General features: G+C 39.8%; 3 protein-coding genes and 1 non-coding gene across 6 annotated transcripts in view; 2 read left to right on the forward strand and 2 right to left on the reverse strand.

Moving 5' to 3' along the window:
* Positions 1-5,484: 5,484 nt before the first annotated feature.
* On the reverse strand, positions 5,485-5,557 carry TRNAR-ACG. The gene has a single exon. It is a non-coding gene; the product is annotated as a tRNA-Arg (tRNA).
* A 4,901-nt stretch (positions 5,558-10,458) lies between these two features.
* Positions 10,459-62,111, forward strand: LOC122650245 (protein LNK2-like). 3 transcript variants are annotated; one of them, XM_043843598.1, is made up of 10 exons: positions 10,459-10,720; positions 27,530-27,600; positions 28,035-28,395; positions 28,494-28,620; positions 28,807-29,137; positions 29,978-30,052; positions 56,703-57,419; positions 57,498-57,655; positions 61,316-61,711; positions 61,811-62,111. In XM_043843598.1, exons 2-9 carry the CDS (start codon positions 27,568-27,570, stop codon positions 61,683-61,685), a joined length of 2,172 nt encoding a protein of 723 aa, XP_043699533.1. In that variant the 5' UTR covers positions 10,459-10,720; positions 27,530-27,567; the 3' UTR covers positions 61,686-61,711; positions 61,811-62,111. The 3 variants fall into 3 exon arrangements, with proteins under 3 accessions (XP_043699533.1, XP_043699531.1, XP_043699534.1); XM_043843596.1 differs by having other exon boundaries at positions 61,316-62,111; XM_043843599.1 differs by lacking the exon at positions 27,530-27,600 and having other exon boundaries at positions 10,460-10,720; positions 61,316-62,111.
* A 5,496-nt stretch (positions 62,112-67,607) lies between these two features.
* On the forward strand, positions 67,608-104,939 carry LOC122650789 (WPP domain-interacting tail-anchored protein 1-like). The gene is made up of 4 exons (XM_043844171.1): positions 67,608-68,127; positions 68,248-69,467; positions 70,914-71,102; positions 104,633-104,939. The coding sequence occupies exons 1-4, from the start codon at positions 67,608-67,610 to the stop codon at positions 104,855-104,857; spliced, it is 2,154 nt and encodes a 717-aa protein (XP_043700106.1). The 3' UTR covers positions 104,858-104,939.
* Positions 104,940-139,730: 34,791 nt separating this feature from the next.
* Positions 139,731-144,179, reverse strand: part of LOC122649748 (DNA-directed RNA polymerase III subunit rpc9-like) — a 6,368-nt gene continuing 1,919 nt past the window's right edge. Inside the window, exon 4 of the mRNA XM_043842988.1 lies at positions 139,731-139,925. Within this exon, the coding sequence (XP_043698923.1) occupies positions 139,800-139,925 (126 nt within the window). The 3' untranslated portion in view covers positions 139,731-139,799. The remainder of the gene's footprint in view (positions 139,926-144,179) is intronic.

Below are 144,179 nucleotides of genomic sequence, written 5' to 3' on the forward strand. Positions count from 1 at the left end.
TTTTTTTTTCTTTCTTTCCCATTTGTGTCCTTATATGTACTAAAAGAAAGCGATATCGTCAACGTCAATGAATGTCCCAATGCATGAGGCTCCTGCTATTCCAGGGAAGGGCAAATGTAAGCTTAGTCATGTAACCAGATCAATTCACATATGGCCCATTGAATGTCCTAGAGAGAGCGTTGTTTGGGTGGTAATTACAACTCTTGTGTGTTTTTTGGGTATAAAATGGTAATTACAACTCACAAACCAAAGAATGATGAGGGGCAAAAAGTCAAGCATGAAATTTGTCGAAGCTCCAAAAAGAAGAAAGAACAATAGGTTAGAATGTTAGATCAAGATTTCAATAAAATGGAATTGGTAATAGAATTGATCAATGCCGATTTTTATCCGAAGTAAGAGGGTTTTATTATGGTTGATCATCTAACACTTTTTTTTGTGAGATTTTCTTATCAATACCCTCTAAGGTGTCAATAGATAAGGTACTTTTTTTTAAAACCTTTTTAGTATGATATACTTTTTTGTTTAATGAGGGTAAATACTGTCATTTTACATGTATCCTCCAGAAATAAAATTCTTCAAACCCTTAATTTAAAGAATTCTTACAAATAAGACAAGTGACAATTAAATGAAAGTGCCAAGTTTTAAATACATCAATAGAAATATTGTTTAGACACTACCTTTTTTAATTATTAAAAAAAAAACCATTCATTGATACCTGTTTCTTTAGTTATTTTGTTTTTAATAGAATGATCTTCAATACTTTTTTTAAAAAAATTGTTTACTTTTTCTTTGGGAGAAAGTGATCCTCAGTATAAGAGTAATAGAAAAGAGGGAAGAAGTTTATCTCTCTCCTTCTAAAAACAAGAGAACAAAGGTTTCCTTCAAGGGAAAACAGAGATAGACTTATGGAAGTGCTTGTGTAGGCTATATCTTTTTTTTCTTCTAGAAAATTAAAAAAAAAAAAAAATTCAAAGAAAAAGGCCAAGCAAAAGCAACCTTTGAATGAGGAACACAAGGTCGGTTCTCCACTTATTCACTTTTTGGGCTCACCACATTCAAAGTACTTTCAACCTATATAAATTATAAAATGCCAGGTGTTTGTGGTTAGGTTAAGTTGATTAACGATTCCACATGTATATCTTCTGAGGTGTTTGAGATTTGGTTAAGTTATTTGATTCTTCACATTGTTCACACCTAAGTCAGGTTTAGTTGCACCTATCTTATCTTATCTTATATTATAAAAGGGAGTAGATTTCCTCTGATGCTCGTGTGCAGTTTTAAAAGAAAAAAAAGATTGGAAAAAACGATCTTATCCAATAAAGGATATTTAAAATAAGGGAGAATATATTCTGTTTCGCAGCACAATCTGTGTCCAGGCATATAGGTCTATCACTCAGGGGGCCAAGATGGTCATTGCGTCCACCCCCATGTGCCTGGGTGCAGCCTACGCTGCGGCACAGAGAACAGCGCCCCTTAAAACAATTCTTAAGAGGGAAGCTACATGTTTTTGGTGGGAGCGTGCAATTTCGATTTAGAACTAGTGTTATGAGAATCTTTTCCCTATTATTGTGAAAAAGATATGTTTGTGGATAAATTATAAGCATTTAGCCATTTATATCTTTAGTCGAGGTAGACACACGAAGACAATGACAACCCCAGATAAGATTGGGCGAGTTTAGCCTTAGAATCCGATGTTGAGTCTTTAGAAGCAAAAAAACAAAAAACTTGACGGGAACTGATTTTTAAACTCTTCATAAAATACTAGGAATGTCATATATTAAGGTTAATATTAATATATTAACTTTAGATTATGGAAGAGGGATCTGGTGATTGCTTATATTATATGCATCTTACACATCAAATAAAACTAATAGCAGAGAGTGACATAGTATACCACTTAACTTGAACTCTCATCATCGATTTAAATCTCAGAATTGACTCAGATCCGCTATTGACCCAAATCCCAATCCCACTTTAAGGTAATGACTGATGAGGTGCAAACTAACTAACTAACTCTCTCTCCTCAATAAATATGTGAGCCATTTTTTTCTCTCCTAATTAAGTGTTGGACTATTTTATATGGATAAATTTTCCCTCCACCTATAAAAGACGGTTCACCCACCATCTTAGAGTTTTATTATGTTTCAAAAAACCCTCCCGATATCTATTCCTGCCCTCTCACGCTCTTCGGTGAATGTGATCTTAGTCACCATGGATGTAAATATTATAATTTCACATTATACCCGAAATATTTGCATGACAATGACACATTTTGAAAATGACAATGATATATCACTTTCAAATTATTTTTTGAAAATGCTTTTATACTCCTTATTTAAAGAACTTATGAGAATAAGACAAGATGCAATAGAAAAATGTGCCAAGTTACTAATACACTTATAAAGATTATATGTGTGTGTGTGTGTGTGTGGATTTTTTTATTGACACCCCTAAGGTGTCAAGTGACCTTACTAGATCTCAATGACACGATGGCACTTGGAACCACATCGTTGTTGCTGCCCTTCGGGCAATCCTCCTATGCTTGCCATTCACCTATTCTCTTGCAACATTCTCTGGCATGATTGTTGGTACATGGAAAATGTAATTGGTGCAGTAGACATAAGGGTAAGAAATAAGACAAGAGGCAGTTAAAGGAAGGTATCAAGTTCTAAATACACTAAGAAGTTGTAACCTTATTTGTTTTGCCCCTTATCTTATTCTCAAAAGCTTTTAAATGCAATATCAATGTTAGAGTAAAAAAAGTGTTTCAAAAAATTAAAACTCATTTAATGAGACAAAAGACAAAAAAAAGTAAGATTACAACTTCTTAGTTCACCACTTTGGTGACAAGTAGTTGCTCCCACTAGAAAAAGAGGTCTTTGTACCTAAATTGGGTTTAGTTGCCCTTATCATATATTAGAAATAGGAGCGAGATTTTCTTAAGTCATGGTGAAGGGGAATCCCTTAACCACAACATTTGGATGGACAGGAGAGACAGTATCATGCAACAGTTGGGTGGGGGGATGTGTTCAACCATTCGGACTAGGGGGATGTTATAAGACCCTAGGATGGTGGCTGAACCTTTCCTCTGTGAAGGAAAACTCTTTTTAGAAATATAGGTTTTTGGCTTTTTGCACTTAATAACCATTAGAAAAAGAGGTTTTTGCACCTAAAAACTGGGTTTAGTTCCCTTTATCATATATTAGAAATAGGAGTGAGATTTTCTTAAGCCACAATGAAGGGGAAACCCTTGACCACAGTTTTTGGATGGACAAGAGAGAGTATCACGCAACAGTGGAAGGATATGCTATAGAACCCTAGGATGGTGGTTGAACCTTTTCCGCGGTGAAGGAAAACTTTCTCTTTCAAAATATTTTTGCACTTAATAATATCTTTCTTTTTCTTTTTGGTAGACACATTTGTTAATATCTTGTGTTTGAGGTTTTTGGACTTGGTAATATCTTATATTTGTGGGTAAACTAAAAGCATTTATATCTTAAGTTGGGGTAAGTACTTGAGGACAATGACCATCCCCAGATAAGATTGGGCGAGTTTGGCCTGATTCAGTTTTGAGAAGATTGAGAAGTAAAAAGAGAAAAACTGGTAAGAATAGGAACTGTTTTTTAAGCTCTTCGTAAAAACCTAGGAATGTCATAGATTAAAGAAGGTATAAAAGGTCAGTGATCGATTTGAGCCGATTCCCAGATTTAACAAGACTTTTGCATCCTATTTATTAGCTCCACAGAAACCATCAAAATTTCAGTACTTCACACAAGCAATTTTAAATGCTAAACCACCTCTGGAAATAAAACGCTCTAATTATTAAATGGTAGTGCTTAAAAAGTTGAAGAACAAACACTCTTTATAACCAAAAAAAAAAAAAAAAACTCTTTAACAAGCATACTAGCATGGTCCTCACACGTGACAATGATTTCGATACTTTCTGTAAATGGACTTCAGATCTGCTATCCACATGGGGACGGGTGGGGACAAATCTAAACCCTCCATGGGGCATCCTGTAATTGCTGATACTAATCTGTTCAAGCAATCCACTAAATAGCCCAATTTTTTAATATTTCTTTTGTTGGCTTTAGAGAGATATAAAGTAAGAGAAGATTCTGAATTCGCAGCACAAAACCAGTTGCACTTTATTTTTTCTTTTTTTGGGGTGAAGTAAAACATTTTATTAGTGAAAGTCACGAGAGGAACAGAACAACAGTCTAAAAATAAAGCATTACAAATAAAGGGTGGAGAATGGATCAACTGCACGTACCAATAGGTGAACGTATATGTGAGAGCCAATCACATCTTAATTTTGTTTCCAAAAAACCCCCTCCTCCCCTTGTAAATGGTAAAAATAGGAGAGGTGGTTGGCTCTCCCATGTACGTTCACCTGTTGGTGTGTGCAGAGGAACCAAACTCTAAAGGGTGGGGGGTTAGAGCTCCAAAACATAAGCTGTGGAGTGGCCGTGCCGTATGATGCCAACCGATCTGCTAAGAAATTGGCCTCCTGAAGTGTGTGGGTAAAAATGATCCTGTGTTGGAATAATAAGATGGGTAGAAAGTATAAGACTAAATATAATAAAATGAATAGTAAGAATAAAACTTATCTGATTAGTAGAAAGAAGTACACCAATATACGTCCTCTTGTGATACCTGAACAGTAAATGCATGGTAGAGTTGAATTGCATCAAACGATATTCCTCGTAAGGTTTTTAGATGCCCCAATGCTGCTATCCAGGTTGACCTTTGATCTATACCTTCAAGATAAACCAACTCTCAAATCACATAGATTGCAGTACCAAATTAATGTGATTACGTAGGAAAATCCAAAAGTGACACTGACAAACTACGATAGAAATGAAAACAATATCATATCCATACAAACATGGTCGATTGAGGTCTATGAATTTTTTATTTGTTTAATTGTCCAAAATTATTTAAACAGTTAAAGGTCCTCTTGGACACTTGATCCGCGATCTGTTTCAATCAATCTAGACGATACATCTACATTTTGATTATTGAGATACCTGGATGGGTGAAGTTAGATAGTAAGAGATGGATTACTCTTAGCTCGTAGTCTGAAGTTAGATAGTATCACCATATTCTCTGATTGTAGACCTTTAGTAACTCTGTTGAATGGTTGCTCTATAAACCTTTATAAACCTGAGTTTTAATTTAGTTGTGTTTTTTCTTTTTTAATTTTAGCTAAAGAAACGTCTCTTCTTTCTTTGTCTTCTGTTTGGTGGATTAAGCCACCACATTTCATTGTTAATCCTGCTATTCTGAAAAGCAGGGACTTTGCTTCTCGATTTAAATAAATTTTTAAGGCCTAAAGGCCTTGTTCTTGATCACAAAAAAAAAAAAGAAAAGAACAGAATGGCTGTCACTATTTTTGGTAATTGGGATTTACAGATTCAATTAAGTTAAAGCGGCAAACCAGCTCCATAGCCTATATGTGTAAAATTTAAAAAAAAAAATAAACGACTTCACTGGGGATCGAACCCAGAATCTCTGGTTCCGTAGACCAGCGCCTTATCCATTGGGCCATGAAGTCCTGTTGTTGATTACACGTTTGGATAAATTTATCAATTCAATCGATGTAGCCTCGTCCAATTTTGGTAAAAGGCCGTACGTCGTCGATCCCTGCCTTTTCGTTTGCCTTTGATACGCTCACAGACCTCGCAGAGTCTAAGACATGAACTTCGACAACTTGTCATAATTCGAATCCTGATCTGATTCTGCTTGAGTTGTCGTTCACTCTTTGGATTTGATGATATTCATGGCGAATTCATCAACTACTAATCAGCTCTCGAAGCCGCTTCTCAGTTCCAATATTGATAAATCTTCACTTTTTGCAGATCGAGTGCGACTCTGTTTTCGAAAGCAGAGTAAAGGGAAGAGGCGGTTGGAGATTTGACACTGAACGATGTGTTCGATGGAAGATCTGAGAGATCGAGTTTTAGATTCGTGGTTTGGCGATCTTGCCTGGGAGGACCAGAGATCGCTGTACATGTTGACGTTGAAGATGCCGTGACCGATGAGGCCGAAGAGGTCGTCATGGAAGCGAAAACTAAAGAAGAAGAAGAAGAATAATTAGCAGACAGTAACCCGTCGTCGGTGCTTACCATGAGTGGTGGCTCTTATTCTTCCTTTCGAGGCTGTGGTAGTTGGTGGGAGAGGAAAGAGAGTGAAACACTGAACTTCCCAGTTGAAACAAATGTTATTAAACAAGGGCTAAGGGATGAGCGAGTGCCTGTACGAATTTTTATCCGCCGTTGTACTCATCGTGCGGCCCTGCAGGTGCCATTTGTGCCATGTGGGGCCCGTTATATATACATGGCACCTGCAGCATCGCACGATGAGTACAGCAATGCTGCAGTTACAGCAGCGGATAATGATCCGTGCGTGTACGCCTCTTTCCCATTTTATTGGTGGTCGGTGAACAATGGCAAAATTGCTCCATTGTGACCAATAGGTCACGGGTTTGGGTCTCTGGAAACAGCCTCTCCGCGAAGTGGGGTAAGGCTACATACATTATGACCCTTCCCAAACTCCGCAGTGGCGGAAGCCTCGTGCACTGGGTACGCCTTTTTAGTGAACAATAGCAACAACTGGAGTTTAGGGATGTCAAACAGTCGGTTTGGCCCATTTTCGGTTGGGCTGAATCCAAACCATTAAAAAACTTCAGTTTTTGGTCGGTTTTGGTTCAATCCGATGCGGTCTCGGTTTATTTTGATTTTTCAATATCGGGTAATACCAATTTAGATTGGTTTGGTTTTAGGTTTGAACCACAATGAAATCTTACATCATAATTTGTAGTGAGGATAGATTCGATAAAAACACTTTAATTCACCTTCCCCAAGTCAAAACAAGTAAATACCCAGGAATAAAAAAATTGATTTGATATGTTCATGTTGTAATCTGAACAAAGAAAAATAAATTGTAGGGTGGAGAATAGAAGATAACTAATATCTAAATAAATGGATAAATTGAGTCTTTAGTAAGATCATTGTTACAAATTATATAATTATTAATCATTAACTGTAAGGAGAAGATAACTAATATATAAAATCAATGAATAGTCATTGGGAAGATAACTAATATTGAAATCACAAAATGAACCATACTATCAAATCGTTTATTTGACAATCTAACTAATTTTGTATAGTGAACAAGGAGATCAATTTTCATTTTCGGTTTGGCCATGTACAACAGAGGCCTAGGGATGCCCCAGTAAGGAAAAATGATCTGATGCTGATTGAATGAGTTAAAAGAGTTAGGTGCAGGTCTAAAATGACCACGCGTTTCGGCAGGAAATCGCTAAGTTGGTTAGAGGCCTGGTCTGACGCTAGCTGTTGTATATAGCTGATCGTAGAGCACCCTTGCTTCTTTCTTCGTTTGTTTAGTGATTTTCTTCGCTTAGTAAGGCCTTTTCTTGCTTGATGAACCGTTTTGTTCGCCACACCCTCCAGACAGAAAGAGACTCCTTCATGTACGAGTAGTGAAGAACTATAGAGAGTTGTGGTTGGTTTTTGCCTTCAGTCGATTAAGCAGTCGAAGTTGAGTCAGTTGAATCAGTTTTTTAAGCCATTAATGCAGTAGTAGATTCGATGGTGGAGGAAAGGAAGAGTGAGACTCTATCCAGATCTATGGAGCATCCAGGAACAAGAAGATTCAATCGAACGACGAATTCTTGCATGGTCCTCTAGGGGGTGGATAGCGGAAACTAGTGAAAATAGAACTCAAAAGCAACTAGGCAATCCAACTTCCATTGACTGCCCTGCCTACGAACTACTACTGTAACTTGCACTCCTAGCTTGCTGGCTAATGAAAGAATTAAAGGTGAGAGGGAGGTTCATCGATTTCTTTCTTATTCTTCGTATAAGATTCAGTTTGTGTATCGGGAGTGAGAACCTTGTGAATTGATATAAATTCTGGCATGCATCTCTGAGGAGAGTGGCACGGCCAAACATCATCCCAGAAGTGAATCAGCTTACCAATCCCAACCAAAGTGACGCCCAAGTTCTGGCGGGACTATTGTTGTAGAATCTATTAATAGCATTCAAGGTTAAACATGACTCCGTCAGAGTTACAAAATACGAAGTTCTGTTTTCCTTTCATTCTCTTTTTTCTTTTGACTTTGCAAGCCTTTCTCGCTAGGGGAACACATCTGATTCTAAAGTCCTTTCCTAAACCACTTCCCATTTAGTTGCTGAAAGATAGATGCTTATAAGGTTTCTAAATGAGATTGAGTTCCACGGATATGCAGGATAGAAAGATGCTATTTGCTGCTATTCCATCTATTTGTGCATCTATATTTATAGAAGCTTTTATTTTCGTGCTTGCTTATTCGGTTCAGTTTATGCATGGCGAAAAGGGGCATTGGAATGGTCTTAGCTCCTGAATATTCAAACGAAAAAAAGAAGGAAGGGTGTTGCTTCACATTGAGAAAGTGTTGAATTCAATGGAATTTCCCTTACTGACTGGATCTTTTTATTCCTCTTGATTCAAGGGTAGGTAGCAAGTGCCATAAGGGAAACTCTTGCTTTCTTTCCCGATTGCTTGGCTTGAAAATGGAAGGTAAAGTAGAGTAGGAGAGCCGGTTGGGGAGTGATATGCGGGACAAACATTGTTATAAGTTGTCCAAGTTGCCAAGAAATAGTTCCTTTGCACGAGTCAGAAACCCGTGGGCAATACTTCTCAGCAAGACTGACGCATTGGTCGTGCAGATCAAATAACCTCTTTTCTGGCACGACCGATGGAGGAGGGGGCTCCCCACGTCTCGTACTTGTGATTAGTCTTCTTATAAACTAATATAAAACATGATAAACTCAATTTCAAAAGAAAAAACTTTACGAGTGTGCATTAATGTAATGTAGCAAGGAATTTTTTTTTTTTTTTTCTTCCAGCTGTAACTATAAGAAATAGGCTAGCCAACTGAGCGGATAAAGGCAAGAGCTAGCCGAGCTAGCCGAGCCGAACAATCATCACAATGAAGCTATGAATGTAACTCCCTATTTTTTTTTATTCAAATTCCATGGTGAAAGCACAAAAGTAGTAGGTAAGCCACAACTCACTATAGGCGAGGCTGTGAAGAATGACTTGCGTAGTCTAGGTCTTGTGCCAAGTATGACCTTAGATATATCCTATTGAAGGGCAAGGATCCACGTTACCGACACCATGTAGTTAAGATTTTCCTAGTTTTCTAGGTTATCCTCATTCCTCTTTTCCTAGTTTTCTAGGTTATCCTCATTCCTCTTACTTCCATTTTTTATTTTTTCATTTTCCGTTACTCATTTTTCTTATCCTATTTCTTCATTTTTACTCTTCATTCCTCTTACTTTCTTGTTCCTTTGTGAGGACCTCAGTTTTCTCTACTTTATTTTGAATAGGTTCATGTAACTGACCCCATTTAGTTGGGATAAGACTGAGTTGTTGTTGCTGTTGTTGTTGAACAAGAAGATCAATGGAAGAAGCATTGTTACAAATCAATTTCCTTATTTATAATCTCATACTCATTGATTTGTAACAATTCTTCTTACAATCAGAAATTCACTTACTAATATTGAAATCAATGGATAATCAATTCACCTAATCATAACTCTTTTTTTTTTTTTAGGGTAAGAACCTAATCATAACCTTATACTTAGTATTTTTTATCGGTTTCATTTGGATCGATTTTCAGTTTGGATATTGCTCGGTTTGGCGCAATCCAGTTTTCGGCCAGTCCCATCAGACCCTAGTCCAAAACCAATCTGATAAGGATCGATTCGTTTCGATCGGGTTATTAACAGCTCGGGCTAGGTTTGACACCGATGAAGAAATCAATTGTATTTTACCTAAATACCCTTCTTATTAACCACATTAGGTTCTTTAAGCGTAGAATCAAAAGTTAAAACGAAATGACTATTTTAACCTCAAAACCAATCACAATTAACATGGTGACATTCAGCCTGACATAGTAAATTTTATCCGTCCGACGACTTTGACTTGAAAAGAACTACTAAACATGTGGCAAAGATAAGGAAAGAACTGGTGGTTTCCTTTCCTCCGCCAAACCATAGATAGTGACTTTCAAAACGATTTCCGCCACTAACTGGAACTTTCCAGACACCACCGAGGCCCAAAAGCCTTTGCTTATGTTATAAGCCTTTTTAATAATTACGTTCCAAGTCCCAATGAAATCCAAATTAACTCCCAAATGAAATTCAAATCTACTCTCATTCAATCACCTCTTAGTATCCGATAGTTTCTTCTACGCCACAGCCTGAGATTGGGACTATCCTACGTGGCATTATGTTAAACCATTACATCTGACCAATCAACCACGTACACCTCATCACACGTGGCACCAATCCTCCAATCCTCCAATCCCAACTCATTCCTTTTTTTTTGTTGGTTTGTTTTTCTCGCTACCCCCTGCTCATCTCTCTTACTTCTCTCTCTAAAAGCATCTCTGGAAAGTTCCGGCAGACGATTTTACCGCGGAAAACTAAACTGGACCCTTTTGTGATCTTGCACTTGTTCATGGTGTCATTAGTGTTTGGGTAATCGTGGTCTCTGGTAATATCTGGGTGTGAAGAAGAAGATTGTTTTTGGTTCGTCTCAGCAGAATTGGAAATGTTCGAGTGGGGCTGCGAGCGCTTCGCAGAACTGGATTTTGGAATTGGGATCTGTTACTTATTCATCGGAAATGTTTGATTGGAACGACGAAGAGGTAAGAATTCTACTGCCCCTTTTGTTTTTAACAGCTGAAACAAGGACACATGAGAATTTGCTTCACTTGATATTGGTTTTTAGGTTTTCAGATAATTTCGTTGCTTTATGGTGGTTCATGATTTTGTGATGGGAAGGGATAACTGTACTGTTCAGGTGATTTTCTAGGTGGTTTTTTTTAGTTATAGGTCAATTAATACAATGCACTGTTTGGGTACAATATATAATGAGAAAGTGGAGACAATGTGCTAAGAGAGGAAGAACTAATAATTACTTGTTATTGGTTTAAGTTATGATTGTGGGCTGCATACCAGTCAAATAGACTACTTCCTAACTAGAAGGGCAGAAAAGATGTTGTGTAAGGATTGTAAGGTTATTCCTGGGTAGAGTCTAACCACACCAATATAGACTGGTTGTCTTAGATATGTGACGCAGTACACAGAAGTGTAGGAGGAGAGGAACCTCAGGAGGAGGAACCACATCTTCACTATAACTCTCCCCCTGAAGAGGTGGTGAAGAATAATAGGAGAGAGTTTCATGAAAAATGACATCCATATTGACCAGAGTACGACAGGAAGGGGGATGCTAACACTTATAACCTTTCTGGGTTGGAGAATAACCTAAAAAAATACACTGTAACTTGCGGGGTTCAAGTTTGCCAGGAGATTTTTTATCTCTGGCATAACATACGCAACTAAACACCTTGGGTGAAACCACAAAGGAAGGAGTCCCAAGTAAAACTTCAGCCAGGCTACGGGAATCAAGGACTCGGGAAAGCAACCTATTAATGAGATAAGCTGCAGTGAGGACAGCATCTCCCCAATATTGGGAAGGAAGATGTCGAGCAAACATCAATGCTCTGGCCAGTGGCCACTTCTAATAAGTGGCGGTTCTTCCTTTCAACCACACCATTTGGGCTGGAGTATCGACACAACTAGTCTGATGAATAATTCCATGATCAGCAAAGTATTTTTGAAATTGAGATTCCTTATACTCTCTATCACACCCCGACCCGGTTATTAAGGGCCAAGTGTGGCGGGATGTCTCTGACATCCAACCAATCCCCAAGGATCACAAGTGCAATACCCTAATTACAATTATTGCTCACAGACACAGTAATCAGAGGTAGCAGAAACAATTTAATTAATAGAGATAACATCATTAGTAAGAGAAGTCTAAGTGATATTTCATTTATATAAAGGATAAGGCTTGTGATACAACTATACAGTTCTCAAAGGTACCACAGAGTAAAAGTATACAAGAAACTATACTATAACTATATAAAGCATTTATAAAGTATAAAAGAGTGGGGAGGTAGCCTGGACTATCAGGCCAAGATCAGGAGGTTGCGCAATCATCACGTGCGCACGAAGTATCGTGCACTTCAAACTCCCGTGCCGCAAATCCAACATTAGAAGTAATTAAATTACTTGAAAAATAAGGATATCCACAGGGGTGAGCCCTCAACTGAGCCCAGTAAGGGGGGTACAAGTATACAAACACAATAAATTCATGATACATGTGCTAAACTAACATGTTCCTAGCACAGATACTAAGTCTCATGGGGTATAAGTACTACTACTAGTGGTAGATGCTAACCTCGGTCCCGGAACTAACCCTTCGGTTACCCGAGCGAAACCATTCTACCACGGTGAGGACCCGCCAGTTGCGGAACTAACACATCGGACCCCGACAGACCCCCATATGACCAACCCTGCCTGTTTATTCCCACAGCAGAATTAGGGACCCGCTAACATGGGACAGAAGATGGCATCCCGGAACTAACACATCGGTCTCTGCCACGGGTTGCCCAAAACCTTTCCCCCTGTTGGTAAGGGGCGCAGTACTGGGTAATGAATATCAACCTAACCCAGTGCATTCTAAACATGATGAGGCAAGCATGATCTGAGTTATAAATTACCGAATTCCATCATCATAAATTCACATCATATAAATAATCAATGCAAATGCAATGCAATATGTCTTTGTGCAACTTATTTTACATGCAGTTTAATGCATTAAATAAAAACTAGAAAACTACATGCTCCAGGTATAGAGGTAATAATGCACGAGCATGGCATTTAGCATAAAGTTGAAATTAATGTGATAAACACGCAGGAAATTAAGGTCGAATCCCCTTACCTGAGATAGTCGATAAACCTAGAAGCCAAATGATCCTCATCAAAAATGGAGTAAAACAGTCCTAAATAAACATCAAAACATCATATATCAGTGAGGGTAATAGTCTAGGTCAAACCCTAAGGAATCAGTCCAACAATCACACAAAAAGGGGCAGCCGGATGCAGACTTCCAGTGATCCGGTCGATCGCCCCTAGGCCTGCAACAGCATCCGGGTCAGTGTCCGAATTTGGGGGTTTTGCTTCAATTGGCCAGATCTTTATATGCATGGCCCAAATTAGGAGTTTTAACATTAATTCAAGGTAGGTCAATCTATTTTGGGCTCCTATTTCATAATTAGTTAGTTAATTTAGGAATTTCTTCAATTAAACCTAAATTAGCTAGGTTAGGGTTTACTATACAAGTAATAGCTTCAACATTGAAGGTCAAGATTAGAGTTTAACACTCAATTTCAGGTCTGTTTTGACAGGAACTGATCTACAACAGTTCAATTCACAAGAAAATCCAAACAATAAAGCTTAGACTTGAAGTTTAACGGTGAAAGGCTTATATAGGTTGGAGAAAGGAAGTAAAGGGGAAATCAGCAAGTTTCTCATGGCCTACCTGAGTATAGAAGTAGAACAGATGCTGGAAACACTTATAATGGAGATTCATGTTCAATTTCGGATGTGGAAGCTAAGCCTTCAACAGCAGCCCTTGTTCTGTCTTCTTCTCTTCTCTTTTCTCTTTTCTTCCTTCTCCAAGCTGAAACGGATTTTTCAGCTTCTCTAAGATGTGAATAGTGAATGATTTAAGAGAAGTTATATATATATGACACTTAATCACTAAGGGGTAGAACCGTCTTTTGGTCATAAATTATTTCTAAAATTGATTCTTTTGTATTTATTACCTTATTCCAGCTACAGAATGATGTCATGCGACATCAGGGATGATCCGGACACGGGTAACTGTCCGGAACTACATTCCCCACTAGGGAACTAGGTCCCATAGTCAATTTTACTAAAATACCCTTCTAACCCTATTTGGTCGTACAAAACGTTATATAAATATATTTTAAATTATACTTACATTGAGTTTAATTAAGGGGGAGGTCTTGCAGCCTGTCCAGCCAGCAAACCCGACACAGGTAGCTCTGGTGCGGGGTCCTACTAGGTAAAAATTACTATTCTGCCCCTAATACACTAATTAATTAAAAATACAACATATATACATATAAAATGGGATTCTTACCTGGGATTCGGCCTAAGATAGAGAGAGGCTTCGCAGGCCATCAAACCAGCATGCCAAGCACAGGAAAAAGATGTGATGCTGCCCATAGCTTGAGGTTAGCATGGGAAATATTGAACCAAAATCTGAAATCACTCGGGTTCCAAAAGTTCTTTTTTTTTCTTTTTTTTGTTTTTGCGGGTTTCACACTCTCCATTGTTACTTCTCAAAATTTTGAGAGTGGCTTGGAACTGAGTTTGGATCATTTTATGAAAATGCTGAAAACAAGAGAAAACTTGATTTTTTGTGTGCATAAGATAAACCCAAGTGTTTCTAGAGTGAGAATCAATAAATGAAACAAACCAAGAATGACCAGAAAGAGAAGTTTTACGACTAGGGCTCCAAACAGCAGAATGCACCATATGAAAAAGTGAAGAACTCCTTTTATTTGAAATATGATAAGTTGAACGTGTCTGTTTGGCCAGAACACAAGCCTCACAAAAAAAATCATTATTATTACATTTGGTGACCAAAGTAGGAAATAAATATGCTAAAATTCCTAATGGGGGGGGGTGTCCTAATCTAGAGTGCCATTAAATTAAAAAAAAAAAAACCTATTTCATTCATAACAAAAAAAAATAAAATCTAGAGTACCATTGGTAAAGTTCAGAAGAGACCAAAGAGTTCTGTGGTAGTGGAGAAGGTAATGGTGGTGGAGAGAGACGACCATCATCAAGTAGGTACAATCCACCTTGCACTTTACCCAATCCAATCGACTTCCCAGAGGCCAGATCCTGAAAAACACAATGGGAAGGAAAAAATGTTACTTTGCAGCTAAGATCACGAGTAATACTACTAATGGAAAGAAGGTTACTAGTAAAATTAGGAATATGTAAAATAGAAGACAAAGTAAGAGAGGAAGTGCAGTTGATGATTCCTTTTCCAGAGATGGAAGAAAGGGAACCATCAGCTACTTTGACCTTGTCTTTCCCAGAAGTGGGAGAATATTGATGGAGTAGGCTAGAGGAACTGGTCATGTGATCTGTGGCTTCAAAATCTATGATCCAATGATGGAAAGCTACAGAAGCACAATGACCACTAAATGGAATACCTGACCGGGCAAAGTGTGAACCTGAAGGAGTAGAGGAATGGGTAGCAACTGATGTAGTAGAAGCGGCAGTAGCAGAAGTCTTGAGCATATGCAGGAATGCCTTTAGATCATCCTGGGATAGACCAATGTCAGTAGCAGGGGCGGTGGTAACAGCCTCAGTGTGATGAGTCTTTTTCTTTGGATTTTTCTTGGCAGCCCGTTTGGCTTCAAAGTCAGTAGGCTTCCTGTGAAGCTTCCAACATTTCTCTTCGGTGTGGTAAGGCTTGTGACAGTGCTCACAAGTAACAAGGCCTGTAGTAGAATCACCAAGAGAGAGATTTCTAACAAGTACAGGAGTAGCCGGGGCAGTAGCCTGGAGGGCTGATCTGTCAGTAATAGGAGGGTATAGCATGGCAGCCCTACGGTTTTCTTCAGAGGAGACCAAAGCATAGGATTGCTCAAGTGTGGGAAAAGGGGAATGACCCAACACTTGAACACGAATCTGGTGATACTTCACATTCAAACCAGCCAAAAAATCATAAACCCTGGTTTTGTCCATATGCTTCTTATATGCAGTAGTATCGACAGTTGTAGTAGGGTGGTAATCAGCAAAATGGTTCAATTGTTACCAGAGACTGCGCAAGGTAGCATAATACTTAGAGACACTCAACTCCCCCTGGGTAGTATGATTGGCCCTTTTCCAGCGTTCATACACTTGTGCATCATTACCAAGCTGTCCATAAGTTTCCTTGCAAACAGACCAGATTTGATGGGCTGTATCAATGAGAAGAAAACCACTTACAAGGTCTGATTACATTGAGCCAATCAAATAAGACATGAGAATACCATTATTGGAGATCCACCTGTTTAAAATAGGACTAGGTTCAGTTGGCATAACAGTACTACCATCAATATGGCCAGTAAGCCCACGGCTAGCAATGGCAAAGTATGCAGAGTGAGACCAAATCAGATAATTGCTCCCATCCAGTTTGATAGGATTAGGAAGAAGGTCACATGTATTATTCCTACCATACCCTTCAGCAGCAAAAGTGGCAGTAGAAACTTCAGAGCCATCAATAATTCAACAGAGATACCCAAATCGCAGAGAAGGGCTGTTGAGATGAGAAACCCAGTAAATACTTCAAGAGAATGGTTAGAAATTGGTGGAGAGACCTTTGGTATGATAATAATAGGTGTTCCCAAAAATCAGCAGCAGCAGACAATCAAATCCCCTAGATCGATTTTTTCAGGGTTTTGAAAAAAATCCTAATTGTGGTGAGATCGATGTAGGGAGAGAAGCCTTAAAAAAAACATTGGATGGAGCTGAAACTTGGCTCGAATGTGGTTCTAGAAGGGCCTGATCACTCCTCCAAATATCAGCACCAAAAGAGATCAGCAGCTCCTAAATCAATATTTTTCAGGGTTTTAAGAAACCCTGTTTTTGGAGAAAAAATCGATCTAAGGAGGTCTTCAAAAAAAGGTTGGAGATAGGAACTTATCCCAAAAAGGTCCTGCTGCAGTTCTTGATCTTCAATAAGGGAGATTGGTTCCTTGTAGTTGAGATGGAATCATTCCAAAAAAATTGAAGCTTCAAATATCACAGCCAGGGTGCTGGGTCCTATCGAGCAGAATTATTTAGCATTGAATGAGGTGATGAAGGGCAGCAACTGGATCTATTGATCACCTCATCAGTGCTGCCCTATTGAAGAATAGAGAGCAAAAGAAGAAAAGAGAGAAGAGGAGAGGAGATCGAGAGAGAGAAGAGAAAGAAGAAGTTGAAAATAGAAGAGAGGGAAGACCCTAATTCGAAACCTGCTCTGGTGCCATGTTAACAGGTTCAGAATTAGAGAAAGGCTTGGATAGTCTAAGGCAGACCCCAAGGAATGTATTTATAATAAAGAGTCAAAAGATACAGGACATAATTGCCCCTAACATAGCTGAGATGGCTGTACACATAATAGAAAAAGTAAAATGTCCAGAATACCCCTGCAGTATTCTGGCCCATACAATCTAACATACTTATTGCTACCAGCATCTTCAAAAGAATACTTCTTCTCAAGTGCAGTCCAAATCAGATTTGCATACTCCAAAGGAGCATACACATTGTACAAATCATTTGACAAAGAATTCAGAATACGGTTTCTGCATTGGTAATCTGCCTTAACTCAGGCATCTCTATGGGCTTTCAGAATAGGGTCCTCAGTTTCAGCGGGTAAGGTAGAGGTCAAAGCAAATGAAACAGAGTATTGATCAAGTGCAAACATGATCCGGTTCTTTCATCTCTTATAGTTAATGGTTCTATCTTATCAAAGTCTGATACTATTGATGCAGATTCATCACCAAACAGAGCTTGTTTTCTTAGGAATAAGTCTAGGGGTTGGGTTGTATACATGTTGGGCCTTTGATCCCATAGGTTTTCAATGTAATAGGCCATTTTTATGGGCCTAAAGTATGGGTAATAAGGTTGCTCACGGGATTAGGTATGGATTTCTCTCTAATTTTGCCCAAATTCAGTTTTCGTGGCCTTTTAGTGAAATTGGCAGAGGGGAAACCTGCTGTTTTACTGAATTTTGTTTAACCCTTTTAGTCCCCTACTGTTTCAGTCTCATTCAATCACCTTACTCTAACCCTAGACCAACCCCTTAACCCATCCGAGCATTCCAGCCCTATTCTCATTAACCTAAGTCATTCCCCCTGATTTCAGATCCTGTTTTGGGACTGGTTGAGCCTTCAAATCTGTCCGACATTAAGTGGTATCAGAGCCCATGTCATAATTTTGGAACTTCTGGTCCACCTGATCCCATGGCAGCAATGTTGGAGATGTTCCAACAATTGCTTGATCAGATGAAAACAAAAGAGAACCGAATTGCTAACCCTATACAAGGTAGTTATGCACCTCCTGAAGGTGAGATAAAACATCCGACACAGTCTACAATAGACAACCGAACTCAGAGGTTCATGGATTGAGGTCCACAGAGGAGGACTGAAATTACTACAACGAAGGTGAAGCCCAGTTGCGTGCGCCTGACTCTCTGCGGGGCGAAAGGACTTGCTTATTAGGTTAGGGGTTTTCTTTGCAGCTTCGCCTGCTTCTTATTATGGCGGCTATGTTGGCGTGGCAGAAATGAACGAAAAGCGATATGAACGTGCTATTTTCAAATCGATTGAAAGTTCCCTACTTTGATGGACAGACAGACCCATGCCTATTCCTTGATTGGTTAGATTCTCTAGATGAATATTTTGACTGTTATGGAACAACTGAAGCAAGGAAGCTTCACTTTGTTTGCTTGCGATTGACTGGTCGTGCTAGAGAATGATGGACATTCCATGAAGAGATGCTTAAAGTTAGAAGGCTTGAACCTAGGACTTGGGAAGAGATGAAGCACGAGTTGAGGAACAAGTACCTACCAAAGCATATTCCAAGGAGACTCGCCCTTTGACTAGGTTACTACCAAAAGGTTTTCAAAATTGAAGACAACTTGAAGCAACCATCAATGAAATTCAGTTTGCAAATTGAGGATTGTTGGAAGTCAAGCATAGCTAATGTTAGAGCACAAACTCAACTCAACAAGGAATCATTCAAAGAGAAGGAGCTTGAAGTTAAAGATAAAGCTAAAGTTATCACAATGAATTGTGATGATAAAGAAAAGACAGTGCTTGAAGCTTCCAAGACCGAAGGTCAACATGTAGAAGATTCTATTGAAGAAGTTTGTGTTGAGATCAAAGTAAACAAAGCTGAAATAGTGGAAGATACGGTAGAGGTTGAGAGCACTCCACAACAAGTCTTCGAGATTCATGATGATATTCTTGAAGTGGAAGAGCTTGTGCCTCAAATCCTCGATAAGAAGGTTACCAATGTTGAGAACTCTATGCATATGATGCTTACGGTTGATCTTGATTCAGAGTTCAAGCACGTAGAGTTTGTTATGTCACCATGGTTCTTTGACGAGAAAGCTCCACGCCTTGAAGATTTTATTCCTAACGTTCCTACATCACCAAAGTTTTGTTTGGGAATGGTCAAAGTTGCTACTCACATGTTGTTTTCCCCTCATTGTTGCAAAAATCGACGACGAATTTTTTCAAACTGGGGAGAATTGATGCAGATTCATCACCAAACTGGGCTTGTTTTCTTAGGAATAGGTCTAGGGTTGGGTTGGGTTGTATACATGTTGGGCCTTTGATCCCATGGGTTTTCAATGTAATAGGCCACTTTTATGGCCTAAAGTATGGATAATAAGGTTGCATACGGGTTTAGGTAGTTTATTTCTCTACTAAGTTTATTTTTAAGTTGGTTTGGGTTAGTTCAATTGAACCGGTTGGTTCAATTTAAGTTGTGGTCAAGTCTAGTGGTCTAGCTGAAGTTATTTACTTTCTATATGCATATTTATTAGGTGTCAAGATTTAGAAGTTCACATCAGTTTTAGAAACTGATAGTCTTGTAACCCAAGTAAGGGGTCAGGGTTGGAAGTTTCTATTTTGGGACCTTCTAATTTTAATCCTTGCTATTTATTTTCATTGCAATATATAAAGACAACCCAGAAGGGCAAGCAGCCAACGATTTTGCTATTCACTATTGCTGTCAAGCTACTGCTTCTACTGAAGTATTCCCTTGGTGTTTGATCCTTGGACAAGGAGCTAGTGTATGGTCTAGCTGACTTCTTGCGGTGGGAAGCCCAGGAGGTCTCTTCCAGTTGCTGTTCTTCATCCCCTTCAACTTTTCAAGCCATTGGAAGCCTCATCCCTTCAACCGAGCTGCTCTGCTGCTCCCCAACCTACTGTTCTAAGGTTACTTTCTAATTTTGAGCCTAACCTTCTAATTCCATTGTACCTTCCCCTGCTCAATCCAACCATCACCTTTCTCCCATCTTCTGAGCACACCTCCCCTCCAAGACCCCCACTCGATCCAAGTTTCAGCCTCATCTGCCCAGCAGATTGGTGGCTATTGGATCTCTCTCCAATTCTGCCCAAACTCAGTTTTCCTGGCCTTTTAGTGAAATCGGCAGAGGGTTAACCTGCTGTTTTACTGAATTTTGTTTAACCCTTTTAGTCCCCTACTGTTTCAGTCTCATTCAATCACCTTACCCTAACCCTAGACCAACCCTTAACCCATCCGAGCATTCCAGCCCTATTCCCATTAACCTAAGTCACCCTCCCTGATTTCAGATTTTGTTTTGGGACTGGTTGAGTCTTCAAACCTGTCTGACATTAACTATCTTAAGGTTCTCCATATGAGAAAGTATGTCACCAATGGTAGACATAAACTATATAGGCTCTCAAACAGTCTTAAAAAATACAGTCTTTAGATTGTAGAAAATGAATAAGGGATAACTGTCTAAGAACACTTATCTGTTGTGAATGATTCTGCAATGGAGAAACGATGTATCCAAATGATAACAGTGGCTGAGACGTATCTGTTGACACTGTCCTAAAGACAGTATTTGCCCCCTTTGATGCGACCAGGTAGAAATGTAAACACTGGCTCCATGATATAACAGCCGATGGCTTCCTGCATCCAACTCGCACTAGTTTGATGCGCCCCTTTGAGTACTTCGGGGTTGGGTTTCAGACCAACAATATGCAATCCAGACAGTACAAAAAAATCTTTTAAAAATAGGGGAAGAAAAGAGTATGTGAGAGAGAGAGAGAGAGAGAGAGAGAACTCTAATAAGTTCAGTTATACGACTAGTACCCTGTGGGCTCTAGTGCACCACCAATGTTTATGCAGAACACCAAAAGAACTTATGCGGAGCTTAAGGGAATGAATGAAGGTGGAATCCACTGTCAAACCACTAGAGGAGAGTGAGCAAGGCTCAGTCATCAAATTCCCCTCATGATCAAATTTTGAGGTCTCACAAAATATTCACACGGCACCCATCAACCGTGCATAACTTTTATTATCTATGTCTTGAGATATCTGGAAGACTGGAAGTACACCTAAAATCATGTTGTTGCATTTTCCTAATGAACTCACATGCTCAACAGAAGGGTAATCCCCACAGTATCTTCTTGTGGGGTGGGGGGGAGACTTCCAAACATACTAGTAGCCACTGCTATATGAACCAATAAGTCCATGTCCTTTCTAAAGAGACCAAAGAAATCCATGTTGTATATTCTCTTACTATAATCTTCTTTCCCTTTGCCAATCCAAAAAGAAGAAAAAAAAAAGGTTTGTTGAAATTTGTAAAGCAAATTTGACATATGGGGAAGGAATGCCATGTTTTCTTCTCTTTGTCATCATGTCACCAGTTTTCTCTCTGGTTTGCTTGCTCTTCTCCATTTTCAGCTCCTCATGGTCCTTAGCTTTATTTTTTCGGATTCCTTGTTTATTAAATTAGGAGCTAGTAACAAAAATAGTGTAGTGTTGAAATTTTTTCATTGTTGGTAGTTGGAACTCCTGAATGGAATCTTTGTGCTGGGTGGCTGCTATTTTATATTTTCCCACTGAGGCACACCATTCAACATTTTGGGCTTTTTACAAAATCATTGTGATGCAAAGTGTTAGAAGAATCGTGGGTTAGAAAGAGAGAATGAGAGAATGGAATAATAATGTTATATTTCATTGATAGGTAAGCCCCTCTATTTATAATAGAGGAGAAAGTTACAAAGGACTGAATTAGGCGATGTGGGACTAAACCCACATAGCCAACTGTAGACATAATTACCCCTAACTAGCTGACTCTATAAGAGCAACCACGTAAACCTAATAACATAGGAATAAAACTACCCCAAAAGGACCAGAATACCCCCACGGTATTCTGGATGGGGGTATTCTGGATTACATATTTCAATACTCCCCCTCAAGCTGGATTATACAAATAAGAGAAGAAGGAAAATCTAGCTTGAGCTAAATAAAAAAAGAACTCCATAATAATGTTAACACTCCCCCTCAAGTTGGCGCATACAAGGTACTAATGCCCAACTTGAACAAAATGGGAAGAAACTAAGTTGCAGCAGAATCCAGCTTGACATATGAATGTAGCTTCCAAATAAACCTTCAAGAATTTGAAATTATTGATCTCCAAAACCTAGGCAGCCTTGATCAGCAAACTTTCACCAATCTTTAAAAGCTGTCCAGTGATGAATCTCTGACTGATAATCTTGAAGATAAGCAACTAGGGCAGCAAGCAGCGGAAACAAATAAATCAGGTAGCAGAAATGATCAACCCAACTGTAGAACCTCATATAGGCAAGCAATAACCAAACATCTTCAATACTTTAATACTTCAATCTCCCCCTTACGGCAAACTCAACCCAATAACAAAGGAGATATCCAATGGCAATGGTGGAAACTCTGATCTTCCATGTTTTGCACCAAGTGTTCCTGCAAGTTCTGCTTCTACAATGTCTGCAGGTGTACTGTACATAATCTCCCCCTCACGTGTAGTAGTACACGTGGACATAACAGAGATGATGAATGAGATAGTGCAAAAGGATAATATCCAGAATATTACAAGAGGTGCTAAGGGTAATGGAAAAGGAAGAAATGGTAAATTAGAGAATACCATTATCGTCCAAAGTGGTTATGGGTATATGCCAAAGGTATGTTTTGGGAGGTGGTGAAGTGAAAAGAGCAGTGGGATAATGAATTACGGAGTAAAACAATTCAACATATAAATTTTTAACCATCTTCAAATGATCAAACAAACACTTTTGATGGAAACTCCTGCAGGAGAGAAACTCCTAACTCCAATATTCAAATCTGATAAGTATACAGATCTGATTTGAAGTAAGGAAAAGCTTCAATCTTCAAGGCTTGATCAATCTTCAAACAAGGAAGAACAAGTGTGCAAAACTCCAATTTATAAACTCCCACATGCGAAATAGGACTGATGAAGATATCTAGACAACAATTGATGTAAGAAGCTTCAACTAAAAAACTTGGATCAGATCTGAATTAGTGAACAATGCTAGGATCAAGCTCCAAAGTAAGCCGGATATGAACCAGAAAAGCTTCACATAACTGAATAGGTTCGTAGTTGCAACCAATAACCAGGGAACACACTGTTGTAATCCTAAATAAGCTGATATCCAGGGTAGTAGATTCGAGTCTTCAATAATGAAAGAAATTCGATCTCCACTAGGAGGATTCTCGGTCTCAATAATAGGGCAGCAGTAGTCCTCATAAAGGTAACAGTAACATATCAACCCGTCATTCTTACAGAAGGCAATCAATAAAACCAGCAAGGTATGGAGTAAAGCTCAATAGAACCAGCAAATATAAGATAAATAACCCGACAGATCCATAGGTATTTGAAGCAGCCAGCCACATAGGAACTAGAAAAAAATAGGTTGATATTGGATGAAATCGAGCCATAAGAGTGAACCTGAATTTTTTCAAAATAAATCCATGAATGATGCTGAAACTTGGGTTGAGAACTCCTCTGGTATGTATAAGACTCCCCTAAAAAAATTAGCTTGATAGGACAGCCCTAACCCTAAAATCGATTTTTGTCAGGGTTTTGGAAAACTCTGAAATTGAGATCGATTAGGGGAAGGGGACTTAAAAAAATCTGTTGATGCTTGTCAAAGTGTGATGATTTCTTGGCATAGATGCTGTCCACAGCTGCTGGAATGGATCTCCAATAAGAACACCTAATCTCTTGTAGGATTTGAGACTTGATCTTCAAGTGGGAGAAACACCAAAAAGTGCAGAAAAATAGGGCAGCAGCTATCTTAGGTAAAATACTTCTTTAAGCCATGAATAATTGAAGTAGATTGCCTCTCTTGATGGTAAAAAGACATCCAAAAACTCCAGAAGCAGCAGGTAACCCTAACCCAAAAAATCAATTAATGTTAGGGTTTTGGAAAACCCTGAAAAATAGAGATCGATTGGGGAGGGGTCTTCTAGAAAACTTGGATACGTGTAAGATTGAGGTCGAGTGGTCCTAGTAATGGAAGTAATCAGCCCTCCAAAAATCAGCAAAAGCTGAAACCTGTAACCGTAATTTCGATTGGAGTCAAGGTATTGTCAGGGTTTTTAGCAGGTAACAAAATTAGCAGTTTAAGAAAGTTTTTGCTGTAGAAACAAATCCAGCCATCAGAAAGGGTCCAAACTTAGGTCAAGTAGGGTTTGTAGTATTAGGGAATCACCCCCAAAAAATCAGCTGCATCTGAAAAGGGAAACCCTAAAATCAATTGGAGTCAGGGTTTTGAAAAACCCTGACGAGTTGAGATCGATTAGGGTAGGGGCTGGGAAGGTTAATGAATTATGGAGAAATAGATAAAAAGGGAAGGAGGTCATTTAAATAGGGTAGGAAGGTGCTGAAAAAGAGAGCAAAGGGAGCTCCAATGGTGGAAGGTCAGCCTTCAATAGTGATAGGAAGTTGATCTCCAAAAAATTCTGGAAAGCTCCAATTCGCAAAGATGGTTCCAGTAGAATTTTAATTGAAAAAAGAGATTGAATGGAGGAGGGCAGCAACTAAATCATTGGTTAAGGTTTTTACCTCATTAGTGCTACCCCCTTACAAGGATGAGAAGAAGAAAACCAGAAGAAGGAGAAGGCGAGAAAGAGAGAAGAAGGGAGAAGTCGATTGAAGAGAAGAAGGTGGGTTTTTCCTTTCTTTCTAACCTAGATTAGACCTGCTCTAATACCATGTTAGAAGATTCGTGGGTTAGAAAGAGAGAATGAGAGAATGGAATAATAATGTTATATTTCATTGATAGGTAAGCCCCTCTATTTATAATAGAGGAGAAAGTTACAAAGGACTGAACTAGGCGATGTAGGACTAAACTCATATAGCCAACTGTAGACATAATTACCCCTAACTAGCTGACTCTATAAGTGTAGCCACCACTTAAACCTAATAACATAGGAATAACACTAGCCCAAAAGGACCAGAACACCCCCACGGTATTCTGGATTACATATTCCAACAAAGAAAATGGATTTCTCTGTTAAGTCTGCTTTAGATTAAATGTCTCCCAGAACTTTATGATCTCTCAGAGAATATTATTTATTTATTAATGTTTTTGAAAGAGTAGTAGAATGAGTCTGATGTTGCATGGCCTGGGTAGTTGATAGACAATATGTTCAGATATGGAATATTCTTTTATTTTTTATGATCAATATACTTATAAATAAATTGACATATCATTGAGAGATGGGCTTTATAATAAAACAAATTATGAACATACATTACCCTTTTCTGTAATCATCTGTTTCTGTTTGATTGTAAAAAGAATCAACCAAGGCCAGAGTACACACTTCCATGGATTTTATTAGTCTACTTATCCAGGACTTACGAGATGCTTCTTGCTTGACGAAGGTTTAAAAAAATTTGTGAATTCAAATTTGATTCTTTTTCATATTTATTTTTTGGCATCTTATGGTATCATTATTTCGTGGATTAATACAACTTGATTCTTAGACCACGTGGATGACTGTGTTTTAGTTCCTAAAGAAAAAATAATATGGCTTTATCATGTGAAGGCATTTGAAGATCTTCTAATTTCTAAACCTTCGTTATAAAACCAAGACATGGAAAACAAGACTAGGGATGACTCATCAAAATTAGGCTAATGTATTATGTTTGGAAAATGGAACTACGGGGAAAGTAGGAAAGACCCCATCGAAATAGGCCAACATATAATTACCAGAAAATTTAACAACAGCGGAAGTAAAGGAACTAGAATGTAAAATGTGATAAGTAAATGTCTAGATAACCAGGACAGAGCCTGTGATTCGGGATCGTCCTCTGTTTTCCATGATGGCTGCCACCCTCCGGGGGTTTGCAGCGCATTCTTCGGGAGGACAGGGTTGGCTTGCCAGTCCTAAGCAAATAGGGTTTTGTTGCTCGCTTTCCTTGTTAGGTTAGCTTGGATTCAGTCTTGTGTAGAGAGTGCTTTCTCTTTGGGTCGGGGTAAGGTGGCACATCCCCCCCCCCCCCCCTTGTATTCTTTATTTGTGTTTTTGGAAATCAATAAAATCTTAGGGGCTGGCCCGGTCCCAGGTAAAGTTCGGGTTAAAAAAAAAAGAAAAAAGAAGATAACCAGGACGGAGATAGATTGGTCTCCAAGACAGATGTGGGATTTGGCCTTTGAAAACTTTAGAGGTGGACTCTTGATGTAGATCGAAATATGAAGAAAAAGAGGTCAAAACACTGTTCACGTTACCGTTCACGTGAACAGTGTCACAACCCCTTATTTTGCCTTGGTGAGAATATTATTAGAAGATTCTGTGGGGCTTAAGATCGGATTTCATGGTGCTTTATGCTTGGGGATTTAGGAGTAGTTTAGTTTCTATTTTAACATAGATCTAGTTTCTATTTTGTTAGTTATTTGTTTCTAAATTAGAGTTTCTATTTTAGTTGCTTAGCTGAGTTGGAGTTTCTATTCTAGTTACTTTCTATTTTGGTCCCATTATTTGTAAAGCAAGTCTCAGCCATTTAAGAGATTGCTATTTTATTTCTTTCTATTTTTGACTCATCCCCTTGAGTTTATTTATATATCTTGTAACCTGCCCATAGAGGCACCCAACGATTTAGTGAAGTTGATTATTATTGCTTGAGCAAAATTTTCTCTTGTCCATGTGTGTAACATTAACGGCTGGGAGGCCTGACTGGGAGAGCCAAAACCCTAGGGCTGAGGCCTGAGAGAGCCTGGCTGGTGAGAGCCGAATCTCCTTATCCCTTTATCTTCTTCTCCAATCGATCCCCTGCTACTGTTATTGCTGTGAGATTGCAAACTATTGCTGCTGCTACTTCTGTGGACTCCGAAATCATCCCAAACTTCTACAAGTTCTGCTGTTGCTGCTCGAAGACAAGGAAGATCACTTCTCACACCTGCTGCAACTTTTCAAGTTCTCTGCTGCTGCAATCGAAGGACCTGAACCCATCAGCCTTTACCCCATTGAGGGTGATATTTGGAGGGCTGAATCAGACCTACAGGAGGCCCACTTGATCCCTGGTGTGGAGTCCAAACTCCAGCTGGTTAGCCAGATCTCATCAAACCTTCTATTTTCAAGTCTACCTCATATCTCTGCAACCATTGACCAGATCAGGCTGAGATTTGGAGAGGTTTCTTATTGCTGTCAGACCTTCCTTTGATCCCAGTTTGAGCACCTGCTTCTGGTTGGTTTGGTCTGTAGTACTGACCTTCTAATTTTGAAGTTTACCTTCTAATGGTAACCAATCTCTATCTCTGTATCTGGCCATTACAATCAGCACCAACATCGAGGCTTAATCCATCCTACCAAGGCCTACACTCGAACTGAATTTCAGCACCATCACTTGGCTGAATATCGAGATTCTGTCCACTTTCTAATTCTGATGGGTGCTATTTTGATGTTTTGCTGCAACCTATCATCGATCCTACTGTAGAGTGGTTCTTACTTGAACCCCTTCTACATATGTTTATAATACTTATATTTTTTTGTAGGCAATCACTTAGGTGCAACTACATCATGTCCCACTTTCATGCCAGTGCATATTTTATTATTTCTTCTACAGGCAAGATATCTTCCCCTCCCAGCCTTGTTTTTTTTCCAAACATTTGTCTGTGTCTGAAGTGTAGGTCTGGCAAAAAATTTGAATAACAGAGGTGTCATTTTTACATAGGTTAATACAATTTTGTAACCTTTGATTTATATAGCAGTTGACTTTTATTGCTAGATTATTTCTTTCATATTTGTGTTCATAAATTTGTTTGGCCACATGCTTACATCTTAAAATGAAAGTTTCTTATGGCCATTATCTGCTAAATGTTGAATTGTTTCTCTTGTTTCATTTAAAATTGAGATGTTTCGTCTATTATTTAAAATTTTTTTTTTTTTAATTAATTTCTTGTTGTGAGGGTGAGATCTGGCTGACTTTATCAACTTAAGATTCAGTTGTAGTTGTCTCTATCTACAGTGATTCCTTATAAAATTCAGCTAATCTTCCAGCTTGCAGACATAATATGGGATGAGGCCACTGAGAGTGGTGACCACATTGTGCCTTATCCAAAGGAAAATGAACAAAAGCTATTGGTTACATTTAGAGATCAAATCAAGAAACAAGGGGATCAAGATGCCAACACTATTAAAACTGTAGAGCAGAAGACGTCTGGACCTAAAAATGATTCCACTGACTGTAGACTGGAAAGTAGTTCACAATTTAACAGAAATGAAGGATTTTCAGCTCCAGGATTTGACATGGATTCTTGGTCTGATTTGCCATTATCAATTGCTGAATGTGGCAAGGGATATGCTGGCGGAAATGGTCAGGATTCTATCAGGGAAATTAGCAATTTCAACACAGCAAGAGGTGATGTGCTTTAAAACTTTCGTCATGTAGGTATAATATATAACATACTTTACAATATTAATTCCATCATTTTCTGAAGGTATGTTTTCTCTCAACAGATGATGCAGCTCAACTAGATAGTGATCGTGAATTGTTTGTGGATGAGCATGTTGACAAAGAAGGTGGATTTCTTGACTATGGTTGGGCCAACATAGGGAGTTTTGATGACCTTGCTAGGTTATTTAGGTAATGCAGGGTTTCTACATGCTTTTCTTTACTCTGAATAGATCATCTTATTTAAAATCTATGAAGTTTGAGGGCTTGGAAAATTGAGTGATCATGTAAGATGTTAATAATGCTTCTGCTATTCTTTCTCTTCATAAAGTTGTATTATCTGTCTGATCCATTATCCTCACAAGTTACATTTTGCAGAAACGATGACTCAATATTTGAACATGAAGGTCTTGGTAATGCGGATGAACTATGGTCATCCACAGATGTAATTAGCAGCCCAGCAAAATCCTTCCCTTTGTCTAGAGCATTGAAGAGTACGCCTGAGCAATGTGAAGTCAAAATGGAATTTGTGCCACATGAAACCCAATCTTCTACTCTTGGAAATGGGAAGATGAACGATCATGATTCTCACGGGTTACATAATTTGCATCCAAGCAGAGATGAAGTTTCTGGGAAGCAAAGCTGCTTATCTATTGATTCACTGACTGAATGTGCTGCAGAGGGAAGTAAGTCGTTATTGAAGGAGAAGGTAGACTGTTATTATTTTGAATGATCAGTTCTTTAGCATTACATTTTTCTATTAAAGAAAGGGTGAATATAAATGTCACAAAGGCTTGTGATTAAACTAAACCTTCAAGACACCTATTCTGCCACGTGGACAGATTATGTGGTCATTTAGACTGCTGGATAAAGAGGAGATGTTCTAGATTAGCCACGTATCAAATTTCAAAGTCTAATCCAATCAACTACTCCCGTGTACTGTCATGCATCTGTGTATATCCATGCATGTGTACCGGTACTCTAGCCATTACTGTTCACTCTTTCAATTACTGACCAGGAACAGATGATTTAGATAGGAAAGCCATGAAAATGGTCAACTCAAATCTGTTTTGTGACTTCCAGAAAAGTCACAAATGGTTGTGACACCAATAACAACCCTTGAAGAAATTAGTTCCTCATGCCCGCTATTCTTTTGCCATGTGGATGAATGATGTGGCTAGTCCAACCATTGGATAGAAGAGGTTACAGTCTGGATTAACCACGTGTCAAATTTCAGAGCGACGTTCCTGTGTATTGGCAGAATCAGTACATGCATGCCTACAGTTCTTTGAATACTACTGTGCTCTCTTCCATATAGATTTTGAAAGCTCTGTTTTGCCACATGGCAAATCTGAGAAGGCTGAAACTTGACATGTGAACAGGGAACTGGGGGGGGGTCTACCTGTCCACAAAATTTGGACCCATTTGATCTGTCACATGGCAGTTGTTGGCATTTAAGTTGGGTGTATAGGAAAGGCTCCTACCATAGGCATGTAGAAACCATGTTGAATGAAGGATGCATATCACTTAAAAATGTTTTGTTTCACAGACAACTCCAGAGGAAATTGGAAAGACAGAAGCATCAAACTCCCACTCTCTTAGTGAGAAGGACATTGGAGAAGAGGTAGTTTCATGAAAACCCGTTCATCCAAACCAATTCTATTATAATGTGTAATATACACATACTGAACTTTTGCTCCTGAATATAGACATTGCCTCTTGTTTATGCTGCATAATTAAGTACGAATCATATTCTATTATGTACTGGAATTTGATGCCAATTTTCCAGGTGCATTTCTTGTGCCAACCTTGCTTAAGATGTCATGTTTAGGGATTGCAATTGCCATATTTTAACTGTGACCTTTATGCTAATCTGTAACTTGGTTGAGCTGGAATTTTTTCCGGCTTTTGTTAATGTCATTGTAACTATAGTGTTTTTGTGTGTAAATGTACATTGTTGTGGCCCTTGCCCAACAGCTCGAGCTTTTGGGATAAGAGGTTGTTACTGTTAAACTGGCTTCAACGCTAAGAAGGGGGGGGGTGTACTAGTGTTTATTAAAATTTGTCCCTTTTTAAATTCTGATGGTACCACACTGTAACACAGTCGTATGCACTCCCGCCTTACAACCAAAATTGACCGGACCTATCAGGATGTGCACACCCACTCTGCAAGCACACACACACTTCTAATATCCGTTCAAACAACACAAGATGTACGTGGTTCGGCAATTTGCCTACGTCCACGTAGCAAAACCCAATTAGGGTTTCGTATTTGCTCGATACGCAACACTGTTTAACCGCTACAATGGTTCAGGTTAGTATCCTGCTTCTGTTCTTGATACTACTAGAAACTAGGGCAGCAACCCCAAAAGAAAATGCCTATCAGGCTCCCACCTGTTAGCCCATACATTGATGTAATAATAAAATAGCAAATCCCCCCTTTTACAACATCAATCTAGATGTAATATCAAGCATCAAAGACCTAGAATATCAAATAGGGATTTGATATAGGATTACCTAACAATGCAATCCAACAAGTAAGAACTCAACAATCTTCCACTGTAGCAGCAACCTTTCTTGCAGCAACCTTCTTCAATTTCGGATCACCATCGGTATACAAGGAAGAATGCAAGGAGAAGGATGCTGCAGCAATAGCAATTTTCTTCTCCTTTCAATATCTTCTTCAAATAATATAATGAAACCCAGATAAACAAACAGTCAACTCATGAATCTGCTGCAATTAAGAGAGCCATTATTCTGCCCGCAGGCTGTCTTCACATTCAACGAATCAAATTAGCAAGCAACTGGAGAAACCACAGCCATGGATCTCTTTAACTTCAGTCTCCTTTCTCAATATATAATAGCAGAAACCCAAAAAAAAAAAAAAAGAGATCCGTGCTCTAATCTTCCTTCTTCAATAAATATGGCAGCAACACTGGTACTATTCAATTTCAATAGCAGCACCCTATCTCATGCAGCTCCATAGCACAATCCTCACAGAAGCTCTCAGATTTCTTCTCTAAAACATCTCTGATTCTTTAACCAAGCTCTCACGATTTTCTGCTTGTATTAGGGAGAGAGTACCACTCTGGAAAATAAGGAAATCGCTGCATGATATTTTGCCTTTCATTGCTCCAACTCATACCATCAAGAGACCCAATTTGATCAATCTTCTTGCCGCAGCCTTCCATCTTGCTTAGGAGTAGAATTCTAAATCTGCCAGAATCTTTGCAACATCATCTTCCTATATCTCACATGGCCTTCATGATGTCCAAGTTTATTCAACAGAATTCCAATCTTCATATCCAATACAAGCACAACTGGTATAAATATATGGGATCCCAATTGAGATTGAAGACATTATTATAACAGCCCAACTGAACAGCAAGGAGAACTCGGATTTTCCATATCTTTTGGTGATTTTTTAAAAATAATTTCCATCTCATGAAGCTGCTGTGATATCTATGTACATAAAAAAAAGCTGTCAACAGTCCACGCATGAAGTATTCTATTAGAAATCAACTGCTATCCACCTGTAGTACATGCTGGCTGACACCTATTAGAACTTTTATTTCTCAACTCGCAATTTAATACCATCTGTCGAACTCAACTTCATGTTAACCAATATTTGAGCTGATGTATTGAATCAGAACCAAAGTGCAGTTGCTGAAATACAAGTACTTCTGTCCACATATGAGCATAGTTGTCATGGCGTCGCCATGGCGACGCCATGGCGTCCTGGCGCTGGAGAGGGCTGCATGGCGACCTACGCCATGGCGACCCTCTTTGATTTCTTCTTCCTGACTCTCTTTCCATCTTCGATTTCTTCTTCCTGTCTTCGATTTCTTCTTCCCTCTTCGATTTCTTCTTTCCCTCTTCAATTTCTTTCGATTTCTTCTTCGATTTCTTCTTCCTGTCTTCTTTCCCTCTTCGATTTCTTTCGATTTCTTCTTTCCCTCTTCGATTTCTTCTTCGATTTCTGAATTTTCTTCTTAAAACTTGAGAAACAATAGAGAAAAAATAAAACATGGCTTGAGTATACATCTATTAACACATTAAAAATAGAGAAAATAAAAAATAAAACATGGTCGACATGCTCGCCATGGCAACGCCATGGCGGGGGACATGTCGATATATCGACGTGACACCCCTCCACCGACTTGGATCGCCGTGACGCCGTGACAACTATGCATATGAGTAACATAGACTCCAATCATAGTAGCAACTTAAATAGTGCGTACCTTGCTGTCCAACATATGGTAAGGTTCCATATCATGCCATGCCTTAATGCTTGATGCTAACCTCATCTACTAAGCCGCTGACTTCATCAATCCCTTTAACATGATTCATGTTGAACCAATGTACACTTGGTCTTCAATTGAACCAGCCCACCTTGAACCATTGAAATTGAGCGCATCAAACCAAAATCAACAGTGGTTGGCAGTAATGACATCCTTTACTTCAGTAGTCCAACAGTAACATAGTATCAAAGCTAGGAGGTTGGGTGTTCAATCCCTGGTAAGTATGAACGGTTTGTGTTATGTGTTGTTGTGCCCCAACACATTGTGCCCCCTTGGTGCACATGCAGAGCCATGTGTCTGTTTGGGCCTGCATGTGCGGGATGTGTGGGTTTTGTTGTGTTGGTATACATTGTTGGGGCCTTTACTCAACAGCTCGAGATTTTGGGATAAGCAATTTTAACAAATAGTATCACAGTTTTTCCAGTAATGCATAAGTTAGTGCCCAGCCCTAGCCAGGTTGGGTCAGCTTGAACCTGAATTCAACATGAATATCCCTTGTATAGTTGTCACGGCGTCTAGGTGACCCAAGGCGTTGGAGGGGTCCTGGACGCAAAGTGACACCAACAAGGCGGCTAAGATGCCCACCTAGGAGACCAAGGCGACAAAGGCATCCAAGGTGTCTAGATGCCTAAGGCATCACCTAGGCAGCGCCTTGACAACTATGATCCCTTGTTTTTCAAATGGGTGTATTTCACATTTAGAATTGTCAATATCAGGAAGAAAAGAAGAAGAAGAACAAGAAGAAACCAGAGAGGAAGAAGATAGGGAGATGTGCAACTTGGTAGTTACACGATATGTGTAATCTCCCTCTAAACTTCAATATATATAATCACTTAAAGGTATAACAGGAAACACAAAAATAAAAAAAAATAAAATAACTTGACCTATTTACCCTTCTCACATATCTCGGTATTAGCTATAGACTCTAATACCGAGACTCATACAATTCAATAACACTCCCCCTCAAGTTGGAGCATAGATGTTAACCATGCCCAACTTGTTACAAATATAATCCACTCGCACTCCCCAAAGACTTTGTGAACATATCTGCAAGTTGTTCTCCTGTACAGACATGACCAGGAGAAATCAACCCTTGTTGTAGCTTCTCCCAAACAAAGTGACAGTTAACTTCAATGTGTTTCGTTCTTTCATGAAACACCGGGTTTGAAGCAATATGGACAGCAACTTGGTTGTCAGTTATCACACCATAGTTTCATTGGAGAATCATCAACAAAGCCAAGTTCAGCTAACAACTGTCTCACCCACATCAATTCACAGGTAGCAAGGGCCATAGTCCTGTACTCTGACTCTGCACTGGAACGAGCAACTACTGTCTGTTTCTTGCTCTTCCAGGACACCAAATTCCCTCCAACAAACGCACAATAACTTGTAGTAGACCTCCTATCAACTGGAGACCCTGCCCAATCAGCATTTGAAAAACCCTCTATCTACCCATGGCCATGATCACTGTAGAGAAGACCACGTCCAGGAGCCTTTTTAAGATAGCGTAAGATATGCATAACAACCTCCCAATAAGATGTCCGAGGGGCAGACAAAAATTGACTCACCACACTAACAGGAAAGGCTATATCAGACCTAATTACTGTTAGGTAATTTAACTTCCCAACTAGCCTCTGATACTTCTCAGGATCAGGCAAGACATCACCATCATCAGCAGTAAGCTTCAAATTGGGATCCATGGGAGTATCTAGAGGATTAGAACCCAACATTCCTGTCTCTGAAAGAAGATCAAGAACATATTTTCGTTGTGAGAGCGAAATTCCTTTCTTCGGCTGAGCAACTTCCACACCCAAAAAATACTTCAACTTTCCCAGATCTTTGGTCTGAAATTTTTGCTGCAAGTGTACCTTCAAACTTTCAATACTAGAAACATCATCTCCTATAATGACTATATCATCTACATAAACCACAAGAAATATTTTTCCCGCACCAGAGTGTCGGAAAAACACAGAATGATCACTACCACACCGTGTCAGCCCAAACTCTAACACAACCTTAGTAAACCTGCCGAACTAAGCCCTAGGGGACTGTTTCAGCCCATACAAAGACTTCTTCAACTTTCACACTAAGCCAGACTCCCTCTGAGCAACAAACCCTGGAGGTTGCTCCATATAAACTTCTTCATTCAAATCCCCATGCAAAAACGCATTCTTGACATCTAGCTGATACAAAGGTCAATGGTAAGTAGCAGTAAGAGAAATCAAAATGCAAACAGAAGTAAGCTTTGCCACAGGAGAAAATGTATCCAAGTAATCAACACCATATATTTGGGCATAGCCCTTGGCCACAAGACGGGCTTCAAACGAGTCAAGGATCCATCAGGGTTCACTTTCACCACATACACCCACCGACAACCAATAACAGATTTACCCGAGGGTAAGGGAACAAGATCTCAAGTCTGATTTTCCTCCAATGCCAACAATTCCTCATTCATAGCAGCCTTCCGACCAGGATTGGACAATGTCTCTGCGACAGACTTAGGAACAAGATGATTTTCAACAGTTTGTAAACAAGAATGAAAGGTGGAAGATAAACTAGCATAGGAAACAAAGTTAGAAAAGGGGTGTTGGGTACAAGCCCGAACACCCTTACGATGAGCAATAGGAATATCAAGATCAGAAGGAGGTTCCAAAGGAGGAGTATTACCTATTACAGGATTTACCGGCGAAGAAGTAGATAGGGCAGAATTCGCAGGAGCAGGGGGAGCCCATACTTTCCATTGGTGGCGTTGAAACACAATAGGTGGAGGTGCCGGTGATGAGGCAGCCTGCGGAACATGGTGAACAATAGACTGAACAACGGAAATGGGGAGATCGTCATCCAAGTCAGACACAGTAAAAGATGAACCATCATAAGGAGTAGGCTTAAAGAAAGAAACAGCAGCGGTAACAAAATATTTCACAACTCAAAAGAATAACAATGATAACCTTTTTGGGTGCAAGAATAACATACACTTGAGAGCCTTAGGATCCAACTTGGAAACACTCGAACGATCATCACGAATAAAACAAACACTTCCAAATACTCATGGTGGTAAAACAAACAATGGTATAGAAGGAAACAACAAAGAAAAGGGAATACCACCACCTAAACCAGAGGAAGGCATGCGATTAATGAGGTAACATGAAGTCAAAACAGCATCAGCCCAAAAGGATTTAACTACTTTCATCTCAAATAAAAGAGAACGAGTGTTGGCAGAATCGTGGGCTAGAAGGAGAGAATGAAAGAATAATAACTTGTATTCATTGATAGGCAAGCCTCTCTATTTACAATAGAGGGGAACAGTACAAAGGGACTGAACTAGGCGTTGTGGGACTAAAACCCACATAGCCAACTATAGACATAATTACCCCTAACTAGCTGACTCTTTAAGAGCAGCCACTTAAACCTAATAACATAGGAATAAAACTACCCCAAAAGGACCAGAATACCCCCACGGTATTCTGGATTACATATTCCAACACTCCCCCTCAAGTTGGATTATACAAATAAGCAAAGAAAGAAGATCTAGCTTGAACTAAAGAAAAAATAACTCCTAATAATGCTAACACTCCCCTTCAAGTTGGCGTTTATAAGGTACTAATGCCCAACTTGAACAAACAAAGGGAAAAAACTAAGTTGTAGCTGAATCCAGCTTGACAGATGAATGCAGCTCCCAAATAAACCTTTAAGAACTTGAAACAAATAGGTCTTCAAAACCTGGGCAGACTTGAGGAGCAAACTTTCACCAATCTTTAACAGCTGTCCAGTGATGAATCTCTGACTGATAATCTTGAAGATAAGCAACTAGGGCAGCAAGCAGATGAATCAAGCAGCAGAAAAGATCAAGCAACAGAAAAAATCAACCCAACTGTAGAACCTCATATAGGTAGGCAATAACTAAACATCTTCAATACTTTAATACTTCAATCTCCCCCTTATGACAAACTCAACCCAATAAAAAAGTAGATACCCATTGGCAATGGTGAAAACTCTGATCTTCTATGTTTTGCACCAAGTGTTCCTGCAAGTTCTGCTTCTACAATGTCTGCAGGTGTACTGTACATAGTCCCCCCCTCACATGTAGTACACGTGGACATAGCAGAGATGATGTAAGAGATAGGGCAAAAGCATAATATTCCAGAATTTTCCAAGAGGTGCTAAGGGTAATGGAAAAGGAAGAAATGGCAAATTAGAGAATACCATTAACTTCCAAAGGGGTTATGGGTATATGCCAAAGGTATGTTTTGGGAGGTGGTGAAGTGAAAAGAGCAATGGGATAATGAACAATGGACAAAAACAATGCAACACAGTAATCTTCAACCTTTTTCAATCAATCAAACTAATTCCAAAACACCAGTCCCCAATGATCAGATCTGAATTATAAAAAAACAGGTTTGATTTTTAGAAGGAGAAGGCACCATTCTTCAAAAACTTGATCGATCTTCACATAAGGAAGAACCAGTGTGCAAAATTCCAAACTATAAACTCCCACATGCTAAATAGAATTGACGAAGATATCTGGACAGCAATGGATGTAAGGAGCTTCAACAAAAAACTTGGATCAGATCTGAATTAGTAAATAAGGCTAGGATCAAGCTCTCAAAGTAAGCCGGATATGAACAAAAAAAGCTTCACATAACTGAATAGGTTCGTAGTTGCAACCAATAACCATGGAACACACTATTGTAATCCCAAATAAGCTGATCTCTAGGGTAGTAGATTCGAGTCTTCAATAATGAAAGAAATTCGATCGCAAATAGTAGGATACTCAGTCTCAATAATAGGACAACAGTAACATGTCAACCAGTCATGCTTACAGAAGCCAATTAATAGAACCAGCAAGGTAGGTAGTAAAGCTCAATAGAACCAGCAAATATAAGATAATCACTCAGTAGATCCAATAGGTAGTTGAAGCAGCCGGCCACATAAGAACAAAGAAAATAGGTTGATAATTGGAAAAATCGAGCCATAAGAATGAACCTGAATTGTTTCCAAAAATAACTGATGAATGATGCTGAAATATGGGTTGAATACTCCTCTAATATGTATAAGACTCTCTTGAAAATATGAGCTTGATAGGAAAACCCTAACCCCAAAATCGATTGTTGTTAGGGTTTTAGAAAACCCTGAAATTGAGATCGATTTAGGGAAAGGGGGCTGTAATTGCTGATGTAGACATGTAATAGATGCTGACCAAGGCTGCTAGAATGGAACCTCCAAGGTGAACAATCAATCTCCAGTAAGAGTAAGACCTGATCTTCAAAGGGGAGAAACTCCAAAAAATCGCAAAAGTAGAGCAGGGAAGCATTACAACACTACACCAGCATAAAGGACCTTCTTCAAGCCTTGAACTGATGAAGGAGAGTTCTCTTTTAGTGTTAGAACCACCTCTAAAGCACTTGAACAGCAGCAAACATCCCTAGCCCAAATCGATTTTTATTAGGGTTTTGGAAAACCCTGAAAAGAAGAGATCGATTGGGGTGGGGGTCTTCAAAAAACTTGGATAGGTGCAATATTGAGGTCGATTGGTCCTTGAAGTGGGAGTAATCAGCCCTCAAAAAATAAGTAAAATCTGAAACCTGAAAGTCAGGGTTTTTGGCAGGTAACCAAATTAGCAAGTTAAGGAATTTTTGTTGTAGAAACAAATCCAGCCATCACAAAGGGTCCAAACTTAGGTCAGGTAGGGCTTGTAGTAATAGGGAATCACCCCCAAAAGATCAGCTGCATCTGAAAAAGGAAACACCAAAATCGATTGGAGTCAGGGTTTTGAAAAACCCTGACAAATTGAGATCGATTAGGGTATGGTGGCTGGAATTAATTAAAGCTTGGAGAAAAAGGAAATAGGGAATGAGGATAATGGCATAGGGTAGAAAGGGGCTGGAGAAGGGTGCATAGCGAGCTCCAATGGTGGAAGGTCAGCCTTCAATAATAATAGAAAGTCGATCTCCAAAAAATTCTGGAAAACCCCAAATTGCAAAGATGATTCCAGCAGTATTTTACTATAAAAAAGTAGATAGAATGGAGGAGGGCAGCAACTAAATCATTGGTCAGGGATTTTACCTCATTAGTGCTGCCCCCTTACAAGGAGAAGAAGAAGAAAACCAGAGAAAGAGAAGCCGAGAGAGAGAGAGAAGAAGGAGAGGTCGATTAGAGAGATGCAATAGGGTTTTTTCTCTTTTTCTAACCGAGATCAAACCAGCTCTGATACCATGTTGGCAGAATCGTGGGCTAGAAGGAGAGAATGAGAGAATAATAACTTGTATTCATTGATCGGCAAGCCCCTCTATTTATAATAGAGGGGAACATTACAAAGGGACTGAACTAGGCGTTGTGGGACTAAAACCCACATAGCCAACTATAGACATAATTACCCCTAACTAGCTGACTCTTTAAGAGTAGCCACTTAAACCTAATAACATAGGAATAAAACTACCCCAAAAGGACCAGAATACCCCCACGGTATTCTGGATTACATATTCCAACAACGAGTAACTTGCATTAAATGTCTATTCTTCCTCTCAGCTACACCATTTTGTTGTGGGGTGTAAGTGCAAGAGGACTGATGAATAATGCCACGTTGAACCATAAATTCTGCACAAGGGGCAGAACAATATTCCTTAGCGTTATTACTACAAAGAATACGCAAAGGAGTCTGAAATTGATTATTTATCTCATTCACAAAAGCACAAAAGATGGAAAATAACTCAGAATGATCTTTCATTAAATAAAGCCAGGTAACTCTGGAGTAGTCATCAACAAAAGTAACAAAGTAATGAAAACCCAAAGTAGAAGTGACAGGACACGGACCCCATACATCTGAATGAACTAAAGAAAATGGTTGGTCAGACTGTTTATTGACTCTAGGAGGGTAACTCACACGATGAAGTTTCCCAAACTGACAGGACTCTCAGTTTAAACAAGAAAGTGACCGAAAACGACTATCCAGAAGCTTTAAACTTGCTAACAAAGGATGACCCAAACGATAATGAATCTGGTGGGGTGACGCCACACCGGTACACTTCATAGATGAAGTGTCCTCAAGTATGTAAAGCCCCCCTCACGACCTCTACCAATCATCTTCTTCGTCGTAAGATCCTGAAATACACAAGAGTCCGAGAAAAAGGTTACAGAACAGTTATAGGATTTGGTAAACCGGTTAACAGATAAAAGATTGAAAGGGAAATCAGGCAAATAGAGAACTGAAGACAAAGATAAAGAAGGTGTAACATGAACAGTACCAGTACTAGTCACGTTAGCTAAGGAACCATTAGCTAAAGTAACATTAGACGAAGATTTTTTGAAGGAAGAAAGAATACCTGAAACACCAGTCATGTGATCCAAAGCCCTTGAATCAATTATCCAGGGACGAGGAGTAGCAGTCAAAATACCGGTAGTAGCATTACCTCTCTGAACAAAGGTGGTGGTTGGAGGCTGGGCTGACTGAGAAATCTGAAACTGGGTGAAACGGGCATATTCCTCATTAGACATCTTCACGGTCTTACCCTCAGGTTGTGGAGATGCAGAAACTGTAGACTCAGTAGTGGTAACAGAATTGGCAAACTGTTGCTGAGATGGTCTGCCATGAAGTTTCCAACAAAAATGTTGGATATGTCCTGGACGACCACAATGGTAACAAGTCCTCACCAAACCCGAACCATCAGTAACACTCTGAGTACCCAAGGTAGGTGGTTTGCTAGAACCAGCCCCACGACCATGACCACCACCACTATTACCATCAACACCAGCCCTACTATTGGGCCCATGGTTGGGAGGAAAAGAAGCCAAAGCTGAATTATCAACAGTAGTAGTGCTCTCATAAGAGACACGTAGAACCCGGGAAAAAGCCTTAGACAATGTGGCTACCTTGTTACCACCAAGAATTTGGGAACATACTGAATCAAACTCCTTCCCAAGTCCTCCTAAAAAACTCATGACAGCAAGTTGCTCCCGTTGACTTTGCATTTGTTCCACATGGACCACATTAGAAGTAATAGGAAGTAAGGAATTTAACTCCTCATACATCCTCTTAAAATCAGCAAAATATTTGGTCAAAGGACGACCCTTTCTATCAACCGTATAGAACTCTTGGGACAAGTCATAAATGCGAGAAAGGTTGATTTGTCCAGAATACAAAACATTAAGATACTCCCACAAGTCCTTAACCGTATAAATGTGTGTCACCAAATCGATAGTTTGGTGCTCCATAGAATTCAGCATTTGTCTCAAGATTCGAGCATCAACTGTATCCCATGATGGGTCATCATCAGGCTTAAGCTTGAACAGGTGATCCTGCTGATCACGTCCCGTCAATACCAACTTAACAATGTTCTTCCATTGATGAAAGTTGGTGAATCCCTCCAATTTCTTTTCAGTGATGCGATTGGAGGAAGAAGAGAAAATTTCAATCACAGACTTGGAACCATCAGCCATAATTCACTATCAAATTGATGAAGTGAAGAAAGAAGAATAAAAATTCTGAAAAATCGAACCTCCAAAAACCCTGACAAAAACCGACTTTGCCAAAAACCCTGACTAAAAATCAATTGCAATAGGAGATGATCCACAACCAAAAATACTGATAAATATCCTTCGGAAGCATACTCCAAAAAATCCAGCCAAGTCAAGAAACAGCCCAAAATCGATCTCAAAACCCTGTGAAAAAATCAAATTTTCTCCCTTGAAAAATCGATGTCAAAACCCTGACAAGTGCTAATGATTCTATGCTTCAGCCTTCAATGCAACCTTCACTCCATCCAATGCGATCAAACACATCCACAAACACAAAAAGAGACCTAGTTCTTAATTTATACCATGAACTAGTCTCTATAAGGTCCCAAAATACAGCATAGGATGCTGCACCCCTTCAAGCAGAAAAATAAGAAACCGCAAGCCTTCAAGCTCCAATACCCACTTCAATCTTTGATCGTAGGCTGTAGAAAAGAGAAGAAGAGATCCACCGAGAGCTGTAACAGTGCCTGTAGCTCTGATACCATGTCAATAATAAGAAGAAAAGAAGAAGAAGAACGAGGAGAAACGAGAGAGGAAGATAGGGAGATGTGCAACTTGGGGGTTACACGATATGTGTATTCTCCCTCTAAACTTCAATATATATAATTACTTAAGGGTATAACAGGAAACACAAAAATAAAGAAATAAAATAACTTGACATATCTATCCTTCTCACATATCTCGGTATTAGCTATAGACTCTAATACTGAGACTCATACAATTCTCGATAACAAGAATTACTTTTAATGTGGAATGGATCTCATAGTTAGCTGAGTCTCTTCCAAACGTATTTAATTGATGGCACTTATTTTATAAACCCCATATACCACATACATCATATACATACATGCATACATGTGTACTTGTATAAACTCAAACTACATGTTGGGATTTCTCAACCGTAGCCTGGTCCAACTACAACAACATAGCCTTATCCCAACTAAATGGGATCGGCTACATGGATCCTTGCTCTCAAATTAGCTCTATTTGATGTAATACGTGATACGAGGTGTGAAAACCGCAACAAATTTAAATTTTTGGAACTTGTGTGATTTCAGGTTCCAGCTCTGAGTCTATGGTTGCTTTGATGCTATGGGCTGCATCGGTTGAGGATACAGATGAATCACTCGACACACCTATGGAAGATTCCAGGGATTCTTCCCAACTTGCCCTTCTGGAGTCAGAGGACCCCAATGGAACCCCGCACCTGAGTTATCTGTGTTTGATCCGCTGCCTGGACAGTATGCAGAATCTCTCCATAAACTAAAACCATTGTAAGTATGAAATTACTTGTATTTTATAAAGTATTGTACGACCAATTAGAGTTATAGGGGTATTTCAGTCAATTTACCTCTGTGGGACCCACATCTCCAGTGGGGAATCTTATTTCCAACATTTACCCGAATCCGGATTACCCCTGATGTTGTATGACATCATTATACAATTAGAGTTAACTAATGAGTACAAAATTTTGTTAAAAATCACATTTAGGAATTTAATTCTAGAAACTGATTTTGGCCTTTTAAAACAAACAGCCCCTAACTTAACCACTACCTACATATATACCATAATTAGTTTTAAGAAACCAATTTATAAAACAGATTTTTACTTTTTAAAGCAAACAACCCTTTACTTAAACACTATCTATATAAACAACCTATTTCACTAGTCCCTTAGCTAAAGGAATCAAAAACTGATTCTGCTAGGAAGGCTTAGAGAAGAGATAGAAACAAAGGAGAAAGGAGAAGAAGAAGAAGGGAAAAGAAGGCTGAAACTTGGGGCTGGTTCTCTCCACCGGAAATTGAAGCTTGGGAGTCCAATTGGTAACCTGGCTGCTTGATTCAAGGCTGCAGTCTACTGATTTCAGGTAAGCCATAAGAACCCTTGCTGTTCCCATCTTCTCTTTCTCTAATTTCAGCCTAGACTATGCCCAAATCTGAAATTCTGCCATTAAAGCTTATGAGTAAAGCTTTAATAACATAAATTCTGCAATTATAACCTGTCCTATGTCAATATGGTTCAGGTATACCTGAAACACCATTGTTGTTTCATTGTTAGACTCTAATTCAGACTCTAATAAACTAGTAATGAACTCTAAAACAGTAAAATTAGGAATTATTGGACAAAATGTCAAATTGGACTTAGATTATGAAATTGGACCCCTAAATTGACCAATGACCCATCTCTGATCTCTTTAACTGAACCTATTTATGGTTCAAACCTGAAATTGGCTGCTAATTTCTTGCTGTCCATCAAATTGCAGCTGAACCCAATTAAATTAAGGAACCCTAAGTTAGAAATTTGGGGTTAATCTCTTTAAACCCTCAAATTAATTGCAATTTTTATAATTAAATCATAATCCCAGGTTGACCCACCTTAGAACAGTGTAAAAATTGAAATTGGTGGCCTGCATGTGAAGATCAGAGTACCTGGGCCAAAAACCCCAATTCTGCCCTCTGAGTCCGATCTAATATTTTTGGACAGAAATGCCCCTTGACCCTTGGTTAGACCTTAGACTGCCTCTTGACCCTAATACTTGATCTTTTCTAATGTTTTAGGACTGTGTTTGGGCTGTATACTCTGTTCTTGTCTATATTGCTGGGATCTTTGGAGGGTAACTGACTTAGTTTAGTCTACAGCTTCAGGTAAGGGGATTTTGACCTTAATTTCGGTGTGTTTGTTCTATTAATTTCTATTTGTTAAATCCTGCCATACCATGCATCATAATAATACTCTGAACATGTAGTTTTATAGCTTTCTTCTTCTTTGCATTAGATGTGCATGTTATTAGGCTGCATTTCCATATTGCATTTGCATTTATTACTTGATTTCTTGGAAGTTATTACGATGATGATGTTGTTAGACAAAATTACTGTATTATCTTATGTTGATTCATATGCCATCATGTTAGTATGCATATGGTTATGATTTATCATGAATCCAGTGCTACGACCCTTACCAACAGTGGTTGAGGTATTGGATAACTTGTGGTAGGTGCGAAGGGTAATACCAGGATGCCATTCACTGTCCCCATGTTAGCGATCTGCTCCGCTATGGGAACAACAGTAGGATTAGTCTTTGGGGGTTTGCTAGGGTCCGATGGTTCATGCCGGAACTGGCGGGTCTTCACCGTAGTAGAATGCTTTCGCTCGGGTGACCGACGGCTGGTTATGATATTCCGGGACCGAGGCTAGTATGCTGCTACAGTAGCACTTATACCTCATGAGACTTAGTATTGCTGTTAGATGCATTCTTAGATTTAGTTCATTCATTATGGACTATTTGTACTTGCTTGTGTGTTTCCCTTACTGGGCTCAGTGGAGCTCACCCCCGTGGTTAACCTTATTTTTCAGATGATATGTCTACTACTGCTTCTGGTGCTTCTGTGGGAGTCTCCTCTACTCAGGACGCGCCTTCAGCTCTCGGGGTTGATACTCCTCTCTTGGTGGAGCACGATGCTTCGTGTTCTTGCGACGACTGTGCCTTCTCCTGAGCACTTAGTATTGCTGTTAGATGCATTCTTAGATTTAGTTCATTCATTATGGACTATTTGTACTTGCTTGTGTGTTTCCCTTACTGGGCTCAGTGGAGCTCACCCCCGTGGTTAACCTTATTTTTCAGATGATATGTCTACTACTGCTTCTAGTGCTTCTGTGGGAGTCTCCTCTACTCAGGACGCGCCTTCAGCTCTCGGGGTTGATACTCTTCTCTTGGTGGAGCACGATGCTTCGTGTTCTTACGACGACTGTGCCTTCTCCTGAGCCGCCTGGCTAACAGGCTACCTCTTTCCTTCCTCTTTTTGTATAAACACTTTTGTATAGACTATTGTATATAAGTCTTTTGGGTTCTTGGGTTACCTTTGAGAACTTACCATGTAATTCAGTTTCACTTAATAAATATACTGCTGTTATCACTAGATCTTCTTTATTTACTGCCTTATTCTTATATTTAATTGTTTCCGCTGCATTTAAATTCTGTATTTGTGAATGAGATTGCGAATAGAGTACAACACTTGCGATCCTGGTGGGTTGGTTGGATGTGAGACACATCCAGTCACACTTGGCCCTTATAAACCGGGCCGGGGTGTGACACGAGGCCTAAGCTAAGCATGTCTTTCCTCACCACTTTTCCTATGGTTATTTTAGGCCTGCCCCTAGCTCTTTTAGTTTCCTCAATTTGAATCAAATCACTCCTCTATACTGGGGCATCCCAAGGCCTCCGTTGAACGTGGCCATGCCACCACAAACGACACTCTCTAAGCTTATCATGAATCAGAGCTACTCCCAATCCAGATCTAATAATGTCATTCTTTACTTTAGCCTTCCTAGTTTTCCTACACATCCATCTCAACATCCTCATCTCCGCTACACATAGTTTATTTATTTGATACTTCTTAATTGCCCAATATTCCGCACCATATATCATAGCCGGTCGTATGATGGTCCTACAAACTTTCCTTTAAGCTTTAAAGGAATATATTGATCACATAACACTCCAGGCGCACCTCTCCACTTTATCCACCCTATTTTAATCGTTTGGGTAACATCATCCTCTATGGCATCTTCTTTGTTTACAATTGAGCCCAAATATCTAAAATAATCACTTTGTGGAACCTCCCTATCATCAATATTCACCACTTCATTATCCGTCCTAGTGTGGCTAAAGTTACACACCATATATTTCGTCTTAGTTCTACTTGTCTTAAGACCTTTTGTTCTAAGGTTGATCTCCTTAGCTCCAACTTGGCGTTAATCCTTGCTTTTGTCTGATCCACCAAAACAATGTCATCTGCAAAAAGCATTAACCAAGGAACCTCATCTTGTATGCCTTTGGTTAAGTCATTTGTGATAAGTGCAAACATAAGGGTTTAAGGATGATCCTTGATGTAACCCAATTGTAATTGGGAATTCACTACCTTGACCCCCCACGACGCTAGTCACCACACCATCATACATATCTTTAATTATGTCCACATATTTACATGACACCCTTCTCTTCTCTAGTATATTCCAGATTAACTCTCTGGGGACTCTGTCGTATGCTTTTTAGGTCAATAAAGACTGTAGGGAGATCCCTCTTGCCCTCTCTATATCTTTCCATGGGTCTCCTAAGTAAGAAAAGCTTCCATCATGGATCTTCCTAGCATAAACCCAAATTGGTACTCCAAAATAGTAGTTTCCATTCTCAGGTGGCTTTCAATAACCCTCTCCCATAACTTCTTCATATGACTCCTTCATTTTATGCCTCTATATTTATTACAGCTCAACCATAGCCTGGTCCATGGCTGGAAATTCTAGCCCAAGTGCCTCTTCCCCTCCTCCCCCCCCCAAAAAAAAGAAAGGGGGGGGGGGGGTGGGGGGAGGGTTGTATTTGGGGTTTTCAGGCCCAAGTTGCATCTCTAGCACAACTTTTATGCATTCATCCATTCATTGACATTTATCATCAAGATGCTTGAATACCCACATTTTGGATATCACTTGAAGTGTGCGTCATTGGGAAATCTTGTACGTCAGTTTGTGTCCACCTTCCAATGGTCCAGAGGGAAAAGGATTAATAGTGGTTTATCAGCCACAAATGACAGCATAGTCATATAAATGACATTATACTAGAGGCAGTTTGCGACATGAACAAAATTTAATAGTTCCACATGATAGAGGATGCCACACATCTCACTGGTTAAGTTTCAGACCCAAATGAGCAAGGGAAATGGATCAAAAGTTAATCCTAAGTTTGATATAATTGCAAACTGCCATATGCTATAATGAACAGGCAAGGATGTTGGCACTAGTCTCGCTGCTGGTGATGAGTCTGGAACCGAAGCTACTATTGGTGGTTTGTTTTGGGGAATTCTCGGTCAAATCAGCATGGGATTTTTGCCGTAATAAAAAATTCAAAATCAATCAGTAGCTGGGCAGCCAAACTGCGGAACAAGCTCTACATAATAATGGTCTTTCTATAAATTCAGTATCAATTTGCACTAACTTTGGATGTGCTTCCCTTTGTTGAAGTGTCAAATCCTAAAAGCTTAAGGTATTTGGTGGAGAGGCCGAACTGGTACATAAAGGGATCCAAGGTCCTGAGGTTTTCCACTAAGGTTCTCAGTACTCCCCGCTCCTCTTTTGGATGGCAGTAGACGTGGTATGTGTGGCTCTTCTTTTTGGGTGATCGTACATAGATCTTTATTAACATAGTGGGATTAATGGCTCAGATACCATGTTAAGTGTCTAATCCTAAAAGCTTAAACTATTAGGTGGAGAAGCCCAACTGGTCTATGAAGGCTTGCAAGGTCGTAGAGTTTCAAGTGTGGGATTTCCCAATGGCTTTCTTGTTTGAGGGCTGAAATTTGACCATGGAGAATAGTGTGTGGTCTTCTGTCCCATGGACCCACTTCCTTCTAGCTATAAACTCAAACTACATTTATCCATTCATTCCCAAAGCTAAGACTATGAGTTCCATAGAACTTTTTGATTGCAAGATCCCAATCAATTAGATGTCCACCAGTTGTGTAACACAGATAAGGAGTCCTCATTCTGTCCTCGAATATTATGTTGTTTAGTTTGGTCCAAATACCCTATACAAGAACATGTGTTGGTATCTTCTAGGATCCATAGCCAAAATGAAAAAGGGAGTGAAATAGGATGATATCCCAACTACTTCACCCAAAATGAATAACTAGAAAGGACCATTGCACCTTACAAATCACTTGGCTGGTTGCCAACCTGTAAAATAGTTCACAGTTTATCATTAGCCACAGTAGCCTATTTTTCAACTCAACTCAGCCTTATCCCAACTAAATGGGATCGGCTACATGGATCCTTTTTCTCCAACAGCTCTATTAAAAGCCATACTTGTCACTAGTCCAAAGCTATGCATGTCTTTCCTCACCAGTTTTCCTGGATTCATTTTAAGCCTACACCTTGTTCTTTGAACTCCTTCAATCTGAATCAAATCACCCCTTTGTAGTGGAGCACTTAAAGGGTTCTGTTGCGCATGTCATGCCATAGTTGTCAAGGCATTGCCTAGGCACCGCCTAGGCATCCAAGATCTTCCTTGGGTCCAAGACGACAGCATGCCTTGTTGACACTTCACGGGTTTATGTTGATTTATGTTTATTGCTTTTTTTTATTTTTTATTTTTTATTAATATGCATAGATTATATTTTATGCTTTTTTATTATGTATTGCTTTTCTTATATTAGGCCATTACTAGCATAATTCTATCATATTGCATTGATATGATTTCTATGTTGCATTTAAACATAATTATATAAAATTATCATTCCTATATTACATGTAGTCATTAATGCAAGCCTAAGGTGCCTAGGCGGGTGCCTTATTGCGTAAACGCCCCTCTAATTCCTTGGGTCACCTAGTCACCTTGACAATTATGGTCCCTGCCATCTCAAACAACTTTCTTGCAATTTATTATGTATCGGAGCTACTCCTAAATTAGCTCTAATTTGTTCGTTCACTATTTTTATCTTTTCTAGTTTTACCATATTTTAACAACACTAAATTTGTTGATATGTTTCTTCACTACCCAACATTCAACTCCATACATCATTCATGGATGTATAACTATCCTATAAAATTTTTCTTTGAGTTTTAAAGGAATACGTCAATCACACTACTTTGGAAGCACCCCGCCACTTCATCCACCCTATTCTAATTCTTTGTACAACATCATCCTTGATTTCTCCTTTAGTTATGATTGAACCTAGGTACCTAAAGTTTTCAATTTGCAATATCTCCCTATGTAGAAATAAGTGAATGGCTTACTATGATAGCCCTCCGCGATATGTATTTATAATAGTAAAGCTGGAACCTATTACAAATAGGACTCTAACTCTATAACTCTAACTCCAACTAATTAAATAGAGTTAGAATGGAACTAGGAATGGGAAATAACTAAAATAGATATAACTAAAATAGAAGTAACACCCCATAGGTCGATCTTATATTATGGATCGACCCATGTCACACGATATACCCATATTCCAACACTCCCCCTCAAGTTGGTGCGTAGATATCGATCATGTCCAACTTGCACACTAGAGGTTGAAAAACTTTTCCACTTAAACCTTTGGTGAACACATCAGCCATGTTCTCAGTTGAACATAAGGAACACAAATTGTCCCATTATCCGATTCTCATTGATAAAATGACGATCAATTTCAATATGTTTCGTCTATCATCTGCTGGATTATGGGCAATGCTTATGCTGATTTCTTGTCGCGAAGAAGTCGCGTAGGCGAGTAATAGGAATGCTCAAATCTTGTAACAAGGTTTTGAGCCACAATAGTTCACAAATACCAAGAGCCATGGCTCTAAATTCAGCCTCTGCACTGGAATGGGCCACCACTGTTTGCGTCTTGCTGCGCCATGTAACACAATTTCCTCCCACAAATGTATAGTAACCTGAGGTGGATTTTCGATCATGGGAACCAGCCCAATCTGAGTCAGTGTAGGCCTCAATCTGTAAATGCTCATAACGAGAGAATAACACTCCTTTTCCAGGAGCTGACTTCAAGTATCTCAAAATCCTGAATACCGCTTCCAGATGATTAGACCGAGGATCATGCATGAATTGACTGATAAGACTCACAGCATAGGCAATGTCAGGCCTAGTGTGAGATAAATAAATTAGTCGCCCAACCAGCCTCTGATATCTCCCTTTGTCCACTGGTTCACCATCAGTGTCTCGGAAACAAACATTTGCCTCAATGGGAGTATCCACAGGAGAACAGCCTAACATGCCAGTTTCAGAAAGAAGATCTAGAGTATACTTGTGTTGAGATAAGAACAGCCCTTGAGAAGAATGGGCCACTTCAATCCCTAGAAAATAGCGAAGTATGCCTAGATCCTTAATCTCAAATTCCTTGGCCAAATAATTCTTCAACTTGGAAATTTCAGCAGAGTTATTTCCAGTTACAATGATATCATCAACATATACTATGAGGAGAGTAATAATGCTGCCCGATGTCTTGATAAATAAGGTATGATCTGCGTTGCTCTGTTTATAACCAAATGTCAACATTGCCGTTTGAAAGCGACCAAACCATGCACGTGGTGATTGTTTCAGACCATACAAAGCATGCTTAAGTTTACAAACCTTGCCTTGAGTTGCAACAGATGAAAAACCAGGAGGAATATCCATATATACCTCTTCCTCTAATTCACCATGGAGAAAAGCATTTTTAACATCAAGTTGTTGTAGACTCCATCCTAAGTTCACAACACAAGAGAGTATTACCCTGATAGTATTCATTTTGGCAACAAGTGCAAAAGTCTCCAAATAGTCTATCCCATATGTCTGAGTAAATCCGCGAGCAACCAGCCTTGCTTTAAAACGATCAATAGTTCCATCAGCTTTTTGTTTAATTACAAAGACCTATTTGCAGCCAACAGTTTTCTTTTGTGGTGGAAGTGTGACAAGGTCCCATGTACCACTCTTCTTTAGAGCTTGCATTTCTTTGAACATGGCCTCCTTCCACCTAGTATCTGTAAATGCCTCCTGCCAAGTCTGTGGTATGGAAACAGAAGATAAAGAGGAAACAAAAGCATGAAATGATGGGGATAAAGATTCATACGAAACAGCCTGTGAAATTGGATGTTGCGTACAAGACCTTTTTCCCTTTCTAAGAGCAATGGGTAGATCAAGTGATGGATCAGAAGGAATAGGAGAAAGAGCAGCATCTAAGGGATTAGAATTATTACCAGAGGAGGTGTCATTCGGTCCTAGTTCAGAGGATAACTCTTGGTATGGTAATGCTGCAGTGGTGGGATGTTGTTGCCCTTCTTTGTTCTTTCGATAATATTGTTGTCTAAAGTCTTTTTCTAGCTGTACCTGCTGCTCCCCCTGAACATCATCATCTAAAGGTACATGATAGTCATCAATAGGTTCATGTAGAGGAGGAATAGGAATCGGCACTTCTTCTAAAGTAGGAATGGACTCCCCCTGAAGAGGTGCCGAAGATGGAAAGAAAGCCACCACCTCATGAAAAACCACATCCATGGAAACAAAAACACGACGAGATGTAGGATGGTAACATTTATACCCTTTATGGGTGGGAGAATAGCCAATGAAAATACAGCGGAGCCCGCGGGGATCAAGTTTACCATGGGCATAGTGGTTGCGAACAAAACAAACACATCCAAAAATTTTTGGAGGAATAATTTAGGTGGAAGACCCCTTCAAAAGATCAAGAGGGGACTTATAGTCAAGTACCCGAGAGGGCATCCTATTGATAAGATAGGCAGCTATCAAAACAGCCTCTCCCCAAAAATGAGAAGGAACATGCATTTCAAACATAATAGAGCGAGCTACATCAAGAAGATGTCTATTTTTGCGTTCAACCACTCCATTTTGGGGTGGAGTATCAACGCAATTGGTTTGATGAATAATACCCTGAGTAGCTAGAAATAATTGAAAGGCTCCATCTAAATATTCACGACCATTGTCACTCCTGAGAGTTTGAATGGTAGCTTGAAACTGAGTTTGAACCATGCTATAAAAGACTTTAAAACATGAAAAAACTTCACTCTTGTGTCGCATCAAATAAACCCAAGTGGTGCGTGTGTGACAATCAATAAAGGTGACAAACCACTTAAAACCAGAAATAGAAGAGGTACGTGAGGGACCCCAGACATCAGAATGAATCATAGAAAAAGGCTTAGAACATCTTTTATTTGAACTAGAATAAATAGAACGAGTTTGTTTTGCAAAAACACAAGCCTCACATAATAAAGAGTGAGGGTTCCAATGCTGAAATAAAGCAGGAAAATTTTTAGCTAAGGTCCCTAAAGGTGGATGTCCCAGTCGACGATGCCATCGGTGCAATTCAGATAAATGATGTTCAGCGGAAGTAGCAGTAAGAGCCTGTTCAGATTTATTGACAGTATTATAGGTAAGATCATTGTCAAGTAAGTAAAAACCACCACGCATTTTACCAGTTCCAATCGTTCTCCCTGTACCCAAGTCCTGAAAGACACAATGTGAAGGATAAAAAATAGCTTTGCCATTAAGATCAGATGTCAAACTACTGATGGAAAGCAAATTAGACGTTAACTTAGGAACATTTAAAATAGAGGACAAAGATAAAGAAGGAGAACAATGGATGGCTCCCTTCCCGGAGACAGAGGGAAGAGAACCATCGGCTATTTTAATTTTATCTTTGCCGGAACAAGGAGAATAACGGAAAAATAAATTGGACTGATCAGTCATGTGGTCAGTGGCTCTGGAATCGATTATCTAAGGATGAGATAATGCCGAAACACAATGACCAGCAAAAGAAATACCTGGTTTGGAGAGAAACAAAGTTCGATTCAGAAGAAGGAACCACAGTCAAGGTAGAGGAAGGTGCAGATAAAGTGGTGAAGTTAGTCATCATACGACGAAAGACCACAAGTTCCTCTGCAGAAAGTGTGGTAGTAGGGGCTGTTTCAGTAGCTTCAGAAAGATGGGCCTGTGTGCCACCACGACCACGGCCTCTACCGCGACCACAACCACCACCATCAGAAGAGTCAGATGGCTGACCATGCAACTTCCAGCAAAAATCCACAGTATGTTGTTCCTTTCCACAATGAGTACATTTAAGAGGTTTCTTCTCAGACGAGGAACGTGTACTAGAAGAGTTACCCTTAGAAGACAGTGAAGCAGATCTCTCTGGCTGTGTAGGTGATAACATGGTGGAACGACGAGTATCTTCCAATTGTATCATAGAGTAGGCTTGCTCCAAAGTGGGAAAAGGTGAACGACTCAGAACTTGAGACCGAAGCTGATCATATTCCACATTAAGGCCAATCAAAAAAGTGTATACTCTGAATTTATCCTCCCTAAGCTGAAATTTGGTAATATCAGAAGGATAATCAAGCTGAAAGTTATCATAATAGTCAAGCTCTTGCCACAGGCTCCGGAGTTCACAGTAGTATTCAGATAAAGTAAGTTCACCCTGTTTGGTTGCATGGATCTTTCGTTGAATATCATAAACTTGTGCATCATTCCCTACCTGGGAATAGGTACCTTTAGCAGCTTTCCAAATTTTTGCGGCTGAATCAAGTAGTGTATAGCCACGGGCAATGGATGGAGTCATTGCACTAAGAAGAAAAGCCATAACAAGAGAGTTGCTGGAACTCCACTTGTCTTGTAATGGACCAGCTTCACTGGGTTTGACAGTGGTACCATATATATATATCCCTTATAGCCCCTTGAATCAATGGAAAGAAACAATTGTGTAGACCAAAGTAAGTAATTAGTGGCATCGAGCTTTATCGGGCTGTCAGGAAAAGAGGGATAGTCATGATGGTTTCCCTGTGTAGAGGATTGGCAAGTGGTGGTGGTAGATGCATCTGAGTCAGGCATACTGTGAGATCTTCCATAACCGAGAGATTCAGAAAGTTGTAGAAAATTTTGCAGTTGGTAAAAAATAGTAGGCCTTCAAAAATAAAAATCTGCGGGTTGTGTAAATAAACAACTGCAGATTTGTTTCGAACAAGGATAAACTGCAGAGTTACAGAAATAAATCTGCAGGTCTTCAAGTATAAAACAACTTCACTTCTGCAAAAAAAAAATTCTGCAGGTCTTCACAAAAAAACTGCTGCAGGTCTTCAACAAAAAAACTGCAGGTCTTAAATAAGAAATCTCTTCAACAAAAAAACTGCAGGTCTTCAAACAAAAAAGGAGTCTGCAGATCTTCGAACAAGAAGAAGTTGCAGTTCTCGAGAGGAATTCTGCAATGCTTCGAAAAACAGATCTGCAGGTTTTCTAAACTTCAAACAGGGATCTCGCTGTGCATGGAGATCATAAAAAAAAGGATAAAAGAAAGGAGGTAGGCTCTAGGGCAGGCACTAGATCATAGTTTGATCACCTCCAAGTACCGCCCCTGTGAAACTAGAGAAGAGGAGAGAGAAGAAGGGTCTCGGTTGGTTTAGGGTTTTAGGACTATGGATTAGTTGATCTAGGAGAGATCAATTGTGGAGGGAGACGATGGAGGAGGTCAGAATTATTTCTCAGATATCGAATTTAGGCTCTGATACCATGTAGAAATAAGTGAATGGCTTACTATGACAGCCCTCCACGATATGTATTTATAATAGTAAAGCTGGAACCTATTACAAGTAGGACTCCTATTACAAATATGACTCTAACTCTATAACTCTAACTCCAACTAATTAAATAGAGTTAGAATGGAACTAGGAATGGGAAATAACTAAAATAGAAGTAACACCCCATGGGTCGATCTTATATTATGGATTGACCTATGTCACACGATATACCCATATTCCAACACCCTATCAATAATTTTCACCACCTCACATTCAATCCTGTTGTTACTAAAGTCACATACTCTATTTTTATGTTTTACTTAAACCTTTTGATTCCAAGGTTGGTCTCCATTATTCCAACTTTGCATTTATCCTTGCTTTTGTTTCATCCACCCAAACAATATCATCAGCAAAAAGCATACACCTAGACCTAGGGATCTGATCATAAATGTCTCTAGTCAGCTCTCCTATGATTAATGCAAACAAATGTGGGCATAGAGCTGATCATTGATGTAATCCCAATTGTAATTGAGCATTCATTATTATGTCGCCCCACAGTTCTTACACTAGTCACTACACCATTATACATGTCTTTAATTATGTCTACATATATACTCGAAGCACTTTTCTTTTCTAACAGTTGCCAAACTAACTCTTTAGGGACTCTAGCATAAGCTTTTTCTAAGTCAATAAAGATCATATGGAGATTCTTCTTCCATTCTCTAAATCTGTTCATTAGTCTCCTAAGAAAATAATAACTTCTGTTATTGATCTTCCTGGCATAAAACCAAATTGGTCATCTGAAATATTAGTTTCTTGTCTTAAGCTAGTTTCAATTACTCTCTCCCATAATTTCATAGTATGGCTTATAAGTCTCAAGCGAGTTTCAACTTTGAATATCACCTTTATTTTTATAAATCTGAACCACAATTCTTCTCCATTTATCTGGCATTTTTTTTTGTGCTGATAATTTATTAAATAACTTAGTTAGTCAAGCTCTTACACACCTCTATTGGGATACCATCTGGACCTACTGCTTTACCTATTTTCATGTTCTTTAAAACTTCTTTTACTTTAGACACGCTAATTTTCCATATATATCTAAGATTTGTGGTTTCTTGATGGTTATTACAACTTTTTAAAGCACTATTGCTTGAATTATTTTCATTTAGTAATTTGTAGAAATAACTTTCCATCTCTCTTTAATCTCCTCATCGCTATTAATACATTGGCCTGTTTTTCGAAAAAAAAAAAAAAAAGTTTGGAACCATCCCTCCCCTTTCTTTGCTGTGGGGCCCACCCACTCCTTCAATCTTTTTGCACCCACATATCTGTCCTCCATACCCCCCCCAACATGCTTCTTTCTGCCTCCTAAATTTCTCTTCCACACATCCCCTCCCCACATGCTCTCTTTTTCTATCAGTATTAAAAAAATACCAGCTGGAAGTCAAAGATTGTAAGAGAACAACTGAACAAGAAGAGAGATGAGAGTAGAAGGTTGAAGGAGAAGAAGAAGAAAAGATGAAGAGAAATGATGATAGAATGTTGTGTGTTAGAGAAATGATCTCTACCACACCTATTAACTTCACTAACATAATATATGGAATTACATACAACTCCCTAGGGAGGTGAAAAGTAAAAAAAGGACAAATACAATGTAAGACAATAAGTAAATAAACTAGTTCCCAAAGTGCCCTTAATACATAACTCTAACAATACCCCCATCACACAAAAGCGCACTGTTGCACACATGTTTTCTCTCTCTGCTATTATATCATTCACTTCATTTTATGTGATTTTTATATTTTTATAAACTTTAGAGGGTGAACAAGTGCCGGCACCATGCTACAATATGATCTCTCTCTCTCTCGATCTCTCTCAGCCCTCCCATTCCACCAGGCTTTGGGCCAGATCTGGGATTGTGTTTGAGCCTGCACGGGCCAGGTTCAAGCTCATAAATCTCAACATATGGTTGGGCAAGGCGGAGCTTGAGGATAAATGGGCCTTGTGCCAGACTGGGTTCTCAAAACTTGGAATCAATATCCAATTTAAAGTGGTTATCAAACTTGTTTTTCAATAACAACAAAACAAAAACAGTTTTCTGTTTTTTCAAAAGAACAGGAAAAGCATTATCAAATGGGACCAAGGTATGAGAACATGGGAATAGAAACACATACTTGAAGCAGAGATAGGTAAAGGTGTAGAAGGCCCAAATCTTAATGCCACATCCTCTTTTCTTATTCATGTAAACATGTGCATTCAGGTTTTTTTTTTCTTGGTAAGTGAGATAGAAGTGTTATAAAACTAAGCTTCACCCTTGTCCTTAACAAGACCTGCAAATTTCTGAAAGTATGTTGGAATTGTTTGTATTCCTTGGATCTGTTTAGAATGACATGCTACCTGTTTAATCAATCTACAGGGAAGTAAGCAAAAGAAATCCCAGATAAAGTCAGAGGAAAAAGGTGAAGGAAAACTATCTCAAGACTCGCGTGGTAACTGGTCCCCAACTGCTAACCAATGTCAACAATTTGGGAATCAATTTGCAACCTCTGCTTTACAAACCTTTCCATCTTCAGTTCTCAGTCCACAAGGACAGATTGGTGGGCTTGATTCTTTGAGATACCTTCCAACCTCCCATTCATATTTTCCTGCTGGGTATGGAAGTCAGGCGCCTTCCTATATGCCTCCATTTCAACACCATCCTGAGAGGGACAAGGCCCATCCGGTCCTTGTTGGTCATGAATCTTCTCCCAGATCATCGAAGCATGCCAGTGCATTAAGGAAATCACCAGATGTTTCAAACAATTCTTTGATCATGACCCCCCTGGAAAAGATTGAAAAATTAAAGCGGCGGCAGCAAATGCAGGCAATGCTTGCCATTCAGAAACAACAGCAGCAATTCAATCGTCAGGCTACTTGTACTGACCAGTCAATGGCCCAAAAGTGTCAGCAGGAGGCTCAAAGTGAAGATACAGTAGGAACTAAACTTGAAGCTGAAGCAAACTTAAAAATTCCCCCATCCGTGGGCCCAACTTCACCTGTAGAACAAGATGATTCCAATACAGTCTCTATGGTGGTTGATGAATGTTCACTGGAGGAAACAATACTTGATCATCTTCTAGAAGTTATTGGAAAGGTACCTGTGACTCATTGGGTAAACTTCTCTTTATGGATTTGGTTACATCTTATGCCTGAAGTAATGCTTTGCCTGCAGTTGGATAATAAAACAAGGCTTTGTATTCGAGATAGCTTGTATCGTTTGGCCCAAAGTGCAATGCTAAGGCATAGTGCTGCTGATACAATTAGTACCAATAAAAGTAGTGGGGATGAAAATGAGGCTGCTGCAAAAGACGAATCAAACAGTCACAACAGGTTTGACTCTAGAAATCAATTCTGATGTTGCAGTTGTTGAATTGAAGTTTTTGTTGGTAAAATCACATAAAATTTAATTGTGATATATCATGAATCTTAGAAAAATTATTCTGTTGGATTCCTGAGATTTAAAACAAAGGCTAATACCCATGAAATGTCCACTTGATTGATGGCTTTAGTGTAATTTCATGTGCTCTAACTTAAAACCCTGCTAAAAGGAATGCTAATGAAGTTTGTCATATTGATCTATAACCTGATTCAAAGGTCTATAGTCTGGTCCATAATGAACAGACGGATGATCATGGAACCTCTAGTAATACTCACTCCAATTTTTTAAATATGTGCATTCAGATACACTCTGGTTCCATCTATTGCAGGATGAACCCCTATCTAGCTTAGCACTCAACTAACTGTTTCAAGCTGCAATTTTTCGACCTTGGGTCATAAGTGGCCCAACTCACTCCCATGCCATGTTTTTCTATTTTGGTTACTCATTTTCTGGAGAATAAGAGAGTTTATGAAGATGCATCCCTATATTTATTATAATGTTCTAGTGAGATAAACTATTGCAGAGATAAAGGAGCTCATACAAGGGTGACACTCACCCCTAGGAGTACTAGAGGAACATTTAGTTTAGTAATTTGTTATTTGTATGATGTGAGATGGTGACAGACAAACAACCATTTCTAATTTCTGGCTGGTATGCGTGTGTATTCCGTGCAAGGCAGTCTTCTTGTATGTTGGTATAGATGTCTTCATGCGGAAGTCATTTCCTACATCTTTCTATTTTGTGGTGTTCTAGGGTCAGGATAATCTTTTTTGGTTAGATTGGGTATTTTTGTGTCAGGGAAAATGTTGTTACACCAGGGTGAACTAGGGGTATTTTTGTGGTTCTCCAAATCTGGATTGGATTTTGGGTCTATTGATATGAGGAACCAACTAATGGCATCTGACCCACTTAAAATTTACAATTTCAACACTATAAATTTATAGAGATGCAGTGAGTAACCAACAGTGCCATTATTTGAGTGGTCTTTATTATCAACTATATTCAATTGACTTGGGCCACTTGCTGAATAGTTCATGGTTCTAAAAGTTGGTTTCAGTAGGACTTTGGTCCCCTGAAGAATGTACGTAATGGAAGCTTATGGAAGTCCAAGGAAGATCAAATTCAAGAAACATAGTATAGGTACATCGACACTTTGGAACCACTAAACAACTATAGCAGTTTTAAGATGACGAATACGTGTTGAGATAGCATGTCTAAAAGAATAATGTTCATTTTGAAAACTTTCCTCTATTGTGTGTCTAATGTCCGATTTTACACCTTCACATGCTAATTTGATAGGCCATTTTAGTCATTTTGGTCATCACATCATAAACATCAAAGGTATTTTTTATAATTTTACATGGTAGGAGGATGTGTTGGTATGTTGACAACCCTCCCTAGGCCAGCGAGATATTGCCTGGATCCCATCTTGATCTCTATCATTTATTCAGGAGCATTCAATCACTTTCAGGGCTAGCAAAACACTTGTGATGTGTCTGATACCATCTCCAATGTATGGTATAGTCTCTATTAAATTCTGGTAAGGAAAAGAGAAGCATTCCGGCTTACTGTTTCTACATTGGATTTTTAATAAGATGAAGGTAGAAGTAGTCAAAGTACTTACAACACTTCCACTGAAGTTGGGTGGTTTTTATTGAAAAGATACGAGGTTTCAGTTGAAGATAGCCGGTGTTTTATAATTTGTAGAACTCTAATAATCATTCATTATCATGTTGGTCCTGAAGGAAGTGGAAGTCTTCCTAACTAAGTTGGTTTAGACAGATTTTTTGAACTAGGATTCAACTATTGCCTTCTATTTTCATTTTTTGACCACCAGTGCTTGAAATTCCTTTCCTAATACAGCCACTAATTGACCTTAGCATCCACAATACCCTGTACAATCAGTTTACTTTTCATCTCTGCTCTCCCACCTTCCTCATTTATTTTTCATGGACCTAACCTATTCTACCTTTTTAGGTATGTTTGAAGTGTGTAACGTACTCACCTGAGCTGGTCACTGTTTTCATCCCTCTATTGACCTAATCAATTTTTCCCTAGTACACAGACATTGTCAAACTCCAATTTTATGGAAAAAAAGGGCATACCCAGTGCAAGAGGCTCCCGCCACTGCGGGGTCTGGGGAAGGTCATAATGTACGCAACCTTACCCCTGCTTTTCCTGAGAGGCTGTTTCCAGACTCGAACCATGACCACTTGGTCACAATGGAGCATAGTTGTCATGGCGTCCTGGCGCTGGAGAGGGCTGCATGGCGACCTACGCCATGGCGACCCTCTTTGATTTCTTCTTCCTGACTCTCTTTCCCTCTTCGATTTCTTGTTCCTGTCTTCGATTTCTTCTTCCCTCTTCGATTTCTTCTTTCCCTCTTCAATTTCTTTCGATTTCTTCTTCGATTTCTTCTTCCTGTCTTCTTTCCCTCTTCGATTTCTTCTTCCTGTCTTCTTTCCCTCTTCGATTTCTTTCGATTTCTTCTTTCCCTCTTCGATTTCTTCTTCGATTTCTGAATTTTCTTCTTAAAACTTGAGAAACAATAGAGAAAAAATAAAACATGGCTTGAGTATACATCTATTAACACATTAAAAATAGAGAAAATAAAAAATAAAACATGGTCGACATGCTTGCCATGGCAACGCCATGGCGGGCGACATGTCGATATATCGACGTGACACCCCTCCACCGACTTGGATCGCCGTGACGCCGTGACAACTATGCAATGGAGCAACCTTACCGTTGCACCAAGGCCCGCCCTCTATTTGTGAATCCTTCATTATGTGTTAGTACCATATTTTAATCAGAAAAGGATAATATCCTAAATTTCTTGATTGGTTGGTTAACATTGAGGAACTACCTTAACCCTACTTTGGTGTTTTGGCTTAAATTCCTGGAAGTAAAAAAAGTAAGGGAAAATTTTACTTCCTCTACATTATTTTACAGATTTTGGCCAAAAATTGGTGTGCTGTTCTGTGAAATTTTGTGTTTCTTTTTTTCTTCCTATGAATTTAGCTTTATAATTAAATATTTTAGGTTCTTATTTTCCCGCCCATTTTACATTGAAACAAATGGAGCTAGAATGATTTGGTGTGTGACAATTAAATTCCTTCCACACACTCCCTTCTTTCTCAAATTGCTGCTGGACACCTGGGAAAACCTATGGTAGTTGTATGGCCCCTTCTTTTCCCATTGTCTATTTCTGAGGGAACTTGATTTATACTTTATTTGTTTTAGTGAGGGTTCTTTATTAACTGTAACCATGGTTAAATCTGAAAATCTCCGTATTCCCTTATCCATGCTCAAAAGTCTAGGGTGAGTTGATTACCCCTTCCTTCTACATAAGCTTTACCTTAGTTAATGTTCTTTTCAATTTATTATGCCATGTAGAACCTATGGAATTTTATTTCATATTTTGTCCTGAGATGAAATATTTGATCCTTTGACTTATTTGTTGTCAAACAAATCTGGAGTAATGTTTCTTCCTGGAATCAGGATGATAATACTGCATGTCAGTACTCTGTTCAATCACATGCTAACTCAACCCAAATTCCCTGATATACTATCTTTTGTTTTATTCTTTTTTGTGACTTCTATCATCACAGGTCTACCAGTGAGCTGGATGCAGAAACAGAGACAAATCCAATTGACCGTACTATGGCTCATCTGCTCTTCTACCAGCCTACAGAATCATCTGCAAGGCCTGTCCAGGATGGTGAGATGCCCAAATCAACCGTTCCTACTAAACTTCCATTTGAGCCCAAAATAGAAGGCCTAGTGAAGCTACCCATGGAATGCCTATCTGAGAGTTCAACAGAAAAACAAAGTGTCTCTCACCCAGAAGCTAAATCACCCTGCACATTCTCTGAGGCTCAGCATGAGGGTCAATTTAGTGGCAGTCCATACATAATCACTAATGCATCCAACAATGATCCAGAAGATGGAGGAGTCATGGACATTGAAGCCTCAAAATGAAGGAAATGAATTGAAAACCATTAGGGGTAATTCCTTCCTTTATCTCTTCCATTCATATTTCTTTCGTTTTTCATGCATAATTTTATGGATTTTCTGGTAATGAAGAGGTTCTGTTTCATTGTCAGCCAACTGTATATTGATTGAGAAAAGCTTTTGGTAGTTCAAACATGGCTTCAAGAAAGGACGTCATCTCTATAAGTGCAGACAATAGTGTATGCTAGTTAGTTCTCTATGTATATCTTCTATTATGTATCTTCTGTCCAGAAGACTGGCTTATGTCCTTCACTATCGCACTGTGGGTGGTTATTATGTTGTCTGAGTTGTACTTGCTGCATCTCAGGATGCGAACTTCAAGACATGGCGTTTTTTTTTATCTTATATCTCAGACCTATGAGTCACTTTATGGTCCTGTCTTCTGAGTGCTGATGATGAGGATTCCCTTAATGAGATTTGCAAAAAGGTATGAAATGGTATGTTTTTATCTCCATGTTTCTAGCTAGGAAAAAAAATTTTAATTTATCATCCAAACAGTGGATGTCAATGAGACCAAAGGTCAGCTGTTTCAACCAGTCTTTTGCCTATTTCTTGGTGAGGAACTTGGTGGTTTATTGCTAGGAAAGGTGAAAACAGGAGCTAGATTTCTGCCCTGTGCAAGTACTTTCTAGAGGATCTAAGTCATTGACCGAATTCTCTGTATTTTATCTTCAATTTTCCGTTGTTATTACTTATTTATCATTGTATGTATTATAATCTGAAATTTTCTTTGTATTAGCTATTTTTTGGAGTTTTGTGGCATAAACATTTTTTTTCCAATTTATTTCAGACTTTTCAGTTATGGACTGATTGTACAGTTAGATACTGTAAATATAAAATTTATCCTTATCTGTATCCTGTAGGGGATGTCGAACTTTTTGAGATGGTAGAAAGCTAGGTCTGTCAGCTTGAAGAAACAAGTTAAAGTCTGGGAGGAGCCACCTGGTGCAAAAAATAGCCAAAGGTTAAGACTTGTCTCCAATCCACTCTTCCAAGGGGCTCTGTTTAAGTGTGCTTGCACTAGGTCAAGTCAGGGCCCTTTTATAGCTGCTAGATGTAGATGTTGGAGATTAGAGATAACCCTATTGAATATCTGATGAGGTTGTTGTGTTCCTCTTACCATTTAAACGTTCTTCACTATATCCTGGCAGCCTGAATTTGCTCTATTCAAGGAATTGGTAAAAAAGAAAACTTGATTGTTAAAACTCAAGATTCAGCTTTAGATAGAACAAGGGACTAGGTAGAACTGCCACTAATTGAAGAGATATTCAAACCTGGAAACCTAATCTATTTGGTTTGATAGAATAGAAGATGATGATGATGATGATGATGAGGGGGAGGAGGAGGAGGAGGAGGAGGGTAGAATGCAATGAGACTTGATTCTTCACAAAGTTGATATTATCTCCATATATCCATGTCAATGTAAGGTTTTTTTGAAACAATGCATGCGGATATAATGATGCTTCCTTTCCTCCAGATGAGCTTCAAAAAATTTTCCAGTTCTGAATCTAACCTAGGTAGGAGTCAGCTTTCCTTATTTAGCTGGCAAATGGGTTAGAACAGTAGAGCCTAGCCTATCCTAGCGCCCCCAAGACAGGATGTCTCGGTTAGAACTTAGGCTCTTCTGCTCAGATTCCTAGTGAACGATTATTAGGTCATGTAAATCGTGGTCTTTTTGTTTTTTTTTCTTTTCTTTTGATGATAAAAATCCAAATAAAAACTAAAAATTCAGAAATACATCGTCCTCAAGATAAACAGAGCAAAACTTATCTCTCATGGCTACAAAAGCAAAATATTGCAAAAAGGATAAGATTTTAACATCAGTGAACTCTTTGAAAACAGAACATCCTTTGGATAAGAAGCCAAGGCCATGGGTCCTCTTATGGCGAGGGAAGAAGATTAAGAACATCCTTCTTGTTACTTCGAACTTCTGTAAACTTGATGTTCAAAATGAGAGGATGGTTCAATCCCTTGGCAATGCTTGTGATGTTAGCTTCCAAAATCTGTCCTGTATCAAGATTTAGTGTCCATATGACAACGAATAAGTCAAATCCAGATCATGCACATAACTTTCTAGTGAAAAGGGGATTAGTGTTTACGAGAATCATCCACTCCTTTCCAAAATGGGGCAGAAAGAGAGTCCAGTTTAGAACAGATCGAAGTGGGGAAGTTAAAACACAGGTATCCATTTGGTTGGGATTGCATTAAGAACAGATTTGATAGGAACAGTCCTGCCTGCTTGAGACAACAATATAGCTTTCCAAAGTACTAGCTTAAGCTGAACATGAGTACAAACTCCACACCAATTGGAAGCCTTTCCCTTCATAGACACAATAGGAGAATCTAGATAGATTGCATCCTCACTCATAGGACAAATCCCCATTTGAAAATATCAGGTTGAACATGTAGAGAGAGGAGTGTCTTTACCAAAGAACACACCACTTTTAGAGAACTTAACTTGTTGATCAAGCAAATCCTGAAATAAATTAAGAAGAGCCTGAATGGAGAGATCATCATTCATTGAAGCTCGACAAAAGATAAGGACATCATCAGCAAAAAAGAGGTGAGTAACCTCAGGATCCGTCTCCAAAATTTAATACCCTTAACATGTTAAATCCCTATGAGCTTGTAAGAGTCTAGGGAGACCCTATAGGGCCAAAACAAAAAGGAATAGACTCAATGGGCAACTCTATCGAATACCTCGATATGGTTAAAAGAAACCAAGACTACCTCCTTGGATTTTTATAGAGTAAGAACAGGTTGGCACCAAATAACTAATCACGTCGTACCAATGCTAATTACATCCTCATAATTAAAAACTGGGCCACAGGTAATCTCATTCAAGTCTATCATATGCTTTAGATATATCCAATTTAAGAGCCATCAACCATTTCGACCCTTATGGCGTCTAACAAAATCAAAGATTCCATGAGGAATGATGAAATTATCATCGATTTTTTCTACCCTTTACAAAGGTACCCTGTAAAGGAGAGATGAAAGTATGGAAGACGGATCTCAAACTATTAGCTAGCAACTTTTAGTGTCTATCTTAGAAAGAACCTAACACCATCCTTCGTTGATTAAACCACCGTACTACTTCATTATAAAAATTTATTTCATGAGATGTTTTGGGGAAAGTTTTCATACCTGGTCGTGTAAACCGTGTATGTGAGAGGGTGGGAGTTTCAAGGCATTAATTAATGGGTGGGGATTTATGACTTTTCCAACTCTTTGTGAGAGGCCCTCTCACATACACGGTTTACATAGCCGTGTATGAAAACTTTCCCCAGATTTTTTTTTAACATTTTGACGTATAGTTTATAGAGAGAGAGAGAGAGAGAGAGGGTTGGCTCTCACATGTACGTTCACTCCTCAAAGCCAATCACATTTTAATTTTGTTTTCATAAAAACCCCTCCTCCCCTTTCAATGGCAAAAATAGGATATGTGGTTGGCTCTCACATGTACGTTCACCTGTTGGTATGTGCAGGGGAACCGAACTCAGAGTGAGTATGGTACACAACCTTGGGTCAACTACCGTTAATAGTGCCGACGGAGAGAGAGAGGGAGAGAATGGAAATATATTTTTAATATTTTTCTTTCATGTAGTAATCCATGTAACAAAGGAATATGACGCTTTCGAAAATCACCAGACAAATTTCAGCTATCCATTTTTATGGTTTTTTTTTTTTTTAAAAAAAAAAAAAAAAAATCCAAACAGTCTATTCTTTTTTTTTGTTGTTATTGAAAAAACAATTGTTGGATTTTTGATTGTATTTAAAATTAAATATTCAAGACAAGTTGTGTTAGAGGGTTATGTCCTTTCCTAATAGGCACCTAAATATCCAATGAGTGCCTATTGGAAGACTTGTTTGAATGACTAACAAACAAGCCTTATGGGAGGGCGTATCTCGTGGGGACATCCCTTAGTGGTGTCTCTTCCTCTTCTATATAAAGAGAGGAGGTCTTGCTCATTCTCTAACAAGTGGTTTTGAAAATATCTTTAGAAGCATTTCTAGTTTATGTTTTCTTTTCCACCGTAATCGATCAGTGTCGATGAGTTAGTGAATATAGCCTTTGGACACCCTTTGTAATCACATTTGGAACTGCAACCTATGTGATTATAGAGTTGTTTTATCTTGGAGGTATAGGTGTATGTCAACCCGGATTGCAAAATTGGGGCAACTAAAAACTTTAAGGAGAACATCGCTTGATGCGACTCAGCTCTTCCATTTATTGTTCAGGTTACACAAGAGGACGTGTATTGTTGATGCGGTGCGATACTGTCTGTCATATCAATCAGATAAGTCTTGTATTTACTATTTGTTTATTATATTTCTAATCTTATACCTGCACTCCATGATATTTTATTCCTACAACAATTCTATTCTTATTCATAGTTGGGAGAGTGCACAGGTAATATCAAAAGTTTTGGTACACATACATGAACATATATGGGATTAAGGGTGTCAAAATCAAACCGAAACCGTAAAACTGTTTAATAAATGGTTCGGTTATGGTTTCAAAATTGAGGCCGTTAAGTTAAACGGTTTGAACTTAATCGAACCGTTTAACACTCTTGAATGTACATAAATGTGCCAAAATCAAACAGAAACCGTTTTACCAAAATCGAACCGTTTAAAATCGAAACCGCAAAACCATTTAATAAATGGGTTGGTTGTGGTTTCAAAAGTGAGACAAATTTAATTAAATGGTTTGAACTGAATCGAACCGTTTAACCGAACCGAACCGTTTAACACCCTTTGTATGGGATGCATGTCAATACAAATGGATAATTTGATTGATTTAGACTTTGAAATTTTACATGTGACTAATCTAAATCATTTCCTCAATCAAACGGCCGGAATGGATACATTATTAGTCCATGTCACAAAATAGATGTATTGTACTAGAAAAGGGAAAAAGAACACTACATGGTCACTTGGCCTCTGTGCCTAAATAGGGGTACAAAATGGCCACCCCACCCTAATGGAAAGGTAGAAATCCTACCCCCCTACCCCCTGATGCTCGAAAATCACAACGGGTATTGGTTGACCACTTAAATTATTTTTTGTTGAAAAATGTTTTGGGGACGCAGGCCACGCCCAGACACCCGGGGGGAATGACGACCTGCCCCATGAAAGATTCCACAAGATGCCAGCACGCTCTCATTGGCTGTCACGTGCGCATGGCCCCTGCACTTCCCCCAGAGAACGCTCTCCCATTATTTTGGATTAGAGAATATAGACGTCGGAATTTGCGGGTTGCGCCAAGTCACTCCGCAAAGCATGTTCTCCATTTCTTCTCATCATGTAGACGACGATTCCGCCTTTCTTCTGGTTATAAGCGGTTGTAATTTACGGTGGAGTTGCATTTTGCAGACTTCCAGTAAGAACCGGCGATATTCTTCAGGAGGTACGAGCCCTTTCACATTTTCTCTCCCAAAAATATTTGCAGTGATTCTGCCCTTTCGTACTGTTTTTGTCACTTTCATTTCCGGTCATTAGTAGTAGAAATAGAATAAAAACCTTGGATTGATTGGAGTTTTGACTTACGTCGAATTGGATCATGAAAATTGTTAATTTTTCGAGTGTTATTTGCAAATTGGTTGAAGGATTTTTCTTCAGGAAAATCTGGGTCTTCCTTGGATAATCGATTGAACTCCGTATTTGCTTGATTGGCCAGGTCACCATGGATCATAGTCGTAAATGGGGTCCCTCTCATTAATATTTTTTCTTCTTAGTATATGAGTTCGAGGAGTAGCAGGATACGGATTGGGGTTTTTCCGGAGTCTGTTTGTGGTATTCTCTTGTTGATTAAGTCCTTTGCACGAATAAAGGATTTGTGAACTTCTTGTTTTAGTTTTTGAGACGAATACCTGGGCTGTGAAAATGGATGACTGTGTTATTGAGAATGCAACAATTACCATTCAGAACCCGAATTGTGGGAATCCTGACGGAGAGGGGATGCGGGAACTGGGAAATGCTGGACAAGTTCTAGTAAGAGTGGAACTCGATTTGGCTTACTCCTCTGAGAAGTTGTTAAACCTGGACGTGCTTTTGATGCATGTGGCTGCAAGGGAAAGTGACTTTGAAGCTATAACTGTAGAGGGTGACGATGTGTTGGCGGATTCTGTTGAGAAGGCAATGGAATTCAATCTTTTATCTGGAGTGTTAGATTCAGAGGTAAAGGAGCTGGATAATTTCATGGAATGTCTTGAAAGAGAAATTGTGGATGCCCGTCAGAAAATATCTTCATGCAAACACTTGCGAGATGCTTTCCCAGAAATGGAAGAGAAGTTTCGAGACTCAGAAGAATCTTTGAAGCAGTCAAAAAACCAGGTCTCTGAGTTGAGGATGCACTCTGCCAAGTTTCAGAGGACTTTGTTAGCATATAGCGGACAGGAAAATTGTAAGTTATATAGCTTTGTTTGTGGTAGACTAGTTTAGTCCTAAAATAGGGAATGGGATCTGCTACAATTCAGGATGATTTTATTTTTGATTTTCCTCTCTGTTACATACATTTTTGCAGGGAATGATGGAAAGGGTGCATATTTTTCTGAAAGCAATCAATTTTCAAGCAGGAATGCCAATTTGAAAATGCAGACTGCTGAACAACAAAGACATATTCTGAGAATGCTGGAGAAATCTTTGGGAAGGGAGCTAGATCTTGAAAAGAAGCTACCCGAATCAAGGCAAAATGAAGAAGAGCTGAAATTAAAGCTACACTCTATGGAACAGGAAGTATTCTGCATGGGAGAAGCTGAAGAGATTGTTTGGGTGAGATTACTTGAAGCAGAAAATACTGCTGAGGTACTGATGGGAATTTCAAAAGAAATGATGGGTCGACTCCTCACCATTCAGTTTAATCTAAATAGTTTAATTCAACGAGAAAATGAGATAAATTTTAAACTAAAGGACTCCATGGAACGGCTGAGTGCTAAAGAAAGCGCTTTTCAGAAGCTTGAATCCAGCAGTAGAGAACTTGACAACTTCCTTCTAGATCAGACAACCAGCTTAAAAGCCAGCCTGAAGGAAGCTGAAGATAAATACATTCTTGCAAATTCTGAGGCCTTCACTCTAAGGGAAAAGGTGAATTTACTTGACGAGCAGCAGAAAGAAAATGAGCTTAAGATACAGAATGCAAAAGTTTCCTTGGAGGCAAGTCAGGAGAAGAATAGTGTTTTAAATTCTGAAATAGGTAAAATGGAAAATGTAATTAAGGATCTGAAAAAATATATTTCTGAAGCTGAAAGTAAAGTAGAGAGTGCTGAGGCCAAGTGTGTGCTGTTTTCACAGACTAACTTGGAACTTAACCAGGAGCTGAATCATCTTAAGAGCACTGGCAGTAACACGGAGAAGATAAATTTTCTCGAGAAGCAGCTGAGGGAAGCTGATATTCAACTACAACATGCAAACGCATCTGCTGAAGCAAGTCAGGAGCAGCAGAATATGTTGTATTCTGCAATAGAAGATATGGAAAACTTAATTGGGGATATGAAATCAAAAGTTTCAAAAGCCGGAAGTAGGGCAGAGAGTGCAGAAGCAAAGTGCATTCAGTTAACTGAAACTAACATGAAACTTAACGAGGAATTGAATTTTCAGAGGGGTAGAATTGAATCCTTGGAGTCATCTTTGCATAAAGATGATAATACAAAAGTAGCTACTGCAAAGGACATTAGCATTAGGACCAAAGTAATCACGGATCTGGTCATGCAACTCGCAAAGGAAAGGGAGCGTGTCCAGAAGCAGGTCTTAATTCTTTCACTGTCCTTGTCTTTCCATTGTTTTAGTTAAAAATTGGCTGATAACCATCTCTTCCATACATTCATTCTCCAGATGTATACATGAAGTGAGGTTTCTGGATTTACAATCTTTCTTTTACATTTGGTATTTAGAGTTCAGACTAGTAGAACTGTAGAAGGTTGGATTTGAATTTTGAACATTATGATAGTACCTGAAACCGACTAAAAACCAGAACTAGACCGGATCATCCATTAATAAACAATTCTAGATCTTAGGTTTGAAGTCGATTAACTTATTGATCTGGTTCTAGTCCCGACTGTAACGACCAGAACCATTAAAGAACCAGATCAATTACTCAAAATCAGACCAATTTACACCCCTAATGCGCTATTGGGTCTACGAAGTACGAAAGATTGGATAAAAGAATGAGGGGCATTTCTGTAAAAAACTGGGTTGGTGAGGTGTGCTGTCGTTTGGAATCCAATCCGACGGTTGAAATCTCAGATGGCACCCACCTATCTTCCAAAGTAGTACAATCAATCTGTCATAGCTTTAAGTATTATTGAATTTTTTTTTTTGGTAAAAAAGTAATCGAATAAGTATCATAGTATTCTAAGAAAAAAAATATCATAGTCATTGTTACCTATAAAGTATATGAATCATAATCTTTCAAAATCCTTAACAAATTTAGACACGTGTCCAATTTATATCAACACCCCACACGTGTCCAATTTATACAACCGCTTATTCCAAAAGCTTGAGCTGTTAAGTAAAGGCAACGGCAATGTATATCAACACCCCACACTTGCCGGCCTGTACACACATGCAGAAACACTTCTTGTGGCACCGAGGGGGGAGGGAATGTGTTAGGAAACCCTGTTGCACTTCCCAGGGATCAAACCCTTGACTTCCCTGCTCTGATACCATGTTACAACCTTTTTTCCCAAAAGCTTGAGCTTTTAAGTAAGGGCAACAACAATGTATATCCACAAATTCCCCTACAAAAAGGGACCTAGCTTTCCTTATAACATGAGAACATCTCCAAGGCCCATCCAATTGTTCACAACTGCTGAATCTCCCTCAACGACCAAATGTAACCACTCATGAAAGACAACAGTTTCCAACCCTTTTATTAACGCTTTCAAATCTGCTGAGATGGAATCAATTTACCAATTGACCCCGAGGCTGCTTGCCAAATTTTGATACGAAAAACATATATATTGTGCTCTTTTACAACTGGATTAATTTTTTCGTCGTCTCTTCTTTTCTCTGAGATATTTTTCAATAAATATGTTGTATAATTTGAATTTAAAATTTTAAAATGTTAAAAGTATGGAGACAGTGGTAGTCGAAAATTATATTTTAAATATGAAGAATGTTTTTGTTCTATTTGTTACTTGCAAGTGTTTTTTCTGTCTTTCAACTGAAATATGAATTGGCTTGTATATGCAGATATCTTCATTAACAAATGAGAACAAAAATTTGGTGAAGTTATTGCGGACTCAAGGTATTTCTGTAACTACGAGCAACCGAGGGAATGGAGCTAATAAACCTCCGGTTTCTGCGGATGATTTGATTTCCACAAGTTCTATTAAAGTATCAAAAGAAGAAGTTATGGATTCTTCTGCTACTGGTTTCCAGGTAGGTTTATCCTATATTTTATGCTTTGTGGCATGTAGACCCAGAGAATGAAAAGTAATATAAGAATTGTTAGAAACCAGAACCTAACTAATCAATAGAAGAGTGAAGGAGAAGAAGAAGAGAAGAAAAGGAAGAGAAGAGGAGAAGGAGTTCCGAGAGAGAGAAGAGAAGCAGCCTAACGGTACGAAGAACTTGAATCCCTATCGTAGGAGCCAAACTTGTATTAAAAGGAATTAGAAGATTGTTAGGGTTTACAATATTACCCCTAACCTCTACCAATAACACCTGTAAACAGCTTTGATATGAATGCTTGAGTGATTAGAATCGATCACCCAAGCCCCTTTATTTATAATAACTTGAAGTAAATCTAATCAAAGTACAAATAGGAATAATAACACCTCAATCCTAGTCCTACTAGGAATTCCTAATACAACTAGGAATGCCAGAATAGGACTCGGCTGAGGGTAAAACAATAAAAATAACATAAAAGAAAAGAATCTAATCTGACTAGTACTACTCCTAACATGAATAGGACTAATCCTAATCAGCTAGGACTAGTAGGACTAATCCTAATCAAACTAGGACTGCTTACCCCAATCGTGTAAGCAGCCTATTTCAACACTCCCCCTCAAGTTGGAGCAAAGATGTCGATCATGCCCAACTTGACTAGATTGGGATGAAACAATTTTCCAGACAATCCCTTGGTGAAGATATTAGCAAGTTGATCCACAGATGTCATAAAGGGAATACAAATCAGCCCAGCTTCTAACTTCTCTTTGATGAAATGCCTATCCGCCTCAACATGTTTGGTACAATCATGCTGTACTGGGTTGTGTGCTATGCTGATGGCAGCCTTGTTGTCGTAGTACAACATCATAGGAAGACAAATAGGAACACCAAGATCTTGTAGCAAACCTTTAAGCCATAGTAACTCACAAATACCATGTGCCATCATAGTTGTCATGGCGTCGCCATGGCAACGCCATGGCGTCCTGGCGCTGGAGAGGGCTGCATGGCGACCTACGCCATGGCGACCCTCTTTGATTTCTTCTTCCTAACTCTCTTTCCCTCTTCGATTTCTTCTTCCTGTCTTCGATTTCTTCTTCCCTCTTCGATTTCTTCTTTCCCTCTTCAATTTCTTTCGATTTCTTCTTCCTGTCTTCTTTCCCTCTTCGATTTCTTCTTCCTGTCTTCTTTCCCTCTTCGATTTCTTTCGATTTCTTCTTTCCCTCTTCGATTTCTTCTTCGATTTCTGAATTTTCTTCTTAAAACTTGAGAAACAATAGAGAAAAAATAAAACATGGCTTGAGTATACATCTATTAACACATTAAAAATAGAGAAAATAAAAAATAAAACATGGTCGACATGCTCGCCATGGCAACGCCATGGCGGGCGACATGTCGATATATCGACGTGACACCCCTCCACCGACTTGGATCGCCGTGACGCCGTGACAACTATGTGTGCCATAGTTCGAAACTTAGCTTTGGCACTAGAATGAGCAACCACATTTTGCTTCTTGCTACGCCATGTGACAAGATTTCCACCTACAAAGGAGCAATACCCAGAAATAGACTTCCGATCTGCAGAACCAGCCCAATCAGCATCAGTGTATGCTTCTATCCGTAGATGACCATGAGTAGACAAAAGAATTCCTTTTCCAGGAGCTGACTTCAAATAGTGCAAGATACGAAGAACAACCTCCATATGAGAAGAGTAGGGATCATGCATAAACTGGCTCACAGTACTCATGGCGACAGCAATGTCAGGACGCGTGTGTGAAAGATAAATCAGCTTCCCTACAAGTATTTGGTACCGGCCTTTATCAACAGACTCACCCTCTTTCTCCTTGAGTCGAACAGTAGGGTCCATAGGAGTATCTGAAGGATGACAGGCTAGCAACCCGGTCTCAGCCAATAAGTCTATGACATACTTCCTTTGGGAGAGAAAAATGCCTTTAGAAGATCTGGCTACTTCAATCCCAAGAAAGTATCGTAGTTTCCCTAGATCTTTAATCTCAAATTCTTGTCCAAGGAAGGTCTTCAACCGTCTGATCTCATCACCATCATTGTCAGTAACCACTATATCTGAGTAGCAGTGTTAAGGAGGAGATATTGACTGGATAGATCAGTGGTCATAGAATTTAAAACAAATGACATCACCATAGCATCATTCGCAGCCCCTTTAGTACGGGCAGCATCTTCTTCAGCTGGTTGTTTGGTGGTGCCAGTAAGATGGCCAGTGAATCCCCTACCAGCCACAGTCAAGGATAGTGATCTGGCCCAGATTAAATAATTCGTACCATCAAGCTTGATGGCAGCAGCATAGGGAAGGAAATCATTCCTAGTCTGACCATCCCCTCCAGAAGTAGCAGTAGTTGTCTCTGAATCTCCCATAGTTCAGGTAGAAACCGATCCACAAATTTGAACAAAAAAACAAATCTTCAAAAAACTGAATCAGATCTGAAGTATGGGTTTTGAAGTGGCAGCAATTGCAGCCGTCAGAATAGGCTGAAACTTGGATCGAATGCCCTGCAAGTGGTGGGGAATAAGCCTGCAAAAATTCAGAAAATTCTGATGATGCAATAAGAAACCCTAATAGGGCTGGTTACAATATCGAGTGAAACCCTGGGTTTTGAAACTGTATGAGTTTCAGCCGTCAAAATAGGCTGAAACTAGGATCGAGTATCTCCCTTGTCGTGGAGAAGATTCCCTCCAAAACTTGGCCCCTTTGGATGAGCCAATAAAAAGCCCTAAATTTTAAAAAAATTTAGGTATATCTGAATGTAGGTAATTGCAGGTTCGAATCAGATGTGGATTGGATTCAGATCTGCAATCTGAAATATGTAAGGTGTAGATCAGCAAGTGTAGGGATCAATCTCCAAAAAAAACAGAAATCCAGCTTGAATAATGTAGCAGCTTGATCTCGAAGTTGGAGGAAACCTGCGGCAGTTTCAGATCACACCAGTGTTTGTATAATCTTCAGTGAGGTGTCATTGAGGGCAGCAGCTAATTCTTCATTGAATCACCTCAAAGATGCTGCCCTGAATGAAATAGAGAGTCCGAGAGAGTTGGAGAAGAAGGAAACCAGTAGCCGAGAGAGTTGGAGAAGAAAACCAGAAAAAATCGAGGGGGAGGCTGCTCTTCAGATCAGAGATGGCTCTGATACCATGTAAATAGCTTTGATATGAATAATAGAAATTCCTAATACAACTAGGAATGCCAGAATAGGACTCGGCTGAGGGTAAAACAATAAAAATAAAAGAAAAGAAAAGAATCTAATCTGACTAGTAGTATTCCTAACATGACTAGGACTAATCCTAATCAGCTAGGACTAGTAGGACTAATCCTAATCACACTAGGACTGCTTACCCCAATCGTGTAAGCAGCCTATTTCAACAACACCCTTACAACTTAAGGACATAAAACAAGAGAATTACAAATAAACCCATATCCCGCAACTATAAGACCAAAATACCCCTAATTCTCAATACTCCCCCTCAAGCTGGAGCATACAAGTCACCCATGCTCAGCTTGTTACAATAAGTGCGAAAACTAGGGGCAAACAAGGACTTAGTGAAAACGTCAGCCGGCTGATCCGAAGATGAAACAAGCGGAGTCTCAACTAGCTTCTTCAATACAGCATCGTGAACAAAGTAACAGTCCACCTCAATGTGCTTGGTCCTCTCATGGTAAACAGGATTACTAGCAATGTATATAGTAGCTTGGTTATCACAATACATCTTCATTGGTGTAGGCACAGAAAAACCCATCTCAAGAAGAAGAGACCTGAGCCACATTAATTCTGCAGTAGTGTGAGCCATAGCCCTATATTTTGCCTCAACACTCGACCGAGCAATAGTAGGCTGTTTCTTACTCCGCCACGAAACCAGATTTCCTCCAACAAAAGTACAATATCCAGTAGTGGACCGACGATTACTTGCCGATCCAGCCCAGTCAACATCGGAATAAGCAACCAAATCCATATGACGATTAGGGCGGTAAATCAGCCCTTTACCAGGAGCACCCTTCAAATAATGAAGAACTCGGACAGCAGCATCCCAATGAGCTTTCTGTGGAGTCTGCATGAACTGACTCAGGATACCAACAACAAAAGAAATGTCTGGTCTGGTAACAGTAAGATAGATCAGCTTACCAACCAAACTTCTGTACTGGTGCACATCCTTGAGAGGATCACCATCGTTTACCCCAAATTTCTGATGAGGATCCATAGGAACGTCTACAGGTTTCGAAGCAAGCATACTAGTGTCAGACAAAAGGTCTAGAACATACTTCTTTTGGGACAGGCTAATGCCTTTCTTGCTCCTTACAACTTCAATTTCAAGAAAGTAGTGAAGATTGCCTAGATCCTTGGTCTGAAAATGCTTTTGTAAATAAGTTTTAACCTCGGCAATGCCTGCCACATCATCACCAGAAACTATAATATCATCAACGTACACAACCAAGACAACCAACTTGCCTCCACAACGACGGATAAAAACAGAGTGATCAGAGTAGCACTGAGAAAACCCACATGACAATATTATAGCATTGAACTTCTCAAACCACGCTCTCGGTGACTGTTTGAGACCATAGATTGCCTTTCTCAATTTACACATCGTAGTACTGTTCTTCCCCTAAGCAACATACCCTGGAGATAGGGGTGTCAACTGGTCCGATTCTGGGCTATCGCTCCAGTTCTCTAGCGATCCTGGTAAGGTGTCAAGACTAGATCCGGACCAATAAGCTCACCGATTCCAAATCTGAGATCCGGGACCATTAACTAATGGGTGGTCCAGTTCCGGTTCCTAATCGGGTCTAAACATGCCCTTGTTGAGTAGCCAAATGTAAAGCATTTTTCCCATTGGAACTAGAAATCTCAAGCAAGCTAGAATCTTTCAAAAGCAATTCATTAACTAGTGGTGTGTGTCCTCTATGTGCAATAGATATGAGAGGGGTAGAATACTAGAATTTGAGGGGCCAAGTGTCTTGCTTAGTCTTGGGTCATGTTCTAATAACAACTGGACAACAACTGTATAATAAAAGTCATTAACTGTATGTTAAAATAGCAAAGATCATCTTTTAATATTTTAAAACAAAAAAAATGGTGCAAGACAAGTTCAAGTGTATGCATTTCTTCCGGTTCCAATGGTTCCTTAACAGTTCTGGGGATCAGACCAGATCCGGACTAATAAGCTATTGGGTGGGTCGGTTCCGGTTCCGGTTCCTAGTGGGACGGTTTCGGTCCGGTTACCGGTTCCGGTCCAAAATTGACACCCCTACCTGGAGGTTGCTCTATATAAACTTCCTCATGAAGGTCACCATACAAAAAGGCATTTTTAATGTCAAATTGGAACAACGGCCAATCAAAGTTCACTATTAGAGATATGAGCAAACAAACAGAATTCAACCGAGCAACAGGGGAGAAAGTCAACACCGTAGGTTTGGGTATACCCCTTGGGAACCAGACGGACTTTGAGCAGCTCAACAGAGCCATCCGGAAGGTATTTGATGGTGTAAACCCAGCGACACTTAACAAGATCCTTTCCAGGTAGCATATCAACCAAACTCCAAGTGTGACGAGATAAGAGAGCATCCATTTCCACATCCATGGCCTTTTTCCAACCAGGAAGGCGAAGAGCCTCAGTATGACTTTTGGGAATGGGGTTGGCAGACAACGACAAGGCAAAATTATGAACAAATGATGGTAAGTGAGCAAGAGATCCATACTTATCAATCGAACACACGATATTGGACTTTTAGGTGCAGGAACGAGTACCTTTGCGCTTGGCGAATGGTAAGTCATTGGTCAACAAGGAAGGTGGAGCTTCACTCGAGGGAGCTGGTAAGGAAGGTGAAACGGTCGGAACCTGTGGAACCTCCTCCTCTGGTGCTTCCCTATTCCGCTGCTGATAAACTTGTAAAGGTGGAGAGAACGGAACTAAGACTGGAATTGGAGGAGTAACTACTTGCCACTCATGCTCAAAGATAGAGGGAGACGAAGAAAAATAAGAACTGTCCTCAAAGAATGTGACATCAGCACTCACGAAATATCTTTGGGTGATAGGGTCATAAAGGTTCGAAAACTCGGGTCTCGGAGCCATCTCGGCCTAGCCAAAAACCGAGTCGAGTCGAGATCTCGGTGAGTTTTTGCAATTTTTTTTTTCCGACTCGAAACCTCATCTCGGTGGGTTTTAGACCTATTTTGGGTCTGAAAGTTGGATTCAGCCTATTTTAGGCCATTTAAACACAATAGCATTATCAAATTTTGCAAAAACAAAGTCCAAATAGGACTTTTACATCAGACCCTAACTTGGTAGGCGACGACGTACTAAAATACCGTACTCTATCCATTAATGACATAATTTAGTAATAGAAAGCTAGCAAAACATTCAATTAATAGTAAAACAACTTAATAAGCATTACAAATGTTAAAGTGATACATCAAATTGTTTAAGTTTAACAATGTTACAACTTACAACTATCATCATATAAAATGAGATTGAATCACATATTCATTCCCCACTTGTCCCATATAGTCTTCCCATGACATATTGTTGCTCCACTATTGCATATAGTTCTCCACAGCATTCATATAAGAGTTGTCATCCACATATAGCAAGGCCCCTATCCTAGGGTATAGTTGTTGACATATGGCATAAGATGGTTGCCATGAAGTGTGAGATCTACTGCTTCTGCTATTGTCATATTAAGGCATGTATGGGATTGGGAATGTGGGCCCAATACCAGATCCAGTGCTTTGATTGTCAAACTCATGTGTTGACTGGCCAAACTGACCATAGGCACTATATTCAGAACCGGTGCTCTCTTGGCTATAATCATAGTGATGATGAGGCTGAGATGAATGCCACGACTGATGCTCACTACCAGTATCCATACTCAGGCTTCCAAAACTTGCTATCATGGTGTTCATACTCGTGTCATCATGCTGAGGTTGGTTGTGTTTGCGACCCGTCCTTCTCTTGTACGTTTTACTGTGGCTACCATGGTCTTGATCTTGTGTGGCATGTGTAAACTGAGACTCACCTGTGTAACGCACAGGGTCCTCCTGCATTCCCACTTCATGCTGGTATTGCTCGCGCATCCCCTTATGACGATCATCATAATAACCACCACTCTGCATGCCACTACCATAGTACCATCACCATCACTACCATCACCATCACCATCATCACCATCATCATCATCATCATTAGGAGCAGTTCCTGTTGCAGCCTCAAAAGGTCTCGATGACTCTGAATGTGCACGACCCTCTTGCAACATATAGTCCTCAACATCTGTACCGGTTACAGACGCAATGGTGGAGTCGGGCCTACCTCTAGGCTCATCCATATCTGGTGCACCACGATCCCTCACCCACTGGAATAGGGGATCCTCATCATCATTAGAGTCCTCCTGGAATATGTTGGCTATTTCGATGGGATCTTTGTCATTGGTCTCAAATTCTTCATGTATGTGCCTCACATAGTTCAAAATCTCGCTCGAGATTTCGAAAATTTTGACCCCCTCGAAACGAAATGGCCCCTCGAATAAAAAAATACAAAATTTCGATCGAAATTCTCGAGATTTCGAGATATTTCGAGATTTTGAAATTGCTTTATATAAAATACCATGTTTCGACAGTCTCGGTCAAAATTTCGACCGAGACTGAAAAACAGAGAGCATTTTTCCTCCTTTGGCACTTTTGCTTGGTTTTTGAAGGTTTTTGCTCATTTCTTCTTCAATCTTCCACTTCTCACTTGAATCCTTGCCGCATCTACGCCGGAATCACTTGGAGAACAAACTTCTTAGCACATCTGTGAAGCCTTTCCACTATTCCAGGTAAAACCATATTCTCAAAATTGATTTTTTTAGGGAAATGCATGATCAACATGTTTGTTTGTGATGAAATAAATATATGTTAAGAGGCCGGAAGCCGATCTAAGACTTCATGGTGTCGAAATTATTTTTTGGTATATGTATTATTTATTTATTTTTCTACTTCAAAAATTGGATTTATTTACAACAAAAATCAAAAAATAATAGGGGTAATGTATATTGTATGGTGATGAATTAAATATATGTTAGACACCATTGGCCGATCTATGGCCTCATGGTGTCAAAAATATTTTTCTGCCAATAATTAATTATTTTAATTTTTGAAAATTATAAAAAATATTTAAAAAATTCAAAAAAATAGCAAAAATAAGAAAAAAATGAGGTTTTTGTTTTAAAATTATTGAAAAATATAAAATTAAATTGTACATACTTCTTATTTGCTGCCCATTTACATATCTTTTCGATTTTGTTGTGCTAGGCCAATATTTATTTGAAAAATATTTTTAAAAATTGTTTTTAAATATGAGAAAATTATGAGGGTTAGGGGAAAAATACTAAATAGTTATATACTTATATACTTGTGTTAGTACTCTTAAATCTTAATTCTTAAACATTTAAACTAAAAGAATTGATGTGCTTCAGTGATTAATGAATTGTCTTTTATTCATACAACAGTAAACTAGTCTGATTATGGCGAACCGTGGTAAACGACAGAGCCAGAGGCAAGAGGGGCAGAGGCAGCCGGCCCAGACCCAGGGGGAGGGGAGCACACCCAGGCGCACTAGGGGTGACATTGCATGGTTGCATGGCACTCCAATTGATGGGGATAAAAGAAAATCCCAATACAACTATTGTCACATGCAGTTTTTGGGAGGTGGTGCCACTAGACTTAAACAACATCTAGCTGGGAATTCTCCTGAAGTGGTCGAATGTCATATGGTCCCTGTGGAGGTATCTAGGGCTGTCATTGATTACATGAAGGGAGGGAGTAAGAGGAAGGCTCAGAGGGAGAAGGCAAAAGTAGATCTTGAGGAAGCAATGAGGTATACAGCGGGAGGCCAATCAAGCCATCGTGATGATGATGATGATGACAGTGATGATGTCTATGTTCCTGATGATATAGAGACTGAGCGAGAGGCTAGGGATTGGAGACGAGCACAGATGATGAGCAGAGCCAATTATCATAAGGATCAGGAGAGAGTCGAGAGATAGAGAGTAGGTGGTAGTGGAGGAGCTGGTACCTCTAGAGCTGGTGCTAGTGGTAGTGGAGGAGTAAGTACAAGTGGAGGAGGTGGATTGCCTAATCCCTTTAGGAGATCACAGAGTACGAGGGCAACTCCCCCTCCGCCTCCACCACCACAAGATGACCCAGCACTTCACCAAGCACCTGGTGTTTATAGAAATTAAGGCAATAAACAATCAAAAATCAAGGGGGCATGGAAAAATCTGAAGGGGATGGTGAAGGAATCTATAGCTAAGTGGATGTTATACCATACCATCTCAGCAAACACAGCACAAGACCCCTTTTATTAGACTATGATAGATTCCATTATTGAGGCTGGCCCAGGGTATAAGGGGCCCACCCTATATGAGATTATGAATGTGTATTTGCCCCAACAGAAGAGAGAGCTTGAAGACTACATCAATGAAATGAGGGGGTTGTGGGAGAACTATGGGGTGACCATAATGTGTGATGGTTGGACTGGTCCTACAAGAAAGCCCATCATCAACTTTATGGTGTATTGTGATGGGAGGACAGTCTTTCTGAAGTCTGTTGATGCATCCAAGGAGAAAAAGGATGCAAAGTATATCTACAAATTGCTGAAGGAAGTGGTAGAAGATGTAGGAGTGGGGAACGTTGTCCAAATTGTAACGAACAACGGAAGCAACTACAAGAGTACCGGTGAGAGGTTGATGCAAAACAATAAGTACCGGTTGTTTTGGACTCCATGTGCTCCCCATTGTATAGACCTCATGTTGAAGGACATGGGAAAGATCAAATTGGTACAACATGTTGTGGAAAAGGCAAGGCAAATGACTAACTTTATCTACAACCATGGGTTTGCACTAAACCTCTTGAGGGAGAAGTGTGGGGGTGACTTAGTGAGGCCAGGCATAACTAGATTCGCCACCAACTACATTGCACTCAAGAGTATAGAGACCAAGAAGTCTGGACTGAGATCAATTTTTGCTTCTGAAGACTGGTTCAACTGGAATGGGTCCAATACCCATGGTGGTAGGGAAGCACAAGCTACAATTTCATCAGATGACTTTTGGTCTACGTTGCATAAAATGGTACAACTTCTGGACCCAGTGGTCAAGGTTTTGCATATAGTTGATTCTGCTCTCAAGGGACCAACCATTTCACATCTATATGCTGCCATAGACTTGATGAATGAAGGTGTTTACAATGCAAATCCACGAGGTAGCAAATACTTTCTCAAAATTATCAAGGAGCGCTGGGAAAATCAACTTATGCATCCACTGCATAAGGCTGGTGAGTGTACACTCTTTGTTTTTTATACAATTACATCTTTTAAAGTTAATTTGAAGGATATATTACTAACTAGTCAATATGTAATGTCAATTTCAGCATATTATTTGAACCCTAAGTACCAATACAGTCATAGGCTTGGGTTGAATAATAGTCTTATTGACGCAGTCAAAGAAGTAGTTGCCAAGTTGGTGCCGAATAGTAAATTACAGGCAATATGTAACAATGAGGTGAGTCTTATAAGTTATAATTCATTTGGAATTACTCAATTCAATACTAAATAGTAATGAGTCATTACTAATTTTAAATATTTTCCAAATGATTATAGTTGAAGACTTTTAGGGATGCATTGGGAAGTTTTGGAACCGATGCTGCAGAGCAAGGCCAGACACGCGGTGATGCTGGTACTCATTAGTCATTACTCAATTCAATATCTTATTCTTTTGAAATGAAGGTGACATGTTTCTTTTGTTGTAATGCAGCTGAATGGTGGGTGTTGTATGGGGGTTCGGCAAACAATTTAAGAAAAATAGCAATCAAGGTTCTCTCCCAGACATGTTCAGCATCTGGCTGTGAACGAAATTGGAGTACATTTTCTCTCATCCACTCCAAGAGGAGAAATAGATTGGGTTCTGAACGTTTCTCTGAATTAGTATATGTGCATTATAATTTGAGGTTGAAGATGCAACACATACGCTTGGGACAAGAGGGTATCAGGGAAAATATCAATCTCGCCGACATTTTCCAGGTGGAGTCAGATGATGAAGATCCTATTGTTGATTGGGTAAGGGATAGAGGTGATCCAGTGTTAGATCAGTCTGGAGGTAGACCTGACCCCATGATAGTTGAACACATAGAAGCTAATGTGGATGACTTCATGGCTGCAAAGGGTGAGGTACACGCACGGGATGCGTCACCCATACCGTTCCAGCCTACTGGTGGTGTTGATGAGGAGGATGAAGATTGGTCTATGTCATCTGGTGGAGATGGTGGTGGTGGTCCTGGTGGAGATGGTGATGATGGAGGTGATGATGAAGGTAATGATGGACGTGATGATGGTGATGGTGGTCAAGCATATGAGGGAACTCGAGTCCCGTTTGTGGTACAAGAGCAACAAGAGGCAATCCGTGCCCCCACCGGCCCCACACCAGCCACACGGCCCACATCGTCCACCTCGACCTACTCGAGAAAGCAATGTGGCCAGTCCCGTCCTAGTGGTCGTGGTAGTGGTACTAGTAGGCAGGTTGAGCTTATGGACATTAATGCTCTATCTGGCTCTGTTGGTGGACTGAGTATTGGCGATAGAGACAGTAGATCGGGTGGGCATTTTCGTGCCCCATCTTTTCATGTAAACAGCAGTTCATCTCCAGCACAATCAGAGCATGGTTCATCTCATTCACATCCATATGGCGAAGGGCATTCTGGGCAGTACCCTTGGGGGCAGCAGTCTTTATCTTCTCCATCCATTCTCAGTTTTGAGTATGACTCCCACTTACAGTGGTATAGTGGATCGTCTTTTGTGGATGACTTCTTTTCCTACACTGGCTACCCAACCCACCAGCCGTAGCCGTACAACCTGTACATGCTCCCAGAGCCGTCATATGACTTATATCATAGTGGATCAGTGGGTAGTACTTCTTCACAGTTTGGTGACCTATATGCTAGGATAGGTTACCTTCAGCATGTTGATGATGCAGTTTACATGGCCACTGTGGATGACTACACTCGCTTCTTCTCCCAGACTATGACGTGGCATGCATTTGTCTTACAGTCGGAGAGCAATACACCTCGGCTCCAGCGGACCATGAGTGGGGTTGATCCTGGACGGCGGAGTAGTTATTATTAGCAAATTTGTAAACATTTGAGATGAATAATGACTAGTTGACTACTTGACTTGTAGCCTTGTAGGAGACAATTGGGGATATTGACATATTGTGATTTGGAATGTTTGATATCATCTTCTTAAATCTTAAAAACTCTTAAGTTGTTATTTGTTAACTTGTTATTGACTTGATGTCTTATGTACTTAATATTATGATTTATGACTTAACTTATGAGTCATTATGTTTCCAACTTAGTTCCAAGTCAATTTACTTGTTTAATGTACAATATGTATGTGTAAATGTGTAATTAACTAAGTTATACATTAGGGTTCGACCGTACGTTGCCAATCAATGGTGCACATCCAAAACATCATTTTGGGTGATTATTTTTGCAATTTGAACATTTAAATGTGTTTATATAGCCTAAAATAGGGTTTCCATGAAGTTTCAGGCCTTAACTTGGCCTAAAACCCACCGAAATGACCTATCGAAACATACTAGAAAAAATACAATATTAACCGAAATATCCGAAATTTCAAATATTTCGGTCAGCTCGAAATACCGAAACGAAATGAGTTCTCGAACTATGGTGCCTCATCCTTAGTCTCATATTATAATGCACATACCCCAGCTGCTCCAGTCGTTGACTACCCAATCTGTTCCGCCTCTTTGAGTGTATCAATGCGAATGTACTCCAGTTGCGCTCGCACCCAGAGGACGAACAAGTTTGTGAGAGCACTTTCACTGCTATATTTCTCAGGTTGGGTGAACTTGTATCATAAAGCACCCACCAGTCAGCTGCATTATAAACATAGAATATTAAGAATATGTGCATTCTAAAGGGATAAAATTATAATTCATAAATGTAATGTCATGCCACCTACCAGGGTCTGACTTTTGTCTACCCTCCACTGCACCTTTTCGACTGAAACTTGCTGAGGCCTCTCTGAAGAATTTGATCTATTTTCATTTTAAATTTCAAACATTGTTAGAGGCATTAGTATTTGCTATTTAGTAATTACATTCCTTTACTTACCACCAAAGTACCAAGTCCCATACTCTGGTCTCGTCATTGCAGTTAGCTTGTGTCTTGGCATTGGGCTCTAACTTCTCAATAACAGTTTGAACTGCCACTAACAAATCTGTGTCTAGTCCAAGATCATGCGAGTACTGGTACTTTGGATTCAAATAGTATGCTAGTAAAGGGGAAACCACAAATATAACTTGTTAGTGTCTTAATACTATTGAGTTTTGAATATGTAAATGTAAAAACTCATATAAAGTATAAAGTATGTTGAAGTGTTGAATTCACCAGCTTTATGCAATGGATGACTCAAGTGCTTCTCCCACCGCTCATAAATGATGTTAATGTATGACCGAGCACTCATGGTATAAAATCTCGCGATATATCAGCGATATATCGCCATATTTCGTGAATCTCGACATGTTCAAGATACGAAACACTTCCTAAACAAAAAAATACAATATCTCGTCGATATATCGTGATATATCGACGATATATCGTGATATATCGACGATATATCGTGGATCTCACGATATATCGCGAGATATTGAAAAAGTGACAAATAGTGTCACACTAAGGCCCCTTTTATACCATATTTCGCAGCTCTTGGTCGATATTTCGACCGAGAGCTGCTGAAAATCAAATTTTCTCTCTTCTTCCTCATTTTTTGCTTTTCTTCCTCCCTTCCAAGCCTCATCCAAGCATTGTTGAAGCTCCTTGTCGCCGGGAAGACGTCGGAGGGTCATCTAAGCTCATCATCCAAGCCTATTTTCATTATTCAAGGTAAATTCTATTTCTCTTAAACTATTTTTTTAAAAGAAACTTTGTACAAATGTTGTTGGATGTTGATGATATTAATATATGTTAGACACCGGAGGCCGATCTACAGCCTCACGGTGTCGAAATTTTTTTCCCATATGTATTTTTTTAATTTTTTTTCTGGTTTTAAAAATTCATTTTCCTACAACTAAAATAGGAAATAATTAGGGGTAATATGACTTAGATGGTAATGAATTAAATATATGTTAGACACCAATGGCCGATCTACGGCTTCACAGTGTCGGATTTATTTTTCTGCTCTTAAATAATTCTTTTAATTTTGAAAATTAAGAAAAATATATAAAAAATTAAAAAAACAGAAATAAATAAGGAAAAATATGAGTTTTAAGTTTAAAAAATAATAAAAAAATATGAAAGTTATTTCTATATGTTTTGAGATGCATTACATGTATATTATGTTTACTAATTTTTGGTTTTGTTGTGTTAGGTCAATACTTATATTAACATTATATATAAAAAATTGGTTTTAATTATGTGAAAAATATTAAGGTTAGGGGAAAAATATTAAATAACTATACAAGTGTATTAGTAATCTAAAAGTGTCAATTGAAGTGCATCTACATTAAGTTTTTTAATTATTTGTGTTACTTACATTGCAGTAAACAAGTATCATTATGGCGGATCGTGATAGATAACGTGCGAAGGGCAAGCAAAAGGTGGGGGAAAGTAGTCAACAAAGGGGGCGGAGGGAACAAAGAGAACAGAGGGAACAAGAGAGACCAGCCAGCCAGCATAGGGGTGACATTGCATGGTTACATGGTACTCCCATTGATGGGGATAAGAGAAAATCTATATGTAACTATTGTCACATGCAATTTATGGGAGGTGGGTCCAGTAGACTTAAACAACATCTAACTGGAGGATCTAAAGATGTTGTAGGTTGTCATATGGTCCATACTGAAGTAGCCAGGGAGATTGGTGATAGTTTGAGGGGAAGAAAGAAGAGGAAGGCTGACAAGCAAAGGATAAGAGAACAACTTGAGGATACAGTGAGGAGTTCGATGGGAGGAGGAAGACGATACAATGATGATGATGATGATGATGACTCCTCTGATGATGATGACATTGCAGTACCTGATGACATACAAACAGCAGAGGAGGCTAGGGATTTTAGGCGGACTGTTTCAAGGAGTAGAGTAAGTTTTCAAGATGATCAGCAAAGACAAAAAGTAGGGGGTAGTGGAGGAGCTGGCAGTTCTGGAGGTCCTAGAACTTTGAATCCTTTTAAAAGATCACAAAGTGTGAGGGTAGCCCCAACACCTCTACCAGCACCAGTACCATCAACATCTGATCCTAAATTGCATAAGAATAAAGGAAGCAGTCAACCAAGAATCAAAAGAGCATGGAAGGGGATGAAGGGATTGGTTAAAGAATCAATAGCTAAGTGGATGCTATACCATACTATCCCAGCAAACACTGCACAAGGCCCCCATTATGATACCATGATAGATACCATTGCAGAGGCTGACCCAGGATTCAAGAGCCCCACCCCATATGAGGTAATGAATGTTTATCTACCTCAACAAAAGAGTGAGATTGATGAGTACATTAGTGAGATGAGGAATATGTGGGAGACATATGGGTTGACTATAATGGCGGATGGATGGTGGGCCTACAAGAAAGTCCATCATCAATTTCATGATTTATTGTGATGGGAGGACAGTGTTCCTCAAATCTGTGGATGCATCCAAAGAGATAAAGGATGCAAAATATATTTACAGATTGTTAAAGGAAGTAGTGGAAAAAGATGTGGGTATTGAGAATGTTGTCCAGATTGTAACGGACAATGGAAGTAACTTCAAGTTGGCCGGTGAGAAGATGATGAACAATAGTAAGTACCGGCTCTTCTGGACTCCTTGTGCAGCCCATTGCATTGACTTAATGCTAAAAGATATGGGAAAGTTAAAGTTGGTGAAGACTGTGGTTGAAAGTGCAAGACAAGTCACCAACTTTGTATACAACCACTCCTATGCACTCAATCTATTGAGGGAAAAATGTGGGGGTGACTTGGTTAGGCCTGGCATCACAAGATTTGCCACCAACTACATTGCTCTCAAAAGCATTGAGACAAAGAAGGCCGGGCTGAGAAGCATGCTTGCTTCTGAGGAGTGGTTTGAATGGAAGGGTTCCAAGACTGCAAATGGGAGGGAAGCACAAACAATGATGTCATCTGAGGACTTCTGGACCAAACTAAGCAAAGTGGTGAAAGTTTTAGAGCCAGAAGTTAAAGTTCTACATGTTGCTGACTCCGCTCTGAAGGGCCCAACCATGCCAGTCCTATATGCTGCAATAGACTTGATGAAAGATAGTGCCTATAGTGTGGCTCCTCGCAGTAGCAAATACTTCTTAGATATCATAAATGCTCGCTGGGAGAATCAACTTATGCATCCACTGCATAAGGCTGGTGAGTAAATTTGTTTTATGTTTACTAATTCATAGTATTATTATTTACTAATTACCTATGCATTTGACAATACCTCTATTTTATATGTCATATTTCAGCATACTACTTGAACCCTAAGTATCAATATAACAATAGGCTTGGATTGGAAACTCAACTTATTGATGCTGTGAAACAAGTAATAAAGAAGTTGGAGCCAGATGGTGCACTACAAGCAATTTGCAACAATGAAATGAGTTCATTTGGAAACTCAACTTATTGATGCTTTAGAAGTACTTACTAATTTTCCACGTGGGTGTAGATCAAGGTATTTAGGGATGCATTGGGAAGTTTTGGAACCGATGTGATACAGAGCGAGCACGTGGTGATCTTGGTAATTCTTTTAAGTTTTAAATTACATATGTATTGAAATTTGAAAGTTGAAAGTTGAAACAACATTTGACACATGTCTTTTTTGTTGTAAACTTGTAATGCAGCTGAATGGTGGGTGTTGTATGGGGAATCGGCTGAAAACTTAAGAAGAATAGCAATTAAAGTCCTTACCCAAACATGTTCTGCATCTGGTTGTGAGAGGAACTGGAGTACCTTTGCACTCATCCACTCCAAGAGGCGCACAGATTGGGGTCTCAACGTTATCCGACATGGTGTATGTGCACTACAACTTGAGGCTGAAACCGCAACACATACGCATGGGACATGAGGGACGAGGGGCACCATTGATCTAGCCGACATCTTTCAAGTTGACTGCAGGCGATGAGGACCCTATGTGGATTGGGTGAGGGATAGAGGTGAGCCGAGTGTTGGATGAGGAGGAGGTAGGCCCGACCCCATGATAGCTTCACGAGATTGGTGCGATGTGGACAAGTATATGGGCGACGAGGGTCGATACATGCGAGGAAGCCTCACCCATACCATTCCGACCATCGGTGGCAATGTTTGTGATGATGAAGACTGGTCTAAGTCCTCAAATGATGATGATGGTGATGCTGGTGGTGGTGATGTTGGTGAAGAATTTGACGGCATGCGAGAGCGTTATGTGGTAGGCCAGGAGGCCCCGGATACGGCACCTGTGGAGCCACTCCGATTCACTGGAGAGAGTTTGATCATGCCACACAAGATACGGACCACGGAGCACGTGCCCCCGCACCCCCACCCTCGAGAGGCCCCCTACATACATACAACAGGAAGCGTAGGGGTCGACAAACACAGTTGCAACCTGATCACATGGACATTGATAACCTATCTAGCTCTGTTGGTGGTTTGAGTATGGGTGATAGGGAGGGAGGACCGACTGGACATTGGTGTGCCCCATCTTTTGATGCACATGCCACTCCATTGGCATCGGATTATGGTGCATCACAACCTTACGATGGATATGGATATGGATCATCATCATATGGGCAGTTTAGTGGGGTAGGGGACTATGACTACCAGTCCCAGTCCCATGGACTTACTGGATCATCTTTTGTAGATAACATCTTTGCATACCCTAGCGGACCTAGCTACCAACCTCACCAGCCATACATGCAGCCAATGCTATCGCCTTTTGCGCCGGCGCCAACATCATATCACAATGGATCATCTTCTTCATGGACTGGATCGATTGGTAACCCTAGTTTATATCCTAGGATAAGTTACCTACAGTATGTTGATGATTCCATTTAGGTGACACTTGTGGATGACTACACTCGTTTCTTCTCCGATTCTATACCGTGGTCCACATATGTCCTTTAAACAGAGAGCAATGGACGTCGACTCCAGCGAGACATGAGTGGGATTGATCCAGGGAGGCACAGCAACTACTATTAGCAGTTTAGCACTTGTAATTTGTAACTTAAGTTGTGATTTCATTAATCTATGTGTATTTAACTATTTATACATTAGGGTCGGCGACCGTATGTCAATCAAGGGTGCAAGCCCAAAACACCAATTTGAATTCACATTTTTACAATTTTATGGTTTAAATGTGTTTATTAAGCTTAAATAAGGCTGTCCATGAAGTTTCAGGCCTAGATATGGCCAAATACCCCCCGAGATGGACCCCCGAAATATTGCAAAAAAAATGCAATATTTCGGTCATATTTCGCGATATCTCGGATATCTCGGTAGGCCCGAGATACCGATACATCGCGAGATATAGTACTATGCGAGCACTTCGGGGTATTGTAGCTTGGACCATTTCCTTCATCTTCTCCAGGGCAGCATATATGTGGGGCAAGGTAGGCTTCTTCTCCGTGTCAACCATCCTTAGTACTGCCACCACTGGCTCTAATATGGCAACAACTTTATGCAAGTCCTTCCAGAATTGATCACTTGCAATGGTTTGTTGTGCTGCCTTCCCTTCTTCTGACCTTGAACCATGCCAACCAAACCACTGTTCACTTGCAAACATAAACTTCGGACCTATCACCTTAGTCTGAAAGCTCTTCAATGCAATGTAATTGGTGGCAAATCGAGTGACACCAGGCCTCACTAAATCCCCCTTGCATTTTTCCTTTGTCATGGCTAAAGCATAATCATGGTTATATACAAAGTTGGTCACTTGCCTTGCCCTATTGACCACACCAGCCACCAAAGCTTTTTTCCCCATGTCCTTCAGCATTAAACCAATGGAATGTGCTGCACATGGAGTCCAAAAGAGGCGGATCCTCTTACTCTTCTTGTTCATCAACTTCTCTCCAGCCTTTTTAAAATTAGAACCGTTATCCGTCACAATTTGGATAACGTTCTTTGCTCCTATATCTTCCTCCACCACTTGCTTCAGTAGCTTATACAAGTATGATGCATCCTTTACGTGCTTTGATGCATCGACAGACTTCAAGAATACAGTCTTCCCATTACAACTCACCATGAAATTTATAATGGTCTGTTTAGTAGGCCCAGTCCAACCATCAGCCATAAGGGTAACCCCATATGTGTCCCACCTTGGCTTCAGACCCTCTATGTACTCTTTCAGCTCCTCTACCTCTTGAGGCAAACGTACATTATATAACTCATATGGTGAAGGCCCCTTCCATCCTGGGCCAGCCCTCCCTGCAGCGTCAAGGAATGCATTATAGTATGTTTTTTGTGCTACATTAGCTGGAATGCCATTGTATAGCATGAACTTGCTGAAGGCTTTCCGTGCTTCCTCTAGTTTACCACCAAACACTTGCGGGATGGTTGGCTAGTAGGCATTTTGTTGCCTAAAGGTAGATGGATCCTACTAAAAAATGGGATCTGGGGAATGTGCTCGTGGTCGGGCTGGGGGCCGTGGGATATCTCTTGTGCCAGTGCTTCTCCTCCTCTCAGCTTCTTGCACTGGTGCAGCTGAGCCAGATCCACCAGCTCCTCTTGCTTGCTCATATCTTCTATTCTTCTCACATTCTCAAAATGTAAACTGTCTACTCTCTACCAAAGTCTGCTGGTAAATTCTCCATTCAGCCTCTGATTTGAACTTACCAGGTGTAGGCCTATATTTAGTATCATCTCCTCCACAGATCTCTACACCATGCCTCTCTAGAACTACCTCATCAAAAGCTATTTGTTGTCTTTCCCTCTCTGCTTTCTTTGTTTGTACTCCTCTCAAGTTTTGTGCCATAACCAGTTTCACTTAGCTCGGAACATTTCGGCATGAGGCAACATCTTTACCTATACCAGATAAATGTTGTTTTAACCTAATTGCTCCTCCAAAATTTAGAATCTTTCCGCAGTAGTTACACTTTGACTTTTTTTTATCCTTGGACATCGGGATTCCATATAGCCATGCTATATCCCCCATTGTGTAAGAAATATCTTATTTTTTACACTGTTACATAAAAAAGCATGTATTAGTAACTATTACAGACTTAAAGTAAAGTATTAAACACTTAAAATATTGTATTCATAACTATTAAACATAATGTGAAGCTACTAGAACAATCAAATAGCTATCTCTTATTTATTCCTTAACCCTAGTATTTATTTATTAATTAAAAATAATATTTAGAATTTTTATTAAAAATAATTATACCTTAAAGTATAAAATATTATAACATAATGATGTATTTGACACCAGTTGAAGTTGGACATTATGTACATATGTTGTGCATAATTTTTCAACAAAAACAGGTATTTTTCCTTAATCTTATATATTTTTTAAACATTTTAATAATATTATTATTAAATCTGAAAAATAAAATATTTTTTTTAATGGGTGAAAAAAAAAAATGACTCCATAAGGCTGTAGAGCATCCAAACTTGTCTAACATATATAAAAATCACATCCAAATAATAAATATTCATCCTATTTTTTTCAATTTCTTTTTTGAAAAAATGCATTATTTTTTTCAGAAAATATAATAAATAAATTAATAACCGAAAAAAAATTCGGACTCCATCAAGTGATAGTTCGGCCAAAGTTGTGTAACATAACTTAAAATCACATGAATCTACCAAGGGTTCATCAAATTTTTTTGAAAAAAATAGATTTGGGTAAAATGGTTTACCTTTCAAAAATCCTTCAAAAACTTGATGAATCTTGCAAAAATGAACTTCAATCTTCAGTTTGGCAGCTAAATCACCCTCCAAAGCTTTCAATCCATGAAAAAAATGAAGAGTAGAAGAGAGGGTTTCAGGCTTTCTTGACAGAACTCACCGAGATTAGCAAGTTCTGTCGAGATTGCCGCCTATATATTAAGTTAAATGGGTAAAAAAAAAGACCTGAGATCCGAAACCATGTCCACGACCCGAGATCTCACCGAGATATTATATTTTTTTGTTTCGACTTCCATCTCATCTTGGCTTTACGAAATACCGAGAAACTCGGTGAGATCTCGCCCCGAGTTCTCGAACCATGAGGGTCATAACATTTATACCCTTTATGGGTACAAGAATAACCAAGAAAAACACAGTTAGTAGATCTGGGAGAGAATTCATCAGAGGTGACATGTAGATTTTGAACAAAATAGGTACACCCAAAAACATGAGGAGGTAGACAAAAAATAGGTTGACCAGGAAAAACAATAGAAAACGGAGCTTGGTCAAATAAAACAGATGAAGGCATACGATCAATCAAGTAACATGCAGTAAGCATTCCTTCACACCAAAATTGCTTTGGAACATGCATATGAAACATTATGGTGCGAGCAACTTCAAATAAATGCCTATTCTTGCGTTCCGCCACCCCATTTTGTTGTGGGGTGTAGGAACAACTAGTCTGATGAATCATACCATGATAAACACAAAACGTAGAAATCTCATTTTGAACATACTCTAAAGCATTATCAGAACGAAAAATATTAATAGACATGCCAAATTGAGTTTTGATTTCATTATAAAAAATTTGGAATACAGAGAGAAACTCAGAGCGATCCTTCAAGAGGTATAATCATGTAAAACATGAATAGTCGTCCACAGATGTAACAAAATACATCAAACCACTCCTGTTCCTAACACGACAAGGACCCCAAATATCCGAATGGATTAAAGAAAATAAAGACGAACTAAGAGCTACAGAGCGAGATGGGAAGGAGGCACAATGATACTTTCCTAACTCACAGGCTTCACACTCTAACCTAGACACGGACCGAAAGGAAGGAAATAAAAACTTTAACCTAGCTAGTGACAAATGACCTAACCGACAGTGCCACTGGAAAGGAGAGACTCCACCAACAGAAGCAGCAACAGTAGAAGAGGTAGCCACACCATGGTCAAGGTAGTATAGGCCGTCCTTTTCACACCCTCCACCAATCGTCTTCCTCGTGTGAAGGTCCTGAAAAACACAATATGTAGGAAAAAATGTCACAGAACAACGTAAGACGCTAGTTAATTGACTTACGGAAAGAAGATTCAAAGGTAATTGAGGAACATGCAACACAGAGGATAGGTTAAGGGAGGAAGTAGGAGACACAGTACCATGCCCAGAAATAGGGGCTGAGGAACCATTTGCAAGAATAACAGGAGAAGATGAATGAGTATGCGAATAAGATATAAACAAGGATGACTCACCAGTCATATGAGCAGAAGCCCCTGAGTCAATAATCCAAGGTGGAGTAGTAGTAGTAGTAAAGAAGGCAGGTGTACCTGCATGGGCCAGAGTAGCAGAAGAAGAGGACGCCCTGGTGGATGTGTGACTATATGCCTCCAGGTTCTGTAAACGCCATAAGATCTGGGAGAGATCATCACGGTGAGAAGTAATAGGAGAATTGCCACCTGTCGTTGGACCCTGTGTAGAATCACTATGGGAAGAACCATCATTACCCCCATCTGTCACTGCATAATTGGCCAACTGAGGAGCCCAATCTGGCTTACCATGCTCGTCCCAACAGAAATCCACAGTGTGACGACTCTTGCCACAATGAGTACACTTCCAAGAAGATCTGTCACCTAATGGACCACCACTACCACGACCACCATTACCATGGCCTCGCCCGGAACTACGATCACGGTCGCGACCACGACCAGCAACAAAAGCTGAGTTCTCCTTGGGAACCGAATCAGGATTCTCAGGAAAGGAAATACGCTGAAGACGAGAGAACATATCAGCAAGTGTGGGGACAGACTCACCAACCAAAATATGCCCCTTAACGGACTTCAAATCAGGGTCCAATCCGGCCAGAAATTTGGAAACAAAGAACTCATTTCGTTGTGCCTTAAGCTTGTCTATGTCAGTGGTGAGAGGCTGAAAAACATTTAGTTCCTCAACAAGGCCTTTGAACGAGCTATAATAGTCTTGGAGAGGCTTGTTGGATTGACGAAGTTGAAACAATTTTTCATACAGATCATAGACACGATTCATCTTCTTCTCCTGAGAATAGGTGTCCCGCAAATCATCCCAGACACCTTTAGCAAGGGTGTGAAACATTACATTAATAGCAATGTTAGGTTCCATGCTGTTCCATAACCATATTAAGATAACAACATTTTCTTGCATCCAATCCTCATAAGTAAGGGAATCAGTGGCAGGAGGGTCTGAAGTAATATACTTGAGTTTTTTCTTGGCCGTAATGTAAACTTTCATAGCTTGGGCCCACAATAAATAATTCAAACTTCTGTTGAGCATAATGGGGGTGATAGTGACATTCACTGTCTCAGCCGGAGAAGTAACAACAGGAGTAGTTTTATTTCCCCCCAAAATTCCAACAGTTAATACTAAACAACCAGCAAGGATTCTTGACAAAAGAAATCCAAATAGCAGGCAGCAAACACTAGACTTGCAACAAAGGCCTCAAGCAGGAAACAAGATAGTAACAGGGACCAACAAAGGTAACAAGATAGTAGGGTTTAATGTTCTCAAACAGGAAATAATAGGGTTTAATGTTCAGCCAACAAGAAACAGGGACCAGCAAAGGTAAGAAGAAGAACCAGCAACCAAACAACCATAAAAAAATAATTGCAACAACAAGAAATTGACTAGAGGCAGGGTTTTGGAAGATCACCATGATAAAGTATGGAGAGCTAGCCGCCAATTACAGCAGAATAATAACAAGGAAGACCAATATCCAACCTGGAACCAGAAGCAACAACTAGGGCTTGAAGAAGAAACCTATCGGGCTTAAGAACACATCCCTGAAATTCTTGTCGATGTGAAAACCAGAGCAGGATCAAAAGGAGGCCTCTAAACCATCAATAATACACCATCCACCATAGAAAACAGATCGCAAATCACAGTAAGTTAATACTGAAAGCAGCCAACAACCATTGGAAGCAGCAGTAATCAACACTGAAGAGTAGCTTTATCGATTTCTCAACATACAAACCTAGTTCTATCGATTGCAGAAAATAGTGATTGCTTCGTTCTCCAATCGATTCTTCAAGGCCAGTCTTCAAAACTCCAACAAACCACCACAAACTAGTACTCCATTCATGTAAAAGGAGTCTTCAGTCCATTAACAAAAAGAAGCAGCTAACGGTGGCTGCACACCAGAAAAGTAAGAACTGAGAAGGAGATCAGCAGAAGATGATTAGTAGAGACTCTTCTACTGATTAGTATGGCTCTGATACCATGTTAGAAACCAGAACCTAACTAATCAGTAGAAGAGTGAAGGAGAAGAAGAAGAGAAGAAGAGAAGGAGTTCCGAGAGAGAGAAGAGAAGTAGCCTAATGATAGGAAGAACTTGAATCCCTATCGTAGGAGCCAAACTTGTATTAAAAGGAATTAGAAGATTGTTAGGGTTTACAATATTACCCCTAACCTCTACCAATAACACTCTTACAACTTAAGGACATAAAACAAGAGAATTACAAATAAACCCATATCCCTCAACTATAAGACCAAAATACCCTTAATTCTCAACAAGAATAATATGCCATTAGACATTGTACTTATGTGTAGATATATAGATGGGGTTGTCATTGCGCTTACTTAGCTCATCTGGGGTTCAGCCTGCATTCACTAGAACAGCTAGCAATCCTAGCTAGTATGGGCTTCAATCATTTAGTTATAGTACTGTTATAATTGTAGGGTCATATTGTATAATTATTAGTTGAGTAGTTTGGGAGTGATACTAGCTGTATTTAATATTGATTATGATTGTGCAGCTGGCATTCTTTCCTGGTTCAAAATTTCACTGAAATTACCGAAATATTTCAGTTTTGCAAATAATTGAAACGAAATTACTATCAAATATATATAAGCAAATTTTACCAAAATTTTACTGAAATATTTCGGTTTTGGTAGAGGTCAAAATCGGCACAAAATCCAAAATTTCGAACTTGCATTCTTCTTTGTCATCCCTTTTTAATGGGTCCTAAACTTCTATTTGAATTTTTATGATAGGGGAATAGAGATAAGAGGATTGCAGGAAATAGGAAAAGGACCAGAAACCGAGAAAAATGAATAATTTCAACACGACAAATCAGATAGGTCTGATGCTGCAGTCGATGGGCTAATTCAGAAAGTAGAAGAGGCCTAAAAGTTTGAATGAGAGATCTGATAACAAAATAGTAGTGTTTTGTGAATTCATAGTGGCACTAAGAAAATGAAAGCAAACAGAATTGATGCAGATAAGTCACCTAAAGGGCTTATTTTATTGGAAATAAGCCTTGAGTTAGGCTATGTATGTGTTGCCTTTGATCCCATGGGTTTTCTTCTTCCCTTCTTTGATTTCTATTTTTTATTTTATTATTCTGAAATTTCCTGCAAATCTGAGAATGATCGAAGTATTTACTGTTTGCTGGACCTGAACTTTGTGATCTTTTTGTGGACTGGTTGTATCACTTGTGACTGTGCAATTGATCAGCAGAATTCAGAAACTGAAAACAGAAGCTTAGACTGAATGGAATCTTCAGCTGTGGAAGCTATTTGTATGCGGTTTAACAGATTAGAGCAGGTCAATTTGAATCTAAAAACATATCATTGATTAGAAGATTTAAGGTTTTTTAAACAGAGTTCCTAAGAAAAATAAATCTGAGAATAAAGAAACAAAACGAAATCAAATTTAGTAGAACATAACAGAATCAAACAAGCCGACCCCATTTAATTGGTATAAGGCTTAGTTGTTTTTGTTATCGTTGTATAACAGAATCAAACAAGCAAAACAGATCTAAATATTGATAGAACATTATAGCCGTTTCCAGATCTGACCTGTAACTCTACTTACAGTATGAAGATTGATGGAGGAACGGTTAGGAGAAGAGGGAACTGGGAAGATTCAGAATTGCAGGGGGGAAAAGAAAAGAGGGAACACAGATGCACAATCACTTCTTGCACAAACTAGCAAGTTCAACTTCAATATTCAATTCTCAAATCTGAACTCTCCTACCGTATTACATAAATTTTAAGGAAACAGCCTTGCATAAGAATAGAAACTAACTAAAATGGAAACCAACTAAAAGAAGAAACTACCAAAATAAACCATATCTAAGAAAAAGGAAACTACCTAAGAATATCCTGCATAATCGTTTCAAATAAAATAAACTAAAATAAATATTACATCCTAAGTAAACTACCAGCCCTTGCCAGACCAGAAAACCGGTTTAGGACCATTCCTTGGTTTGAGCCTCCAAAGTAGATTATGTCGGTCTAGCCAGGCTAAGGCAACTGCATCAGCATCAGCTCTCCTCCGCTGAAAAGAACTCGACTCGTCGAGTTTGGATGAGGTTCTAGAATGCCGTCTGAGTCAACTAGCCGTAGGAGGACTGTACCAGCTGTCTTCTTGAATTTGATGGATGGAAGGTCTTTCGCTGGGAGGAATTTCATTTCAAGTCCTCCATGCTGAAAGGAATATGTATTCTCATAACCACAGTGCTTGGTTTTCTTGTCATACAACCATTGGGGTCCCAAAAGGACGTGGCAGACTTTCAGAGGGAGGACATCACAGTGCACCTGATCAATCAGTCCACCAATGGAAAACGTGAGCACATACCTTTCATTAACCTTGAAATTTGTGTTGTTAACCACTTCACACATGCAACCTTATAGGGATTCAGATGAGGTTCCGTCTTCAAACCCAACTTGCGAACAACATCTTCAGCGACAACATTGGTGCAACTGCCTGGGTGAATCACCATATCACATAGGTTGCCATTGCATCGCACCTTGGTCTGAAAAATACTGTTATGGCACCAATCTTTATCTTCCTCATTGGAAACCTTCTACGTAGCCAAGAGGGGGCGAATAACATAACAATATTGTCGCTCACCATAATTATCATCATCATCGACCTCACTAGGCTCACGCTCAGCCACCAGATTGACTGTCCTTGTTGTTTGTTTCTCCGTCTGTTCAAATGGTATGAAGTTGTCCTTGTCAATGTATGCTACCACCAAACGGTTAGGGCACTGAGCAGTCATATGTCTGTACCCCTTGCACATGAAGCACTAAATAGCTACTTTCGGCATCACCGAATTTCTGTCATATCCACGTCGCGGTGGAGAATAAGGTCTGTCTGAACCTCGCCGAGGTGGGGAGTAAGGACGAACTGGTCGTGTAGGTGCCATAGAAGAACCACTAGTCTGTGTTTGCTAACCGAAATTGACTTCTCTTGAAAAGAAGATTGCTATGAGCAAAAGCTATCACCTCGAGAATGTGTAAGTAAAAGTTCTCCGATTATAAGGTCTCCTCAAATTTTCCTCAACCTGATACGCCATATGAACTGCTTCTTCCATAGTGGGTAATCTACTAGCGGCAAGTGCGGCGCTGATTTGTGGATGCAAGCTGTTGTGAAATTGTGCCCACTAAGACTTCCTCGTCCCACCCAAACTCAGAGCGAGTGGCTAAGTAATAGAACTTGGCCACTTACTCCTCAACTGACATGCTATCCTGTCTCAATTACATAAATTTGAGGTGTACACACTTCTTGTAATCAACCAGTTGGAATCTCCAGTCCATTGCATTTTGCATCTCAGCCCAGGTAGTAACTTGGCCAAGACCTTGAGTCCAGTTCTATTGTTGGTGTTTGATCCATTAGACCCGAGCCGTGCCTTTCATAATGTAGATCACAAGTCCATATGTACCCGCAGGAACAAGCCCAAAAACCAGCCCAGCAAGATTGTGGATTCGACTGCTGTGAGAGGCAGCCTGGTCTGATGATATGGCAAGTTTTTGTTGGTTCGATGGAGCATCACCTAAGGCAGCCTGAACCATAGTTTGAAATCTCGCGATATCTCAGTATCTCGGCCTGGTCGAGATATCCGAAATATACCAAAATTTCGCCGAAATATGGTATTTTTTCTGCCATATTTCGGCACTCCATCTCGGTGGGATTTTGGCCATATTAAGGCCTGATACTTTATGTACACCCTTATTTAAGATAAATAAACACATTTAAATTTTCATATTGCAAAAAAATGAACTCAAAGTGGTGTTTTGGGTTTGCACCCTTGATTGAGAGTATACGGTCGGACCCTGATGTATAAATTGTCAAATACACATTGTTTAAGTAATATACCGAAATTTCACAAAATTTCGACGAAATATTCCGAAATTTCGCGAATTATTCTGAAATTTGGACTTTTTTCGTATGGTCATCTCGTCTCGACAGTGTCGAGATATCCGAAATATACCGAAATATCGGCGATATATCGCGAGATTTTGAACCATGGCCCGAACTACAAATTACTGTTCACATGTACTGTTCGCGTGAACAGTGTTATGGGTCCATAAGCCTTGAATGGAGAAGGAAGTCCAAGCACATAATTGAGATTCTGTGGGGCCCACTGAAGATAGCAAGGCAAAACAGATTTTATTGCTGCCTAATAGTTTCTAATTTATTTAGTTTCTATTTTAGTATCCTTCCTTTCGTTTTAGAAAGATGATATATAAAGCTGATGTAGAACCAAGGGTATATTCAAGGAAGAAGAAGAAGAAGGCTGCTGCCTACCTTGGCAGCCAACTGTTGGTGTAACACTATTCACGTGAACAGTGCTGTTCTATTGGGTTGCTATGTTTTAATTCTTGAGTCCTGTAATAAACCAGTGAACCGGTTGGTTCAGCTGGTCTAATTTAAGTTATGGTCCCATAGGGTAGTTAAGTCCTTCTACTTGTTTAAGTTGTTAGTAGAAAGTCAGTCTCACATCAGCCATGAGTTATTTGGGCTGATAGTGTCTTGTATCTCAAGAAAGGTCCAAAATTGGAAGTTTCTAATTTTGAGACTTTCCAATTTTGAACCCTTCACCTCTTTTCCTCAGTTAATAAATGCAACCCAGGGGCTGCAAGAAGCCCACGATTTGATATTCAACTACTGCTACTATGCAAGTTTACTTCTACTGAAGTTTTCCCTTGGTGTTTGATCCTTGGACAAGGAGTTGGTGTCTGATCTAGCTGACTCCTTGCGGTGGGAAGCCCAGGAGGTCTCTTCCAGTTGCTGTTCTTCATCCCCTTCAAGCTTTCAAGACCTTAGAAGACCATTCTACTACAGCCGAGGCTCACTGTTGTTGCCTGCACTGCAAATCCTTGGTTAGTTTCTATTTTTGGACTAACCTTCTAATTCCATTACTCCCCTCCCCTGCTCAATCCAACCATCAACTTCTTCCCATATTTTCAGCAAATCTTCCCCCCTCTAAGACCTCCACTCGATCCTTGTTTCATCCCATTCTGCCCAGCAGATTATCTGCTACAAAATTTCTCCCAAAACCCATTAAACCTTGTTTCCTACCCTGTTACTCAAATCGGCAGAGAAGAACAACTTGCTCCAGATTTGTTTGACTAATCCCTTGACTTCCTGTTATTCCAGACCTATTCCCTCACCTTCTCCTTATCCTAAGCCTACCCATTAATCCTCCAATCCAACCCAATCTTACCCCATCAAGCTGTACCCTTTTCCCTGGTTTCAGATCCTGTTTTGGGACTGGTTGAACCTTCAATCCTACCCTACATTAAAAGTCTTAGTAGTTTCTAATTCTAGTTAGTTTCTATTTTCAATAAGTGGCCATTGTCACTAGTTGCTAGGTTTAGTAGTTTCTATTTCCTACTTTCTATATTCAGTTAGTTTCTATTTTATAGCTTCTATTTTGTAAGCTTACTTAAACTATTAATGGGCCCCCCCTATTGTAAGGAAGGATCAGATTTGGAGAATAGAATTTGTGGCCAAGCTTGCCATCGGTTATGGGAGAAATTTCATGTTTCAACAGCTGGGATAGCTGTGGGTGAGAGACCCAGGTTGAGAGAGCCATTCCCCTACCCCCCTTCTCTTCTGTCTTCGCTTCTTTATCTTCTTCTCCTTTCTTCTTATCCTTTATGTTCTCCATTCATATGTAATAGAAAACAACAATAAAAAAAGAGAGTTTTAGTTATTTAGTTTGTTCCTTATCGTGTTGATCCTGGTTGCAATCGGTGTCCCACTGGTTTTCCCTGGTTCGAGGTCGACTCTTGCATTATGTCAACTTACCCTCTGCAAATATCAATTTCCTGACCTCTGTCAATTTGTACCATCTGAAGAAAATTTTAAAACTACGGACCCAGCCAAGATATTGCTCCGAGTTGTGGTCCCCATAAAAATCAAGGACATCCAACCTTGCTGCTTTGTCCACTCCATCTTCATATCATCCAGTCCCATATGGTGGTGGTGGTGATGGGGTGGAGTTGGAAGAATCCCCAAATAGCATGAGACTCTTTCCTTTATCTGAAGTCATTAGAAGGTCAATCGAAGCTTGCATAGATTCCATCATTGTTTGAATGGAATTGACAGTAGTAGTGAGAGTATCGACACGTCCAGTGAAGGTGTCAAATTTTGCATCAGTTTCATCTTTGTATGAGTTAGGCTGTTGGATAATCTCGCTATTGGCGACCATGGCGAAGGTAAGGAGGATAACTCTCAAAAGGGTAATGGCAAAACAGTAAATAATGAGAAGATTATGACACTAACAGCAGAACTGTAATTATGGGAAGTGCAACTAACACACAAGGGGATGGAGTATCACGTATGAGGTAAAGGGTAAACTGGGAAGTGGGTGAAAAAAAGGATAAAACAGAATTAACATAAAATTGAGGGGCAGTTTAGGAATAAGAAAAAAATAAAGAAAGAAAAGAGACAAAAAGTGGGATCCTGGAGGGGTTACCGTCTCCAACTTGGAGTCTTTTACTCCAAAGAGAGAAAATAGCAGAGGTGAAACGACTTTGAAGGAAGAATTGAATACGCGACTTTGAAGGAGGACGAGAATATGGTAAGAACGAGAATTGGAGGTCCATTTCCTGATATTTCGCTCCATCCAAATATGGTTGAGAGTGGCACAGAAGGCCAACTTCCCTACCGCATCACAAATAGAGGAGCCAGCGAAGGTCATATCAATCCAAATCCACTCTCTAGAGAAGGGAAGAATTCTTCTACAATCCAGCCAACACTTGAGGAGGATGCCTTTCCAGATAGCAGCAACAGCAGTAGGGCATTCAAAGAAGAGATGACACAGGTCTTCAGTATTGTTCCAATAGAGGCAGCAAGCAGAGGAGACTTGGATCTGACGGCTATGGAGAAAAGCCTGGGTTGGGAGGCAGTTGTTGAAGACTCTCCAGGCTGTAAAGCAGTGGCGAGGGATGTGATGCAAGTATTGCATAGAATCACTCATGCTTTCATTCTTTTCTTCCTTATTTTCCATCTCCAAATAGTCTTTTTAAACCCAAAATAAAATAAAATAAAAAAAGAAGGAAATGTCTCCCTAATAACTACTTCTCCAGGCTCAAGCAATAACGCTCTTACAACATTAGTACATAACACTTCTGGCCCCAAATAAAAATACAAAAAAATAAGAAAAAGAACTACACATAATGCTGGTCATCTAGCCATAATGAAGAGACATGTGGCTGCATAAATCCTTGAGTGATGTCCTCATCAATTCTCCCCTCTCCCTGGATGGGAAGAATTCGCCTTCGGGGAAAATAGGCTCTGGTGTCTCTCTCATAAATCATGTTTAAGGCGATGAAGCTTGTCCTCAATGACCCACACACACGCTGTACTAACCTGGCTCTGGTACCAAATTTGATGTAGGACAGGTTTGGGAATCCACATCAAACCACAAACCAGTCCTATTCTAGCCACGAGTATGATTTATTGGGGTTTACGGGCTGCTGTAGTTGAAAAAACAAATGAAATGCTCTTAGGAAATGAAAATGGAGGTTGGGAGAAAGATGATGCAATAAACAACAATGGATTTGGGGGATCAAACAGGGATGGTTTGCTGTAGATATAGAGTTTGAAAGAGAGGAGGAGTGGATAGAAGAAGAAGATCGTCTTGGCTTCACACCATCTTGGATTTCACTCCAAGAATTGCATAGAATCACTCATGCTTTCATTCCTTCTTTATCTTCCATCTCCACATAGTCTTTTTAAATCCAAAATGAAAAAAAAAAAAAAAAGAAGGAAATATCTCCCTAATAACTACTGCTCCAGCAATAACTCCCTTACAACATTAGTACATAACAGTTCTGGCCGCAAATAAAAATACAAAAAAATAATAAAAGAACTACACATAATGCTGGTCATCTAGCCATAATGAAGTGATATGTGGCTGCATAAATGTTTGAGTGATGTCCTCATCACCTGTTCAATTGAGTTCTTTCGTGGATGAAACTGATTCCAGTCTTGAGTTCCTTGTGAGTTGGAGGGTATAAATGTAGGACGGAAAATAGGAAATCAGCAAGAGTTGATCAATCTAATTTAAGTCTGAAAATGTGCCAAAGTTGGACAGATCAGCAAGCTGAAACAGACAAGATTCTCATTCGGGAGCTTGATGAAAGATTGAAGCTTAAAGGAAGAATCAAGGAAAAGGAGCAGGTGACAACACATGCTACAGTTGTAGCAAACTCCAACAACAATCTCTATCTCTCTCTCTCTCTAGACCTCAATCTTCTCTCTCAATTTTTGTTTTGTCTATATGGACCAGATTCTGCCCAAAACGATCAGTAGAAAGTGTAGTTCAAATAAACCTCTTGAAAACGAGCCATACATATTATCAAGGCCCTCCTGGTACTAAGTGATCCCAAGAAAGCTTTATTTTTGTGCAACTTTAGGCTTTCTAGATGTCTGTGTTTCTATTGTCATGATTGAAAGTGATTCAATCATTATCAATGTAGCCGCCGGTGCTAAAGAAGAGGTCCTCGACAACTCCTCAATCTTTGAAGGCATTTGCATTGACAGGTATGTTAGGGTGTTGTTGTAGGCCAATGATTTAGCACATTACACCCTCCCCCCAAAAAAAATGGTATAATCTCGTGCTTTTCTATGTATTTACGTGTGTGAGTGGGTAATATCCGTGGTGTGTGTGAAGAAGGATTGGTTAGATTTGTTCTATTGGTACTTTTTATTTTGTCATACAATTCCTACTGTTTTTTTTTTTTTTAATTAATATAAATATATGTTAGAACCTTGGTTCCAACCCCATTTAGTTGGGATAAGGCGTTGTTGTTGTTAGAACATTGGTTATTTGGATTCTTCCTCATTTAAGGTAAAATCAGCCAATTATTATTTATGCAAGAAATTTTTCCTTTTCTCTTGCATAGAAAAAATGGGGGATGTTGTTAGGATCTCATACAGGCCTTTATGACCTTGGTCTATAAATTAACAAATTCCACATATGTTGATCAAATTAAGATGGAAAATGGGGTTTCTCCCTCATCAAACTGGGATAAAGTTGAGTCAAAAGATCCCAATTCAAGATATATTCAGAGGAATGTAATGATGCTTTAATGATGTGCTCTGATTTGTGTCTTTCTGTCAGGTAAATGAGTCACTAAAAGAGGAACCCATTGGTGTGACTCATGTAGAACCAGCCATTTCTGCAAATGAGGCCATCACTGAGGAATTCAAGTCTGAGACTGTGAGAACAATAGAGGCAGGGGAGCTAAACTCAAAGCATCTTTTGGGGGCAATTCTTGCCTTAATTGTTTCATTGACAGCTGTTTATCTATTTCGACAAGAAACCCTTTGGCCAAATAGCAACTAATCAGGTATTTCATGAGTGCTGATTGTGGCATGAGATGTCAGTTTTATGGATAATGTTGTTATATAGATCATTGTTAGCCTTATTTTGATCATTTTCTTTGTTCAATTTTCATGACCTTGATTGTAATGTTGCAAAATGGCACTATTAGATTTTGAAAAATCAAAGTCCAAATAGGAGTTTCAATTAGTGGGAAACCAGGACAGACTCTTATTTGTGCCTAATATATTTGTATTTCATTTACTTAAGATATTATACATAAATAAGCAAATATTCCCCCATTTGAATCCAATAGAAATAGTTAAAAAAATCAATTCCAAAAGGATAAAAAGTCAACCCCCCAGTTCAAGAACAAAAGCTGGATTTTCGACGGCAGGTTCAAATTTCAACTTTCTAATGTTGGGGTTTTTCTCAAATCTAAAAATTCCATAAATCTTAATATGGTAAAACATTGCTAAATACCAAAAGTTGACCAGTACATAACTCCTTCAATATAAATCAAATTTAGGCAATCTTGAATTTTATTTTTTAATTATTTTTATTGGATTCAAATAGAGGGTATTTGCTTGTTTATGAATGATATCTTAAGTAAATACAAAAACATTTACTTAAATGATATTAAACATAAATAAATATTTGCATAAATAGGTGTCTGTATACTAAGATTTCCCACCGAGATGACCAAAACCATGAGATCTTGCCAGATTTTGGAACTAATATGCTTGATTTTGGGTTGGATCTGAGTCGGGTCGAAATCTCGTCCCGAGATGGGGTAATATATGGTATCGCCTAATATCTCGTCTCAAGCTCACAAAAAAGCGAGATTTTCGTCGAGATCTCTCGAGTTCTTGTTCTATGATCACATGCAGAGAGCATTTTTTTCTGATCATGAATTGTAGATTTGCCAAGTATCATGTTATGTGTTGGAACCACTCAACCCGATTTTGTGTATCCCTTTGAACATTACAAAAACTACTGCAAATTTTGTGACTGCGCATCTCAACTCAGAATTTGGAGGAAAGTGAAAGTAAATTAAATTTCTTTCTTCTAACAAAAATCATTTAAATTAATTTAGCATAAAGAAGAACAGCCTACGTGTAAAATTATAAAAATAATGAGGTAAAGATCTTGGGCTTACTTTCCATGCTTTCCTCATGGCCCATGCCCCCATTTGGCATCAGGCAACACTAGAAGAACCCTGTTACTCTCTCCTCTGTCATTCATCGTCCATATTATATGGTTCCTTCACTTCTAGTAACACTGTATCAATTTATATTTTAGTACTTAATAGGAGTTCCAATTTTGATGGTTTCCTACTTTGCTAAGTTTCTCTCTCTCTCTCTCTCTCTCATGGGGAGGGTGGGGGACATTGAAAGAATTGTTTCAGATTTGGTGACCTAGGCAGGATTAACACTGATTTACATGCATCCATATTCAGAATCATCTACATGTACATGACAGAGTACCTGCTTTCCACATGCATAGCTCAGTCTCAAGGATGGTGGGTCCTCTGTCTAGAATAGTATCTAGAAGATTCCAAAGGTGGACAGGATCTGAATTGAAATTTTGAAGGAAACACTAGAAAATTGGACAAATTTTATAATTTTTAATGTAATTTGAGGAAAAATCAGTTGTTGACGTATTTACCAAACACTACCCAGAGAATGTATCTATAAATAAATAGTTTTTGTTTAGATGCAGTGAAAGAAATAAGGGACAGTGAATCAGGGGGACTGGGGAGTATATGTTTACCAAACAAAAAAAATCAGGGGGAGTAAATAAAGGCTGTAACTCCTTAGATACCACTTGACCTGGGCTAGGGTCACACCAACAGTGTTGCTCAGGTCTGAAGGCTCAGTTTGAATCAAAGGAATAAGAGTATTTTAATGTCTATAGGTAGTGCAATGGATCGGCAACAGAGAAACCAGGAAACAGAATGTGGTATTTCAGATAGGCAAATCAGTTTGAAACTGGATAATAATTTCAGAATTGAAGAGAGATCTGCAATAGAACTGTGAATATCAATTTTTTAGGAAGAAAAGAACATGGAATGATTGGGAAATCATCAATCCCAGCATGCTAAAATTGAACTAAAAAACAGGGGATACATCTGGTGTTTGAACAAGGAAATAGAAGAAGAAACAGAAGCAGAAATAGGAGACGAGAAGAAGAAACAAGGAGAAACAGGGAAGGAGAATAGGAAGAGAAGTTGGGAAGGTTACGCCTGGGAAAAGGGTATCAGATCTGAATCAACATATTTTCCTGGCCCCAGTAAGTCATTGCCGCTTGATTCTTCAACGCTCATTGCTCTCATTCTTAATCTCTTTGGCCAATTTGTATCTCCTTTGATTCTTCTTTGTGGGAATGAATCTGAATTGACCATTAAAATAACAATGAGAAGGCTTATTATTGAGCTCAACTCTTGCAATTGACACATTAACAAGGGAATTGATTATGCACCTGGGGCCAGGAAAATATAAGCTTCATAACTAGGACAGGATAGCCTGCTATTCTGAAGTTTAAAGATTCTCCTGCCCTTCTTAATGGTAGCTTCCAAATTCTTCCTGCATATTGCCATCTGACCTAAGGTTTTGGAGTTCCAGCCACACATCTAATTAGTTTACTCAAAACAACAGGCAGCAAGTGGAAGAGAGATTGGTTTGCCTTCTGCCCAGATAATATATTGTATCTCCCATATCAGTTAGATAATTTTTTGGCGTGCTAGGATCTGGTTTTCTGGTCATTACCACCATGTAAGCTTTAGATAAATATGCATGGGTTTGGTGTAAAAACTAAAAAGAGCAGAAGGCTGCAAGTAGAAAACAATTAGTATACCATTTGTTTTCCTAGTGCATAACAACCATAAACACATGGAGGGATTACTTATATATGTTTATGGTTATCATTCTCTGCTACTCTCTAAGAAAAATCTAGTCCAAATAATTGGAATTGGTTAATGGTGATTGGCTAATTGATATCAAGTGAGGTCCACATACAAATGAATTTGGTGTAAAGAAATGACTTACTTTGGTTGTGATTATGAATGAACCTTGAGCTTCTCTTTGTGGGTGGGAGGCGTATTTAAAGGTTTGTATTGAGGGAGTTATGATGCCTGTTGTCCATGTCTCATTGTGGACTTCAGGGTTTGGAGCTGCATTATTGGTGGTGATGGTGCAGCAACAGCAACCTTTTCTTGGTTCTTTTTGTGCTATTTCCAGTCTGTATTTTGGGACTAGGATCAAAGATTCTATTTCAGTGGATGCTAGCCACTTAAACTAAAAATCATGTATCTGTGAGACAGAAATAGCTCTAACCCCTTGTGATAAATGATGGTGAATAGTTGATGCATGCATGCTTGGAGATGAAGTCATGGAATCTCTAAGTTTACTTTTTGACAGACACAAGTTGATTGGGTTCACATTTCTTTTCCAGCATATGCCTTTGGTCACCAAGCCCTATCTTTCTGTCCTTTTTGACAATATGAAGTTTTCTGGAGGCAATGTTTGCTTGTCCGAAAATTTTGAACTTCTGCTGGGGAAAACATTGAAAAAGGTAAGTTTTCTATGGAAAACTGATCCTCAAGGCTAACTATGCCTGTGTTTACAATAGGAAAGCTCTACTCAGTCTCTATGAGACTATGACTATACATCGCCTTCCAAGAGAAAATAGGTTGGTTCCGCTCATATGGAACTGGAGGGATGATTCTGTGTACGGCTATTGGTTTGGCTATAGATAAAGGACTAGTTTAAATCAAACCGAAACTGTTTATTGAAACCGAACCGAGCCGTTTACACAGAAATCGTGAAACCATTTAATAAATGGTTTTGTTTTTATTTTAAAATTGAGACCGTGTAGTTAAACGGTTAAAACCGAATCGAATTGTTTGAACCGAAACAAATATTAGTACTATGTAATGGCAATAATTAAGCATTAATGGTAACAATAAATAATTACTAAATATATAATGGTACAAATAAACCACTTTAAAGAAAATATATATTAACTCAAATTTATACTTTCATTTCAATAAAAAAAAATGAAAGACATGTAATGTAAAGTAGTCGTTTGAATAAAAAAAGTTTAAAAGCCTTATAAAATGAAACCATTTATGTTTCAACATGTGAAACAGTTTATTAAATGGTTCGGTTTTGGTTTCTCCTAAAAAACCTTGCACCAAATCATTTAACACCCTTAGCTCACATGTCAAAATTCTTGGTCCATTATCAACCCTTATACAAATATTCAAAATATAAACGGTTTCGTTTTCGACATATGAAACCATTTATTAAACGATTCAGTTTTGGTTTCATATAAAAAAACTTACACCAAACCGTTTAACACCCTTTAGCTCACATGTCAAAATTCTTGGTCCATTATCAGCCCTTAATACAAATATTCAAAATATTTGACCTTTCGGATTTGGAATAGAAAGTTTTTCTTTTCCTTTTTTTGAAAATAAATGGTCTTTATGTGTTAAGCAAATTTATATAGTAAATTGGTTCCTGATGAGGTTTTTACGGATTTGGAATAAAGAGGTTTTTGGAAATATGCTTTCAGTTCAACTTTTTCTTTTTGAAAAATACCGTTGGCTTGAAAGTCTTGCTCCTACATCTCAAACTCTTTCCGCTCTTTTTTAGTTGTTCAACCAAATATTTTGGCACTTAGAAGTTGAAGAATTATTTTGGTTTCAGAAATCAAGGACTTCATTTTGTGTGAAGGGGATCAAAATACTCATTTCTTCCATACTAAAGTTGTATCTAATATAAAGTGCCGTAGTATCACTTTTATTGTAGATAATAGTGGTAATTAGGTCTTTGAGCTAGCTTACATTGCTAAGTTTTTTTTTTTTGCTCCGCCTTTACCACCTCTAGTCTGCTTGATCTTGCTTTTATTGAGACTCTTTTTGAAACTGTTATTTTATATTCTGAAAATTTGGCTCTTTCAGCTTTTCCCATAGAGGAGGAGGTTAGGAGTGTTGTCTTCAGTATTGGTGCTTTCAAAGCACCTGGTCACGATGGTATCCCTGCTATCTTTTTTCATAAATGTTGAGACTCGGTAAAGGTTGATGTGTGTTCCTTTGTCCAGAATATCTTTCTCAATATCCATATCCCCTTTGGGATTAACCATACTCTTCTTGCTCCTATTCCTAAGAATGGTGCGGTCTGTGTTGATGAATTTAAATCCATTAGTCTATGTATTGTTGTCTCTAAGGTCATTACAAAGTTACTAGCTAATAGGTTAAGATCTGTCGTCAATAATTTCATCTCTCCTTTCCAAGTTGCATTTGTCAAAGCGAGGCAGATTTTCGATAACATAATAATTGCTCATGAGAGTAATCGGGGATGGATGGCCCTTAAGTTGGAAAGGTCCAAAGCTTATGATAGACTTGAATGGAAGTACCTAAGGGCCTTCGAATTCTTGAGTTTCATCATCATTGGTGACATGATCAGTTATTTAGTGTCCACTTGCTCCTACTCTATGAAAATTCAAAGAGGCAACTTTGGTTTCTTTGAACGTTCTCAAGGTATTCGGCAAGGTTGTCCGTTAAGTCATTTCTTATTTATTTTGTCCATAAAAGGCATCTCTAAGCTTTGACAGGATCATAGGAGACACTTGCTCCTACTCGAGACAGAACCCTGAGGTAACTCACCTCTTTTTGTAGATGTCCTCATTTTTTGTCGTGGGTCAATTAATGATGCATTAACTTTTCAGACCATTCTTAATTTATTTGAGGATTTATGTAGTCAATAGTTTAACTTTTCTAAAAGTGGTGTCCTTTTTAGTAAAGGTACTCCTATTCATGTCTAGAACGAAATCTATAAGATTCTTGGTGTATGTTCTATGAGTGAGGATGTTATTTGTTTAGGAACTCCGTTGGTGTCTAAAAAGGGGAGGACCCCAATTTGGAAAGGAATTCTTTATCGTGTTCATTAAGAACTTGGATTATGAAAGCTCCCTTGTTGTACCATGCTGGTTGGTCTGCCCTTAATGTTATCCCATGCTAGTAGGTCTGTCCTTATCAAGTTTGTCATTAATATTGTACCTATCTATTGGATGTCGGTATTTAGTTATTCCTCTTCTGTTTACATCAAATTGGACTCTATCTTTGCTCGATTTTGGAAAGTAATGGATGATTCGCATAAACTCTGATCGATTCTCTCTTGGAAGAAAATGTGTTTGCCAAAAGCTCTTGGAGGCTTTAGTTTCCAAAGGAGCTCTTTCCATAACCAAGCCTTTTGATTAAGCTTCTTTGGCAAGCACTTATTAATCTTGATGTGCTGGGTTCAAATTTTGAAAGCTAAATACTTTTCCAACGATTCTCTCCTAGGCGTCAATAGTCTGTGTAAAGCTAGTTCTTTCATTTGAGTTGGATTGTATAGTCTTACCCTATTTGAAAAGTTATTGTGTCGTTGAGTTTTTATTAGCTCTAATTTTTTCATATAGATAGAACCCTGGGTTCCCAAATGCCTTATTTTCATCTTCCTGCCTCTTATTGCTCTGTTATCAATGTCTGTTATGTGAATGAAGTGATGATTGAAGCTTCTTGGAATATTCCAATGAATCAATTCTTCTTTACTTCTGCTATTGTTGATGCAATATGTAGGATTCTAGTGCATTGATCTTTCTCTTTTGGCATGGACCTGTCCTTTTTTTGCATCGAAGTTACTTACAATCAGAATTTCGGCTTAGATTTAACTTGCCCATTGTGTCATTTAGCGGATGAATATGTTTGCCATTTATTTTTATCTTACTCTATTTCCAAACGTATTTGGGTCATTGAGCCCCTTGGGTTGCAGATTGAACTCCTCCAGACATCATCCCTTTGCGACTAATTAGAATCCCTCGTTCGCTCTCCAAATCAAAACTACTATGATATCTATTGTGTCTTGTCTATATCGGCTATGACAATGTATTTCATTTGGTTATTTAGAAAAAAAATGGTTGAGTGCTTCTCCATACTTGATTTTCACTTCATAGTGATCTTTTGAACTTGGTCTTTTTCTAGTACCCAACCCTCATCATCTACGAATATGGTTGACTGCTTCTCCATACTTGATTTTCACTTCCCTCCACTTGGGGATCAACTTATCATTCTTTGTGATGTTGTTTTTTATTCGCACTCCTTTTGCACTGGATGGGCCTTTTGTTTTGTTTCATTCACAATTTCATTTGCTACTATATGTTATGGTTATGCAGGGACTATACTGGCACCAAAGGCTAGAGGCATCATGCAATGGCAAAAGGATTCAAACAAATGGAGTTGTGGATTGACAGTGATGTTTTAGTTTTGCGGTTCACACAAGAAAGTCAAGCTGGTTGGCCTTCGGACATTTTTTATATTTTATTAAACATATTTGTAATTATGTCTAAGGTGACTGTTAGTATGAAGGAGTCTTGATCCTCTACTTCCGCCTGCCCGGTACTGCTGTGTGCCCCACACACAAGCAAGGCGGAAAATGCCGCCTTAACACTGCTCGGGCAAGGCGCTCGAGCAGGGGTAAGGCAGTATTGTCCGCCTTGCTTGTGTGTGGGTCGCACACGGCAGTACCGGGTAGGCAGAAGTAGAGGATTTCGATTCTAGTATTAAGTGGAAGACTTCAGGTACGATATTAGTAGTTAATAAGACAACATCTATTGCCAAGGATCATAGGTTATCTCAAACTATTAGACATGATGTAAATAATTTTCTATTTGCTTGATGTTTAGTTTTATTCTATTAACAAAATATTTGACTTTCAACAAGTTTTGAGTTCCAATCTACCAGGTTGAACTTAAACTGAGAAGGACTAGCTGGTTGAACCAGATTGAATTAGAACTGGCCACTTTTCCCATTCCAAGTTCCTTGATTTGATTGTTCAACCAGTCAGAAAATTATACCAGACCAATTTAAGTTCAATGCCCATGTGATTTCAAGATGGATAAATGAATCCATTAATATTGTTATCTCAATAGGGTATTGAAATATGTCATTCGTCAAGGAAGTTATGGAATTTTGTGTGGCATCTGATAGTTCAACCTAGGTTTTGCCTATTTTTATGGAAAGTTTTGGTGGGTGCATTAAGTACTAAAAGTAAAGTAGCATCTTTTCTATTTGTTGATCCTTATTATTTTTTTAATGAAAAAAAATAACATAAAATTAAGAGAGAAGATTCAATACATCGTTCCAATGGCCAGAGGTCAACAAAGATAACTTGTCTAGTACGAACAGAAAGATGTATTAAAACATGAAAAGATGTCAAAGGCCATGGGTGTATGGTAGGCTCCCATATTATATCTTGTAAACTCTGAGAAACATGTCAAATATGAAGGTTAGTCCAATCTAAACTAAAAGCTACTTTTATCCCTTTGAGAAGGCTTCTGGCTTTGGCCTAAAAAAAAATTGTTTGTGGAGTTGTTAGAATGTCCTGCACGACTTAGACTGGGATAAGTTAGATGTGAAACTTAATTATCAAGTAGGGAGTAAGTAGAATTACCACATTGATTTGGTAAAAATGAATGATCCTCAAAAGAGAATGGAGATGGTCGATTGTCAGTGATTCATCGATTTATGTTGTCCATAATCACCTTCAGATTAGGAGAGATTTTTACCATAACAACCTGGTTCCTGTGGTTATAAATAAAGTAGGAAGTGATAGAGATTATACTAAAAATCCATTTGCAATTTGTGGGAGATGATGACAATGAGATAAATAACTCAAGAAAGAAAGGCTAAACCGAAGTATAGATAATATGCTCGGTTCTTAGGCCTAAAAGATCAGATCTCCAAATTCTTTTAACAAATTCGCACGAAAAGAAAACATGTCAAAATGTTTCAAAATGATTATTGTAAAAAGGACAAAGCATATCAAGATCTACCTACTTTCCCAAAATGGATCGAACTGGGATGCCATCATGTAGCACCCTCGACATGTGAACTTTAAATTTTGGATGAATGTTGAGCTTCCAAAAGAAATTCCACCATCTAGATGAAGGGGGAATGGATTGACTTTTATTGGGGTGGGGGGAGGGGGGAGAGCAACATTTCTCTTTGTATAAGAATTTTGCCGCTAGCTTAGTGTTGAAATAGTCATTGTTGGTTAATCGGCTCCACCAACGATCAGATTTAGATGATAGATGGACCTTTAGGATATCACAAATGATATTTAGGCTGAGGAAAGTGGAAAGAATGTTCACATTCCACAAGTTTGAAATAGTAAACCTACTGACTTTTGCATTATATAGACATGGTATGGAAATGTGTAATGAGTTTAAGAGCTAGTTGGAAGCCAAGGATCAGATCAACAGAAAGTAAAGCTTGGGTGTGTCAATATCAAGAGATGAAATTCAATAGTGGTTTGTTGTCTAGTAAAGCTTACGCTTTGTTGAGGTGAACTTCTAAGGGTCTCGATAGCCAATCAATTATGGTCAATGTTTGGTGTGATGGTTCATTATTGAGGGAAAAATATCGAAAGACTGTCGATGTCGGCTCATGGGCTTTTGTTGTTATGCATAATGGGTAACAAAATTCTTTTTGCTTGCTTTTAGGTTTTTTTTATATATTTAGGGACTTATTCTATGTGCAAGAGAGAGGAGAAAAAGTCCTAAAAGAAGAAGAGAAAGAAGAGTGAGAAGAGGGCTCTTGTATTAACTCACTCCATTTACATTGTGATTTATTATCACATTGAAGGCTTGGACAAAGGTAATTGATCTTTTTTTGAGAACTTAGAGAGGGTTTTATAAAGAAAGAGTAGAAGACATGGAATGACTTTTATCCTCTAAGCATTCATGAATTGTTTCAACATTTTCAGCATCATTATTTAAGGCATCACAAGCAAAACATATCATCAATTGCAGAATCAAATAGAGATTCATCTAAGACAGATTGATGCATTATCCATAAAATTAAGATGATAAAGCATTATCATAAGAAATCATCAATGAGTGCTTATCTACTAAACAATCACTAACATGTATCATATCATCACAAAATAGTTATCATCCATTACAGAATTGTAATCTACTCTTCAAGTTGTTAAACTCTTTATGAAGAGATTTTGTTTTTATATTAATTATAGAATTGAATGCAACCCAAGAAGGGATGAATGGGATTGTGACCAAATTAAACAAAACTAAAACTCAAAATAAGTCCAAACATCACACAATGGCACAAAACAGAAAATGAATAAAAAATAAATAGAGTGTCATGAAGGATATTACCTACTACTTGATGTGAAGTAGATGCAACAGGGAGAGAGAAAGAGACAATCAAACACACTAGAATTTAGAGAGGTTCAAACCTGACTATAGGACCAAAGATTTTTCCACTAACTGATTCTTTTTCTAGGCAAGAATCAAGCCCTTACACAACTCAACCACTCTTTCGAATTAAGCATTCGACCACCCTGGTTAAGGATTTTCACTCAGACTACATAGGCAAAGGGATTTCCTTTTCAAGCCACATAGATTTCCTATTACAATAAATATGGTTTCTTCCTTCAAGCCTAATGCTGTAATATCTTTAAGCACGCTTTTGATCATGATTTGCTTTTACATTAAACACATTGAAGCTCTTGTTCTTCAGCCCTTTCTCAAGATGATATAGACACTTGAGCACAATACATACAACAACAACTTCCTCAAGATTATCTAGACAATGAAGCTCAAGCACAACATCTTTTCTCAGGAAGATGAAATGATTCTAAGCTTGTATATTTGTTGTTTGGTCTGTATTGTGTATTGTATTGATTGATTGCATGACATCAAGTGATTCACATATTTATAGGCAAACGAACTAGCTGTTAGAGTCAAGCTTAGTTTCTCGTTTGAATTCACTTTTCATTCCTAAGAGAAATTAGTGGTTGGAGAACCATTTATAATTAAAAATAGTTGAAAATATTAATCCATTTTAGCCTCCAATGCTCAACTTATAATTTACAAGAAAAACTAGTTAGAATTAGTTAACATAAGTGAAGATGTTTAAGACATCCACTCAAGTGGATATAGTCCAAATGGTCATTAATAATGAGTCCAAGACTCTTTAACTTCTTAACCATGAAACAATAAACACTATTGCATAGAAGACCACATGGCAGTCATGAAAGACCATGGCTACATGGACTCAAGACTGTCACTCTCGAACATGACTGAAAACTTACGGAAGACTGTTCCATCGTCTATCTAACAAGACTAAGGCTATGTTTGGTAACGGTCTCAAGAACGTGCTTTGGTGTTTTTTCGTTCTTTGAGAATAAAAAAATGCAAAATCTTGTTTGGGTAATCAGTTCGTTCTTTTGGTCTTTAAGAATAAACCGGAGAAAATCTAGATGAAAAGAACGTTCTTTACAGACCGTCTCAGACACGGTCTATAAAGAACAAGAACAAATAATTGAAGCTATCATCGAAGGAAAAACCAGTGATTTCTTTGTTGTGTTTGAAGTTGAGAGGGCTTCTCTCTTGCGATCAAGTGGGGAAGAGGAGGAGACCTACAATGCCACAGGAGCTTCAAGGTGAGTTCTTTCTCTCATGTCTCTCTCACTATCTCTTTCTCTCTGTCTTGCTCTCTCTCTCTCTCTCTCTCTCTCTCTCTCTCCCTCTCTCAGTAAATGGTGCAATGAAGGTAAGCGTTTTGGGTAAAATTATTTGATTTTCTTTATTTTTCCTACTAATTTCCATCAATGAACAAAGCTCTTCCTCACTGAGATAGTAACAATGATCTATCATAATATTATTTGCCCTCGAAATCTCAAATGAGCAACCAATGAATTGAACAATCTCCACTTGCTTAGGCAAAACCCTAACCAGGATTTCCTTTTCTCCCCTTTAATTTAGTAGAATCTATCGAGAACCCCAATTCCCGTCGAACAATCCATACTTGTTGTTGCGGAAAATTCAGACTTTCATCATCTATGGAGGATTTTAATTCAATTTGCCTCCAAAATTTCTATTCAAAACTATAGTTTCTGTAGAAATTTTGGTTCAAGAAAGAGCACTGAGGATTCTAGTGAGTGGACGGAAGATATAGTTTATTTGGATGAATCGGGTGAGGTGATTTTCTCCGAGTAATTTTTATCAATTTTCTTGTGATCGGCTTCTTCAGCGTAGATAATTAAAACTTGGAATCTGATGCCTGGACTCATTAGACAATGTTATGATTTGTTGTTTTTGGGATTTTCATTTATCTGTTAATTTCATATTTAGAGACGATGAACCTGCTTCTTTTTAGCAGGTGCAAAGATTTGCATCCGTCTGCTGCCCTTTGTAAAATGAGTTTTTCTACATTTGTGATGTGCATGATTGTGAGGGATAAAAGAGGAAATTTGAAAGAACAGGTTTACCAAACGCCATTTTCGTTCTGAACACATTCTTGAGACCGTTACCAAACGACCATTTTCATACACAGAACGTCGTTCCAGACCAAAAACGTTTCTAGTCAAGAACGGGTGTTCTTTACTTAGACCGTTACCAAACGTAGCCTAACTCTCATAATTCTAGAACATTCACATAAGATTATATGGAAGTGGTCGTCCGCGGACACAGCTTTAAACCTCGATTATTTGGGAGTTCTAACATATAATAATTTTGATATTTCAATTAAACTTTTAATCCTTCCCGACTCACGGAAGACAATGGATAAAAGACTTGGGGACAACTCTCTATGTCAAACCACCTAGTTTCTTGGATTTTCCATCTAAGTCTTTTTTATGTCATTTTTGGGATTTTTACATTTTATTGATCATATACATTATGATTATAAATATGTGCTAATAATCATCAAATCCTAATGATATCCTTGAAAGAATCCTTCAACTTGATGGAGCTTTTGGGACCTTCATCTTTCAAGATAGGGAAGTCCATCCCCTATACACAGAAGATTGTCTTCAACAGTTCTTCATTCAATCAATATGCCTTGTTCTTCTTTCAACCGTATCTCTTCAGTAGCTCCAGCTTAGGTTACATCAAACTCTTGGCACATTAGCATACATGTTAGTACATCCAAACACATATCACATAATAGTTTTCATATCCAAAACTCATAACATGTAAATGGAACCTTCTAGGTCCAACAAAGGTCACGATCAATCACTTTTTACTCCATCAATTTTGCTATCTTCCACTATTGATTTGTGAAGAAAAATTAATGGAATGAGCTGCAACGGCCAATAAAATATAACAGAGCATATCCATATCATATAGAATAAATACATTATTTTGTAAATCATGCAAAAACATATTATTGTCCATCAACGCAAAAACACATCTTTTCCATCAATGAAGAAAACACATCCTTTCCATCAATGCAAACTATAGGTATGACTAACTGATTGACTGCCTAACTACCACTGCATATAGTGAGGCAATACATAGAAAACACATCGACCTTGACCTTAACTGCAGGCTACGCGGCTCCTAAACATACATCCACCCCAAGTGGGCATCCCATCAGCTCATCTTACATACTGTTAGAAAAACAACACCCAGAAATGGAATTTGTAGAAGAAATATGAAGATAAAGAAAAGATCAAAACAAACAAACACACAAGACAAAGGATTTTACGTGGTTCACCCCCAAGTATGTAGGCTACATCCACTGCTAAGCAACAAGAATGGTTTCACTACTTCTCTGAAGAAATGTTATAAAACCCTCAAATCTCACATCTCTCTCTCAACAAGCTAAGAACACTTTATAGGAAGCCCTAACGCAAAAATGATAGAAATGCCCCTAGAAGCCCAAAAATGGCCACCCGGTCAGGGTTGGACCAGAACTAAACATATGTCGAAATACATATCATTTTGAAGGTCTCGACAAACTCTACAAGATACAAAGGTGCTGATATATGCACTTTTCAGACCATCCGATTGCATTTCAAGACTGAAATGGCCCTCCTAAGATTTCCCACAACACTTTCTGGATTGAGATCAAACTTCATCAATAACATATGCATCCACACATGAGGACATCCCAATGGTCAGGTGGAGTATCTTACAGGCTACGCAAGGCACATAACATCATTCCTCATTTTGGGCACCCTGTACATGGGGCCGGCAATTTCAACACATAATCCCCTGTTAGCAAGGTTGCAGTTAGGTCCTTCACCATGTAATTGCAGTTCACTACACATGCTCATATAAACCATGTATGGAATCAATTAAAAACACTCATGATACATACCATGCACATAATACAAATACGCATTATGTATATAATCTCATCAATTAATTTCATCAAGATATAAACATAAACCATCATATGTGAAATTACAAGTATACCCAGATCTAAAGATGCTAAGTTCCAATTACTCAAATACACAGATATAGCCATGTTATGTTTCACTTACTCAAATACACATAGAAATGTCATAGTTCCACTTACCTCGATGACATTTAAACAAATTATCTTGTCGATGGTCCAATCACACAAATGTTACCTATATACACATGTAATGATCCTAAGATACTCTATTCATTATAGTAATTTAATGATTTACAATTATACCTTTAGTCCCCCTATTATGTTACTTTGTCAGTTTTCCTCCTTCACAGGGTTTACTAGTAGTAGTTTGGAAAAACTACAGTCCCCCTTTAGATAATTCCTAAGATTCTCAAAATTTACGAGTTAATAACTAACACATTGATCATGATCTCCTCCAAAAACCCAGAAACAAAATCCCAATTTTAATATTTAATTCAAGTGTCACAAGTCCTGTGTATAAATTCTGTCAAAAATCTACGCATAAAAAAAGATTGACATAGAAATTATACTTCATGAATTCCAATTACTATCAAATTTTCCAGTATTAAACTTGACTCAAAATCAGTGATCGAAAACTCGACCGAAACCTATCGAAATCGTCGAGTTGTCTCGGTTTCGACAGGTTCCAAGACGAAACCCACCTGGAATTTTAAAAATCTCATAATTCGATTGAGTTTGGTTAGTTTCAGCCAGGTTTCGGTCTAAACACCTAGTTTCGATCGAAACCTGGTCGAACCTTATCTTCTTTAGGTTCTAAAATCACTTAACTCGACCACAAGCCTTCATTGGAATAAAAATTTACAAAATAAATACCCTGTAGAGTTAACTCTGGCTTCCACCACCACGGTTTATCCAATAATCAAGCATTGCCGAAAGTATTTAATTCATTATTTTAAAAATCAAGAATCGGATTGGGGAATCGGGAAATTTGGAATGGAATCGGTTGACACTTATTCCGATTTCCACCAATCCTAATTGTTATTACCTAAATTGGAATCGGATAGTCCAAATTGGATCTAAATTGGACGATTCATAATCATTTTCATTTTCTAATTCATCTTGAATCAAACCGATTCGTTGGTCGATTCCTGATTCTTAAACCGATTCAATTCTCATCATTCAAGCATAAATTTGACTTCGTAGCTGTGCATCTCAGGTTTAGAAGTTTGAACTCAAAAAATTGTGGTTGATAGGTTAGACTCAGACCTCTACTTTAGACGCTCATGTAAGTGTATACGTCTACAGATCTTTAGGATACCCATTGAAAGGATGATGACAGACAATGTTTACATTCTTAAAAGGAAAAAGAGGGGCATCTAAATGTTTTATTTGGATTCAATGTATTATTCAGGGTTCAAGTACTTTATAATTATGTGAACTAATTATAATATCACTGTTGCGTGTGAAAACCTTCGGTGCTTGGTTCGCCCGCGGATGAGCCTGCAAAAACCAAGCAATGAGCACAAGAGGGCCGGTGTGGTGGCTCGCCTAGGACTCTCCGATGCTCAAGTCGGGTCTCTAATGCAAACAGCTTGCTAGTCAAAGTGAGTTGAGCAATGGTGCTCCATCACAGGTATTTATAGAGTGAGGAGAAGATGAGGCGGTTGGAAGAGTCCTAGTATGGTAGGAGTCCTTCTTTGGAAGGTTCTCTCGCTTGGAGCGGAGTGGAGAGTTATTTTGGGGTCGAGACTCTTATTAAGGTAAGAGTCCATGTAGAGTGCGATTTCGTGTTGCGCTGGGATCGTAGCTCGATCCTTATCCCGTGATTCTCGGGATGCGCCGCGTGGCCGGAGGTCCTCGGTGGGGTGCTATGGCAGCTTCGGTGGAGGAGGGCTCGGCCTCGGAGGTCGGCCCGAGAGGTTGGTCTCGGCCGCAAGCTCGGCCACGAGTCTATAGGCGACTGTATGAGCTCAACCGCCAGCCCGGCTAGCTCGCTTGAGTCAGCTCTGTCGGGTGACTTATCGGAGATGGGGTCGGCCCGGTCTCTGCTCGGCCCCAACTCGGTTCTCGGGACCGAGGTCGGGTCGGCCATGTGGCACCTACGATAGGAGGGGTGTTTTATGCCTCATCACAGGCCCCCACTCATCGGGGTTCGGCTCGACAACGATGAGTGAAATTTCTGATCCGCTTGTCTCGAAGATTTTTGTGGTCGAGCCGAGCTTATTTTTGTCGTGGATTTGACGTTACACGTTCGACGGTTGGGTGTCGTGCCACGTCAGGAGTCATTATAGCGAGGCTCGGGAATTCAAAATATCCTTTGATCGGGCCATTGAATTATCTTGAGCTACGGTTAGCCGTTGGATCAGTAAAACCCAAGGATTATAAATAGGCGACTCCTAACTATTCATTCCTCTTGCTCTAAGTTATTGACTTCTCGATAGCTTGGATTCTTCAGCTCGGTAGCGCTCGGTGTTTACTTGTTCGTGATCAGCTCGGCCTTTGCTTCGTTCGCGCTCGGCTCTTCTTCAACGATAAGTCTTCTCCGCCCAGTATGTCGGTTGGTAGTAGTCCCATGGGCGAACTCTTCGCCGGGCGACGAGGGCGCAAGTCCGAGCCGAGAGCTCCCCGCTCGTTCTCCCACCATAGACTGTTGGGCTCGACCTTGGATGAGCCCGATGTAGTGGAGCTTCGTCGGGCCGAGGTGGCGAGCCTCCGTTACTCTTGGAGTTTGACCACGCGGCCCATCCTATCACCGCGGACCGAGCCGAGAACTGGGTCGTCCTCATCCGATGAGGAATCAAGTGAGGAGATTCGTCCGAGGTGGGGTTGGCTCGGTCGGCTCGTCTTGGACGCCCCGAGCCGAGGAAGGTAGTGTCGACATCGTTCCCGGCACAATCACGGAGGCCGACCTCGACTATCCGAGGACGACCTATGCCATCCCGAGGACATTCACTCAGAGTTCCTAACCGGGAGATGGCCTGCTTCATCGAGGCCCGATGAGGTGGCTTTATACGAGACGCCCTTCAAGTATGCATTCAGGCTCTCCGTTCTTAGCCTGGTGGACCAGATCTTAGACCATTTCCACTTGTCTCCTGGTCAGCTGGTGCCGAACTCTTGGCTAGCCGTGTACGGCTTCTACGCCTTATCTGCGAGATGGGCGAGGTACAGCGTGGCGCTTTTCTCTCGGCTCTTCTTCTTGAAGAAGTCTCCCAAGAAGGGGTGGTACTATTTACGCTTGCCGATCGGGGAAGAGTGCGGCTCAGGCAGCCACAAATTTTTGGTCGGCACGTGACCTTCAATAAGTATTGGAAGCCTCATTTTTCTTCGCTTCCATTCCCAACAGCCCTCTCCGATCCGAGTGGAAGGAGATGAACTTGAACTACGTCAATAGGGTACTACGACGAGAACAAGATAACCTCGGTTGACCTGATCCTCCAGTGTCCGCCCTTCGATGTCCTCGGCTTGAGGACCGGGGTTTCTTCAAAGGTGGCATATGACCCCTGGTAGGAGCCCGAGCCGAGCCCGTCTCGGTGGTCGAGTGACCCCCTTTACTTAGTCTTCTTTTTGTTTCTACTTATTTTTTATGTTCTCGGTTTCTCTTGCAGTGGTTGGCCATATTCCCCCAATGCATACAGCTCGGCTAAGGGCCGAGACCCTGGCAGATCGAAGGAAGAAGAATATTGATAAGAAGTCCTAGGGCGAGTCTTCCAAGGCCCCTAAGGGCAAGGGCGTTATGCTGAGGCAGTCGGACGTTGTGGTCGGCCTTGAGACCGAGAAGAATACGGGCCCAACAGGGTCCCTGAGGAAGGGGAAAGGCCAAAAAGGCGAGAGGAGCCCGCCGAGAGACATCAAGCGTCGAAGCTCTCGGTCAATCGACGATGGGTGGTCTTTCGTCGTGGCTTCACCCACCAACATCTCCGATACGTCTTGGGGAGGGCCTCGGCCAACAACGTTCTGTAAGGCCGACTGGCGCCTCTTCCCGGGATGGGCTTTGGCGTCGGCCGTACACGCCAAAGAATGGCTGGATGTAGGTCGGCTTTCAACCGACAAGGAGAAGCTCGAGCGCATCTCGACCCGAGCTCCTCTCTACTCTATTCGAGGATTTCAACATGGTAAGTTTTCTTGTCGGCTCTTATGATTAGATATGATCTGTGTAGTCTGTCTTGATTTTTGTTCTCGTGCTTTTTGTAGGGCTGCGCCAAGGCGGTGGAGACCATGCTCCGCTTTGGCGGCTCGACCGAGAACCATTCCTTAGGCGTCCAGTGCAAGAAGGCCTACCAGGATGCCCAGGATGCCGTTCGAGGCGTCGAGAGACCCAAGAAAAGCTCACTGCCGAGGCTGAGGTGGAGAGCTCTCGGGCCGAGGTGGTCAGGCGAGAGAAAAGGTCAGGCTCTGCAGCTCGGCTTGCCGAGGTGAGGAGAAGGCCAAGGAAGATCGCTACGGCTCGGAGCGAGGCGGTCGGCGACTATCTTCAATCGGAGGAGTACGCGATGTGCCGCCATGAGATCGGGAGGCCTCCATACGCCGAAGGTTTCTAGGCAAGCGAGTGAGCTTTTGGCCGAGATCAAGGCGGCGTACTCGGATCTCAACCTCTCCCATTTTAATGATGATGCGACTACCTTTGCCGAGGAGTTGGGAGATGAGGAGGGAGCCGAGGTTACCCAAGCTCGCCCCTTGAGGAACCTACTCCGACCGAGCGTCTTCCTCTAGAAAGCTGGACCACAAGACCCTCCTACCGAGCCTCTCTTGTGGACACTTCGAGGTCGCCTCCAAGTCCAACCGCGAGGAGGCCGAGATGTAAAAAATTTTTGTGGGGGCGGACTGCCCTTTTGTAACCGTGCCGATCAGTCGGCTTATAATGAATGAAAAAATTTATTTTGCGAATCTGTCCAAGTGTTTTAGCTCGGCGCTCTTCACCTTCTTTTCCTTGTGTACTCTGTTCTATTTATGGCCGAACTGCCGAGTCATTTTGCTAGCCGAGCTTAGGAACTTGTCTCTTTTTGCCCATCCCTCACGTGGTGGCGGCTCGGCCATGCCATGCCCGAGGTCAATGTGATCCTCGCCTTAATTGGTTAATTCGTCGTTCCCTTTGGTCCGATTGGACAGGCTATCATATAAGCGGATGCGTGGCGAGCCTCCTTCTGGCCGAGCTTAATGCATTAGCTTAGTTTTAAACTTTGTTAGGCTCGGCCAAAAAGGGGATGTTTGCTCTTGAGAAGTCGACCGGGTCTATGAGAACCGGTCTTACGACTTGGCTGCCGACCTATGAGGGTCGGTCTTTAAGGTCGGCCAGGTTTATGAGAACCGATCTTACGACTTGGCTGCCGACCTATGAGGGTCGGTCTTTGAGGTCGATCAGGTCTATGAGGACCGATCTTACGACCTGGCTACCGACCTATGAGGGTCGGTCTTTGAGGTCGGCCAGGTCTATGAGGACCGGTCTTACGACTTGGCTGCCGACCTATGAGGGTCGGTCTTTGAGGTCGGCCAGGTCTATGAGGACCGGTCTTACGACTTGGCTGCCGACCTATGAGGGTCGGTCTTTGAGGTCGGCCAGGTCTATGAGGACCGATCTTACGACTTTGATTTAGGAGCTTGCAAATACGTTAAGTGGTGGAGAAAGACTTTATTGAATCAAATGTCGAGTGAAGCCGAATACAAGCATTCTCGATTATTGAAAAACTTCTTCAAATTTTTCGAGTTCCAAGGTCTCGGTACCCTCTTGCCCCGAGTCTGCAAGCGATATGTGCCGGGCGAATTTGCTTAGAGACTATGTAGGGCCTTCCCAATTTGGTGCTAACTTTCCTTTTGCCTCGTGGGATGCGCTAAGCTTTCGAGAACAAGGTCCCCTTGACAAGTGCCGCTCTTTTATTCTTGAGTCATAGTACTTTGTCGTCCTCTGTTGGTATGCCGCGTTTCGGAGTAGGGCATTTTCTCGAACTTCATCGAGGAAGTCAAGGTTGGCTCTCATTCCATCTTGATAGGTCTTCTCATCAAAGTTGAGCACTCGGTATGACGAGGCCATAATTTCAACCGGGGCGAGGGCTTCGGTCCCATAAGCGAGACGAAAAGGACTCTCCCCGGTTGAAGTTCTTACTGTCGTCCGATATGCCCATAGGACACTTGGGAGTTCTTCCACCCATCTCCCCTTGGCCTCATCTAGCCTTCTCTTAATGCCGGGAGTAATGTTCGGTTGGACACTTCTACTTGTCCATTTGCTTGCGGATGAGCTCCGAGACGGGTCGGAAGTCAATGTAGAAGTGTTCGCGGAATTCTTGAAAGGCCGGGTTGTTGAATTGGGTGCCATTATCGATGATGAGCACTTTCGATAGTCCGAACCGGTAGATGACCTTGTCTCGGAAGAATTTCTCCATGTTCTTCTGGTGATGGTGGCAAGGGGCTCGGCCTCGACCCACTTGGTGAAGTAATCGATCGCGACTACCACATACTTTCTGTTCCCGATGCCGGGTGAAATCTCGAGAATGTCCATTCCCCACATAGCGAATGGGATTGGGCTCAGCATTGAAGTCAACTTTGTTGTTGGTCAGCTTGGGATTGGTGCAAACAGTTGACACTTCTCGCACGTCTTCACATACCTCATGGCCTCTTCTTGCATTCTTGGCCAATAGAATCCTTGCCGAAGTATCTTGTATGAAAGAGCTCGGCCACCCATGTGACTCCCGCATATTCCCTCATGCACCTTGGCCAATGCATACTCGGCCCCCTTTGGTCCAAGGCATTGGAGAAGAGGGGCCGAGATTGCTCTTTTGTAGAGCACTCCGTCGATCATGGCGTACTTGGCAGCTCAGATCTTGACCTTTCTTGCTTCGTCTCAACTCTCCGGGAGCAGGTTATTCTCCAAGTAGTTGACAATGGGGTCCAACCAGGTCGGCCCGTCCTCTTCAATGTGCTTTACACTTTCTTCTTGTAAGGAGGGCTTTTCTAAGATTTCCATGTATACTGACCGGCTCAGATATTGGAGGTCAGCCTCGGTCAACCTAGACAGGGAGTCAGTCGCGGCATTTTCTTTTCTCGGTATTCGAGTCATCTCAAAGTGCTCGAGTTCGGAAATCAAATCTCGGGCTCGGCTCGGGTAAACTATCATCCTTTCGTCTTTCGCTTCATAGTCTCCGTTGACCTGGTTGACCACGAGTTGGGAGTCTCCTCGCACCTTCAACCGCTTTATGCCCATTGCTTTGCTGACTCGAAGTCCAGCTAGAAGGGCTTCATACTCAGCCTCGTTGTTCGAGGCGAGAAACTTGAACCTCAGGGCATATTGGATCGAAACCCTTCGGGGCTTACCGATATCAGGCCGGCCCCGCTTCATCCAGAGTTGCTTGAGCCGTCGACATTCATAGTCCATGTCGGGTCGGCCGTAGCCCCGACCTCTTCTACTATCTTTTCCTTCCCGACCTCAAGGTTGGGTCCTATGCATTCGGCGATGAAGTCGGCAAGGGCTTGTCCTTTTATTGTTGTCCTCGGACGATAGCTTATATCGTATTCACTTAGCTCAACCGCCGGTAATCACCGTCCCAAACGTCGGGTTTGTGCAATATCTTCTTGAGTGGCTGGTCGGTCGATGTAATCGGATGAGCTTGGAAGTACGGCCTTAGTTTCCTTGCAGCCGTAACTAGAGCGAATGCTACTTTCTCGAACCCGGAGTACCTTGTCTCGGCATCGACAAGAACGTGGCTGATGTAGTATATCGGCCTTTGAGTCCGACTCTCTTCTCGATCAACACCGCCGACCGCTACGGGGTAGCGGCTAAGTAGACTTGAAGCTCCTCTTTTGGTTCGGGTCGGTGAGGAGAGGCGGAGTTCTCCAAATATTTCTTCACTCTTCAAAAGCTTCCGGCATTCGTCCAGACCGGATAAAGTCCTTTGGGTTGGATATTCTTAAGGGCCTTAAAGAATGGTAGGCACTTGTCGCCCGATCTCGACATGAATCGCGCCAATGCCGCCACACGCCCGCTTAGCCTCGTACTTCTCGGATCGTCCTTGGAGGACTCATCTCTTGGATGGCTCGATTTTTGCCGGATTGGCTTCGATGCCTCGACGAGTCCATGAAGCCGAGGAACTTTCCCGAGGTCACGCCGAATGCACATTTAGCGGGGTTCACTTCATTTGGTTCTTCCTCAATACGCCAAAGGCTTCTTCCAGTCGGCCAAGTGGTGTTCGGCCTTCAAACTTTTCACCAACATGTCATCCACGTAGACTTCCATGTTCCTTCCGATCTGCCCATGAGAATATATAGTTCATGAGGCACGGTATGTCACTCCGGCGTTCTTCAATCGAAACGGCATGACCTTGTAGCGAAATTTTCTTGGTCAGTTCGAATGCCGTGTATGACTCGTCCTCCTCATGCATCATGATTTGGTTGTAGCCAGAGTACGCGTCCATGAAACTCAGCATCTCGTGACTGCCGTGGCGTCGATTAGGAGGTCAATCCGAGGTAGTGGGTACTCATCTTTTGGACAAGCCTTATTGAGATCGGTGTAGTCAACACACATTCTCCACTTTTCGTTCGGTTTGGGGACCGTGACGACGTTAGCCAACCAGGTCGGGAATTTTTCTTCTCGGATGAACCCTGATCGCGAAGCTTCTCCACCTCTTCTTTGATCGCGGTTTGTCGATCAAGTGCGTAGTTCCTTCTCTTAAGCCGGATTGGTTTTGACCTGGATCTACGTGGAGCCGGTGCTCAGCTATATGCCTGGGTATGCCGGTCATGTCGGCAATCGACCAGCAAAGACATCGGCGTTCGCCTTCAAGAAAACTCGAGTTGATTCCTTTGATTTTCATTTAATAATGATCCGAGCTGGACCACCTTTGTTGGGTCATCTTCACGAGATGAAATGGGGTCGGGTCTTCCATGGGTCATCCTCTCCTCTCGATAAGCTCATCCCGCTGATCCTCGGGGAGATGCTCGGCGCACATTGCCATTCCTCGAACATTACCCTTATTTTGCTTGACGAAAGTAGCGTAGCACTTTCGTGCCTTCTTCTTGTCGCCTCGGACCTCACACGACACCGTTCTCGATGGGGAACTTCATCTTCAAGTGTGTCGGGAGATGATGGCTGAGGGCGGTCAATGAAGGCGGCCGAGTATGGCGTTGAAAGCCACTACCGACCGTACCACCATGAATTTACAGATGAATCGTCGCTGGCATGGAGCTTGCCCAATCGTGACCAGCAGGTCGATCAAGCCTTTGATGGTCGCGGCGGCTCCCGAGAACCCGTGAAGTGAGGTACCTTCGGCTTGAGCGCTTGTCGCGAAGTCAAATTATCGTGACGCTTCTAGTGACATAAGGTCCACGGATGCGCCGATATCGACCAATACACGGTGGGTGGTCTGCTTCACAATTTCTACCGCACCACTAAAGCATCATCATGAGGTAAACTTATACCTTCGAGGTCGGCCCGGTGAAGGAGAGATGCGCCGCGGCTTTAGTTTCTTGGCGGGCATCTCGGCCACTCCGATGAACGCGCGTTTGCCTTAGCCTTTTGAGTAGTCTCTTGCCGGGCCCTTCGAGGATAGTGTATATGGGAGCTCCCTTGTCCTGCTCACCGCATCCGTCCTCTTTCTTCTCGGTTCGGACTTTATCATCGTCTCGTTCAACTCTTTGTTTTTGGCCCTAGGCTCGGCTCTTCTTTGATCTCGGTCTTGAGCCGCCGACCTCCACGATCTTCTCGGCCTCCTTTGACATATCGCTTCAAGTGGCCCGCTTTTAGCAACTCTTCGATTTCTCTTTTCACGATAGCAATCCTTGGTGTCGTGACCGGTGTCCTTGTGGCCAGCGGTATTTGTTGGGATTCGAGATGACCCCGCTTGCATTGGTCGGGGTCGGCGGATGTACCCTCCGTCTTGTATTTGCATCAAGATCTCCTTGCATGAGGTATTCGGTGGAGTGTAGTCGGGCTCGAGCTCGATCCGACTGTCGGCTCCCGATCTGTCCGGGCCTTTTGTCTTCCCTACGGTCGTCCGTTGTCGGCCTTTTCTTGTTGGGTCGGCCTTCGTTTCCCTTAGGGCCGGAGGACCTCGGCCATATTTGCGAACTCGTTGCACCTCTCCAAGAGCTCGGCCAGGTTTCTTGTCGGCTTCTGGCCAGGTCCTTGATGAGGTCCATGTCGACGAGCCCGTTGCTCATAGCCGTATGGGCCGTGGCCTCATCCAAATCCAAATCCTTGATGTCTAAGGATTCCTTGTTGAAGCGGGAGACGAATGCTCGGATTGACTCGTCGGGCCTTTGCTTCACTCTGAGTAGGTTGACCGTTGTCTTCTTGTGTTTCATACTACTCTGAAAGCGCATGATGAAGGCTCGGCAGAGTTGAGCGAAGCTTTTTATGGAGTTCGGCGGCAACCAAGAGAACCATGAGGTCTCCGCACCCTTGAGGGATGCAGGGAAGACTTGACAAGAAACAATCTTGGTACCTCCATACATGGTCATCATCGCATTAAAGTAGTTGATGTGATCCGTCGGGTCGGTCGTCCCGTCATATCGATCGAACGGGGGAGGTTTGAACCCGTTCGGTAGCGGCGCGATCATGATCTCTGGAGGATATGGGTGATGCCCGACCAAAGAGTAGGCGTCCGGGGTCGCTTGTTTCTTCAACCCCTCCACTTGCTCTGCCAAGTCTCGTAGCCGCCTCTCCAACTCGGTTTCAGGTGCTCGGCCAACCGGCTCCTCGGCCTGGGGTCGATAGGGTCGGTTCCGTTGTGGTCGGCCATTCCGGTCAGCTCGGTCCTCACCATCCTTCCTTGTTCTTTTTTCCTCCTGGAAGTTGGACCCACAGGGGCTCCCCTGTTGTTCTTCTCGGAGAGGCGAGCTTTGACGCCGGGGGGTATGACGAGATCCTTCTCCTTGTCTCGGCGCGCACCTTTCAACCGACTCCTTCCTTAGTTCTCGGACTCTCCTCTGTGGTTCGTCCTCTCCGAGCCGTCCAAAAAATACCGACCTCCTCGCTACCGAGCCGGCTGGTTCGATTTCCTGCCCTGTTCGCGGGCTTTGGCGATGCTCTTGTTCATCCCACCGAGCGCCTTTACTAGGGCGTGGAGGTGGAGTCTTCTGACGAGACGGGTGTGAGGACGCGGCTCGACTCGGCTCGACTCTACGCCGACCACCATTTTGCTGTAAGTCTCTCTCTGCGCGTACCAGAGCTGGAGGGGGCGCGGCCAATGGTTGGCCCATCAGCCCGCCTCGAGCCATCTGGTTCATGAAGGTGCGCGACATCTCGTTGGTGTGGAGCATCTGCATGCAAATCCATAACTGTCGATTATTTATCGGGGCTTCAGGGTCCAAACTTTCCAGGCAAGGGTGGCGGTTGGTAGGCCCATCTCGTCCAAGCTTGGCTCGGCTTGTACCGACTAGCCGCGGCCGTGGTTAGCGCACCTCCCCATTCCCACTCTCGGTGGGGGAATGGTGCCCGTGATGGATGCGCACCCACTTGCCCTAGGGGTCTTACTTTATCCCCTGTGAGAGGCTTCGGGGCGGTGATCGCCTCGTCTACACAACGGGTTGCGGCTCCTCCGTGCTGGAAGTCGAGCCATGCTGCCCTGACCTCGTGTGCACCATTATTATTGCTCTGGGAATTGGTAGAAACGACGATGCTTGCTGATGTCATTCCCACAGACGGCGCCAAATCTATTGCGTGTGAAAACCTCCGGTGCTTGGTTCGCCCACGGATGAGCCTGCAAAAACCAAGCAATGAGCACAAGAGGGCCGGTGTGGCTCCGACCTAGGACTCTCCGATGCTCAAGTCAGGTCTCTAATGCAACAGCGTAACTGCTAGTCAAAGTGAGTTGAGCAATGGTGCTCCATACCTGGGTATTTATAGAGTGAGGAGGAGATGAGGCGGTTGGAAGAGTCCTAGTATGGTAGGAGTCCTTCTTAAGGTAAGAGTCCATGTAGAGTGAGTTGAGCAAACGGAAGGTTCTCTCGCGTGGAGCGGAGTGGAGAGTTATTTTCGAGGTCGGACTCTTATTAAGGTAAGAGTCCATGTAGAGTGCGACTCCGTGTTGCGCTGGGATCGTAGCTCGATCCTTATCCCATGATTCTCAGGATGCGCTGACGTGGCCCGGAGGTCCCCGGTGGGGTGCTATGGCAGCTTCAGTGGAGGAGGGCTCGGCCTCGGAGGTCGGCCCATGGGGTCGGCAAAGGAGATCGACAAGGGAGGTTGGCCCGAGAGGTTGGTCTCGGCCGCAAGCTCGGCCATGAGTCTATGGCTGACCTGTATGAGCTCGGCCCCAGCCACCGGCTAGCTCGCTTGAGTCTGGCTCTGTCAGGTGACTTATCGGAGATGGGGTCGGCCCGGTCTCCTGCTCGGCCCCAACTCGGTTCTCGGACTGAGGTCGGGTCGGCCATGTGGCAGCCTCTGATAGGAGGGGTGTTTTATGCCTCATCAATCACTTTAGTGTCTGTATTGTATCAGCGTGTACGTTAGTGATCTTGGGTCAATAACCACAAGTACCATTTTCATTGATTTTTTGGTGAATGTAATTCATGGATTGTGTTTAAAATATGAAAAACAGGCAACCTGCAAAAAATCAGACCTAAAAAACCTTATTTTGGGATCGAAACCTTAGTTTCCCCATCAATGAGAAAAAATCTCTGGTTTCGACCGAAACCTACCAAAACTTGGTTTTAGCCAAGTCGAAACCTAAGTTTTTAAACCTTGATGCAAACTGAACCAAACCAAAATAGACCGAACCCTTAAGCCCATTCAACTTAAATCAATTAATTAAAAACAGGGTTTATGAACTATGTGCACATGCACCAAGACTACTATGCTCAAGCACACATAAATCCTATTTTACATATACCTCAAAGTATCAATTGATCATTTGTACCTCAATTAATAGGTATAATACCCCAATTAGGGTTTCTATATTTTTAGGGTATATTGATGCTTCCAATATTTTTTTGTTCCGACAATGAATCTTTATTGAAGGATCATTTACAACATCCCTTGTATACGCGATCTACATAGAAAGTTACATAAAATCCAATAACCCACTATGAGATCACTTTCCAGAATCGAACTTAAACAGACTTACCCCAACAATAGTCAACACTTCACTAAACCGATTTCATATAACAGGAACTTACATTATTATGAGGCACGGTTTGCTTCTACCCTATTGTTTGAACCTTCCTTGCATGTGTCAAAGTATAAAAAAGGTTGTCATTTCTTTGCTGGAGAGGAATAAGAGAAAGAGAAAGAGGGGGAAAAGGAATTACATTAGAAAACTTAAATTATACCAATCTTGAGATGGCAGCAATCTAAAGGTCTATCTCACTGAGTTATACCAAACTTGAGATGGCAGTAATCTAAAAGGTGCTCCCTATTTTATGACAATGTACAAGTATTGCAATATACAAAATGCTCACACACGGGGAGCTGTCCAAGAATTGCTCATCAGCAGAGTCTGTCTTCTTCCAGAATGAGGAGGTACCAACAACCAGCTAGTTGTTTAGAGGATGAGTTGATATCGATCTTGGTGGATAATGGGCAACAAGGTATTTATTACACAATAATATTTTTGCATTTAACCATTAAAACCTTATTGGAAGTAGAACTAAACTCTCTTCTTCTTCTTTTCTCTTTTCATGTTTCTGTGAGAGACCTACTAAAATTACATGTAGTAGAGGTTTTCTTTATTGAAGATCCTAGCTACTTCAATGGAAAATGGAGCTCATTTGTATTATTTTAAGTCAAAATATATATTCTTAAGACAATACTTAATTTCTAGGGTTTTGGCAAATAAATGTCCCTGAATTTGGGCCATTTTAATTGATACAGATGATTGTTCATGATACACATAAAGCCACACAAACATAATTGGATATTTTTAGTGTCATTGTAATGCTTTGTAGTATATGAATTTTGCAAACTATATAATTAATGGTCCCATCGAAATACCAAAATCAACCCCCCCCCTATTTACAAATTTCCTTCAATTCAAGTAAACAAATCCCTTCCCTTTACTATATAATGCAAAAATACTCTATAGATTCTCTTTAACCTCTATTAATTCTTTATAAGTTCTTGAAACAAATAAGACTAGGATTAAGATTTCCTCTACTCATGGAGAAGGAAGTATTCCTTCACCTCTGGTGATGTAACCTTGTGACTAGACTCATTAACTATGTACATGTTGAAAATATCCTTTCCTCATGCCAATCAAAGGGTCAAATCTCCTTGTTGAGGAGGAGATTCTTTTTTCATCATGAGTGAAGAAAAACTAGATCCATAAGACTATTCTAATCCTTTAAAAGAAATAAGGTTTTATGTTATTCCTATTGTGTGAGATATAATTTACATTAATAATATTCTTACACAATCATATTCTGTATTTTTATTCAGATTTTTTATTTTTATTTTCTAAGGAGATTATACATATTGCAATTCATATATAAAGCCAAACTAAAATACAGTAAAAATGCACAAAAGTTATCAAAATACAATTTATGAAAATTCTCAGATTAAAATACAGTAAAAATCCATAAACTTTATGAAAATACATTTTATAAAATATTGTAAAAATGTTCATGCATTGAATTATTTTAGAGGACATGTCATATTGAGTAAAATATTAGAAAACAATTTAAAAGATATTTCAACAAAAAAAAAAAAAAAAAAACATTTGAGAACTCAAGGTAAAACTAGTTTTCTTTCCTTTATTTATTTAAAGGCAATATCTAAATGACACCTCTATAGATATATTTAGAACTTGGCATCTTCTTTTAATTGTCCTTCTTTTTATTCCCAAAAGTTCTTTAAGATAGGGGTATAAATAGATTTTCAAAAAATAGTTTGAAAGTGACATATCATTATGTCATTAGCAAAAGGTTTCACTGTCATGAACATTTTTTGAGTATACAAGGGAAATGATATTATTACACTTATTGGAAGAAAAAAAAAAATTGTGTTTCATACTAAAAGGGCGAAAACTCTTATTTAATGTCTAACTTCCATGACAATGAACAGAAACTTCAGAAGAAGCAGAATCAAGACCTCGGATACAGCAAGTTTCAATTATTCTGCGCGAGGTTGAAAAGAACAGAAATTGCTATGACCCAAGGTTGTTCTCCTTTGGTCCTTACCACTATGGCAAGCCAAATCTTCAGCTGGGACAGACCCTTAAGACCAAACTAGTGCGGCGGCAATTAAGTTCCTTCAGAGACACTAATAGTTCAGGTAAAAGCATCAAAGATATCTTCGACAAGGATTTCGATAAGGTAGCCCATGAAGCAAGAGACTGTTATGCAATAGGTTCAACAGATAAGTTTAATGACAAAGAATTCAAATGTTTGATGTTCTTAGATGGTTGCTTCATTGTTTATTTCATTCACTGCATTGTCAATGACAAGCAAGAGGAACTAAAGATGAAGAATGACCATATTGCTTTCATGATAATGGACTTGTTATTGCTTGAGAATCAACTTCCTTACATGATTCTCCAAGCATTAGTGACCATTCTGATGCCTGAAGAGAAGAATATAGAAAATATCTTCGAAAAGTTCATCGACCAACAAACTAATGTTACAGGCAGCAAATCCACAAGTGAGCCCCTGTATCACTCGATTCTCCGCCCATTCATCCGTCGCAGCAAGTCAATGAGAAAGGAGAAGTCTAAAATCAATGAAACTCCCACAATAACCACAGCCACAACTTCTTTGGATGTTTACAAAAAGGAACCAATTCATATGCTTGACCTTTTCCGAAACAAATTTCTTGGTATTAGCAGCTCTCTTCTACCCATTAATGACAGCAAATCTCAAGGAGTAAGAGAAGGAAGATCAGGGAATTTCTTGGATGCAGAAGAAAGCAATTGGCAATCATTTCGTTCGGTCCAAGAGCTTAAAGTCACAGGGATCAGGTGTGTATGCACAGGAACTTGTTACCCAAAGAATGTCAAATTCCAGAGACACTACATGTATGGAGAACTATCACTTCCAGCAATTCTTGTTGATGACTCCACCAAGACTAAGTGGTTAAACTTAGTAGCTTATGAAGCATGTCCAGATTTCTCAAATGACTTGGCCTTCACTTCCTTTGTTTGTTTCATGGATTCGCTCATTGATCACGCCGAAGATGTGAAAGAGCTGAGAATACAGGGTGTACTCCTCAATGGCCTTGGCAATGACCAAAATGTGGCTGATCTATTCAATGATCTCACAATCGACTTGACACCTGATCCTATTGCATATATGAAAGTTAAGCTTGGCATTCAAAGGCATTATAAGAACAGATGTGGAATTTGGATAGCTGAAGCATTGCAGACAAATTTCAGGACCCCATGGACTACAACTGCTTTCTTTGCTGCAATTTTCATAATCATTCTCACAATCATTCAGACTATTCTCGCCGTCATTCAGACCTTGCATCAGTAATAATAAAGCTCCTAAGGTCATCTCCAAAAAAATTGAGTATTTCTTCCCCTCAAGAAGGATGTCAAGGGAACCATCAGAATGCAAGCTTGGTTTAGGTATTAATTATGCTTTATGGTGAAATACCTTATGTAATTAAGATTTGTTTACTTGTTCTTTGCAGTTCATATCCCTCCATAGGGGGGGCTGTGTTTGAATTGAAGCTTACTATAACATTTTGGATTCTTGGAAGCAAAGTGTTGCTCTGTCAGATTTTAAGTGTGTTAGCATCAGAATAATTTATGATTCTACCACTCTCAAAAACCTTTGCTTAATGTTAAGTATGTGAAGTTGTGACTTGCAAGTTCCTTCAATTTTCATTTAGAAAAAAAAAATATATTCGATCAAAAGTTCAATCCTAGGAGAGAAGAAGGGACAGATAATGAGAAGGCTAAAGGAAAGAACAATTATTTTATAGATGATATCAATTTATAGCAAACAAGAAGGAAAAGAGGGAGAGGGAGGGGGAGGGGGAGGGAATGTACAAACACAACCAAAAGGCTAATAAACTACCTCTCACAAATCCGACCTCGAGGGCTGAAATTACAAGGAAATAAAACCAGCCCAATACCCCAAAACAGAAAAACCCCAGGACAACATACAGGCTTATGATCTATACATTTTGAAAAGAGAAAGGAGCATCTTGTCACTTACAGATGTGGACATCATAATAGCCAAATAGATTTCTTCCTCCCAAATGTTCTTTATTGAAAACCTGAAGAGGGATAGTGTATGGCCAGATCTTAAAACCAAAATACCTGATTATATGGCTGCCCTTATTCAGTTCTTTCCTCGAAGTCAGGAACTTAGGGCAGGTTAGCTCATAGCTCAGATTATGGCTGCCCTTATCCAGTTCCTACTTTCAGCAAGGAACTTATGGGCAGGACCACAGCTCAATTAGCTTTTTTGGGGTTTCGTTCTTTCAACTGATTGCCTTCCGCCCGGAAATAAGAATGATTTTGAACCATGGACTGAAAATGAAAGCTCTGAAGAATGAGTGGATTAGTAACAGACTGAAAGTTGAAACTAGAAAGACTCATTTGTAGAACCCATTTAAAAGGGCGAGCCTGGTCCTTGGTACCATCCTGTGGTAAACACCTGAGTAGGGACACCATCCAGTCCTGGAAGGGTCTTCAAAGAGACTGCTTTAGTTGCTTTCCGATGGTCTTATGTTTTGGTGTTATGATCTCATACAAACTCGGAGCGCACAAGACAACCATAATTCGAATACAGAGTAGTTAAGTTGTTTCAGGTGCTGTGTATGGGTCTCAATCCACGTCAACTTTAGCTGTTTTCGGACATGTACATGAGGCCGTACCCTCATCTAGTTCAAGAATCAAGATGATCCAGGTGTATAGAATATGTATAGTAGACACCCAAACTAAAGGTGGGAAGAACGAATTGTGAAGGGTGCGCTGAGAGAACCTGCTTCTTTTGAAGATAAGGATAGTAGCAGCATTGCTGTCCTACTATTAGAACTGAAGGTTTTTCCGTTCGTCTCATCTTTGGTGACAAAAGTTCTTTGTTGGTGAAGCTAATTCAAAATTCCAAAAGTTAGGGATTGAAGGTTGAATATTATCCTGATTTCGGGGTTGAGAATTTCCATTTCAACTCATGTACCATCGACTTGGATGATTAATTTTAAAAATAAAGAAAAAAGAACAGCCTGATACTCTTTCTTATTTAGAGAAGAAAAAAGAAGCACAAAAAAAAAACAGAGAGGGAGAAAACCATCAAGTAAATACAAATATCCAAAAAATAAATAAATTTTTTTTTCTTCTATACATCATAGTGTGATTAAAATTCTGAAAAGTTACTAATACCCATTAGCCAAAATAGCTTCTAAACTTACTTCAACTCATCAAAGAATGTGAATGGATTCGAAATGGGCTGAACAGAGTATTAACCACCAAAAAATTTCCCGGCATGTACAATGCCATTCACCTCTATTTTCAACAGATAAAAGAAGACATATATCCTCAAAAAAAATAAAAAAATATGTTCACCACAAGGAGCTCCAAAAATCCAACCTCACTACCAACCCCTTGACGAAAAGTTTAGATAATGCAGAAAAACAAGAAGAAATCAAGAACAAACTGTAGTAACAGCAACAGGAAATCATCAAAACACATTAGAAAACTAATAAATCAATCCCAACATGCAGACCATTCTATCCATCCAAACAAAACCACCAAACTTCGACAAACTTCCAAAGTAGAGTAATTTTTATGGAAATCCACATAATCCCTCATCTGTCTAAGGAATTCGCTTTACCCACTTCAGATCCGGAGGGCCCTCATGGAAGAAACCAAGCAATTCATCCACATTAAATTAAAACTAATCAAATAGATATTTATAACAAGGGTAAATTACACGTCACCCCCTGGTTTAGACCCCAATATGACAAAATAGTCCCTACCGTTAGTTTTATGCTGTTAAGTGATGCTGTCAGCCAGTTAAATAAATTTGAATCCCCCCTAAACTACCCTTGACCAATGTTGAAGATAAAGGAAAGGTAGTGTTATAAATTTAATTCTAATATTTATTACAAGGGTAAAATAATCCTTTCACACCAATAACTAACAGCAGACTAACACTCTTACTGTAGAGGGGGTGATTTGAGTTTTTTCAAAAACCAAGGGGCGATCTGAGTTTCGTTTGAAAATTAGGAGGTGACGTGTAATTTACCCTTATAACAAATACAAATTAAAAAAAAATATATTATCTTGGGAGGTAAGAAAGTACTTGAGCGATGATAACTCCTTCCCTTTAGTTAATATGTAGTATTTTCTAAGTTTTTCGTGCAATCATGCTATTATTGAATCGTTTGGCAAACAAGATGTGCAAGTAACTATTATAGTGGGACTGGTGCATCCCCCGCCATTTTTGTTAATTGTTCAGCGAAACTTCTTCCCTAATAATAAAAAAGGGGAGGAAACTACATACCACCCATTTTTGTAAACAATAGGCACACGAAAGGGAATATATCTCATGATTTATATATACTAGGCAACCCACATGGTTAAAGAGGAGAGAGAATGTGAGAGGATATGTAATACCAAGAGCATTTGGAGTTTGGACTAACTGTCAAAGCTTGGCAGACATACTTCAACAAAACATGGGATGGTGGCCTTGGAAAATATTTAATTTTCTTTTATGACACCAAATGTTTTATGAATGACTTCATCAATTTATATGTTGTTAAGCAAGATCATAGTGTTATATCTTAAATACTTGAATTTACTTGAAAGTCGAAACCCCCTTCCCTTGTATTTCTTTTCTCCCCCGAATTTACTTGAAACACCCCTACCCTCATATTTCTTTTCCCCTACCCTCCTATTTATTTTCTCCCCTCAAAAATAATAAACATAGAATGCAAGCAGAACTATAGCATTCATTTCTGCATTTCTTTACTCCCTGCATCAATAGATGTGGGCAAAATATTCATCTGTTTTAACCGAAAGAACAGAAAATACTTTCTGTAATTTGTCATAATCACAAAAATAAATCATTTTGAATTTTTTTTTCCTTTTTTATTTTATATTATATTCTTCTACTTGGAATCAGACTCGACACAATATTAACTTACATATGAAATATATTACATTCTTCTACTTGGCCTTAGCTGATGTTGACATGGGTAGGGGTCAACCTTGCTGGTTGAATGGTTTAAAAAACAAAAAACATTGATACATGCAGTGCAAAACAAACCACCCCCCCCCCTACCATTATTTTGAATTGTAAGTAGCAATCTCCAACAGAATGTATGGCTACCAAATGTATAGTGTACCCAAAGTTTAAACACCCTGTTTGAGATTTGAAGAAACGCTTTCCCTTTAAACCATAACAAATAGTGGGCATTATGGATTCAAACCCTCTGCAGAATGACTTATTTGCTGAAATCAAATCTGAATTTGATAGTATCATTCCACGTGGCTTAGTGCTTCATGGAAGGGAAAGCACTATGGGGAACGTCCCCCATGAAATCCCTCTTGGAACATCATATACTCCCCCCTCCCCCCCCCCCCCCCCAATTCTAAAACAAACAAATGTGACCATAGATTTGTACTCATATTATGTCCCTTCCAACACATCAAGAACGAACCAAAACCTCACCTTCTTGTCCTCCCACTTCATATGATACTGACGAGACAATTTGTGGTATCAAAACTTTCCACTATCATAACCAAGTTGTGCAGTTAATATTACTTGGAGCATTTTCTTAGAGGCAGGAGTGGAAGGTTACGTTGTTCAGGACATGGTAATCTTTACTAATTTTTCGAATGCTTTCTAGGTAACATCTGCAAATAGAATCTTTACCTTCCCAAATTCACTCCTGTTTTTGAAATTTCAGTCTTCATTCTTCCCTTCTTCAGGCTTCATTGAATTTGGAGGCGGTGGCAATACCTGAACAGCTATCTCCACCAACTTCTCCACGGTTTCACCTTCCATACGCTTCTCACACTCCTCGATTATCTGTAGACATGAAACATGACGAACATAAGGAACAAAATGGGAATTTTAGAGCCACAATAATCTGCAGAAATGACGAATGAAAAGATAATAATAATCAGAAAATTGAAAATGGAATCACGTTAAACTTCATGACAACATAGCATCTGTGCAACGGAAGAAGAGGAATTTAAGGTACCTTTAAGGTAGAAAGGATGGCTACCAATAGTGTACTTATGCTACAAAGCAAATTATTTTTTCCTCTAAAAGCAGATAATTTAATTGAAAGAAGAAACTTACAAGAGAGAGGGAGTACAACAACAAAGGTAAATGGTTTCTAAGATATACCTGTATACATTATGATGGACATCGGTTGTCCAGAACCAGCCACAGGTGGATTCATTCTTCCCTACACCAGCAATAGGGTAGGTGTAGGGATTTCCTGATGTAGATAAGTCACTTGGGGATAATTTTAATGGAAATAAGCGTTGGGTTGAGTCATATATGTATAGGGATTTTGATATCTTGGGTTTATTTTGTAATTGGCCAATTTAATAAGCCTAAAATATGGGTAGAAGTAGGAAAACGGGATTTACTTCATTAGTTTAGTTAGAATCATATTTTGAGTCTGTTTTCTTTCTTATTTCACTTTCTTAGTCAATTAAGGTTGCCTTATTAGTTAGGGTAAATTACACATCACCCTTTAGTTTTCAAACGAAACTCAGATCACCCCCTGGTTTTTGAAAAATTCAAATCACCCCTCTACAGTAACAATGTTAGTCTGCAGTTAGTTATTGGTGTGAAAGGACTATTTTACCCTTGCACTAAAACATTAGAATTAAATTCACCATACTACCCTTCAAAATCTATGTTTGGATGTTAAGGGTAGTTTAGGGATTTAAATTTATTTAACTGGCTGACATCATCACTTAACAGCATAAAACTAACAGTAGGGACTAATTTGTCATATTGGGGTCTAAACCAGGGGGTGATTTGAGTTTTTTCAAAAACAAGGGGATGATTTGAGTTTTTTTAAAAACCAAGGGATAATCTGAGTTTCGTTTGAAAACCAAGGGTGACGTGTAATTTACCCTATTAGTTAAGGATAGGGTTAGGCCTTTCCTTTTTGGTGCCTAAGTCTATTTTTGAGTCTTCTATACAAGTTTGTAAGGGAGGCCAGCATTGTAAACGAAATTGATTAATGAAATATTGGCTTTACCCTTTGTGAAAATCCTGAGATAGGTTGGGTGAGATGCCCAAGTTGAGATAACCATTCCCTTCCCCCATCCCCTTCCATCGGCTCTTGATTCCAAATCCTAATTGAGTTTAAAAGTGCTACAAGCTGCTGGGATTTCTTTCAACTAATTGTCACATCGATTTCTTGAAGATTATGACATCAATATCATTGTTGCTTCAACAGGTTACAAATTTGTGGTTTTTTTTTTATTTGTTACTTCAACCACCAACACAATTAAAAGCTACATCAGAAGGTAGGTTTCAAACTGCGACAGTTGCTAGGGTTGTTCCTAGCTCTGGGACAGCTTCTAAGAAAAGAAAGGTTCTTCAGCCTCCAGTAAGAGGTCCCATGGATGCTCATGCTAGACGAACTCCTAAGCAAGTAGTCAATGAGAGGCATAATAGTAGTTCTACTCAAACTACTATAGAGAACCGTTTTAGGGCAGCAGAAGAAAAAGCCAGAGTTGATAATCACATTGCTAAGTGGATGTATCAGCAAGGTATTCCATTCAACACTATTAAGGCAAGGACCTTTGAGGTGATTTGTGAGTCTATTGCACAATGTGGTCCTGGATATATTCCACCTTCGTCTCATCAAGTAAGAGTGCCATTGTTAAGAATTGTTGTGAAGGAAACTACAGAGATGAAGAAAAAATATGAAAGTATTGGAAGCAGTATGGGTGCACCCTTATGTCTGATGGGTGGACGGATAGACAAGTAAGGCACTTAATTAATTTTTTCGCTAACTGTCCAGAGGGGACTTATTTCATGGAATCTGTTGATGCATCTGGTATGGTTCAAAGTGCACAAATTTTATTTGAATTACTTAATAGTAAAATTGATGAAATTGGTGAGGACTATGTCGTGCAAGTTGTGACTGACAATGATTCAAATTATAAGTTGGCCGGTAAAAAGCTTATGGAAAAGAGAAGAAAGCTATACTGGACTCCTTGTGCAACCCATTACCTAGACCTGATGTTGGAGGATATAGGTAGTCTGAAAGCCTTTAAGAATGTGATAGTTAAGGAAAAAAAAAAATAATAACCAACTTCATCTACAAGCACACACACGTCTTCTTGATGTAACGAGGAAAAGAACTAGACAAAAAGATCCTGGGAGAGCCGCAGTTACTAGATTTGCAAATACGTGTTTGACGTGTCAGAGCTTAGTTAAGCATAAGGATGCATTGAAGCATTTGTTTATTTCTAATGAGTGGAATGGTTCTAGTTTGTCAAAGACAAAGGCTAGAAAGAAAGTGGAAGAAACGGTGTTTGCTCCACCATTTTAGAACACTGTGGAAGATTTTATTAGAGCATCGAAGCCACTTATTACTGTTTTGAGGATTGTTGATGGTGATGAGAGGCCTGCTTTGGCTGAGGTTTATGTTGCTATGGAAGAGGTAAGAAAGAAAATACATGAACATTTAGGACATAAAGAAAGGCTGTGGAAGAAAATTATAAATATTATTGACAAGCGTTAGGAGTGTCAGATGGAGCGCCCATTGTATGGAGCCGCACTATTTCTTAATCCTGGAAAAATTTTCATGTTCAAGGAAAGTGAAGATAGTCAATTGATCGCCAATCTACAATTGTCATTTATTGATGTCATGACCAGACTAGTGGTTGACTTTGCTATACAAGACAAGATAATTTTGCAAATTAACGATTATAGATATACAAATGGTTCTTTCAGGAGGGATATGGCGATTATACAACGGACGACCATAAATCCTAGTAACTAACTTAGTATTTTGTAGGTATGCTACTATGATGTATTGATTCAGTTTTTTTATTATATTTTTATAGTTACTTGGTGGAGTACAAATGGAGGCCATGCTTTTGAGCTGTCAATGCTTATACGATGCATACTAGGCCTTTGTTGCTCCTCTTCTACTTGCGAGCGCAACTGGAGCACATTTGAGTTTGTAAGTATTAACTTACATGATTACATTTACATTTAATTTATTTTTTAGAATTTTTTTTAAATACTTTTGTTTTGTCTTTTATTAAAAAATGACTTTTTTGCTCTCTTGTTTATGAAGTCAGATTCATACCAAGAATAGGAATAGACTGGAACATTCTCATTTGAATGATCTAGTCTATGTTCAATACAACAACCGCCTCCAAGAAAAGTTTCAACGCAGACGTGAGCTCAAGACGAAAAAATATGATCCACCAATTCTTGATGAGCTGGACTGGTCTAGTGAGTGGATGGTTACCCAGCCAGTGGAAGATTTAGTCCATCCCAATGATGATCTCACGTCGGAAGTTGTTGGTAGAACAATGAGGGCATCGATTGAGGGGCCTAACTGACCCAGGAGAACTCAAGCATCAACCGTTGGAGTCAATGTGTGCTATCCACCCCGTGGTAGAGGGAGCTCAATGAGGGCTGATGTTGAGGATGACTCTGAACCAGATGAAGACGTGGAAGAAGAGGAAGATGATGTGAATGACGACGAGAATGTCGCAGATGACTATGATGGTGCCGAAGAGAAACGGCAAGAAAATCTGCCAAATGCAGATCTTTTAGATGAATATGATAATTAATTAGTTTTGGATATCATGAATTGTTTAAACTTTGATCTTTGAAGATTAGTTAAGGTTATCTATATTTCATTGATTACTTGATTTTTTGTTTTATATAATCATTTGCTATCAAGCTTCAGTAAGTAAGTAATAGGTTGATAGCCTAACAGGTTCGCCTATCATTTAAATTATTTTTTGGCTTTTGAATACATAATTTCCTCTCCTCGTTCATCAAATTCATATATATTATTATATATATCTTTTACTTTGTTCAGGTTGCTTTGCTCAAAATCACACATGCTGAAGAAAGACTATTGCTATCAAGCTTTAGTAAACAGGTTAGCCTATCATTTGATTTTCAACTTTATTATCATATTTAGTGTTACTATCTAAGTATTTTATATTTGATAGGCTAATCCATGATTTCATATACACTAATGGATATTACACTTTCATGAATTAAACCATAGTAGTACACTTTCATGTTGATTTTTTATATTATAGGGTATATATAATA

Source organism: Telopea speciosissima, chromosome 2 (genome assembly GCF_018873765.1).
Source record: "Telopea speciosissima isolate NSW1024214 ecotype Mountain lineage chromosome 2, Tspe_v1, whole genome shotgun sequence".
NCBI lineage: Eukaryota > Viridiplantae > Streptophyta > Magnoliopsida > Proteales > Proteaceae > Telopea > Telopea speciosissima.

What these genes read in the sequence shown, in the direction of transcription:
- LOC122650245 (XM_043843596.1), top strand. Translation starts at nt 27,568, where the DNA reads ATGCCAGTGCATATTTTATTATTTCTTCTACAG. An exon ending in AGTCGTTATTGAAGGAGAAG is followed by an intron (nt 29,138 to 29,977) that starts GTAGACTGTTAT and finishes TTTGTTTCACAG; the next exon opens with ACAACTCCAGAGGAAATTGG. An exon ending in AGAAGGACATTGGAGAAGAG is followed by an intron (nt 30,053 to 56,702) that starts GTAGTTTCATGA and finishes ATCAATCTACAG; the next exon opens with GGAAGTAAGCAAAAGAAATC.
- LOC122650789 (XM_043844171.1), top strand. Translation starts at nt 67,608, where the DNA reads ATGGATGACTGTGTTATTGAGAATGCAACAATTACCATTCAGAACCCG. An exon ending in ATATAGCGGACAGGAAAATT is followed by an intron (nt 68,128 to 68,247) that starts GTAAGTTATATA and finishes ACATTTTTGCAG; the next exon opens with GGAATGATGGAAAGGGTGCA. An exon ending in CTTCTGCTACTGGTTTCCAG is followed by an intron (nt 71,103 to 104,632) that starts GTAGGTTTATCC and finishes TCTTTCTGTCAG; the next exon opens with GTAAATGAGTCACTAAAAGA.